The following is a 143698-nucleotide window of genomic DNA, read 5'->3' as shown; positions in this document are numbered from 1 at the left end:
AAATGCCTGTATAGCATATTATTCTTGTAGCAGGATTGTATTTGTGTGCACTTGGCGTAGACATATCGCTGTTTTTTAATTAGAGTGAATAGAGCACGCTGCAAATTATCACTAAGACATCTGACTGGAGAAATCGTTTGAGCACGTCGGCTTTATTTCATCCAAGAATTGGCATATCAATGGGAACATATAGACTCGAGCGATGCCTAGTGTGCGATTTGCAGGTGGCTTTATCACAAATATGATACTAATGCAGCTGCTGTTTCTCCTCAAGTTATTGGTGTAAATGAAAGCTTAGATTTTTTCCTCTGTACATGGCATTTTGAGTGCCCCAAGGTACTAAAAGAGCAATATTCTTTAATGTGACTGTCTCGCATCTTTTTTTATTTTTGCTTTTTCGGGGCGTCACTGTGCTACTGAAGAGTGCGGCGTCGAAGATCGACGCTAAAATTACAATTGTTAGGATGGTGATAAGGAAAATAATCGTGCGCTATTAATTCCAGTGTAATACTGAGTGCATTACATAACTTCAACGTCGTTGTTCTTCTAAAGAGCATGATAGTTGGGATCAGTCTTCACCACAACTACTCTGGAGTGTTCTTTTGTAAGCAAGGGCTGGTTTTATCGGAGGAGGCTTTAGCCTAGAAATCGCTAACTAACTGCGACTGCTGTTTCAAATTTTTGTCATAGGTTGTTCCTGAATAGCGGTTGATTTTCTGCGACATTTTCTGTCGTGGATATTACGATTGCGATTTAAAATAATAATAATAATAATAATAATAATAATAATAATAATAATAATAATAATAATAATAATAATAATAATAATAATAATAATTGTTTTTTTAGGGAAAGGAAAGGGCGCAGTATCTGTCTCACATATCGGTGGACACCTGAACCGCGCCGTAAGGGAAGGGATAACGAAGGGAGTGAAAGAAGAAAGGAAGAAAGAGGTGCCATAGTGGAGGGCTCCGGAATAATTTCGACCACCTGGGGATCTTTAACGCGCACTCACATCGCACGGCACACAGGCGCCTTAGCGTTTTGCCTCCATAAAAACGCAGCCGCCGCGGTTCCGATTTGCAAGTATTGTTTTCACGTCTTACAGAACTTTATAAGATGAGCACTTCGGTGACGGTCTGTACAAATGTAATGGTAACTTACTTCTGTCGTAATAGGAGCCAGCTATATAGCGAGCCGCCGCTGTGTTGGCTCAGTGCTTATGGCGCTCGGCTGCTGACACGAAAGACACTGGTTCGGACCAGGCCACAGCGGTCGAATTTCGACGGAGGTGAGATTCTAGAGGCCCATATACTGTGTGATGTCAGTGCACGCTAAAGGACACCAGATGGTGGAATTATGTGGTGCATTTGACTACGGCGTCCCTTATAGCCTAAGTCGATTTGGGACGTTAAACCCTCAGCTGTTTATCTTATAAGTGTAATATTTCCAGAACGCTTATACCGCCTTTGAAGAGATTAGTGCCTTGGCCGTTGTCATACGCAGAATATTTGTGCTAACCGCATCATTTTTGGCCCACATATTACAACCGAGCACTTGAGCAAGCTATCGCGAGCACGCTTAGGGTTCCGGAAAAGCGCGTTAGCAAATTTACAGCATAAGAATCCTGAATTCTACTCAATGAAATTGAAAACCGTTAAGCAGTGTTGTCGCTTTGTTGTAAATTCCAGTAAAAAGGCTGAGATCGCCCTGGCTTACTGAAATTAAATTGCTGACCAAATGGCACCTGGAAAATTTAACAGGCAGTGTTATTGCATAATGAGGTAACAGGTGGTGGAATGGACATGTTTAATTCAGGCGTTTACAGATAGTGCACTTCAAGCTTCGGCCCGCATCCACGAATCACGAGAAGTGATCGTCTCCACGTTGAGCACTGTTGTCCACCAAACTCGCAGGTTTCATGACTCGTCTTCGGAACCGAAGTAATGAGTGCTCTCGACAGCGCTTCACCCGTACGGGAACGGTTTTTTGACTACAGTGGAGATGCACTCCTGCAAAAGTGAGTCAGCTTCAGCATTAATCAGTCCGTCAATCCGTCACTAGGCTATTCACTGAAATTATTACCATATCGAGCAAACAGCCAGTCAATAAATCACTCCGTAAAAGATGAGCCAACCAATCAGCACATCCTTAAATTAAGCGCTGAACAAGCCAACTAATTTTATTCATTTATATTTTTATGTCACTCCTTGTTCCTACCTACCTTCCTGTCTGTCTGTCTGCCTACTTGCCTGCCTGCCTCTGTCTTCCCTTGCCTCTGCCTGCTCCTCCCTCTACGTGCCTGCCTCTGCATGACTGCATCTGCCTGCCTGACTCTGCCTGGCTGCTTCTGCCGGCCTAACTCTTCCTCCCTTTGCCTGCCTCTGCCTTTACCTGCTTTGCCTGCCTTTGCCTCTACCGGCCCCTGCCTGCCTGTTTGGCTGCCTTCCTCTGCCTGCCTGCCTGCCTACCTACCTACCTGTCTGTCTTTCTGTCAGACTATGTATTTATCTATTTGTGAATCTATTTATCCATATATCCAGCCGGTCTGTGTCTCTGTCTGCCTATGTGTCTAGGTTAGATATTCACGCTTTATAAATTAGAACATGGTGAAAGCTTAAAAGGTGGGCCTATTCTCCAAACAAGACATGTTGAGAATTAAGAGCTGTTGTGCCAGGTAGGTAATGAAGGGTGGCGTGAGCTAAGCTGACTTTATCATTGTGAACATGCAGAGAGAGGGAGAAAAAATACTTATTCGAAGACAACACGACGGTTAAAGGCTGTAAATATTTCTAATGCATAAGCCACACACATTCGTGAGCTGTAAAACTGCGTTACACGCGTCAGCGTTCAGTGAAAGCAGTCATTACTAGCTAGTACTTGCGTAAAGCTTTCGATTGCACTCCTCCACAGGTTTGAAACATATCTGTGCCGCGCAAAAAAAAAAGAAGTTGACAAAGAAACACCCAAGACAGGACAGGGGCTGTAATGTCTTGAGTGCTCGCTTGTCTGCGTCTTTTCTTGCAATAATCGTGTATGTTTCAGGAATAAACAAATTTTACACAACCGAAAATTTGATCAAAACTCTAAAAATTGATTGCGTTGCTGCTGGCTGTCAGTTGAGACACTTGGCAGGCACAAGCCGTTAGTTAGATGATATGAGAAAACGAAGCTAGCTGAAGAGCTGGTTTGGACATCATTAAAACATAAGGAAAACCTATTTCTACCTGATGCTGCGGATGAGGAAATCACTGCAATAAAAACAGCGTTAACTAAACGAAGAGGAAACGGGAAGAGCTCTATTAATTAGTTTGGCTGCAAATACGTTTAAAAACGGCCAATGGAGGTAATTTTGTACCCAAATAGCGCGTTGTCCGGATGATGGCAAAGTTCAAACAGAAGCGGTGGTAGGTTAATCGTGGGCAATTGCCCGAAACTTTCTTATGCTGAGATTTATCACGCGATTTGTTTCCGCGTTAAAGGCGTAGAACGGAGAAATCATGCATCACGCAGAACTTCGTACAGAAACAATAAGCAGAGGCAAAACCACTCACTGAAAGGGCGTCTGAAAATTTCATCACGGCAGTTCTGCTGACGCGAGGCTGCAAGTTAAAAGAAATCAAGCCTTACATAGAGTTCGAAACATTTTTTTTTTGTAACTCTTAGGAAAACACTGGAATGCAAGATGGGACGCAGCACTTGTATTGAATTAGCACGTTTCAAATTATACGCGGACGTTTTAGAATAGACGCACAGGACTCCAGTGTCACCTACAAGCTTCGATTCATATTAGAATGTCCTCCAGAGAATTTGTAGAAAGGTTTTATTTCACCATGACCTTCATTTTCTGGTTGAAAATTCTGAAAAGTTCTTTTCGTTCAAGAAATATTTCGGTTTGAAAGGGCGATAAAGATACCTAAATATTCGGTATTATTACTCTGCCCTCCCTGGAGGTGTGTGTGAGTGCCCCTTTTTGTAGCCGCCAATTTACTCCTTTGGAATGAAATAAATCTTTTTTTTCCTAATATTTGTTTAAATACCCATTGTGGTACGGCTACATAAGGTGTTTATAGAACAAAAAAGTGACGATACTAGATTTATGCACCTGATCGCCTGGAAATGTGCGTGTCTGCAGCGGCCACTGAGTAACTTCACTATCCCACCGGCGAACACGCGACTGCGAATGCAGTCCTGGAATTGTCGGTGGTAGTTTGTCGGAATGCGATAGCCAACAACTCAAAGCCAAATTTTTTCGTGTAACACTTGTTCCAAACTGGACTTTATACCCGGAGCATATTTAAGCTGAGAAAAATTCTAATCTCACTTCAGGTGTTCCCCTTCCACTTGTACATGAGAAAGGACATGGAAACTTCCATCTGTCTAAAAGCCCTCGCCACAAATAAATGTAACCCTGCTATACAAAAGCAAGCTTATAATTTGAGCTAAAATTCTTTCTCACCAGAGCAAATTATTTCAGGCCGGAATTAAACTCGGACACTTGTTTGACGCAAACATTTCATTTGAGTCATACTAGGTGGCAGTAGAAGGTGCGCCCGGATGGCAATATAGTGTAGGTCTTTTTTCATTTCAGTAACGCATCTAACCGGGAGCGATTTTAGCAGAGCATTTTACTCGATCGACAGGGCATATTCAAGCTCTGTCTCCAGAATACAAACATTTAGCCGGTTACCAAAAGTGTACATTCATAAACAATTTTTTGACAGTTTCCGAGTAGCAGACATGCTTTTCTCTTACAAGAATAAAAAGGAACACTAGTCTCTAGCTTGGCCTAGTAAAGTCCAAGCCAGCGCTTACCGAATTCTCGAAGAGGGTAGTTTTCGTGCAAAGAGCCATGATTGCCAGCTGCAAAAAAAAAGAAAGGGCACCGAAGAACGTAGAACAAATATTTTAAAGCTTTTTCATATTCGTCTTCGCAAGTCCGAGACCAGTGGGAACACTAGACTCTATTAAAAGGATCTCTCCTCCCTTTCGTTTTTTTTCATTATCTCCTATCCATCCCAAATGATAAGTGATCCTTCCTCTGGACCTAATATTAAAACGGTGTGCTCGCCTATCCGTCTGCTCGCCACGGAGCTGCAGAGCCTCCTCTTTGAGGGCAAGTCGAAGCACCAACCACCCGACAAGGACAGCCGGAGTAGTAGGACATTTTAGCCTTCAAACCAATTTTTTCGACAAAAAATGCGTTTTCAGCTCCGAGAAAGCCCAAGTCTAGCAGGATAGGCCACAAAACCAGTTTTTACAGATGACAATAATTGGATGTAATTGTCTTCAGTGATCGTTTAGCACGAGGGTAACAGTAACGTCCAGCGATTTTTTTTCTTAATCTTAAAGTGAAATAGCGCATGCCTTTCAGGAGTTGGGTGGGTGGTGTTTTTGGGCAGGGGGAGAAAAGATCGTGAGAACTGCCGAGCAGGATACGATACAGCTATCACAATTTCTCATCTTAACCCTAGAATAGGACGAACGGCATTAATTCATTCTTTTTACACGTTGGTTTTTTTTTGCAGAACAACGTGCGAAAAAGCCTAGAAGGAACTGGGTAGGCGTACGGTCCCAGGAATGGGCAACCTTACCGATTCGGGGCTCTCACATGCGTGGGTCATGTCCTGTGGGCTAGTGCTCTCCTTGAAGCACTGCATAATCATCACCATAAAGTGTCTGTCCTCCATCTGCGGTTTGTTCAAGAACGGAGTACATGGTTAGAGGCAACTAAACCTTCTTATCCGGAGAAGAACGGCCTGAAATGAACGACCGCCTTTTGAGCGCGGTGCTGATTTGTTGACAGTTTCATATCAGTTATGGGTGAAATCGAGCTGTACGCGAAAAAAGAAGCTTCTGACGCTCATGAAGTTTTACGTTGTATTTTACAATGCGGGTAAGGTAAACAGAGAAATGTGAAGAACACCTAAGCTACGCGTGAAGTTGGGAGGTCTTTTTTTACCTGCCATGGCCCACCTTCTCTTACATTGTTGTAAAAGATAACGAGAAGATAGCTCTAATATAAAAGAAAGCATATTATGGGCATTAAAGGGACTATGCAATAAATTAATTGTAATTAAGTAAAGCAGGCGAGAGATAGGCATTTCATCACTCGTCACCCCATCGCAAGAATTTTTGAGCTAGCATCAATAACAACGATGATATAGACGATTAAAAATTACGCTCCTCCTCTCCCCACTCATCTCGTACACGCCGGGCATAGACAAAAATAAAGAAAACAGCTCTGGGACTGGGCCTCATTCATCAATGCGTCATCAGATGACGTTCGCTTTGCGACTTCCAGTTGTCGCTCCTAGCACCCCAGCAGCAGCGTCGGCGGCGTGGCGGCATCTCTCTCGTCTCTCTTCGCCTTCCTGGATTGCGGCGCGCGTCGGGCTTCTTTGCTTGTCATCCGTTGTAGTTAGCAATAATAAAACCGGACCTCGAGGCGCGACTGCTCGCTCTCACGGCCGCGATAGGCATCGAGCCCTATGCGTGCGCACGAATAGCTGTGCGAGTGGCTCCGGAACTCCCGACAGAAGGAGACGGCAGAGGAAAATTTGAAACCATATGCGCGAAGGCAATGCCCTGGCTCGCGCTTGCCCGAGAGGGTCGCGCGGCGGCACGAGCAGACGATTTTCACGGCTACCGGAAGTGTGACCGTGACGTGATGGCCGCCGTGTCTCCAGCGAATAAGAGCGTTTGGTGGCCTGCTGACGTCAAGAATATAGTGACGTCTATTTTTGCGATTTTAGTTTCGAAATCGGTCACTACGAGCACACCAATCGGCCCACGAATTAAAAAAAACGGTTTTTAAGAATTTATAATAAACTGCCGGATCAGTGCTGAATACTCATACTTGGTGTGAATGCTCTTAGTACCATTTTTGAGCATTTAAAACATTTACAAGTGAATTTTTATTCGTTGCATAACCCATTTAAATCAAATAAATATTTTATAGGTTTGGCCGTGAAGAACATGCATCCCGTTGTTCTGACCTGTTTTACTCTGGATGTGCAATGCCTTGAGGTATTTTCAACATGAGTTTATATTAACGACATCATGCGTTCACGTAGCAGTACTGATTTTCTCTTTCATATTGACGCTACCCCCGAAGTCGGCAGCAAACAATTACATGATATAGATACGCAATAAAAAGAGTTGTTTCCTTTTTGTCACGCGTGATAATCAGCTGAAATGTCGGTAAATGTGGCGAAACTTCCGTGCTGAATCAGAGAACATGAGTACAAGTGCCTGGGCTGCGAGGCGGCGCTGCGAAGAAATTTTTCCTCTAGACGATGCGTTCCGTAAATTTTACTCTGGCAAACGCAATTTTGTAAAACCCACGGATGCAATGTTCATGCAGGCAAGAAAAGGGATCGGAGTTAAAAAGAAATATCTATTTACATCAAGCAATCCAGGTAGCATTTATTCAATAACTGACACAAATCCAATTCTCAGCTTCCGCACACCGAAATCAGAGAGAAATCGCAGTCTGCATAGAGCACTATGCATCCAGTCACGGTGCTTTTCCTTGCTATGCGTCATTATAGTACCCAACAGTATCGTATGTGTTAGAGAGCAATTTTTTATATTCAGACTATTTCATTTCCGTCCAGGGCCAAAGTACAGAAGTAGAAAAGGTTGGGTTTCTTTTTTTATACTTTTCGCAATGCGAGAAATTATATATGTCCTCTAAAGGCAATGATGAACATTCCCGAAGCGGAATTGCTATCGCCACGTCTGTATGTGAACGACTGATTGAAGCACGACATCTAATAAAAGCTTTTATGCATTTCTGTGCTCGACGTGGCCGACCTCTGATTTCTCCCCTGCAGCCGCTTTCGCTGTTCTTTTAGTAAACCTCCGTAAGATTGAGACAGTATTACAGTGTTCCAGTATTGACCCTCTCGGAAGCTGGCAGGCCAAGTGGCAGATATTTGTCTCAATATGTTTCCAATAAGAACGACAAATAAAGTGTCATCCCTGCACAAGTGTCGCGCTATACATAAGCGGAAAATTCGTATGTGTCTGAAAGTCACCTACATTTGATTCGTCTCTATTTAAGCAGTGGCTGCGAGGATACAACTCGGCTCACGAACTCTTTCTGTTTCATCCGTGTACACGTCTCAGAGCAGACGGTATGGTTGTATTGGTTTCTACAGCAACTTTGTGACCACTACCCATCTTGACGAATTGTTTGCGGTGATTTCAGATGCCCCCCCCCCTTTTCTCTCTCTCTCTCTGAGTTGACAGGAACACGAATTCCCGCGGACAAAAATTTCTACATATCACTGAAAATTTTGAGCAATGATAGAAGTGCCGCATTATATCTGCCACTAGCCTCAGCCTCAGCTTTAGGCCTGATTTGCTTTCACGGGACGTCCGGGTGAAGTGGCGAACCACACCTGACGGCAGGGGGGTAACCATTGCGCAATGTTTGTGCTTGTTGACGGCTTCACGTTGACAGAACTGCAGACAGCCCTGAGCGACCATTTATGTCGCTGTGCACCTGGTCCCGACGACGTCCTCAAGAAAATGCTTTAGAACTACTCTCTTGGCTGGAAGCAGGTGTTACTGAACTGCTTCATTCAACTTTTGGAAGCGAGCGACATTCCGCTGTCATGGAAAGTGGTTTGTGTTGTGGTCGTGTTCAAGCCTGGCCTCCTATTATCGTGTGTCACGGGTATCCTGTGGAGCTAAGCTGAAGGAAAAGCTGGTGGATGCTCGCCTACCTTTGTGTTTAGAGGAAATCAAGGCATATATCATCATGCGTCACTGGATTCTGCGCGGGTTTGTGTGCCTACGTCTTAGACCTGGTAAGAAACATTGAACATGAGACGGTTTTCGGTTCTTAGCCACTAGCCATATTTCTTGGTGCTGCTAAGAGTAAAACTGAAGCCTATCACAGCGCCTTTGAAAGTTCCATGTGGCACAGTTTAACGACATAGGTGTACAGAGCCATCTCCTAATATTCATTCCTTCGTTCATCCGTCATCGTTCGACCCGAGCGCTGTTAGGTTCCACTCAAGTGCGTAAACGGCTCCCTGAGGCAAGTGTTGTTTATTGCGCATTTTATCTTCGCAATGGCTGGTCTTCCCGAAGCCTTGCAGAACAATGTCAGGTGGCAGACAACCTCGCCCATGAAGCGCATTCTTAGAGTTCTTTAATAAAACTCGCTCAAGCTGCCAAGTTATGCTTCAAAGATAGGTCCTCAGCCGTTTCAGATTCCTGTCGTGTGCGTGAAACCAAACGGATGCGACCAAGGGACTCAACAGACCTGAAGCCACTTTACTACACCACATTTGCGCGGGCATGCACACTGCTTACATGTGGAAGCATAAGACAGACCTGGCATATTCTTCGCTGTGTTCTTACTGTACTGTATGCGGATAATGAAACGTTATCTCATGCGCAGCCCAGAATTCAGCGCGAAAAGGTGCGCCCTACTCGCTTCACTCCATAGGGCAGAATCACTACACAGTTTATTTCACAACATCGTTTACCGCCGCGGAAGCCACTGATTTAGACAGGAGGTTCCCGCGTTTATTTAAAATACCCTCCGAGACTCTGACCTGAGCTTTTGATGGTGACAATAGCCTTTGATGAAAATTGTGAAAATTGCGCGCATGACGACATAAACGTAGCATGTCACATGATCTCCGTCGTAAATAGTCGATTTTAATCGGCATCTAAATGTTGCTACGCTAGATAAATATTTGGCCCAATAATTGCGAGGCTAATTCCACCAGTAGCTGAAGACAAACTAAACCACCTCACTCAAAAATTGGTGGAGGAGCCATGTAACAGAATTGGCAGTCCCGCAGCTGCACTTTCTTGACACCTTCGATGCCTGAAGAAGCCCAATTTTTCAAGAAGTCCAACCTGGAGCCGTGCAAGCAAACCCGGCTGTATTGTGGGCAGGCTCACTTCATCAGCGAGACCCGGCATTCTTCAGCGGAACCTGTGAGCATAATGTGGGTGATTGGCTTTCCTCTTACGAGTGGGTAAACCTCTACAACCAAAAAGATGTTGAAGGAGAACTGAATAACATTATTAATGCACGAAGCATTACAGGGCCCATGACGGCATATATTGACCGTCGCGTTAAACTGCACCGGAAGCGCTGAGTAGAAAGGAAGACAGCTGAGCCAGCGTGACGACTACAAACCGGAAATGACGTTACAAACCGGTAGTGAAGGCGGTAAATGATATTACCTAACCGGAAGCGTTCCGACATGTCATCGAGGGAAGCGTGGTGCCTAGGAAGCGCTGGCGTTGCCTGTGCGAGCCGGGAGCTCGCTAAGTCTTAGTACAATAATTCTCTAACTGAAAAAGAGAGCTCAGGCATCGGCTGGGTCCTTGCCAAATTCTGTCTTTACCTCTATGTCTGCCGGTATATAGCCAGGACGAAGCACCTTACATTTTTTTTGGCTTTCCTTTCCGAAAGACTCATCCAGCGCCTCGCCAGCTGGGGTCTTCATCTGCAGGAATATGTGATACGCGTATTCTAGCGCACTGGCCGCAAGCCTCAACACGCCAGTGCCTTGTCTCTCTGGCCACCTCTGGAAGAGATCGTCAGTTTTTCCGCATGCGACGTCTCACCACCGTTTCTCCAGATCAGCCACACGCCATCAGTGCAAAGTACAGAAACTTGCATCGCATGCCTTCTAGGTTTTCTCTCCAAATCAGCGGCAGTTTCTTCATCGCGTGTTCTCCGGCGCCATGTTTCCCATGTCGCAATTGGTAATAACCTATTTTATCGCCACGACTGCAGCTTAGATGGCCACAAGTGGTCGTTAGTTTGCTTCGGCACTTCCGCTCGCAGATCTGCGAGTAGTTGGACGCTGATTCCCAATGCCGTCCGGAAGTGTTCAAGATGTGCACCCGAGTCAGGCTGCGCTACTACTGGCACGGCATGGACACCTTCCAAATCAAGTACGTGATAACGTGCCTCTGCGGACGCCGCAAGACACCTGTTCATCGTTCTGCTTCAAAATTTCAGCCGCTCCCTTGTTCAAGAAGCTCCTGACCATACCAGCATTGAATTGCAGGGCCCGTTTCCGTACAATGCTGCCCGCAACTGTTGGGATATCGTCATGGTTCAGTTTTCAGAAGCAGCAGCCCTTCCGGCTGTCACAGCGCCAAACGTGGTCTCCTTCATTTTGCAGCGATTCGTCCTTAACCACTGCAGGCACAGAGAACCGCTCAGTATCCGACGGCGCATCATCTTGTCTGACATTGCAAAATTCCTGCTCTCCCAGTGGACCATTATTTTAAGTATAACTAAAACAGTACATTACAATATTCTGAGGTGACATCGCAATTAAAATTGATGTCCAAGAATCATGAACTTCGCACCATCTTTCTCCTTCCCTTCGCGCTCTTTTTCATCACGAGCTTATCTAAACACCTTGCATTAAAGCAAAAGCACTCCATGTGTAATTTTCTCTTAATTTACATTATCGCACGGCCGTCGACCGGCAGTTCCGTCAACGCCTTATCAAGCAACAAGCGGCGAAATAGGCCGGTTATGCGCACGAGCGCAGAAACATGTCTAACTATGCTCACACTTACATTTTTGAAATTGAAAAATTGTAAGCTACTGTTATAAAAATATTAAAGGTAATGGTCTGTTATTCTGATATGCAGCACATTTTATTTCTTTTATGGCGTTTCCATCGATCACATAGAACAGTTAAGACTGCTTAGAGAAACAAGGGATCGCTTTTGACGAGAGCGAAAAGGTAATTGAAAAAAATTGCAAGACTGCCATCACGTGTTCTGCGGATATATTTATTGTTATAGTAAAATATTACATTATATAAAAAATTGCGGTCATAAACGGTTTCCACGGCAAAACTTCTTTTGTCCAGAATTGTGAGGCATTAGGCTTGCCCAGACAGAATATTCGTCTCCTAAGCTTTTACCAGATGCGTGCAAACTTCCTGCCCTGCTGGCTGTTGGTGCTGTCGGCACAGGCCAGAGATATATCAAACAGGCGTGCGCCTGTTTAGTGCCGTTCTTTTAGTCCCAAAACGCTTGTACGTTCACAAACACCGATTAAGAAAGGGAGAATTGTTGGGCCAGTTGGTTCATGATTCAAGACTGAAAACGGCGCGAAAAACGGGACAAGATAGAGAGAAGCAACACACACACAGCACCGAACTTACAACTGAATGTATTTCATGCGAAAGCGCGATAAATACAAGAAGGACGCGTAAAAAACTAAAAGAACACCATAATATAAGATTGATACTATTGCAGGTCAATATCTAAAAAGGCTATCTCTTTTCTCGACAAGCGAAGAGACGGCACGCTCAAGCACTTGTCACCTCTCGTGTGGATGACGAAAGCTTCGTACAGTTCTTGTTTTTGTTGGCTTGCGTACGTGTGCAGCACTTTGCTTTTGTTGAACTGGGGAGTGCATTTGCATGTTGTCACATTCTTGGTGAGTGTGATCCCTCTGCCTACTCTGACATCATTAGCGTGCTCTCTTTATCTGTCATTTAAGCAACGGCCAGTCCGGCCAACATAAGTGGCACCGCATGACAGAGGGATTTCGTAGATCGCCTTGCTTTGGCAGTCAACATATTGCGTCACGTGCTTAGTGATGTAGGACTCTCGCTTTTTCTCTGCCCCGTTTACTTTTCTGCACAACCTGCGCAATGTGTTGGGTGCCGAAAACACTACACGCACACCGCCTCGTCCCGCAATCTTTTTCAGCCGGTGCTGTGTTTGTTGCTTCTCTCTATATTGTCCCTTTTTTCGCGCCGTTTTCAGTCTTGAACCGACTAAGAGTTTTGCCAGCTGCGTGCCCAAGCCACTAAAGATAAATCAAATACGTATCCACAACTGGTGATCGAGCATGCGGCGGTGAGAAGAATCAGCTTCGCAGACCGCTGGGAGAATGAATGAATGAATGAATGAATGAATGAATGAATGAATGAATGAATGAATGAATGAATGAATGAATGAATGAATGAATGAATGAATGAATGAATGAATGAATGAAAACTTTATTGTCCACCGAGAAGGAGCCCCGAAATCCCGGTACCAGCGCGCAGGCCTGGGAAACGGGTAGGGGATGCTCCGCATACTAAGGACTAGTGAAGTGACGTTTTTTCTCGGCCTCAGCCGCCAGGTGGGTGGCTTGCTGCCGGATGGCGGGGTCCTCACTCCGCAGCGACACTTCCCAGGTTTCTCTACTGTTGATGTTTCTCGCCCAGCGGCGCCCGGGGGATTTGGGAATGCGCCAATTCCCCGGGCGCCGCTGGGCGAGAGCACTAGACTATCGCCGCAGCCTGTAACGCCTCGTGTTTAGCCGCAATACACTCTCGCGCTGAGCATTGCACATCGTCGTCTTCCACCTGCGGCGCTAACAGATCAGATCTGCTTAACCTCCAGCAGAGCTTAATCTTAGTCTCATATCATCACCAGACGTACTGGCAACCCACTAAGGCAAACCCATGAGTCAACCAGGCTTAACACATGCTTTCTGACGTCTACGTTGAAGCCTTACCAATTTTTTTTTTTTACCTCACGTTGGGGGGCTTTTATTTCTTTTTGCAACGAGGAGTGCTCAGAAAGAAAAAATTGAACTGCATGAATAAGAAGAAATTTAAAGGCAAAGTGGGTTGCAAGATGTTCGGTACCAAATGAGTAGTTGCTTTGCAACACTGTTCCATTAGCAATGAGAGCTTTTGGCTTAAAACAGAGAAGTAGTGATTTACTTCTTGCGATAAAAGTACCAACGAAAGTGCACAGGTGTTACCATCCCCATGTTCGAGTAAGAAGTTAATTGTACTGAACGGTTCTCTCTCCTACCTATGATCACACGCGCTTTGGCACACGTCCTCAGCTGTGCAACGAATAACGGCCCTGAACTTTGTGCACGCAAGTGTAAAGTTGATTACCGCCAACCATTTAAAGCCTCATTACTTAGCTGTATTATTTTCTTGCACAAGATTCAGTGGGTCATGCCTCAAGTACTGTAAATAAATACAAAACAAAGTGAACAAAGGCAGAGGGGGAGCTTCAGTCCGCTAGCCAACGGTTCTACAAAAAAGACTTGTCTTCGTCTGAGAATTGAGCTCATAATTCACAGGAATTAAATAAGACCTCCGCTGCGAGGAGGAAGCAGTGATGAGGGGTAGGAGGGTTTGAAGTTGGTAAGTGTACTGGGATGGGGGATATAAACTTGATAAAATCGTTTTCTCGCATGGATGCTACGACAGGTGGTATGGTAAAGAGAATTAGTCTGATTGTTCTGGAAAAAAAATGACTGGCGATTCAGCATGGTTTGGAAAAGTCGGAATTAGGTACGCTAGCACTTCAGTTGCGTTTCCACTTCAGTTGCGGTTTCGGTTCGATGCCCGGTTTTCAAAGTCAAGCAGTCTTCAGACGAAGAGCTAGCACACAAAAACTGGAGGAGACACATAGGCTTCGCCTCAAACACACGAAGCGATAGCGTTAAGGAGTTAATGGCCGTAGATGTGGAATTGGTCACACTATACTTAACGTTCCTGGATCGTATGGAGTCCTCCTACTATTTCTGGCGGAATGATGCAGCGTTTAAGTGATGCGCCACTTCTCTGGTGTTGCACGTACTGCCACCGGTGTGGATTGTGCCACCTAGGTTGCTCTATCCGTGCCACCAGCGTCGCCAGACAGACTGTGGCGAAATCGGTAAGTGTGGTCTTAGTGCTAGCGCAGTACAAATTGCTAGGAAGGAATGGGTCAGTTGAGATGAATGAAATGAGAATGAGGAGGCTAGGAAGATGGCGAACTTCACCTTGAGAAAGCTGGTCGTCTAAGCATAGGGGCGAAGACGGTGTCATAGTTAAGAAGATTAGTCCAGTTGACTTGATGCGGTTGACGTGTTTCAGATTCTCGCAGACACGTTAAACGTGGTATGTTTTAGCGTGGTATCTCAGCTGTGTCTCCAGCATTGTACGTGTGAATTCCTTGTCTTGTGCACGCGTCCCGTTCTGCTGGTTTCTTTACCTGGTACGATGCACTAACTGGCCCAACAAGCTGCGCTTCACCAATATCTCGACAGACTTCTGAAAACTTCGTATTGAGCGCGGCCAGGAATTGAGCGCGACCAGTTCCATTCTTCGACGTGCCCAGAGCGCATATGCTGCTTTCACTGCCACTAGGTTGTTCAGCCATTTCTCCCTTGCAGCATCTTGGCCTTAGTTTGAGCAGCCCGCTCTTGCTATCATTTGGCGCCACCACATTTGGGTTCAGCCACAGATCTGTTTGCACCGCTGTTCAAAATTTCCTGTTAGAATCTCACCGACTGCCTTGCTAAGTGTTCCAACCTTTTCTTTTCTATCAATTATTACATTTTGACTAAATCATTACTATTTAATCACTCTCTTTATTATTATTCTTAAAATTTTAAAATCAAAACACTCATGCCTTTTCTGTTCATGTCGAAAAATTCACCGGTGTTGCGCTCCCACGTGCTTTTCCTTTTTGTAAACTGCGTTCAGGTGAATAGCCACCCGATTCTTGGCCGATCCCCCAGTGTAGGTATGTGCCATCTTTTGATAGGCTAACAACAACAACAACAACATTTCTGGGTGCCGCTCAGCCCAATGAAGAATTCGCCTAAGCACCACTTGTCTACTCGTTCATAGTGCGCAGCGTTGCTACCACAATGTAGCAATATCAGTAAGAACAGAGTTGTTAATGGTAACGCTATAAAGCTTCTGGACGTGAAAATATGGAAGAAGGTGGCCACTTCATCGGCCTTTCTTATCTTTTATGTAAAAATTTTGGAAACGGGACTGATTCGCGGGCCAGAAAAACCTGTTCTCACCGCTTTGTACATTTCAGGTGCAGTTCCTTTCCTTTTTGTTTGGTTTGCGCACTTCTTTGCTGCACCCACCCCTGGAAAAGAGATAAATCACACCAAGTAAGGATTTATTGAGTACATGCAGGATGAGTAGATCAACTTCAGTGTCCACTCGAGGGTCCAAAAGTCAGGAGACAGGAGCAGGACCCTCGATAGATTAACACTTAACGAAATTGCAAGGAAAGAAACCGCGAACATTGACAGGCACTCATACGGTACTAACAATGATACTATATAATAAACACCACAGGCGATGCTAATGAAACTTAATAAATTATAAGGGTGAAAAAAATCGAAAATCAAAAACAACCATTCTTATATATGGCAATCTATGAGGCACAATAACTGTTTTATTTTAACTGTTAGTTGTTTGCCACAGTAAATGGGGCGTACAGCAATAGTTAACAGCATAGATATGAAATTTAATAGTATAATATCCGAATAAATAGAGAAAACCACATTGCTCTTCTTTGAGGTGGACTATAATACAAACATTTCGTTGCCATGCTGTGATGGAAATGTATTTGAAACAATAAAGTCGAGCTTTCGGCGAAAAAATAATGCTTGGCAATGATGATTGTACGATCTATGCGAGCAGATGTTTAGCTCATCACTTTCTTTTTTGTGTGTGTCCAATCAAAATGAACTGCCGTCAAACTTCTTCCCTTTCACTATTATTATTGTCGAGCACTTTTCTGTTTTACTGCCAGCTAAAGCTGCTAATGCCAGAAGACAGCACTGCCACCCATTTAACAACGACCTGATTCGTTCTTAAGTAAATGTGTAATGATTTCAGCAGTGCTAGAAAACAAGGTAGTGTAAATTGCACTGTTTTCTGATATGTGCTGTATTATCTGACGCAAAGATAAAATAGCCAGAGAAAATCTGGACGAATATTTTATCGCCAACGCGCGAGAAATTTCCCGTAGTACGCCGTCAGTAGCTTTAATACTGGTGATGTTTGTGGGCACGCAGCTGACAACAGGTCAATGAGAACGGGAACCACAAAACTGTGGCAAACGCACTTTTCTGGTAGTGCCGACCGCTTTCATTTTCTACATTGTCGAAACATTCAGTTTCGACAGTGGTAGTTCGCTGGTCTTTTGGGTGTTCAAGTGCGTGATGACAGAGATCTGCTGGGTCATTTGACCCTCGGCTTTAATTATTATGTGAGTGTTGCTGTGGTACAGTGATTTGCAGAGAATACAATGCAAAGATAATCCTGCTCATTTTAATAACAAACTCAGAGAGCACTGCAGAGACTTCATTGGAGAAATGCGAAAGCATTAGTGTTTTCCGCGACGTTTGTGGCTCCTAGTCGACTTTGGTAATTCTTCTCCCTATGGCGTCATATGGAATGTTTTCGAGCTAGTTGAAAACCTGCGTATTATCCTCCTTCTCAGATACGGATATTCATGGCTCCGTTTTGGTTTGGCCTAATTGGTTGTAGGAGTGACATCATCATGAAGACGTATGGGACGATGTCCAACCCTTCTGACGTCACATCGCCTCATGAATTAGCACCATCAATTAACCTCATTAACTGGTATCGGTAATTACATTCGTTAAGTAACCGCGTTGGTCAGCATCACTAAGTAGTACCGGGATTTCTGTAGCATTCATCTTTAGTAATGGTCATTAATTAACGATTAGTGTTAATGACCAGTGACTAATGACTCTGACACGATATTGTTTAATCATTGACTTTACTTCACCACACCACTCTTGCTTCCAGGTTTTGCCAAAACATTTTGGCGAAACTTCTTGCGGATACTTGCGGTGCCGACATACCCTAGTAATGATTTCGCAATAATAATAATATTAATTGTTACTTTAGAGTACAGTTAACCATAACGTTCATCTTTCTAGTCACCGCTGTGAATGTCACAACAATAGCCGTTCCAGCTGAAGATTAAGTGAGATAGCTGATCTTCTAACATCGCAGATTTGTTCATCATCGCAACTTCGCGAAGCGTTCATCATTGCCGGGTTTAAATAGGGTTTTCACTCCGATGAGAAAGGCCCGGTGAAGGGAAAGAGCACCAATGATGAGCGCTTTGCTCAGACGAACACATGTCTGCTTGTGGAAACGTTGGAAAGCCGCCTGAGGGTTCGCCTCCCTTGTTCAGATTGTACTCGACAGAATCCCATCTACTTGACCTCGCTCCACAATAGTCATAATTATGAAGGACTATAAATTAATGAATGCTCCAAGTTCCACAGCGCTCATGCATGTGTCTCATCCTTATTGTCGCGTCTGTCGCGCTGTTATTTATGTGTCATGAACTAACTGGCCCGGCTAATTCCACATCTGGCTCTAAGTTCCTTCCCCTTATGCAGTTTGCGGCTGTACACGAAATCCTATCCTCAGAGTAGACATACATTTGGACTTCACGAATAGCTGTCATTCTTCGGGCCTGTCTTTCAAGGAGGAAGGGGAGTAGGGGCATCATTTTGTGTCATCTCATTGCATGTTTTCGATCATTCTATTATTGATATGTATCGAACGCTTTATTCAGTGATTAAGTGTTTTGTTCTCATACTTACATGCTGAGCACAACTTTTCACCTAGAATTTCTTCTTCGGCGGGCGCCGCAGCTGCGGTGTCACCTGGTGCGCCGGCAGACTCCTCGTTTTCGCCTTTGTCGTTTGTAGCTCGACATGCTACAAAAGCCACGCCAGAAATGTACAGCGCCGCAAGCATCATCATTCTTGTCACAATATTTGCAGGCACCCTGGAAGAACGGGACGCAAAACAAGGTCGGATTTCTGAAGGTCGGTAATGTGTTAGCTGCATTTGAAGGAGAAAAATTAAAAGGAAGAAATGAAGCAAAAGTTGTTGATACCGACGACATTTACGAGACCCTTCCTACGTTATTCTACACACACAAACAGCCGGTGCTTTACAATAACCGGAGAACGCTGATCTGGCCTACACGCTCTCACATCTCAGGCGAACGGTGCATGAGAAGGAGGTATACCGAGACAGTGGTTTCGTTAACTCCCTAACAATAGCAAGGCGCTCTCGCTCCGTTATGCAATAGTTACGTTCACAGGGATATAGCAGGTGGATGACTTTGGCAATCACAATATAGTGCTTATGGTGGCGCCGGGCAAGGATGGCGCCAATACCATGGCCACTGGCGTCGGTGCGAAGTTCCGTATGCGCAGAAACGTTGAAATTGGCCATCACAGGCGGAACAGTGAGGGCCGCAGCAAGTGCTGTGAAGGTGCTAGCTTGGTCAAGGCTCCAAGAGAAAGGCACATCCTTCTTAAGGAGAGTGGTGGCGAGTGTCAGAACCTTCTTCAGAAGACTGCGAAAAGAGGAGCTCAAAACAAAAGCTTGGATGTCAGTGTCAATCTGGGCGGTAACTGTTGCACCGTCCACGGAGATATCGAGAAGGTTGTGGAGAGGAGCTAGGTAAATAACTGGTTTTTGTGTAAAGTAAATGGAGTAGCGTCTGTCTCATATATCTGCGGACACCTGAACCGCGCCGTAAGAGAATGGATAAAGAGGGAGTGAAAGAGGAAAGGAAGAAAGTAGTGCCGTAGCAGAGGGTTCCGGAATACTTTCGACCACCTGGGGATCTTTAACGTCCACTGACATCGCACAGCACACGGGCGCCTTAGGCGTTTCGCCTCCATAATGACGCAGCCGCCGCGGTCGGGTTCGAACCCGGGAACTCCGGATCAGTAGCCGAGCGCCTTAACCACTGAGCCACCACGACGGGTAGAGGAGCGAGGTTCAGGAAATTTTAGGGCCAAGCCGTCAAAGCAGCGTCGGCTCCGAGACTCTGCTTTGGGCGCTGATGTTGCGCCGAAAAAGAGCGGCGGACCTGAGGTGAAGGCGACAGGCTGAACCTGCGCGGGATCTGAGTGCTGAAGACGTGTAAGGGCTCAGCACCGTACGAAATCTCGCGTTGCGTGTAGTCTGCACGACCTGCGCAATAAGAGCTAGGTCGTGGTGGCGAAAACCAACGTCTGCGGCAGTGGCAGTAAATGAGGCCGACACGATAGCAGCTGAAGCCACTCTCAAGCAGCGCCACTCTCAAGGTGAACACTCTCAATGTTCGCTTACACCCAGTAAACATAAGTACCCACGAAAGCAGCAGATTGGACAGCCGTCGCCGTAGCTCAATTGGTAAGAGCACCGGACGCGATATTCGGACGTCGTGGGTTCGGATCCCACCGGCGGCAAGGTTGTTTTTTCTGCTGCTTTATAAGTAATTTTCTTTAAGCGATTTATTAATCTAAGTACTGTAATATCCCACTGATAAGCACAACATATAAAAAAAAACATTCCCCTATGCACCTTGGTTTCGGTGACTGTTGGCTCCCTTCATAAGTTTGTCAAACGGGCCCCTCATTTCCTTTAAATTATCTGCTAATAGCTTAACGACGGTCTCGGTTCTGGCAGTCTTGATGCCATAGGTAGCTTAAGAGGGCTCTCGCACAGTTTCCGCCCTCACCGTTAGATGACGTTCCACGTCACGCCCGCGGTATTACAGGACGTGCTACGTCCGCCGCTATGGTCGAGGGTGGCGCTGGTGAGCACTCTCAAGGTTCGCTTACACCCAATGAACATAAATACCCACGAGAGCAGCAGATTGGACAGCCGTCGCCGTAGCTCAATTGGTAAGAGCACCGGACGCGATATTCGGAGGTCGTGGGTTCGGATCCCACCGGCGGCAAGGTTGTTTTTTCTGCTGCTTTTAAGTAATTTTCTTTAAGCGATTTATTAATCTAAGTACTGTAATATCCCACCGATAAGCACAACATATAAAAAAAACATTTCCCTATGCACCTTGGTTTCGGTGACTGTTGGCTCCCCCTTCATAAGTATATATATATATATGCGTGCGTGCGTGTGTGTGCGTGTGTATGTGTGTTTGTGTGTGTGTGCAGCTTAGAATTAATAGCCTGCACAACAAGCCTGTGTGTAACCGACGTTATCGTGATTCGTCTGTAGGAGTAAGTCTTTGCTTTCCCTCCTTTCCCTTTATCAATTTAACTTAGCCTGCTGCGCAGCCAATATTCTTGCACCTGCTTACTCCGAAAGACTTGCTCTATAGCTTTGAACAATGCGTGCTTACTTTTCGCCCCAGCTCAGTAATCAACGCTATCGCAATTGGATGCCTTATGGTTTATGGGCGTTTAACGTCCCAAAGCGTCTCAGGCTATGAGGGACGCCGTTGTGAAGGGCTCCGGTAATTTCGAACACCTGGAGTTCTTTAACATGTATTGACATCGCACAGTACACGGGCATATTGAATTTCGCCTCCATCGAAATTCGACCACCGCGGCCAGGATCGAACCCGCATCTTTTGGGTCAGCAGCCGAGCGCCATAAACACTCAGCCACTGCGTCGGGGCGGTATTTCCTCAGCACCGGTTGCTGTATTCATAGCAATTATTTCCAGCGCTCTCCTCGAGTTCATGTTCTCTGAATTTACCTTTTCTTCTGGGATTTTCAGCGTTGCAGCGTCTGTTGGCTTAGAGAACACCCCTCCTTTGCTTTACATTTCTGGCGAATTACCGCATACGTGTAGTCCAAAATTTAGCTCACCGAGCGAACAAACTACAATTTCTGGGCTCGTCCAACGCGGTCACAATGGCGCTGGAAGCGCTGTATTTTTTGCAACTCAGCACCAGGTAATCAAATAGATAAGTAGTGAAATAATCAAATCATACTTCACCTTTTGACGAAGTAGAAGAGCCCGATTTGCGACCCAGTTCGGATTAGATACGTTGTTTTTTTTTTTCGCTAAAGTAGGTTGTGTCCATCGACTACATAGAGCATCCTGGATACGGCTGCACTCGTATGTATTTATTTTCTACTTTATCGGACAGCGAAAAAAATTTGAATTAGGCGAATGAGGCATCTAAGATTTTCTTCTGAAAGAAGCTGCAGCTGTTGTTGAAGCAGGCAGCCGTAATTCCCATTTTGCCTCGAACAAAAGAGGCTTTGTGTTTGCCAAACTGCTTAGCTCCATTATGGCGCTGTAAGAGTATTTTACTTTTGTCGGCATCTGCGCACTATTAATGCAGAATGTCTGTTCTCTCTGCTTTTCGCAAGATGGCATAGAAAAAGGAAACTATGCATGGAGGTTAGCAGAGCACCAGATTTTTCTTGACGCCACCACCAACTAGCGACATTTGCCGACCCCTAATAGCATACACCCCGTAATTCGGTGGGCATTTGTCATTTGTAATCTCGTGAAGACTACAGTGTGCGGTCAGCTGGTACGAGAACGCCTTCATTGTGATATCCTACACTGCTTACCCGCTGTAAAATCCCACTTATTCTTGGGGTGATTTTTTATCATTTACAGATTTATATTTTAAACCTATGAGAGATAAGTCTTCGCCGTCTGTTGAACTGGATTGTACAACAAGGCGGACATTATCAACTTCATATGGGTGCAGTATTACGCAATTGTTAACTGAAGTTAGGAAACAGACTTTCGTAATTTAATTCTAACGCGCAGCGTTTTATTGCGAAATTGACTGCCGTCTACATAGCAGTTGCACCCTGTTTCTAAATTTTCTTAATGTTCTATGATTCCAAATATCCAGCATCAAAAATGGGTATTTCAAAGCTCTTTGAGTCTGCTTTCCTGCACAACATATTTTCCAAATGGCGTCGCTGCAAGTGGTATCCTCGGCGAAATCCTTACCTTCTTCTACATCATCAAATACATGAACTGCGCTTGTATTTTATGCATCAGAAGGGCGAGAGACGCCTTTTTATAAATATTTAATGCTACAAAGCAAACTTAACCAGCTTTAAAAGGCGGTTTTCTGACATTCTATATTTCGAAATTTGTCTATCAAGAAAATTTAAAAACACAGGTCACCTTCGATGTTGAAGGCCACGAATTTCGCAATTTAAGCTTGCTCTCAGCGTTAAGAAATGCATTGTTTATTCGTTAATTTAATTTAAATAATCGTCTATTTACTGATTCATAAGACATACAAAATGTCCGCCTTGCTGTACAATCTAGCTCAACAAACCCCATCAATGTCTCTCTCGAACCTTTGAAAAGGAAAATCTTTTAAGGTTAAAAAAACAGTGTTAAATGGTCCCTGCCCTCAGATGCATTAGTTCAGAACGCGGTAAGAAATCCGTGGTATGCACTGAACATTTCAAATTCCTGCGGTAATGCAGAAAAATCGACGAAACTCAGTATATGGCAGCAGAAATTTTCTGAGCTCGTTCCAGAAGATTTCACACACACAACAAAAAAATTTCTCCCTCAGAAAGAAAAACAGAGCACCTTTCTTCTGTGCTTAGGCGAAGACAGCTGGTTCAGCCTGCCTTTATAGGCCTGTTGATTACATGCAGAAAACAAAAGTAATGTTCAACAGCCTCGCAACAGAGCAGCACTTCACAATTCGTAGCGAGGTTCTGGAAGTGATAACGGAATACATTCACTTAGTGCAGGTAGTGACCTATAATCCGGATCACGAGAGGGAAATAACTAGAAAAGTAAGAATGGGGTGGAGCGCAATTGAAGGTTCCCTCAGATAGTGAATAACAGTGTACCAATATTACAGAAGAGAAACGTGCACAACAGCTGTATATTGCCGGTATTCACCTACGGGGAGAAACATGGATGCTAACGAAAAGGGTTCAGCTTAAGTTAAGGCCAACGCATCGAGCTATGGAAAGGAAAATGGTGGACGTAGCATTTAGAGACCGGAAGCGGACAAAGTGGGAGCAAGAACAAACACAGGTTAATGACACCCTAGTCGATATCAAGAGGAAGTAATGGGCTTTGGCAGAGCATGTAATGCGAAGTCGAGATAACCGCTGACTGATCCCTAAGGCTAACGGGGTGGATTCCAAGAGAAGGCAAGCGTAGCAGGCTAAAACTCATCTCTGCACCGTAGCCGCCTTCGGTATAAGTCGCTCCTCTACAGTCGTGTCCCTCTACTGCCGAAAACAATAACAGAAGCACGGTACGCATTGCGCTAAAGGTCTGTATTAACTGACACCGGCACGCATTTCTTTTGTCATTTTGTATGCAATGTATACATTAAGGCTACATAACGACCTCCTTCTTAAACATTAGAGAAATGTAGAGCGTGTTCGCCACTCGGCCTCTGGGACCCTCGCGGTTTCACAATTTGTTATTGTAGGGGCGGACTGTGAATGCGCGGCAAGAGTATTGTAAAATTATGCTGGACAAGCAAGAAGAGTTCATTGTTATCATCTCTCCTTTTCACTCAGCTTCACCCTCTCTGTGAACCTTTCGTGCGCTTTGTTTTCGACTATGTGCTACCATACGGACCATTCTCTGCACTGCGCACCTCTGCTTATGATAATATTCCACGCCAAAAGTAACGCCCATTTGGCAGTCGTCGCAGCCATCACTCCTGCTTTAATATTTAGTCTATGTGTAATAGTACCTTAGCCGCCTTTGGTTTTTTTTGTCATGGACCATCGTACTGAATGATGGAGCACAAATGCGAAGCGGACTAGCGCCTGGTTTTCTTTTTTTGATCTTCACTAATGTGGAGATGTAAAATGCACAAACGCTCGCGGTGACGTTATTACCAGCGATTTACCGTAATACTGTGAATTTTGAGGTCTCCGAGATTCAACACAACGTCCACGTTTTGCCGACTGTAATTTGATATAAGGGAGTCAAATACTTACCAGGTGGCTAAAATTGCAGCCGTGTGCTTGGGACGCTAGAATGTCCGCGCTGTATTGAAGAAAACGGATTTACTGCTGTTGTTTATTGGATGCTAATGATGACATCGAGGGTTCAGATAGCCATAGAGCTTACAAAGAAAATTATGACGCGACGCCGGCCGTTACGAAAGAAATGCTCAGTGGCGCTTTCTGAAGGAAAAGAGAGACGAGTACGAAGTAGTATTTTATTTAGCTCCCGCCTATCACAAACCTCCAGAATGTTGAGCAGGCATGGAAGTGCCTTTTCTTTTCTAGTTGGCGTCTTCTCAGTCGTTGTCGCTACCTTGTCAGGATGTGGTCATTGCCAGTATGTCTTTGTCGACCTGAAAATCGCTCGATTGGCCCGTCCGTAGATTGCCATGGCCAGGATCAATGCTTCTTCTTCAGACACGCCTGCCAAGAGAAGTTCACTATCAGATCGCCGTCTGGACAGCGTGCACAAAATATTAGCTTGACTATATTATCGGCGTCGGCTTGCCGCAAAATATAGGAGTTATATTCAATCTACTAAATTTCACTGCGTACATTTGTCCCATAAAGAATCAAACAATCAATTAATCAACGTAGTATATTAAGCGTGAAAAGGTACGTATAGGTTTGGTCAAGTCTTCAGCGCACATGCACTGGTTAGAGTCGTACAGAGCAGGGTTTACATAGTGAGACACCTATTGAGATGTAAATCACCACCACATAAATATCTAGCCTCTCAGTGATTCAGCAAGTGCTCAATTTAGATACAGAGTCGAAATGCAAAGCGTGCTGCCTGACGACTTTTAACCGAAGCTGCACACATAGGTAATGCATGGAAGGAGGTCTCAACATTATAAACTGAAGGGCGGCAACCTAAATTGAATGAAAATAAAGGCACATTTATAATAAAACCGTTGCTATAAAATGCGCGCTCAGTTTGTCGAACACAGAAAATATTCAAAACATAGTTTATATGAGCAAGTATTAGGCCGGACAATAATGCTCACTGCGTGACTGATTACAAAAAGGAAAGTAATCTTGATCACACAACTCAAAAGCCTTCAGCACTTTTTGTTGAAGAAGTTGCTTTAATTTCAGCAGGGGTCCAACCAGGACGCGGCAGGCTTCATGTATGACAACAGCCCTGCGATAGCATCCAGATAACTGAGTGCGGCAAAGTCAATATCAGTTTGGATCATGTGCTGCAACCACACAGGCTTATTCATCAAGAAAATGAGGACAACGATGGTTTTGTTTTCGTTTTCTGTTAACCATCATTCTATGCCATATGACACTTTCATTTGAACGCGTCATATTTCCTGCCGCATGACAAATGCACCTGTTAATACATTTTACGGTCTTAATATCTCGCATTAGTCATAATTTTCTGGAATTAATCCACGGACACTGAGTTTTGTGTCCTGATTGATTTGTTTCTCTTGATGGTGAATACCATATTTTGTGATCCAGTCTGCCAAGTAAAAATCGTAAGTAGAAGCTCATACAGATTCTGACATTGACTTATGCACTGAACGCAGGCCATCAAATCATGCTGTAAACCAGCGAGTGGCACGATCACCCTGCATAACTACGATATAATGGCACTCTACGCCATTTCCGTTAACAGGCAGGCTACTAAAAATTAGCGGCTACGTCACTTACAGTGATGCCTTTCGTAAAACGCGTAATTCTGCTGCGCAGTATAAAGGTCTGAAAAAAAGCAGGAAAACATTTTCAAACAGGGCCACTGTAACAACATTCTAATGTTCTCATTTGCAAACTAAACAGGAAAAGAAAAGTACACTGAAAAATTATGTATGACCAATACTCGACTCACGGCCATCTGAATCCAGTGGAACACGTCCCAGCGCCATATATGACCATGGGACCTCCTCCGGTCTAGCATGTATCTTACTGTACCATCAGAAAAATAGATGTTTGATTTAAACTATGAATGAATATAAGCTGCGCCATCGGCAGACTAAAAAAATGCTCGAAACATTCACATTCTGCGCCATACGGTGAAGGATAGATGATCTGTTTTGTGAACATTGCGAGCAGTATTGTTTCCAGGTAAAATTTGGGCTTTCGGATGCGGGATAATGTGACTGGCAACACATCATTTAAAGGATGATTAAATAATCAGATGAAAAGGAAATGGCTTGAAGTGGGCTCATTTCTTCTGATTGTCTCTTCCGGGGCGCGCCCGACAGTGAACTTAAGCTTAAACGGCCACACTCAGCCAGCCACAGACGTCGACTCCGACCTTCCTGCAGCAGCCGCTGGTGCCGTCAAAGCTGCACGACTCCCCGTGCGAGGACACCAGGAATAGCTGCACCAGTCAGGCACATCTTCGCCTCACGATCGTCCCGAGGAAAGAAAGAGTTGAACGACTCCTCGAGTCCAGGACTTATTTCCCAAACGGGACCGTCGTCCGTCAAGTGGTAAAAATGAAGCGCCTATTTTGTCACGCTGATCAACACATGGCCGAGAAAAACAAAGGTAAATATTGATGCTTGGCGTCAGGAACCAACTCTTTGCAGGCCTCGTGCGCCAGGCGCAGAACGTAGTCGCGGAATTCACGCCAGTAGCCTCCACGATCGAGAACAGCTCCGACGGCCGGACTCTGCTATACCACCATTCGGATCAGCTGTGGGCAATTCAACACGACACGACACCACCACAAGCGACAGCTGTGATAAGTTATCCATGAAATCATCCCCAAGAAACTGAGACGACAGCTGTCAACTTCCATGCAACCTTAAGCAGCACGCCGCCTGTCCCACCAGTCTGGGCCAGGAGTCCTATACACCACCCCAACCTAAATTGTAAGCTAAGCAAAGAAAAGCAGTCCTCTGGAGGACCCCCGACCGGGGGCGGCCCGCTCTTTTAACACTGCAGCGGTTCTGGCCACATCCTGCAGCACCGCTCATGAAGAAGAATCGGTGTCCGGGGTTTCTGTTACGAAAAATCAAGACCTCAACCCGGCCAGCGTCCACGTGAGGTAGAAGAGTAATTAAGTCGCGCTGACTACGCGCAAGGATAACCCTTGAGCTCCCCTCCGCTGTCGTCTGCGTGGTTTTCATCTTTGCGTCGCAGCTGCACAGCCGCTGCGCGACCGTCTTCCAGCCCACATCTGGGAAACTGAAGAGAGCAACGTTGGAGGTGGGATTGCTTTACCGCAAAACAACGAAGATCCTCCTCCGAAGCTCATACATGGTGATGCCGCATCACCTACGACGCCCTAGACCATCAAGATAAGCGCTACAAGGATGCAACGCAAGCCTAAGATCACGGCTGCAGCCAGAAGAGTCCCGTCGACACGCTCTTCCCATGGTTCACATACACGAAGAAGCGGTGACCATACGCCGAGTAAGACGTGCAAACGCAAGAGCCAGGACATTCGATTTAGAAGTGACCATTGAAGGCGGGATATTCATCGCCCTAATCGGCACAGGAGCTGCATATTCGGTGATAAAAGAACATTAGCCACGCAGCAGAGAAAAATTATGACCACGTGATCACATCTGAACCGCGCCGTAAAGGAAGGGATAAAAAGGAGGGACTGATATCCCTACCCTTACGACGCGGTTCAGGTGTCCGCCGAGATGTGAGACAGATACTGCGCCATTTCTTTTCCCCAAAAACTAATTTTCAATCTCAATTTTATTCTCCATAGCGCAGCCTGTATTATAGTTTCCAAACGTTATCGTCTGTATTAACGCGCACAATGATTCGCAGTCGACTCGACGTCCAATCTGATGGCTATTAGTGTAACCACCTCTAAAGAAGTTGGGGCGGTATGTAAACGGCAGCCTCATAGTTTCAGTAATGTACTGCTCAATATACGCAACACTTGCATAAAAGTTATTAACGGTGCTTACTGCACTCACCGAGTGGTCTTTCAGAGATTCATCGATGCAGCCAACTAAAAGGTCTTCCTGCGTCAGACAAAGACGAAAATATTACAATTGGAGGACCCCGCTGTGCACTTTAATATGTCACGTTCGCGAAGCACTAGAAATACATGAAATTTTCCAAGCATTCAATTTCAAGGCACTTTAATTATGGACTTCAATTACATACTTACATATCTGTTTTAACCATATGAAGCTGGGCCTGGTTTTCTATGCATTTACAACTACTTAACTTTGTAGCACCACCTTGTAGCGGCCGTAGCGGCACGCGCAAAGAGGAGGAATAGCCTGAAGCGCGTGCCGAGAAGAACGCTTAGGACCTTGGCAGGCAATCATGCCATTCACGGCAGCTTGAGATATTTCTATTAAGGCTCCGCTGCCTGATCCCACCCTTAAATTTTTATTTGCACAGGTCTGGGTTGGCGCTTTATCCCGTCTCCGTATTTTGTGGTGAGTACGAAACAATAGACCATTTTTTGTTGTTTTGTCGCCGGTACACCATGTTGAGAAGACAATTTTTAGAGAAACCACTAAAACAGCTCGACCTTTGTTTGAGCAGCACAGTCATATTGTCGTTGGGAACCACCATACTTGGGTGCAGGCACAAGTCTGTTTTTACCGGCGTCCAAAATTTTACAATGGAATTAAATCGGCTACCTTGGTAATTTTTTTTCAATGTTATTTTTATTCTTGCAATTATCTTTATCATTTAACCCTTCGGCTATAAACCTCAGTCCCGATCTCCTGTGTGAGTTAAGCAGATCTCTTTTCATGTCGCTGTTCCTTTTCGTTTACTTCTTTCTTCCTTACCATTCATTTTACTTTCGTCCAGGAAATATTTATTGGAAAAACTCTCTGTGCACGCCAATTCTTGGCCGATCCCTCTATGTGGGCATGTGCCATTGTATGAGGCTAACAACAACAACCTTGGCCAGGGCCGGACGCTGCCGCCGCCGCTCCGCTGCTGTCTCCTCTTCAACAGACCTCAATAAATGCGGCCGCGGTTGCCTTCCTGGGCGACCTCCACAACTTAAACACATCTACGCCCCACCGGGCTTAAAACCACGTCTCAAGATATACCTGGTTGAATGTGGGAAATTTATCAACGATCACGCTAATGGTTGGCACAATTAAATAGCGTGCTATCAATTAAATAGAAAAGGAGGCAGGGCAAGATAATGCAGGGTTCAGTGTGATATGAAGGCAAGAAATAAGTGGATCAGGTCGCCAGCGGCTCATGTGGACTATGTTCAGTTTTACGTCACGGTCACTTTTGTAGGTTTGTAAACATTCCCGTGGAATTCCTTGGGTGCTTCAGGTAAGAATATCCTTGCGAAAATGCTTTATCATTTGGAGCAGTTGATCTTTATATTTGGCTCGTTTTCTGGCAATAAAATTCCTCAGAAGTTGTACGTTTCCGTGGGCATGTGTGTGGCTTAGTCCTGGTATTTTATGCGCATTTCTTATACCGTGCCGCGGTTAAGAAATGTGAGATTCGCACGATTCCGTAGGATTTACAGCAGAGGTGTCACATGCAGCTATACGTCCAAAACCACAAAGGGTTCTCGTATAAATTTGTAAGAACCTTTTTGCGCCTCCTTTAACTGTGCTCTCATCAGTCAGTCAAACAATCTTTTGATACAAGAGTGCGCGGTCTGAACTCCAACCACCAGAAGAGCATCGGTGCGAAGAAAGCACTCCAAATTTTTCTTAAAACTTGGCGTCATAAATACGTACCGATTCAGGTCCTTCGCATAGCCACATCATCTGTTCTTCCCGGACCTTGCGCCTGATGCAGCCCACGATTTGATCTTGAACTCCTTGCTGCGCCAGCTGCATCATTATACGCACAAAAAGGGGATCTGAAGGTTCGGTAATAATAGGCAGCAATGTCGGTCTGCAGTTCGCACTTTTGTACCGCGCTGCGCAGGTCACAGCGGGCGTCACATATTGAGGAGAGCAAAAACATTGTCATCAACATTGCCAAGCAACATTTATCCGAGTTTTTGTCCCTGCAACAAAAAGAACCAGCCGATTGACCTAGAACTGACCATGTGCAGGGGAGCCAATTATCATATCTCTAATTCGCACCCGAGTATGGGCCGCGCTCTATTAATTTTGTGTAGTTTTTGTGTACACTGCGTTTTTCAAAGAAGTTTGAACTAATCTGCTCTGGGCGTGAAACCCTGTGGCATATTGGTTTACGCTTACAGTTAAGCTGTATGTATAATGATTTATTTTTTCCAACATAGTATTGCTTTCTTGAACGGGCAACACAGTACAACTGAAACCAGATGCACGTATTGCAGAAAAATGCTGTTCCACACACAAACGGTTAGGAATCCAATGCACACACAAGCCTTTTTTTTTCAAAATATAGCTTAGGTTCTTTCCACAACGTATGTTTACTTAATTTAGCTAAATGCTACAAATAAAATAACAGTAATCCCAAATCGTTACTTAAGTCAGTGGCAGAACTCTCGCTGAAGACTCAAACTTACCTCACGCGCTCTTGTCAAGCTTCGAATGTGCCGTTCTCACATTCGTCATAAGGCCACCAAGTGCTGCACGAGGGTCTTCGGACTTTTCTGAGTTACCTAGATCGTTGTGACATTAATCTTCCAAACTTCAGCAATAAAGTGTTAAAAAACTTCTGATACAATTCTGAAATACATGTACCTATTGTATAATAGTGCCTTTCTATTCGTAACATGTATTTTATACTGCAGAATACTCGCTGTTTATATTGAAGAAGAGTTTAGAACCCCGGCAAGTATATGAGCTTCTACTTTTTTCCGAGCCTCGTAACACCTGCAGGGAAAACATACCTTATTCTTTTTCAGATCTCATGTCATGAATTCTGACTAGGATACCATTAACTTCTTTTTCTTCCAGTACCTTTATCTTCCCGGTGTTGTCTCTCCGCGGCTCATCTCTTATTATCTTTCCCACCCGTGCTGGGAATGCTGTATGATGAACTAACGTGAAACAGCTTTTAGCTTACAAATGTCATGCAACTTGTCTATTTTCTTTCATGTTTGTATGACAAATGTATAATTTTGGAACACTGAGCGCCTTTTGACTGAAATTTCTTGGATAAGTGCAGGACATTTGTACGAATAACATGTTTGATGTTATTGTTTCATAAAGTTTTTTATTGTGAATGACATGGTGAACTGTCCTTGAAGTTATATTTGGACCATTTAGTTTGCTGCAAAATATCACTTCATCGCAATAGTACAAAACAATAAAGAGGAATCTAAAACCTCTCCCTCGGGCATTCTCTCAACCCATTCATTTGTCCTAAAGTAGATACTTGGTCTAGTTGGTGCAGGTTTACAAACAATTCAAGAAAGAGGTGCCGTAGTGGAGGGCTCCGGAATAATTTCGACCACCTGGGGATCTTTACCGTGCTCACGCGTGTGCTGTGCGATGTCAGTGCACGTTAAAGATCCCCAGGTGGTCGAAATTATTCCGGAGCACTCTTGAACGAAGACCCGGATGACTTCTTGAGGGTAATCCCGACGTACTCCGTCATTATAAATGATTACAGACGGACGAGACTGAAGTATCCTCCTCCCCACAACAAATTAAACCAACAAGAAGCAGTTTACTGGAGGAAGCTGAAAACCGGAACCTTCCCCAATTTACACATGCTTAGCAAAATGTTGCTGAATCAATACAGGGACATCTGTCCATGGTGCGGTGCAACACCCACCCTGTACGATATTACTTGGGAATGGGACAGAAATAAAGCATTGCATGGCTCAGAAAATCCGAGTGCGGAGTAGTGGCAGACTGTGCTCTCCAGCGGCAACCCAATCCTCCAAAGAGGGCATGGATGACCAATCCTCCAAAGAGGATTGGTCATCCATGCCCGGCGAGCGGCCAAACTCAGCGGTGCCCTGGAATAGGGGCGCTGACCTCTGCAAGACGGAGGGAGACATCTGCTTGAAGATGAAGACCAATGTCTGACCGAAAGACCTTTTTGGAGCAGTAAAGTGTATCCTGTCCTATCCTATTCCGAAGCCCTCCAATACGGCACCTCTTTCTTCCTTTCTTCTTTCACTCCCTCCTTTATCTCTTCTCTTACGGCGCGGTTCAAGTATCCAACGACTTATGAGACAGATACTGCGCCATTTCCTTTCCCCAAAAAACCAATTATTATTATTAACACACGGGGCAACCACCTGCCACTACTGCAAAGTGGACGCATTCATTTTTTCTTTCTGGGCGCAAGCGCCAAGGCCCCAACTTGCCTACTATTTCGCCAATGTCTGTCTGGTGAAGATTCACATTGGTAGCCCCCAAAGTGGCAGCTGGGCCAACTAGGTCATGTGACCTTTTGACGTGATTGCAATCTCCTCACCTGACTTTCAACAAGCTGCCCACCGTGACAGGTAATTTTAGATCGGTCGCGAGAGGTTTCTCGGGAAGAGCAACTTCCAACCGGCGGCAGCACCTGCCATTGCAGGGCTGTTGCAAATCTTTTAAGCGCCGCACCGCTGCGCTAGGAATGGTATGCGAACTCTAAATTCAGCCTATATGGGCATGCACTCATTAGCGCTATTACGTGGTAACCTGATGCGGAGCCTAGGTGTCCTCTCCCGGTTTACTGAGCTACCGCAATGGTCCCAATTGACCGACTTTGCTGATCACTGTCTGAAGTTTGCTTGACCTTCAAAACCCAGCCTCGAACTTATACCGACGGGAAAAGTGAAGTGCTTGGGCACCTTAATTCTCACTTGATCTAACCGTGTTATATCCTTCGTCATCCATTTTGAAAAGTAGCGCATATAAATGTATAAATTATGCAATGTGCAATTCTTTCTTGAGCTAACCCTTCTTTTTTACTGTGTAATATATGGTCTAGGTTAGTTTTTTTATGAAGTGCCACAAATTTGCTTTTGCGACGAGTACTGGAATGATAATGTATTCCATATATGCTTTTTTTTTGCAAGAGCGACAGTGCGCTCCTAGAAGCATGATAGCGTCATACCCACCTCAAGCGATTTCGTTTCGCCCGCTAATTTCTTTCTCATCCTGTGTATTTGCTGTCAACCTCTGGCTAGATTCACTTTTCTATTCAGTCCCCAAGTTCCCATCTTCGCTTGTTCAAGGCGTTAACCAAATCGTTGCTAAGCCTGGTTCTTTGTGGCGGTGAGCCCACCAGGAACGTCGATTAGAAATGTTTACTTATAAAGCTAGTAGCTCAGAAATTCTGGTAGCCTCCCACAAGCTTCCCTAATGTGTCGCGTGAAATTATTTGAATCCAATGCTACTCGTAGTGAATCTAAAACTCCGGAAGGCGTTTTAATGTAATTTGCCTAGCAGGTACCGGATAAAAACTACCTACATGACTCGACATCATCTGGTTACCTTTGGCGCGATAACGTTAAGGTTCTTGGGCAGAAAATTCGGAGGCGTCGTCGGTGTTATGAGCCAAAAAAAAATAGGACGAGGTAGGGTGGCCCAGTTGGCCGCCCTGTCCACCCTGGGTGGACACATTGTGTCCAGCCTGGGGTAAAAGATTCTGCTAGGCCTCGCGCACCCCAGTGAAGCAGCAAGAGTACGAGCCTAGGTGGGCGACCGAGGTTACGTGACCTCATGATGTCATTATAACCTGCCTCTCAGATTGCGAGCTAACGGATCACCTGGCAGGTGCCAGTTAAATTACTGACTGGTCCCGAGTGGTTGCTCGGCAGGAGTAACATGGGTCACGCAATTCAAATTAGAGAAAGCACCTCCCATCAAAGGGTAGCGGTGCACCGATTAACAGCGGCACCACCACGCCAGGAGCGCTATGAGGTCTTTTAGCCATCTATGAATGCCTAGTAGAGAATGACAAATTCCGCATTAATGACCCAGAAATTAGCTGATCAGCGCTGGCTACTTGCTGCGAAAAATCTTTTAAACTGTAGCATAACGCTCTCTATTACATCTGTCCGCCCTACTGAAGTGAGAAGACAGTCTAACAAGCCCTACCATGGGGTTGAACAGCAAATTATTGCATCATAGTTCTGGCATAAAAGGGTGTGCGCATGACGTAACCTAACAGCCATGTGGAGCCTAGGCTGTGGCCTTCATGAACGCAATGAATGAATGAATGAATGGATGAATGAATGCCCGCATTGACCAAGCAGGAGCATTCCAGATTTATAAAAGTTATCAATCACCCCCAGTTCCTACCTTTTTCTTGTGGAAGCGCTGTTCGAATCCGGTCATTCCAGCCAGGCACGACTTTAGGCGGCTATCCACTGCAAGGGCAGCAAGGCGGTAAAACTTTACTCACAGCTGACCAGCATCCAGAAACCGCTCCTGAGCTATTTTATAGTCCCCTACTGACTGTCCAGATCGTGGTGTTCACTCTTCTTTTATTTAAAGACTACTTTATGTTGCTAGAGGGCGTCAAAGCAGAAGGTTACACATGCAAAATGGGGTTTCTTCATTTGGTCACTGCCGTTTGATGATATCCCCAAGCATACTACATAAATTTTTTCCTGGCATGAATAATAATAATAATAATTGGTTTTTGGGGAAAGGAAATGGCGCAGTATCTGTCTCATATATCGTTGGACACCTGAACCGCGCCTTAAGGGAAGGGATAAAGAAGGGAGTGAAAGAAGAAAGGATAATAGGTTCCGTAGTGGAGGGCTCCGGAATGAATAATTTCGACCACCTGGTGATCTTTAACCTGCACTGACATCGCACAGCACACGGGCGCCTTGGCGTTTTTCCTCCATAAAAACGCAGCCGCCGCGGTCGGGTTCGAACCCGGGAACTCCGGATCAGTAGTCGAGCGCCCTAACCACTGAGCCACCGCGGCGGGTTTTCCTGCAAGAGTGGCAGATCGGGCTAGTTGGTATTTTTCCATAATGCGATACAGCGCGAATAAAGACGGGGACGAAGCGAGACAAGACACCACAGCGCTGGAAAGGGCCCGAGGAACTAGAAATATAACTTGCAAGAGTGGCAGATCGGGCTAGTTGGTATTTTTCCATAATGCGATACAGCGCGAATAAAGACGGGGACGAAGCGAGACAAGACACCACAGCGCTGGAAAGGGCCCGAGAAACTAGAAATATAACTTGCAAGAGTGGCAGATCGGGCTAGTTGGTATTTTTCCATAATGCGATACAGCGCGAATAAAGACGGGGCCGAATAAAGTTCCTCGGGCCCTTTCCAGCGCATTGGTGTCTTGTCCCGCTTCGTCCCCGTCTTTATTCGCGCTGTATCGCATTATGGAAAAATACCAACTAGCCCGATCTGCCACTCTTGCAAGTTATATTTCTAGTTCCTAGGGTTTTCCTGGCATGGCAAAGCCTCAATTGAAAATAATGTCGCGTAGCAGCGTAAACGGATTCCTTGAACTTCACATCCAGCACATTTCGCGTTTTATTCTGCACAGTTGAGAACAAAAACTTCATCTGAAGCACATTTCCGCAAAGGAGAGTGTTTTTCAGTGAATTTTTTATTATGCTGCACTTTAAATTGCGTCAACATTGCTCTAGCATCAACCTGGCTGACCTATATTTTTTGTCAGGTTTCTTTCTTAGCAATTTTCCTTGAATGTCTCAGAATACTGAAGCGTATTCTAAGATGAGCCTAACACATTTTAAATCAGGCATTTTCTAATTATATAGTATGAAGATTTCAGATTTCATTGAATAATATTTACTGTTTCACCGGCACAAGAAACGACACTCTTTACTTGTGCTGATTATGAGCAATATTGCCCCAGGACGACGCCAAGTTAACGGCACACTTAAGGGGAAACTGATACGTGAGTTTGGCGGATTAGAACACATGCGAGTTTTAAAAGAAGGTAACCTTTTCTAACCCATAAAGTTGCGCAAAAGCGAAGTATACGTGACGCCAATAATCGCGCATTCGAACATCTGCGGCTTCGTAGAGTCAACTGCTCCTTCTTGTAGAATGCAGTCGTCAAAGAGAAATGACCGCCGAAATACGAAGTAAGCAGCGTAGAGAACGCGGAAAATATTGCAAACAATGACACCCAAAACAACAGAAAAGCCAGAAAAGCTGGTCGCAAATAGCAAACATTGAATCTTTCGCCTCTCACTGTGTGCACTCAAGGTGCTTGTAGCCGTTATACGCAGCAAGCTCACAGCGGAAATCTGTCAATGGCTTTCGCCTTCTGGTTTTCTTGATTAGTAGGTCAGTACAGCGGTTTTTCTATATACACTGCCATGCAATCGGCTACTCTAAGCTGGCTGAAGGTGTTCTAAAATTTTTAACTGACTGTTTCAATATAGTAAAGTGAGTTCTGAAATGCAATGGTTTTATTACTATTCGCTCATGAAGCGAGCGTATTAATGCACGTCATCAACATGTGCAGCGCAGTGCGAAAGGGTTTCCTTGCCTGTTTTCAGCGCAGTGGAAACCCCACATGATTTGAGAAATACAATAAAAATATACTTGTATGACATAAATCATCTCTGATTGGACTTGTTAAACAAAATGAAATACTGCATGTTCGTATACCACGTGTTACAATTCTGCGAAAGCAGCTAGATTACCTTTGGAAATAGCGCTGGTGCTTTTGCTCTCGTTAATTTTTTTACTCTGAGTGTAGGTTTCACATACGCGACAGAATGTATCCTGGTGGAGTGAAAGTGGCCGGAGGTGGGTGCAGGGATGTGGTGGGCGGGTTGGCAATCGTCTTGTACCGTGCCGCTGTGACGGCAGACTTGGCAGCGGTCTGGCTCTGGTGTGGGGACGAGTTTGTTGTCTTGAGAACTGGTGCCTCTAATTCGTCGGAAACCTCTCTGAGAAGTGCGTCGTAGAATTCCGTAACTATGTTCATTTTTCACGTTCGATTAATTGGGGAAGACCCGGTGCTTTCAGATGAAAATTTCTCAGTAAAGCAGCCGCAAGCAAAAAAAACAAACATTTGTGGTGTTCCCGAGGAATAATGCGTCCATCTTTCTTCATTTGACATTTTTCTTTAGTGCTCCTTTTATTATTATTATTAGGCATCGATCTTGTTGGAAAAATTCATGTAGCATACGAGGCTTGGCCTAAGCAGTTTCATTTCTGTTATAGAACAAACTTCAAGAAATGGTATTGAAAAGTGAGATTCAAAGAAGTTTTCGAAGTGTAATACCATGCTGGAATATCAGCCCAGCCTCTTTGCTTATGATCAATATAAGATTCAGCATTAACTTTTCTGTACAAAATGCAGTCATTTATCAGCAGAGAGACAAGAACTAGATAATTCTGGAGAAATATTATAATATGTACTGTATATTGAAGCGGCCTCCGCAGAGATGCCTACAGATCTCTTTACGTTCGAAACCGTGATCTTCCTTAACCTGCACATAAGTCTACGCAAATTCTAACGTAGGGCGAACTAAATGTGGCGCAGGGGTCAGTGCTCAACGTTTGACTTTGTTGCCTCAAGCATTACTCCATTAAACGACAAAACATTATTCTCTCAGAGTCTAACAGCACAGGCATCATGAGCATAGCTAACTTTCCTGTAGATTGTCCTATAATCGGCAGTGCCAACTATGGCAGTTAGTATCATAATTTCTAGTTTTTGCTAAGACTTTCTGAAAATGTTTCTGCAGTTTTCTTAAAAAATCGCTGGCCTAAGTTAGTTGCCCCTTAGTTAAAAGATCGGGCGCGAGCAGTGGTGTCCGTTCATAGTCTTCTCTTTCATCTTCAGTTCTTTCTTCTCTCCTCTTTTTTTCTCTCTTCTTTTTGTCGTCGTGTTCAAATTCTTTGCAATCCCCTTGCTCTTTGTGCAACTGTTCTTTTTCTCTTCCATTCCATCTCTGTCTGTTCGCTTGGCTTATGTATTCCTCTTCGCTTCTGCTTTAGTCTTCTCTTCTTCAGCAGGCAGCATAGGCGAGGGGGCTCTGGCACTCAACTGCTGATCCGAAGGTTGTAGGTTCGATTACGGCAGCAGCAGCCGTCTTTCGATGATGGCTAGAGGCAAAAAAAAGCCCATTGGTTGCGCCATGTCAGTGCTCGTTGGAGAACCGCCGCTGGAGTAATTTAATCTGAAGTAATTTAATTTAATTTAATCTGGCGGGTCGATTCCGGCCACGGCGGTCGAATTTCGATGGAGGCGAAATTCTAGAAGCCCGTGTACAGTGCGGTGTCAGTGCACGTTAAAGAACCCCAGGTGGTCGAAATTTCCGGAGCCCTTCACTACGGCGTCCCTCATAGCCTGCGCCGCATTGGGGCGTTAAACTCCCATAAATCATATATCATAAATTTAATCTGGTGTCCTCGCCTACGTCGTGCGTCATAGGTGCTGCATGCGTCTCTTCGGCACGTGAAATACAATTCACAGTTAAATTCACAATGTCTCATTTCTTTTCCTATTCTTTCCTTTCTTCTTCTCTCTCTTGATTTGGCCCTCGGCTTGGCTTGCATTGGAATGCAGGTTTCTACGGCAACTGCCACAACCACTGGCTCCAGTTACACGCCTACTCGGAATTTTCTCCGCAGAGCTGCGTGTACAACGCTGTCTGGACTCGAAACCTCAAATTATTGCTCAGAACGCCATACCTATTGAACCGCAGGTTTACTGCATGAGAGATTCACCGCTTAACATGTAAAATGACGCAAGATCGTTCGTAACCTTGCTCTGGAGCAAGACACACATGAGTTGGGATGAAGAAGAAATACGCACGTCTGTCGCACACTTCCCCCTCATTCGTGCTGTCCGTGGTGCTCTCGAATGAATGCACGTGCAGAACAATGCAAGCGAGGATGAGAACTTCAAGGCTCTTCGTGGATCCCATGTGGTTGCACTATTCCCCTAGAACAGAACTGCGAAAAAAATGAGCGTTTTTAAGAAGTTTACCGTATCAATATTTGAAGAAAAAAGACAATCGGGACTAAAGAAACAGGAAACAGATGAAAGAAGAGGCGCACGAAAGGAACACAAAGCGAAAAAATGAATATGGCGAAAAATTGCGGAAAAATCATGAATAGACGACACTTATGCATTATGTATTTGTGAACACCCGCTATCGCCTTCTCGTGTGATGACTTCGTTATAACACGGTCATGAGTTTAGGTATGTCATTCATACGCCTCGTTTCTTTAACATCTACAAATTCCTTGTTCATTCTTTTTTGTGCATTTCATTATTCTTGTTAAAATAGCGTTGTTACTAAGGGCTAATGTCGGATTTATATAGTATATAAAAGAGGATTGTTACTAAGGACTAATGTTCAGGCCAGATACAGAGAGGATACTGTTTTTGGCGGATTGAGACATGTCACGATGGTGAAGTGTGGTTGAACGAGCAGCCTTCTGTTTACTAGGTACAAACATGAATCATATGGGTTTAAAGCAGCACAACTGAAAGTTGCGACCCGGGGAAAGCTTAGCGCCGCTCATTTCAGTGGCTCTGAAACACCTTCAGACGAGAGTGCATAAAGTCGCTCAGTCACTACGTTCTCTCGTCATCAGCACGTGAGCTTAATAATATATTTCGTAACGCAGCAGAGAACCCAGAATAGCGCGCGAAAGTTGGCGAGTCATTTCCGGTGTCTTTTTCATCCTCGCGCACTCCTCCATCGCACGCTCCTGCGTAACTTATTTCAGATATTTCAATTGGCGAGACGCGTTCAGGCGTCACGAAGCTACCTTGGCCGCGGCCACTCAGCAGCGTGGCTCTGGCGAGTCAGGAAGCTCCGCCCTCCTGGAAATTCTGGGGCCGCGTCGGTGATGGCGCCCGCGAAAGACCGCCAACTTTTGAGCGCACGAAAAGCAATGTGAGGAGATGAAAAGGCGCGAGGACGCTGAAATACAAATTTTGGCTGCAGTTTACGCAGCTTCAGGAAAACGCATTAGAAAAAAAATGATGGAGCATATTCGTGAAGCAGCGTCATTTAACAACCCAGGAATCCACGAATTTATAGAGAGCCCCTTAAGAGCCCCTTTAGCCTCCAGGAGGGCTTTTGTCGTGCAGGTATCAAGAAGCAAAAAAAAAAAGAAATGTTCCCACCTGGCTTACCATTGTAATAATTTTCATGACAAGGGAGATGAAAGTAAATTTGGGGTGCGAATAGAGCCATCTTTTAACATTATCGATAGTTAGCACTGCGATAAGCTCGTGTTTTTGCAAACTACTTAATTAGAAGAGCAAGATGCATTTTGCGAAACGTAAGAGATTCTAGATTTGTACCTAGCAATATATGCCTGCATTACCAGCCTGATAATAGATAACATGTTGCTCTTACGAATGCTCAGAAAGTAGTCTCTTTACTAAGGAGCATTTCCAGTATTAACGTCATTTAAAGTAATAATAAGCCGTTAAGTGAATAGCGTATTTTGCTCCACCATAAAAAGCAACATATGGCGCAATATCGCATCGGAGAAGGCGGCGCGGGTTTGAAAGAACGCTACACTATATGCGGACTTTGTGTGCTTAAATGAAAGCAAAATGCGTACAGACATTTCTCTTCATTTTCATACGTGCCTGCCACAGCTTCCTAGCATTTTCGCAAACTTAGAACATTGCCTCAACACGTGCCTAGTCGCCGTGTAATCCCCACAATTCCCTTACCAACCCCTTCCTCTTGGACTGCCTGGTTGGTCACCCACCAGTTAGACAACCAACTCACCCCAATGGAACCAGCTCGTTCAGTTCTCTGCGACGAAAACAGAATTGCCTGAAAAGTTCTTTTTCTCTCTCAATTCATTCACGGCTTATCAGCTTGGAAGCCTTTAACCATTGCTGGCGTCAGAGAAGACCATGGCTAATTTTGTTGAATGTGACTGATATAGGCTAGTTAAGAAATATCAATATTCGTTTCTTTAAGGAATCAATTAACGGTCATTTATGCCTCGAGCGTGGCACGCATGACATAGACAACCGGATACAATTCCTGGTAAGACACACGGAACCGAATTTCCGTTCTGTATAATCATGTTGTATGGATGGAGACTCGGATCCGTTCCTCCCACTGTGAAGAACTTTCTGACGTCCCGTAAAAGTTGGCACGTGTGTTGAGACTTGTGCAACACACTGACTGAAAAAGCTAGGGTTAAGTTTAAGGCTGGCGACTCAGGTACAGCACTTCATGATTTGATGTGCTAAGGAAAACGACGACCTTCTAGTTCTTTTATCAATGCCTTAAGTACAATGCTCTAGTGCAGAATTTTGAAAGCTAATATTTATGGCCTACAATTTGAGAAGCAGGCTGGATGTAATACTGCAACCGTGTTTCAAATAATTTAAAACACAACGCCACTCCACAAATACATTATTTCCAAGTGCCACCGACCGCAAACTTGTAGCGCGAGCGCTCGAGCGCATGGCTCAAACATCAGCGTCGCAGGTCGTTAGACGCTGTGTCCGATACGCGTTGCTCTTGGTGTTTGCGGCGGCTGGCGTTAGAGGGTGCTCTGTTCGATGTGGCCGTTCTTTTGATGTGTCCATTCGCAGCGGGAAAAGAGGGTTCGAGACGGGGCTTTTCGCCGCCTTTATCCTGCGGTTGCTTCATCACAGACGCGGCTATTCGCTCGCAATTTTCTTAAATCTGTAGCCCAATATGGGCATGGGAAGGTTGTATAGCTTGCGTGGCTTTCGATATTGGTGAAGCATCTGGATGGCTGTAGGGATGGCTTGACGGACGGACGGATGGATAGATGGATGGATGGATGGATGGACGGACAGACGGACGGACGGACGGACGGATGGATGGATGAATGGATGGATGGATGGATGGATGGATGGATGGATGGATGGATGGATGGATGGATGGATGGATGGATGGACGGACGGACGGACGGACGGACGGACGGACGGACGGACGGATGGATGGATGGATGGATGGGTGGGTGGATGGATGGATGGATGGATGGATGGATGGATGGATGGATGGATGGATGGATGGATGGATGGATGGATGGATGGACGGACGGACGGACGGACGGACGGACGGACGGACAGGTGGCTTGACAGACGGACGGGCGGACGGTTGGACTTATGGATGGATGGATGGAAGCACAGACAGACGGATGGATAGATGGAAGGAAAGAAGTAAGTAAGTAAGTAAGTAAGTAAGGAAGGAAGGAAGGAAGGAAGGAAGGAAGGAAGGAAGGAAGGAAGGAAGGAAGGAAGGAAGGAAGGAAGGAAGGAAGGAAGGAGCATCCCCTTTGAAGTGGAGTAGTGGCAGTTGCCACCGTGCGCGCCTGTTTTACATGTTTTTTTTTTCATTAATTTTTCCTCAGCCTATCGTCTATCGTCAGCTGCCGGAAACAAGCCTATAAGCATGTTGTCCGATCGAGCGGCCTGCTCTCCGCGGCGCTGGCCTGTCCAAGCAACGTGTTCAAGTATTGGTGTTAAATTTGCACGCCGCGGTGCATGAAAAAGAACAGTCGTGTGCGTGCACAAAACAAACGCATGTTGTTTAATGCCAGTAGTGTCATTTCTATACTGAACTTACTGTCGGTCGATAGGTAAACTTACCAGAGAGGTGAAGAAACTGGCTTTTGTTTTCTACGACAATGATTTCAGCCACTCGTTGTGGTTAAAAACAGCCCTAGCGTCGACCTGTAAGAGAAAATACGAGGTATTACTGACATGTGCGCTCTGTACTCTGTGCTAGTCATAATAGTTTGGCGCTTACTCATTCGAAGTTCAGCATTAAAATATAATATTAAATACACAAGGAGTTTCAGCAAAACCAATCACTGATATTTAAAACTAAGGTTTTTGAGGTAAAGAGATGAGTTTTGCGGCATAGTAGTAGCAATGTTGGAAAATGTCAGAAAATAGCCGAATGAAGTTGGCAGGCTAAGTGATCAACTAAATTATATTAGCTTAGTTTTGAGCTACTTGCATTGGCATCTGGGTGCAATTTCAGATTTGTAGCCTGTCATTAGTAATAGACATATCAGTTTTTATATTTACGAAAACGCGATTACCCTCGGCGCTGTGGCACGAGAAAATTTGGCTACATCCACTAGTTGCGGGAGCTGGAGGCGTTGCTTTGCGTGGATGCTTCTCGAAAGCGCTTGTATTTTTACGATACACGATCAATTAGTTCAGCGACAGCTGCGACAATAATCACATTATCGAAATTATAGACTGATACGGCGATTACAAATGGCCGGTTACAAATAACTCGTTGCAATCAGGTGTCTAATTTTAATACTTAAGGACTTAACTATTAGAGTTCAGTTAATTCTCAGTTAACATTATTATCTTATTTTCTGACATCCGCCAACACTGATATTAATACGCCGCAAGAAGCTCTATTCACCTATCCAACACTATTATCAAAAATCAGTAATCGGTTTCTCTGAAACACCTTGCATATTATTCGGTAGACTAATCGACGTTCACTATGCAATCTCATTTCAGTTTCGCCCCGTGGACCATGTCATTTAAATTTGCAGATATTGTCTACGCCGACCACTTAGTGCACTATATTTGGTGCGCTCGTCACTGTAGACATTTGAGCACACTGGTCAGTGTTAGACAAGATAATTGAGGCATATTTTTATAATGCATCGAATGTTAGTAACTACGTCAATTGCTTCAATTCGGAAATCCGCCGCGGTGGCTCAGTGTTTAAGGCGCTCGTGTACTGATCCGGAGTACCCGGGTTCGAACCAGACCGTGGCAGCCGCGTTTCGATGGAGGCGAAACGCAAAAGGCGCCCGTATGCTGTGCGATGTCAGTGCAAGTTAAAGATCGCCAGGAGGTCGAAATTATTCCGGAGCCCTCCACTACGGTACCTCTTTCTGAAAGTCTGAAAGTCTGAAAGCTGAAAGTCTACACCAACCTCGGCGCAAGAGTTGCCGAAATGTGGCCGCCATGGTGGTGATTAAACATTCAAACCTTGAACAGCCCAATGCCGTAACCTCTTAGCCAGCACGCAAGATATCATTCTTTTAGCTTTCGAGCCATTAGTGCTCAACTAAGATTGTGCCGAGGCGCAATTTTTTTTAACCACGAGCAACACAAAACATGAACATGATCGAACTCACCGAACTTCACAGGTTTGCTGTGCTGGCACTCTCAACGCTTGACTTCTTAATTTCTTTTTTTCTCGACATGAACGTCTCGAGTTGCGCCTGTATTATGTAAAGTGAATCGGCGTTAATGCGAAACACAGCAATTTGTCTGCAGCTGCGACTTCGTCGTTAGCGCCTTCCCCTTTTATTCCTCAGCAGAGGCGAGATTCGCTGAGTCTTTTCAAATAGCTACGACCTTAGTACGAAAGCCTACGCGTCATTCACAAACTGCGTGCCTAACGCCGCGTAGATTAAGGCATTCTTCTCTGAAAGCACTCCAAGTCTCTCCTTTTCAAGCGCGAATGTAAAGCGCTCAGATTAAAGTTGTGAGCCAATACGTCTTCGATTTTAAACCTGCGAAGTAACGTTTCAAGAAATTACAAATGTGGATGATTGGCATTCGCTTTTATATGCTGGCGGCCGCTTAATAAACCATTTCACGAGGCTTCACTCAAGGCAGTTTGAATCTAACTTTGCAGATTGTAAACAGCCAACTAAAACTCAGTTATAAGACGAAAGTGGAGTAGTTCTTGCTATTGTTAAAAAAAAGTAGGGAAAAGTAAACTCTTGAAGACTATTCATCTCTGCGGGAGCCAATGTATAGCAGCAATACATGCCGCGCTTCGCTCTAGATAAGAGCGCCCATTTACAAGGCAACGTAGAGTAGATTTACCTCAGTAACGTCATCTCAAAGTAACCGCTACAAGCAAGTCAAATCGATATTTATTAAATCTAAAATTTGTCACTATGCACCGACGTAGAAATATAAAGGTTATATATAAAGATTATATAGAAATATAAAGATTATACTCGGGCCCTCGAGCAATATGTCATAACAAAAATTAATCAGCGGGCACTGCAGATTTTAACAAAAATAGGAACAGAAAAAGATGAAAAACAGTTACAGTTCAAAGCTAAGCAAGCAGGAATTATCCACAGGAGAGAAAGATATAGAAACATCAATTTCGCAACAAAAACTCTTATCAATATTCTTGAAACTATTTATCGTTTACAAGTTTGAATTGAAAAAGATTGCATCCGTTCATGGTCCTTCGCATGGTCTTTCGAAGTAACAAACTATTTTAAGCTACAAACCTAAAAGAATATGCTGATCACATAGTCTACCTACTACAGTTAATATTTTGGAGAACCTTCAATCGTGTTGTCGCTTTACAATACCGAAACCTTTAGCGAGGGAACTCGATAACGCCATATAATACCTCCCCGCCCCCCCGCCCGGCAATGTTCTTATTAGTGCACAGATATTCTCGACAGTACTTCGGCAATACCCACGCCGTTTACTTCATCGAAATACAGCAGTCTGTTTGAATACCTTCTTAAGTTTCTAGCTGTCGTAAGATTTAAATCTGGCGCACTAGAGATCATATCTGCGCTGTTTCCGAAACACTTGATCGTACCCAAACTGCACTCTTTAACAGTTATTCCTGGTGTACTCTTCGGGGAACTTAAGTACGGTGGCGCTGCCAGAACACTGTGCGGGCACCCATGGCTCCTGTGTCGTGCCATCGCGTTTTAACTTTTTCTCTCTTTTCATGCAGTCGTCAGGGTTGCTTTCATCGAGAATGATACACGTGACGGGACAGTGTGTTAGCCGAAAATTCTCGACGAATGAAAGTGCTGCCTTTCGATTCAGGGATTCAGTGTGTAGTTATGCAACTAGCGTAATTAATGAGGCCTGGGATTAATAGACGTATAAGCTGATATCATAAATCGCTTGCTGTAACCCAACTGCCAATAACATTGGTATGCAGTGGACCTGGACATATTAGGTTTGTGTGGTGAATTATGAGAGAAATGTAAATGAAATGTGCCTCCTTTTGGACAATTTTTCATTGAATTTTCTGTTGCCATAGAAATAAAATCTTTTTTTCTTTCATTATAGAACCCTGCTTACGAGAAAAGGAAAAGATATTTCACATTTACAGCTCTACACCTCGAAGGGCAGACATGTGCAACTCCGCTTAAAAATGATAACATTAGCAATGCATGGGACTAAACATGAACTGTTTTTGTACAGTTAGAACGTAGCGCAGCGGCTGTGTTGAATTTTAGGCTGGGATTATCCAAATTCAGTTCTGCGACCGAACCTCAGATTGCCCGCGCTCCGGCTAAACCAAACAATTCTGGACGAGAGCCTTTTTCAATGGGAAAGAGCTTATGAATGCAGTTTTTTCATAAATTGTAAGATTTTGCTGTAATAACTATTACATCCTCGGATATCCTCTGGCCGCCTTGCATTTTTCTGCTATTGACGTTTTTGCTGTCTAAAAGAAGTTCGTTTTGGTTTTTTAATGGGTTGTTTATGGGAGTCTTATTGTTCGATGCGAGACAAATTTTAAAAGAAAGAATATGCTACGTATAGGAACAATGGGCCATTACCTTCACTATTTACACAACAGTATGTTACTAGATCCATTATTCCAATTTTCGTCAAAGAATGTTCGACATGATTCTCGACGATGGTTTTCGCTGTAAAGCAAGGGTGAGTTCAGCGCAAAAAGTGCTGCTCAGAACGAGGTGTTGTATAAGTATTGGGCTGCCTAAGATAGTTATAGGAACCCTCCTTGAGGCCCTGTCAGGCGACCAGTGGAATTTGAGCATCGTGGGACATTGGACAACGATGAGTGCATCAATACGGATAACTATTCAAGCATCGAGAGAAAACGTCAGCGCTTTGCTAGGCGCTCACAAACTTTTTTGGTATTTTGCGTGGTATGCAAGAATCTACTGGGGACACTGTTGCTTTATTACGCCTGCAGCAAGTGAGAGTGCGCGCTGATGCCAGAGTTTGCATCCGTCCTGCTGTATAGAACTTGAAAAGAAAGGCTTGCTGCATGAAACCTAAACATTGCGGGCACTGCGGGCCAACCGACTGTAGAGTTAGCCTGTACAGTTAACAGAGACACACATGCACTGTTTACAATGCCTCCGTGTAAAGTACTGGCAATGAATGTTGTGTGGCTAGACGTAATTTTGTTTCATAAATATTGCCCTGGCCTCAATGAAAACGAGAAGTGCAAATTTAAGCAAACCCTACGTTACGCAAAGCCAAGGATGTTTTTCATAACTACGGGGGAAGGACCTGCCTCTATCAGCGTGAAAAAAAAAAGATATACGGTCAGATATGGTAAGAGGGAGCATAGATCCCAAAGCCCTTTAGTGATTTTTTGTCAACAGTTCTTTCAAAAACTACTTCCACCCAGAAAAACTCTCGAAGAAGGTACCGTATCTCCTTGTACCATATTGCTGTGGAAGGAATAGAAGGGCCCCCTCTTAAGAGTGGCCAGGAGATAGGTGCTGTGAAGGTCGCCTGAAATTTTTATCCGATGTGGTAACGGGATTGACACAGACATGCATACTGGTAGCGGGAGCATTCATGGAAGGCGGGGGGGGGTTACGATCGAAAGATACCACTTTTTCACTGCGGTATAGACTACTACTGTCCAATAGTGTTGCGGTTTATGACGGAAGAGAGCTGCGACGTTTACTTTTCCACGCAGCGACGTACCTGTGTTCCTTGCAAGCAAGCAACGGCCCACATTACCGGCTTTACTCGAAGAGTGATGGTGACTCAGCGGCCAGGACATAGTGGCGCCAAGAGAGGTGCCAATAAAGCCCCACCAAATGACGTTGTAGGCCAAATTAATTGGCCGTTTTCCTGCGTGCTTTCTTCGGCAGTGTCATATTTAAGGTTGGCGCCGCAGGACGAAGGCATAGAGGAAGCACAGCTGTTCAAAGCGGCTGAGGGCACGGAAGGCGAAGTAACGTGGTGCACCAAAGGGACACCACTGCGCAGCCGCGGGGACCGGCGCTTGTGGCCGCCAGGCTTGTTTCCAAGCTTAATCTCCACTCCTTCGATTCTGGGATGAAATAGTTCCCCGCATGTTTATTGCAGCTGCTGTAGCTTGGAGAACTTCGGGTAAAGGCTGGAGCTTGGGCGCCTCGATGAGCACCCTAACTCGTGCTAGTGAGTGGCGCCAACGGAGATATTTTTGGCAGCTGTTAGCCAGTTGGTTTTACACTTTGTCTTTTTCGATGCCGTGTTAACTTTGTAGGCCTATATTCTATCATTGGTTACCTTGGTCACTCTAGGCAATGTTTTTAATTAAGGATACGTACTGTTTCCTTGCCCGATTTTAATACGTATCAAGACCCAAGAAAAGATCCTTATAAAAGAGAAATGAAGGTTCTCGCTTTAAGATTTTCTCCTAATGCCGTGTTACTGAGTAATGAAAAAGGAATATCATTTAGGAATAACGCATAGCACCTTTCTTCTTTTGATCACGCCGGCTGGACTCCATTTCGCCAATATGGGCTCCACCAAGAAGAACGGCGCGTAGGCGCCCGAGAGCACAAAATTAGGTTTGACACGTCATAAGTATATTTTTTTAACAGGGCCGAGTGTGGAATACGCAGCAAATCTGCCAGCGGTTTCTGAAACGCAAGTATGGCAGCAGTTTTTGAAACCAAGAAAAGCAAAGGAAAATTACACTGTTACAACCTTTGTCTGTAAAGTTCCGAGACTAAGTTCATTAAAAAAATGCGTTTAATATTGAAATAAAATGTGCAGCACCCCTTCGAAATAGTCTCTCTTGCAGTCTATAGCACAGCTTACAACGCTTCTTGAGCTCTTGGAAACAGTTGGAAAACACTTCTTCTGGCAGGGCTGTCAGTTCCTTTGTCGTGGCGTCTTGAATGGCCTCCACGCTCCCTATCCAGCGACCTTTTGAGGCTCTCTTCACGTGAGGTAACAGGAAAAATCGCACAGGGAGAGGTCAGGCGACTATGACGGATGGGGAAGTAAAGTAATGCTGTACTTGGGTAGAAATTTTGTCACGCTGAGAGAAGTGTGCGGCTTTGCGTTATCGTGGAGAAGGCTCCATTGTATAGACGCCTATAAGTCCGGGCGACAGCGTCGCAGTGCATCACGCATGTGTTGCAGCACGCGGATATAAAGCTCTTAATTCACCGTCTGCCCTTCTGCGACGAACTCGTGATGTATCACACCTACTCTGGCATCGAGAAAAACTATCAGCATCGTATCTGTTTTGGTCTTTTGTCACCGCACCTTTCTCGACGCCAGAGAGCGTGAGGACCACCAATCGGCGCTCTGCCTCTTTGTTTGAGGATCGTATTGAAAACACCATGTTTCGTCTTCAGCAATGATACTGTCGACGAATGCAGCATCTTTCTCTGCCTCGGAGAGCAAATCAGCGCTCACTGATGCCCGCGTGTCCTTCTGGTCCTTTGTGAGGGAGTGCGGCACAAGTCTGGCATTCAGCTTTCGTTTCCCCAAGTTCTCACGCAAAACTTGGTGGCATGTTGTCTTACTAATGTCGAGAGCATCTGATAGCATGCGGACTGTAATGGTGGGTCTTGCTGCACGATTTCCCTGATCCGAGCCACGTTGTTTTCATTTCGTGAGGTTTACGGGCGCCCCAGCCTTGTGTCGTCTCCCACCGACGTTCTCCCCGAAACGATCCTCTTGTGCGACTCGAAAACTCGTACCCGCGATAACGACTCGTGGCCGTAAGCGTCACGAAGGAGCTCATGCGTCTAGTGGCTGTGTGGCCAAGCTTCATACAGAATTTTAATTTTACACGCTGTTCGATGTGGACGTCCATCTCTCTACATTCACTCAGTAGAATGCGCAGATGACTAGCGACAACGTATTTTTCTACATGTAGTGCCATATACCGACCGCCACAGCCACTAACATAAATAGCTCAGGTTAGCCCGAAAAAACGGCGCTACATATAGGCACCAACGTCTGTTTTCGGGAATAATTTCTACAGAAGAAAATAAATCAGTCTCGAAACTTTACGGACAAAGGTTGTAGTTTTATGCTGCGATCGGTTAGCTAAGGAAATAAATAACTATTTTAGGTACGAAATTTCTTTGCGAAATCGAGGCAGAACCTGTTATTTACATAAATCTCATGCAATTCAACACATAGCTGCCTTGTACTACGGAGCTTTTCTAACCTTTCAGTTTGAAAGGCCTACTTTTGTCATATTTGTCACAGCGTTTAGCCTTTATCTTTTATCAGCAACTTTCGTTTATCTACATAGTGTTCCCCGGAGAGTGAATGAAAAACCTCTTTCGAACACTAGTTCACGTTCGACATCCCAGGGGATGGCTTTTGCTATTTCTTCGTAGTGAATGAAGTACGCGCTGTGCCGGGAATTCAAGAAGGAGTGAAAGTGAAATGTGCAAGTTCCCGATTTCTTTTAAACTTTCAAGTGGAAAAGTGCATTCCGATATGAATATCACACATCAACACGACCTTTGCAGTTTTAAAATGACGATGTAACTTCTTTTTTGTCGAAGCTGGCAGTGTTGAAAAATTGTTTTTTTTTTTGGGAAAGGAATTGGCGCAGTATCAGTCTCACATATCGGCGGAAACCGGAATCGTGGCGTAAGGGATGGGGTAAAGGAGGTAGTGAAAGAAAAAAAGGATTCAAGAGGTGCCGTAGTGGAGGTATCCCGAATGATTTCGACCACCTGGGGATCTTTAACGTGCACTGACATCGCACAGCACACGGACGCCTTAGCGTTTCGCCTCCATCGAAACGGAGCCGCGGCGTTCGGGGTCGTACCCGGATACTCCGGATCAGTAGCCGAGCACCCTAACCACTTAGCTACCGCGGCGGGTGAAGCTGGCAGTGTTCGCTGAAAGATTCGGGTTGTCGGTTGATGACCAGAGACTACTGAGGGAAAGCCTATATTTGTATTATACCTTAGGCAAGCAGCTCTCCTTTCAGATAAATAACAGAAAGCGGCATACTAGGTGCAACTCAAAGACGGCGCGCAGACTTGCCATAAAATTCTTGGCATGAAAGTGGGGGGGGGGGGGCGCATACTTTGTGATGACGCTGGTTTAGTAGCACGTGAATATTTATTTGAGGTGATGAAATTGGAAGGAAGGTTTAGCCTGAATCGGTCAAAATAAAAAGAACACCAGTTGAACTGTGTAATGGCCATGTTACTATGCTACTTAATGAGGAGAAAAAACACAGTATGATAAAACGAACTCTAAAAAGGTAAACACAAGAAAATACCTGGACTGCGAGTTGAATTTAACCAAAACTCTAAGCATCAACATCCGCGTGAAAATAGTCCACCAGAGCCGCTGATGGTTCAGAACAATTTAGGGGTTAAATTTTAGAACTTCCCTTGGAACTGTGAAAAAGCTTAAGAGAAGCTCACCTTCCTTCGGTGAGAACGTTTTCTTTGATTTTCGTTTGGAGACGTAAAAAATAGGCGCGATGCTATTTAAACCACATATTTCTACATGTTCACTGACAGTAACATCGTTGTGACATTTGTTGTGCATACCAGAGCCAGTTCACGAACCAGCCTTTGTTGGAAAATAATCTGCAAAATCTCTTCTTCAGTCTGTATATGGTCTCGGCTCTGGCTGAGCACTTGCTCAGCTTAGTGTCGCCGTGGATGAACACTAACTAAATTCATTGCAATCATTTATTCGCGTCGGCTGGTAGTACGCATCAATGAATGTTCGCCTCAAAGAATTAGCACCTTTGATCCAGCACCTATGTTCAGTGTTATCACCACAGCTTCAACATTTTGTGATATGTCCGGGAATATCCTGAACCTTGTGGGATAGGAGCGAGGGGCAACATATTGTTATTGTTACGTGCACCGTCATCGAAAGAGCTTTACTACCAGAGGTGGCGAAATGATCACAATGCAGACCACAGGCACACACTGAAACGCAACAAGCGTAAACCTGACACGGACGGATAGCCAAGAGTTGTTTCAGCGCATGTTATCTGTGCCCAAAGCAAAATTAACTTTGTGGTGTGCATTCAGGCCAAAAGATCTCAAAATGCTACTTTTTCTTATATTTCACTCATTATTCGTAGATCAAGTGGGCATGGACCTACTCGGCCCTTTGCCGATGTCAACCACTGGAGAACGTTGCACTTCTTTTGGGTGGACTATTTGACGCGCTTTGCTGAGACAACGGTGCTTGCAAACGGAACAGTTGTTGAAGTAGCCAGGGTTTTTGTACACAACATCGCACTGCGTCATGGCGCCCCGCGGGTATCATTAATGACTCTGAAGCTGCTTTCACGGCCCGTTTGATTCCGGCAGCCCTAGATCTGACCGACGCCAGCCATAGGCGTACTGCGGCATGCCACGCACAGGCAAATGTCTTGGTGGAACGTCTTAACAGAAACCTGGCCGACATGCTCTCCATGTATGTGGATGCGTAGCATTAAACTCGGGACCAAATCCTCCCATACCTAACATTCGCATGCAGTATGACCTTGCAGGAGACAAGGCGGCTCACGCCCTTTCAGCTTGTCTTCAGTCGTCCAGTTATTAGTTCTTTGGATGCCATGTTGCCTGTCGACCCTCAATGCGACCGAGAACCTAACTTGACGTCGCCGCTTTCGTTCAGCGGGCTGAAGAAGCACGTCAACTGGCCAGGCAGCGAATACACCGTCAACTGGTCGACGCTGAGCGCTACAATCTCGCACGGCGATTTGTTACGTACGAGCCAGGCGACCATGTGTGGGTTTGAATACCAGTTCGTCGCCGTGCTTCGGTCTTTACCGTGTTCTCCGCCGCATTAGCGACGTGACGTGCGAAGTTTCACCGGCAACCCAAGCCCGCTCATCGCGCAGACCACCGCGTCCGTATGTTGTGCACATCGTTCGTATGACGCCGTACCACTAACGTCCTTCTGACTGTACTTGAGGCTGAGTGCCGCCGGTCCTGTGTTGTGATACCTATGTTGGACCTTGCGTGTTTAACCCCGCTTTCCAACTGTGAAAAGGCCGCATCGAGGCGATGCTGCAGTGGAGGGAACAATGATACAGCTCAGAAGTAGAGGAAGCTGAAGTGCAGAAGTGGAGGAAGCAGAAGTGCTTCGCAATCTTGCATGCGGCCGCTCAGCAGACTGTAGTAGTTCTGTGCCCGAATTGCGGTGCGTAATATTCGTGACAATATTACTTCTGCATGCCTTTGCTTTCATGGATGTGAAGGCATCATAATGGGGCGAAGTGTATCAAGGGTGCATTTTAAAATCGTCCACCAGCTTCAAAAACAGTACTTTTTATGAAAGTGCATGGCGTGTATAATCTAATATCATCAAAACCTTCTCCCAGGCCACGCAGCGGAATAGGGGCTCGAGAGTCTAAGCTGACGTGCGGCCTGAGGTTGTCATCTTCAGAGGAAGCTCTAGATAAACAGGCAACGGCTCGCGATCGGCGTCGCCTGCTTGTCCTGCCAGAACGGTCGTCATCCTCTCCACGTAGGCCCGCCCTTGCTTCAGCCGCTCGAACACGCAGTCCTGTAAAAGAGCGGAACAACGACCACTGCACATTTTATGGCGGCCATTTATCTTAATTTTAGAAGGACTCATTTCCAAAGAGCACTCTTGCTAACATGTGTTTGCTCTGAACCAAGCTGCGTTAATTTTCCGGTGCACTTCAGCCCCAACGTGTAACTCTTCACATCAAGAAAAAATGCAAAAAGAACATGTAATGTAAAAAATGTGAAAAGAAGAAATGAAAGAAAAAGAAAATTTTGACGAATTTAGCTTTCCTGATTTTGAAGCTGATATTATATAAAAAGTGCAGCGAAAGCACGAGAATGAATCTAAGGAATAATAATAATTAAATAAACAAAACGAGGTCGGGAACGAACCCGCGTCTTTCGGGTTTGCAGCCGAGCGCTATAACCACTGAGCCACCGCGGCTGCTCATGCTGGGGAGATTAATAGATAAAGGGCGCAAGGCAGGATAAATCATAGAGGGTGTAACTGTACAAAACACATCTCTCTTTATTCGTTACTGATAATTGCATAATTTAACTTCACCGGTGCTGATTCTTCGAATACCTATAAAGTCAAGTCTGTCATAATGTTTTTTTTACATGCTAATGAGCTAGCTAGGTGATTTTTTTCTAAACAAGGCTTACCTTTACATGGACGATAAATCTTCTGGCTTCCGCGCCGATTAGCTTTGCCTTTATAAAGTCGGAGGAGAAAACGAGCTCATGTTAATGGAATCTATAGCATGGGCCACGTCAGTAATGCACTAGACTTCGACGCTTGTTGGCTTATGTAGAAGACGACTAATTTTTGACCACTGCTATCGCGTAAGCGGTTGTGTCGGCCACGGGAAGCCTAGTGGTATACGTGCTTGAATTTTTACCATGTCTATACACACGGCCTTCGTTGCCGCGAAAACAAGTGCAGAGAAAAATCTATTTTTCTCCCTAGGTGGCTGACTTAAAGCCTCGTGTATCTTAGAGTGAACAAACCCTTTGCTCGATCATAATTCGTCATCGTTCCCGGTCTATCGATTGGGTTCAGTGCAGGAAGAAGGTCGGCCTCACTATTAGCAGTCAGCTTCCTCATACATTCCTTCCCTTTGGAGCCCACTGACATTGCAAAATGCAATACTACCACACTCTAGATTGGTTGCAAAATCTATAGCGGTGAACAAGAGCTCTGTCCACAGATAAAAAACTTTTGCTGTTCAAAGAAAGCGTATGTATCTATTTTCTACATTCATGATATTTGCGGAAACTCTTCGCCATTTCGCCCCTGTACGGCTCTTTTTAAACACGCGCCATGTGCACTACAGTACAGCGGTTGTGAGCATGCAGTCGCCGAAGCATGACACTGTCACGAGCGCACAGCGCGTGGACTTAAGAACAAACGATTATTGCCGACAAGACACAACCAAAGAGGTAATAGTGCATAATAGATCGAAAGCATGAAAATGAACGCAGCAAAAATGCATGAAATCGCCCTGTGGAATCCCAGGAGGAATTCCGATGAATTCTAGGAGGAACCTCCCATGGTGGAGTAAATTAAATAATAAGTCCTGTCTTCTTAAAGTCGCACTATTTTCCGACGGTATGAGCCAGTGGAATCGCGCATCGACCTCACGTTGAGAGGGGGGAGAGGCGGCGTCCAGCGTTGCGGGTCATCTTCCACGACCTCCTTGATTGCAGGACAGTATTCTGCAGTGGAGTCAGTCTTAAAAGCTCCCACGGTGAAGAATTTTAAGCACTTTCAGTTCTATACGATTAGAACCAACATGTCGGCAAAAAGTGTCCCGTGTCCGGAGTTCTCTGAAGCCTCCGAGAACCGCCTGCACCCACCACGGTTGGCAGGTGGCAGAGGAGGAAAACAAAAATTGTCGGGTCAAGTTCTTGGAGAGAAAAGGGGGAGACTGGAAGGTGGCAGCCACTGGAAGAACTCAGAGGATGACTACCGTGGGAGGTGGAGGGGGGGGGGAGGAAAATGAACTGAGGAGTGGAGATAGGGGGGCTCCGAGTGCGCACTGTAGGCCACACTTTCATTGAAGTGGTTCTACGCAAGCCACCTGCAGGACCGAGTGTCAAGTGGTACAGAGTATCACACATGGAATAGAAGACGAAATGTGCGAGAGAGTAAGTGCGAACAAGTGCAAAGAAGACTAATTGTGCAATATTGATGAATATAAAGAAGCGTGTGTGATATATCATATCATGAGGAGGGGAGTGAAACCCTAATGATAAGCATTTCCGTCGAATCTACCGACTCATCACTTGTTAATTTTTGAAATTATCCTTTAAACCAATGCGTTGTCCACCTACGGTGAACAACTCTTTATATATTCTACGTGCATGACATGAGTTTCTTCCTTTTAAGCTGCTCATATCTCGATTTGGCTACGCAATGAAATAGTACATTGGCCAAAGGAAATCATTTGGTTCAACTATTTAACCTAAACGAAAAAATTGATAAAAACCAAAGCGATTCTTTTCCCCTCCGGCCTCAGACATATCGAGTTCAATATTAAACATTGCCAAAATCATTGCCAACTTCATTTAAATTATTGAGCTTCTCAGAAAACATGACACGGGATGATCACCTAAACTGCAATAATGATAAACTCTCAAGCAGAAAGGGCATCATGTGCCCCTGCTATTATTCTCCCACCTCCAATGAAGAACTTTTATGAAGTTTTGCGTTTCGTACTTTATTTATCTAGGAATATCTAGTTTGACCCGCAACCATAGAGCCTTTTCGCCTGACCAGTAATGTCTCATATTCCCACAATGGAACATATTTAAAAACTACTTAGTTATTTCGATTACATCACTTATATTTGCAGCGTAGGCCGCTTTTATATGCTCGGATTAATAAAAATCGCCAGATGCACCTAACAATGCTTACGTGTGGGAATGCGAATGCATTATTCCTCCTGGGTGCAGTGACACGAGTACGCACACTAAAACACGCGTACGCACATTAGCACACGCCACCGAATTTTCTTGTAATGGTTTGGTTTGGTTTATGGGGGTTTAGCATCCCAAAGCGACTTCGGCTACGAGGGGCAGCGTAGCGAAGGGCTCCGTAAATTTCGACTAAGTGGGGTTCTTTAACGTGCTGTGACGTTCCTTGTGTGTGCTACGAGGTTCAGCGTTCGACGGCGCGGCGTAGACGGAGACCCAGATGACAGCGGCTTCATCAATTACCGAGCCATACTCGTTGAGAGTGACGACCAGAACGAAGGGGTTTAAGCCCAACCGGACCCCCTTTCCATAGTATCGGCACGAGTCGAACGCCGCCGCCGCCGCCGCCGCCGCGGGGAAACGGGCTTTATCCTCCCCAATTGCCGTGGCCGTTCCAGGGCGGCCTCGTTTCGGCGGGCCTGGCCCCGTGGCAAGACGGTGGGCCTTATCAATCAACCCTCCCGAGCACATCCCAGGACAAGGGACCACTTTCCCGGCCTTTTAGTGACCTCGCGTTCCGGCCTTGAGGGGCGAGTGTCATTTGATGGAGAACGGAGGCCGGTGACCCGCGGGAACCGACAGCGGGCCAGAGCGCGCCTTACCACAGCGGACGCTATGCGCTACCTCGAAGACAACCTTCTTTCCCTCGGACTCAACACGTGAGGGGGCGAGACCATAAGTGCGGTGGGGTGTTTGTGCGCCCAAGTGAAAGCCCTAGGCCCCCCCCCCCACTCCGGCGTGGGCGTCCTCACCCTAGGGAGTGTGGGGATAAGAGGATATAAAAATCGACAAGGAGTACCGAAGAAGACGCTCAGGACGACATCGTTCGCCAAGGGGGCCTTCAGCGCCGAAGCCCGACGGCGTGCAGCTTCTGCCAGCAACCGTCCGAGATCAACTCCGGAGCCCCTCCATCGTCCCCATGAAGTCGTCGGCACATAAGCTCGGACGCCCCAGCCTCTGATGTATAATCTTACTCATGTGTTTTATTGAATATATCTGTTTGTTTAAACTGAGCCATACGGTGTCTCTTTGCCTCTCCGTCCCGTGTGGACCTGCGCATTATGGGGGGTCATCACACTGGTGTCAGAAGTGGGGTCTCAAAAGCAAATGTCCTCTGAATGCTGCGACATTCATGACTTCAAAATTGTAATCAAAAGGAAATCACGGGACTGATTGTGGGACTTTTACCCCCATTTGAGAGGCTTGAGGCACCGGAGGGCTTGTGTGAAAAAAAAAAATGTCTGTATCTGAGGGAGCTCCCACTCCACAGCCGTCGCTCGGAGCAAGCATGCTGGCATTAGGAAGCGTCATTCCGACGTTTACAGGAGATAAGACAGGGGTTCCAATCTGCGATTTCTTTTCCATGCTAGAAGAGATTGGGAAAATGGGGGGATGGTCCGATGCTGAAATGCTGGGAATGGCGAGGTGTAAGATGGCAGGAGCTGCTCATGACTTTGCATGGCGAGACGAAAAAGTAAAATCCACAAAATCATTTGCGGAACTTAAGAAGCTCGCGTTTGAGCATTTCGACACTGAACCACGTCACGTGCGGGTACAGAGGTTCCGTGACGCCGGACAGATGGTAGGGGAGGACGTGCGAACGTTTGCGTCGCGGCTTCAGCGCCTAGCACGCGATACGTTAAGCAGGGAGGAGGAAGGGGATCAGCTAAGGAAGAAATACGCGGAGGATCTACTTAAAGAGGAAATGACCGCTTTGTTCGTGGCTGGTCTGCAACACCCCGTGCGCCGGTTCGTGCTCTCGCGCAAGCCGAGCAATTTCGACCAAGCCGTGGCGGCCGCATTGGATGAGGAACGAAATGAGGCGTTAACGACAGCCGCAGCTCATAACATTGCTATGTGCTTATGTGTTAAGTTATCGGAGTTGGTAGTTAAACCTTTCTGTCATTAAGTAACACCTTCACAGGAGAGCATGCGGAGCGCATGCAGAACCTGCCCTACTTCCTTTCGTTATCTATATTTTTGTCTGTGCCGTGATCGTGATAGAAGTGGGAGCTCCTTTGTAACTGGGGTAAATTTATTTCGTCCTGTTTCGACTAGAAAGGAGAGGCTTGGGTGCTGAGTTTCATGTTTATCTGTAAAAGAAGATCAGTGCTGCCCCTGGAGACGCCAGTTATGACAGCTGAGGCATATGGTGTTGTGCAGTAGTGTTGAGTGCAGCGAAAACTGTTTTGTCGGACGCACTGTGCGAGGCGATTCAGAAAGACAAGGGGAGCTGCATGGACTCAAATGTTCGGAGAACATTCTTCTGGAGGGTGAGCGAGTGTGACGTTCCTTGTGTGTGCTACGAGGTTCCGCGTTCGACGGCGCGGCGTAGACGGAGACCCAGATGACAGCGGCATCATCAATTACCGAGCCATACTCGTTGAGAGTGACGACCAGAACGAAGGGGTTTAAGCCCAACCGGACCCCCTTTCCATAGTGTCGGCACGAGTCGAACGCCGCCGCCGCCGCCGCCGCGGGGAAACGGGCTTTATCCTTTCCAATTGCCGTGGCCGTTCCAGGGCAGCCTCGTTTCGGCGGGCCTGGCCCCGTGGCAAGACGGCGGGCCTCATCAATCAACCCTCCCGAGCACATCCCAGGACAAGCGACCACTTTCCCGGCCTTTTAGTGACCTCGCGTTCCGGCCTTGAGGGGCGAGTGTCATTTGATGGAGAACGGAGGCCGGTGACCCGCGGGAACCGACAGCGGGCCAGAGCGCGCCTTACCACAGCGGACTCTATGCGCTACCTCGAAGACAACCTTCTTTCCCTCGGACTCAACACGTGAGGGGGGCGAGACCATAAGTGCGGTGGGGTGATAAGAGGATATTAAAACCGACAAGGAGTACCGAAGAAGACGCTCAGGACGACACCGTTCGCCAAGGGGGCCTTCAGCGCCGAAGCCCGGCTGCGTGCAGCTTCTGCCAGCAACCGTCCGAGATCAACTCCGGAGCCCCTCCATCGTCCCCATGAAGTCGTCGGCACGTAAGCTCGGACGCCCCAGCCTCTGATGTATAATCTTAATCATGTGTAATTATTGAATATATCTGTTTAAACTGAGCCATACGGTGTCTCTTTGCCTCTCCGTCCCGTGTGGACCTGCGCATTATGGGAGGTCATCACAGTGCATTGGCATCACACAGTACACGGGCCTCTAGAATTCCATCTGCATCGAAATTCGACAGCCGCTGCCGGGATCTAACCCGGGTCTTTCGGGTCAGCAGGCGAGGGCCATAACCACTGAGCCACCACGGCGGCTCTTGTAATAGGACTAAAAATGCTTTCGCTTTCCAAATAATGACAGCCTGACTAGTGTAGCAACATTACAGAAAAAATACGGCGTTTATAACATACGCTATCGGAACCCTTGCATTAAACAAGTTCAGAACAGATCACGAGACAGAGATATTAAAATATATTTACCTACAATTTTATATTAGATATATTATTAAAACAACACTTATATATCCCCAATTTCATTAAAGCAATCGAGTGTAATTTTTTACATTTTTATTTGCTGTGGTGGTCCTATCGATTTGTTTTGCTAAATCCTTCCCGCAATTGAATTTAGCTTATACACGCTTAATTAAGCATACCCCTTTCTCCGCACGCTGTTATGCTGCCCTGTAGAGTGGAGAGCGAGGAGTCCTCAAGCTCTTTTTCAGCTTTCTAGCTCGCCTTCTCAAAAATTATATTCATAGAGAAAAATGCTTCAGTTAATACAAATTTTGTTTCAGAAGACGCTATCGTTTGCTACACCCCCTCTTACTAAAGTTACCTCGCACTGCTTTCAAACGCGGCGATCTCAGAGAAAGTGTCTGAAAAGGCACCGAGTTTTCCCTCGGCGTCACTCTAATCTAGAGAGTATAGAATTCCGTTTAGCAAAAGGAAAGGGACGGGTCACTATGTGAATGGGTTGCTTGGCAAAGGGAATACGAACAGTTGACATTTCAATGGGACACATTGCATGCCAGCTGTGCTGGATGAGAAGCGCGGCGGGTTGTACTGGTTTGTCTCCAAATGTAGTGATTTGAACCGATTGACTCGCACTAGTCCATTCCAGCTACAAAACATTGTGTAGAGGATGTCAGAAGTGAACAGTTTTTAGAAGTGTGGTTGATACGATGTGCGGCTATTCGGAGATTAAGGTGCACGAATACGACAAAGAGAACACAGCGCTTAATACGCCTTTTGAACCTTATCAGAGGTGCCACATGTCAATGGCGAGGTAAACAGCGCAGCTATTTGTGCCTCACGAAACCGACGCCCCGATGCGACGGCGCCGCGAACTTGTCCAAGAAGGATCGGCAGGGCGCTGGAGCGCTTGTTCGCTGCTTTGCGAGTGCCTCGTCGGCGCATTCAGGCGCTGCTGTAGGAGTTTTCTATAAAAAAATATTGGCACCTTTTACGACATTGACGCAAGACATTACTGCCGCGCCGCGATCCCGTTTACGAACTTGCATGCTGCGTAGCCAGCGCTCTCGAATGTCGTCCCCGGAACGTCGTGGCAGAGAAAGCTCGGCAGCACTGCTGCACATCTTCATGTATATTAACGAGGTAGAAAAGCTGAAAGATGTCATTCCATCGCTTACTAACTGCTAGCAGCCCGAATAAATGGCAGCTTTTTTGCAGAAAGTGCAGATTGGCAAGTTAGTTACAGCGTTGATGGTCCTGTTTTCGTAGCATTTTCAGGGAGATGAATCCCTTCTTCTAGGTAGCTATTTGGCGCCGTTATAGCTTTATTTTGTTTTGACTGAACGATTAGAGTGATAATAGTGGCTGGTCGTTGCACCTCGTAGTAAGGAAAGCTGCAATTAAAATGGCGCCATTCTATTTTTCACTTTGCGATTTAGAATTTCGTACTAGTGTTTGTTTATTCTAAACACCCATGTTTCGTGGTCCGCAAAATATAACCTCAAAGTGAAGAGGTCTGCAATACCCGTGCTGCCGCGCCTGCGAGGGCTTGTTTGGGAGCCGGCTTGAATGGGACCACTCGAGCGTTCCTGTACAGAGTGTCACCGTCTTCTTTTGTGCAAGCGTTTCCGTTGTATTCTTTCTTTGTGATGGCTGACACTCCGCGCACGCTGACGAATTGACTGATGTGCATGAAATTACATCCTGCATGACATCATTCTATATCGACCAATCAGCTTCTGTGCCACGTGTTGCAATGGGAGCTGCATCCGCGCCAGTGCTGCATACGGCGCTAACAGCGATAAGTTGAGGAAAAAGCTAAAAACAGCTAACGCTCTATAAAGATGCACTCACCTCGTATGTTTGCAAGCCTATTCGGAGGCAGTCGTGCAATGTATCGTTCTGTCACATGAGGGAAGTAATATAACAGGACATAAGACAGACGCACTAACTAGAGGTGGAAATGAAGGAAGAATACAAGTGCCATAACTCGATTAACACAGACTTACCGCAGTTGGAGCTTTACATGTTTCAAATTGGTAAAATCCCCGATTGAATTCCCTTTGGAGGCAGTTGTTCATGTTTTCTCGAACTCGACTGAAGCGGAGCTGGTGTTAGAGGACAAAGAACAAGAATACGGCTTTAATTTATCGGAACCTAAGAGTGCTAAAGATTTTGACACAATTATTAACAGCCCCGACCTCTGCAACCTAACACGAGCTGATGCACGTCAGTTCCCATTGGTTTACACTTAAGCAGTGCCCTTAGTAACCAGTAGGTAGACCTCCCAAACAGCCACAGGACAGCAAGGGGTACGTTATACTAGCAAAGGCAAAGTTGTCCTTGGCGTCCTGCCTGTGTGAGTGGTATAGACATCCATCGTGACAGAGCCGTGTTCAGGAGGCACCCAGTAGTCTCGGACTAAATCAGGGGGACCCGCAAAGAAGTAGAAAGCGGGCATGTGAAACACACTGGATTCTCGCCTCAGCATACTTTCCAGTACTTAGGCATTTTCAGCAGTCGCAAACGAGATATATCTTCTTGTTCCCATGTTGGTAAGCTGGAGAAGATATTTGCTCTTATTTGTTGGTATCCTCAACAAACAATGTCTTGAAACCTAAGAAAATGACACCGAGCCCGATTGGACTGTTCAGAAAGGAATTGATCTATGATAACTCAAAAGGCAGTGCAAGCTACATTATGCACTCTATGTATTATGCACAAATATAACCAAGACGACGACAAATGTGCAGTGCGTGGTAAATCTGTAGAAAAAATTGAACATCTAGTACTACAATATTATGGTACCCATCTGGCTGTCGATGCACGCACAGTCACTCCCCCTGAGACCACAGGGTTTAAAAGTAACAACGGTAATGTGAATCAATCTGCTGCGTAAGTTAGCAAAAACCGACTGGATTGGTGGCTCAAAAGCACAGAGGTTACGTAAGGTTAGAAGTATAGGATAAAAATGTATTTAAAGGAAATGGCGAATTTATTGACCAATTTATGACACCTTTAAAGAAGTATAAATAAAAAACCGAGCGTTTGGCAAGTTCCGCCACCTCGTTACAAAGGGGATGCTCATATTTAAAAGAAATCGGTCCGTCTTCGAACGTTGAACTGAAATTGGTGAAGTCATATACAGCGTAATATTCAATGTAATGCTTCTGTTTAAGGCACGTAAAACTGCATGCACTGTTCTGAAACTGTGTTAGCGGTTGGTCTCTATTGCATCATGGGCGAGTGCGCTGTTAGGCACCATGAACCTTCTAATCATACGTTTGGTCAGTCGTCAGCGATGCGTCCCAGCACTGACGCGTAGGACGTGCCCGAAGAGGACCGTCGATGCGAATTACTGCTGTCGGAAGCCGAATTTCTTTGACTGTGTGCGGAAAACGTGATTTTGCTCTAAGGCATCAATTGTCATGTGGGTTTCCGTGGTTAAGTTCTGAACATGGCCTGCAACGTCGTCCACGAATCCCAATAAAGCGCCTTGACGGCTGCCGACGCCCGGAGCCGCAATAGAGCTGACATTCGCTTCCAGCGTTACGGACAATCTGGCGCCGCCGAAAGCGGCGGTTTCCAAAGGGGATGTAACTTATAATACGGGCCCTCAAGCTCTACAAGCTACAGCGGTCTGACGTCGTAGCAGAGAGAAGCTGGATTGAGAGGCAGTCAACTTTGTATGGCTTCACGCGAAGTTAAGAAAGCGGCCAAGGGAGTCAAACGCGTCGCTGAACTTGAAAAGGAAGAGCAAGTGAACTCTGTCCTGACCACGTTTATGAACACTCCGAGGCAGCACGAAAGATGTGGGCTTGCAGCATCAAGGACCTTTGGCAAGATTTGCTTCGCTGGTCCTGCAAAATATTTCATGCTGGCTGCCACTTTCGATAAGCAATATACCGCAACGCTTGTGTTGCAATTTATGCTGATGTTTGCTTATTATAAATGCGCAAATTCTCATGCATTGCTCCGTTTCTTCACAGCGTCTCTTCAGAGCGTTTCTTCACAGAAATAATGCGATTTTGCGGCATGTTTACTGCTCACGCATTTTATTTCCCTCTAGATCCCTTTCCTCCTTTACCTTTATGTCGCATGAATGCTGTCCACGGTGCAGGGTAGGAAACTGGTTTCTTCGCCCGCTCAGCCTCTCTGCCTAAGTCTCTCCTCTCGTGCTTCTAGAACCCCTGCCACTCACTTAAGGATGCTACACACTACATTTACACGCACTGTGTTTGTGGGTGTACTCCTTGTCGCTTGAGTGGTGCAGCTTCCTAGTTATGCTAAAGATTCTGGCAACCTTCGACAAGTGTCACTCACATAAATTCCACTCAGTTTCTCAAGATATCCTTCTATCCTGTCACGTATTGCCTTTGCCTGTGCGCGTCACCATACTGTGCTTATAGTGCAACGACCGTAGCGTAGTTCATGAGGCTGTTCCTCAAAAACAATATACAATAGATGCTACCTGATCCATAGAAATACGAGAATAATAATCCTGCACAGGAATTATTTATTTCATTCTTTAAAGTGCGCGTGTATTAGTAGCCACGAAAATAGCACGACACCGCTTATTAAACTGCCAGAACGTCTGGCACTCCCCTTCCGACACAACTTTCTTCGGGTGCCTGCTGAAATCTGCCGCCGCTGTGCAGCATTTTCTGTTCGTGTGTATAACCTGACTCGTGTTGAAAGCAGTCTATTCGGGGATTATTTTGTGAACAGAAAAGTGGGAGGTTTTACGTATTTCTTTAGAAGCAGAAAAGAAAAAGAAAAAAACATCTCGAGCCCACCTTCTCACTGTAGCGGTCCGCTCCAGGTAAGTCTGCGTTCACCAAGCAGGTCTGGGCCGCCGCCATCACTGCGCGCGTGCAGGTGGTAGCTTCGTTATGCAGTTTCGCTTTGAACACGAGTTCGCGAGTGCCGTGCACGGACTGGGGCCCCTGCGCGCTTAATGCGTGTCATGTGCCCGGGAGACGTGCACTACGCAATCTGAAGATATCAAATATCACTCAATATCCTGGCTTTTCAAGATTTAGGGTGACTTGCTTTTTTCTAAAAGCGATGATGCAGGATGCCGCCACCAAACTCGGGAGACGAGTGGTGCATTTTTTCCTAGATGTGGCAAGAATAATCTGTGGTAGGATTTTAAGCCTTGTTGGTTAAAGGCTGAAGTAAATGCCTTCTGATCCTATCAAACAGGCTGTCCCAAAACGCACAAACCATAGATCAAGAAAGATTGGCATAATAATACAGAGTCTGAAGATACATTCCCGGACCTCGAATTGGGCAAGTAAGCGTGGTTTTATTTGAAAGTGTAGTGTTCGTTAAGACTAACCTGGAGGTAAATGAATTCTACAAGATAAAACATTGGTAAGCTTAATGTACAGTGTACTGCTGGGAAGCGATATGTAGAAGTACTGCCGTATTCTTGTAATCTTCCCGATGGTGGCAATACAGATTGCAGAACATTTAGTTTTAGCAAAAATTGTTATATTAAAGCGGAAAACAGGGCCCGACCAGGGAGGACGGTTGCGCTTTGCCATGTTAAAACTTCACGCTCTCCAAGTAGTCGGACAATGCCATCTGGGAACGATGTATTGTCACGGCGTGGCGTAGAAGCTGGCAGGAAGAACAGGCTACAGCAGGAGGCACACACTCAGCCAGGTGATGATGATGATGATTATGATGATGATGTCCTCAGGCTTAATAGAACATTACCACGGCGGGGAATTGGCCAGGGTGCATTGCAGTTCCGCCAGTGGCAACGTCCTCGTCGGTACGGAACTATAGCTCTTCGTCTTTGTTTCTTTCAGTCGCTACACTACCTCCCTCTCAAAAGGAGCACCATCCCGATGCTACACGCGGAACAAAAAGAGCACACGGCGCAAAAGAGAACACGACTCCGGCAATTCCCGCTGGCCGAAGTAAAACGCAGTGGGAACGGAGGTAGGGCTAATGCGATCACGCCGTATCAATTAAAGTAGTCCGTCGCTATGATGATGTATTTGTTACCCGAATTTGACGTTGGGAACGCGTAGAGAAAGCTCTTTCCCACTGTTTGGAGCAGACCAGGTGGTGATACGACTGGCTGGAAAGGACCAGCCGAGTTTGTGGGCAGTGCCCTCTGCCTCTGGCACACTCTACAAGTTTTTGTTCAGTGACGTGCCTGCTTAGCAAGTTTCGGCGAGTATTATCTTTCTCGAATACGTGAAAGTGTTCGGCTGTACCGAAAGTAACCAGGTGTAGCATCGTCGTGACAAGCTTCGGTGATATCGCTGGGCAGAGCCTCCAGCACAGGAAGGGGCCAAGACCTCTGGCTGCTAGCGAAGTTGTGCATGTACAAGACACCATGCCGAATCCTGAACGTCGGCAGAATACGCAGGAAAAAGCGGGGCGCCGCAACCTCGTGGCCTTCCAGGTGCGGGAAAAGATCAGCTTTGCTGGCCACTGCCCGATAGCGCTACATTTCACCGCAGCCGATCAGGCCTCGTATTAAACTGCAGCACTCTCTCGTGCTTTGCATTACAAGTCTTCATCAACTTCCACCTGTGGTGCGCAAGTCACGAAAGGAGAGAAACGCGCTTTCAATCGCGCTTTCAGGTAAGTGGCGTTGTTGTCCACCTGAAAAAACCCGCTTTCGGACAATATTTAGTGGTTAGCATGCTAAACCACCAGCAATTTTTTATACCTTAAGTTGTCTCGAGTTCCTACTAACTGCGAGGGCGTCAAAATGAGTATACAACGACAAAAACGGCGACGGGCAAGGGGGAGACGCCGGCCAACGATTCTTAAGAGCCAGCATAGATACCTTTCAGAGAAAGGAAATCTCTGAAGGAAATTGCACAGTTGGCGGTTTCTTTCTATGTATATTGTTGAATACTCTAGTGTTTCTCATTGTTAAATATCAATCAATGCAAGTTTGTTTAAATAATTACACTTATTTGTCACACCAGTTATGGACTCTGAGTTGCAATACGAAACCGCAAAGTAACATACTTTGTTTACAGTCTTCCCCTAGGTCGAAAAAGTGCTGGAAGTTGCTGTCCTCGTCCCCCGTTACACTCTTGACAGTGAAGATGAACAAGTCCCCGAACACAGCCAGGAGGGCAGATATCTTTGCCAGCTTCGCCATATGTACAACCTCTGGCTGTGCGATGTCTGTAGAAAAGTTTAAAAAAAGAAGTAGAAAAATACAATAGCAAATGACTGATTGCTACAGTCTTAATTGCGATTTGTTACAGAGTTTGGGGCTTACATTGCTTTTTTGCATTTATTTACAGCTGAAAAAGTGCTAGCTACTCCTCGGTTCGAAAATCAGGCTCACACAATGAGAATCAGAAACAAGATAAAACTAGTAGTAAAATGTGTTAGAAGAAGACGCTTCGGAAGGAGCGGCAACATTTCTTTCTGGTGGCAGACAACATTTTGCTAAAAATGAATGGCTTTTCTTTTGACTACACATTTAACCGTACGAACCGAGGGAGCCTAAATCCTTGACCGCACCTCTGCACCCCAGCACCCCTGCACGGATTGCCACTTCGTAACAATAGCACTACTTTCAACAAAACGGGGCTTTAACGAGGTCAGAAATAGCGTAAATTGAAATACAGGCACCGGCACCACCAGCCATTTTGCCAAGCAAACTGCGGTGACGTCATACCTTTTTTACATGCGCGGATTCTTGAGGTTCGTCTGAAGCGCCATTCACTTCTAAACAGTTATCACGGACCCCTTTTTCGGTTTTCGTGTGTACGAATTTTAATCGATTGGCGAGGAGAAATGCAAAATTTGTAAATCCGACGTTCTCAATAATAAATAAGACTCTTTTGCTCCCGAACAACCATAAAAATAGGAAAAAACGCAACCGATGTTTAGTGAAAGCCGAAATTGGGTACAGTTTTTCCCATTTTCGATTTTACATGCATTGAAATCTCAGTAGAAGGATGTTTTCGCATGCTGCTACTGCCGGGGACGACCGTGTGACTTCAGCACGTGTGGCTAGCACTTATAGTGGGCATTACTTGCATTTAGCATTTGTGTGCTTTCCTGACTGTTTGTCTGAAGCCTGCTTCTTGCAGGCTGCAAACCTGTCCGCCGGGCTTTGAGCAACCTGCCAAACGTCTGTGTGTATATATTGCAGATGTTTCAGTAAGGCCATCCTCCAATTTTTCAAAATAGGGTTTTCAGGTAAGAGTATCTTTTCCTGCATATTAATACTAGTGTTGACGGACATCAAAAAAACAAACAAACAGGGGAATCATAGGAACTAGTCATGTGATTAAATAAATTCCAATTGTTAGCTTTTTTACTATTTCAGACAGGCACCTGATTGCAATTGATATTTGTAGCGGGCGTTTAGTAACAGTCTTATCACTTTTAATATTTTAAAAACAGGATTACCCTTGCTGCTGCGACTGGACTAATTTTAGGTATTTCTCGGGCTATTCGAAAACCGCGCGGTTTGTAGGAGGGCGCAGTGTGACGTCACACCCACGCTGGAGCAACGAAGTGGCGAGGAGCGGTGAGCTCTGCAGGATGGGCGGAGCTGAGACTGTAGCGTGGCACCTCTGCAATCAGCAAATAGGTGGCTTGTAACATTTATTTTTGTGTTTTTGTGGCCGCAATCGCTCTGAACAAGTCACGGTGGTCGCACTCTGCAGAACATCGAAGTACAGGAAGTCTTTCTGTACACGTCAATATCACTTCTATTTACGATATCATAAACCTGTGGGCCGCCACGGTGGCTGAGTGGTTATGGCGTTCGGCTGCTAGCCCGAAAGACGCCGGTTCGAACCTGGCCGCGGAGGTCGAAGTTTCGATGGAGGCGATATTCTAGAGGCCCGTGTACTATGCGATGTCAATGCACGTTAAAAAACCACAGGTGGTCGTAATTTCCGGAGCCCTTCACAACGGCGTCTCTCATAGCCTGAGTCGCTTTGGGACGTTAAACCCCATAAACCATACACCAAACCATAAACCTGTAAGCATAGTAACACGGTACAAAGATACTTTGCTGTAAGCTTACAGATGAGGCAAGCATGAGTATCAGTTAAATGACCACCTTGATAATAAGGTGTGTCTGCGTTGAACTGCGTCAGCAAAGTGTATTGCAGACACTGACTTCGCGGACAACAACGGACATCAAGCCATAAAGCCCCAAAGAACAGAATGACGTAATATAATGACATAAAATTACATTCACTGGCTCTCAAATGCAGTCACATTGCATAATGGGGAATTTTTTAGCCAGCGTTGCTTACCGTATGAGCTTGAAGCGACTTAACAATGCCAATAAATATTTAAATTCTCCACTTTTCGCATAAACCGTGGAACGCCCATTGAAAGTGCAAGACACATAAAGTCCCCAGCTTGCAAGCAAGAGGGCGGTATAAGCGTAAATGTTCCCTTACTGAATATCGTAAATTTCCTTCCCAGTTTCAAGGCCTCCTTGCCAGCTGTCGTAAGCTTGCGTTTTGAAGCAACATAAAAGAACGGAGACGAAAGAGTTTGCGCTGGTTTGAACAAGAAAACGAAAATGCAACAAAATGGCTTCTTTCGTCATTGCACGGTCCCTGCAGATAGCTATAAACTGAACCCGTTGTTTCGCCTGGCAACAGTAAAGGCGGTGATAAAACTGACGCGTGCTGAAAACAGGTTCTTGCGCAGAAAAAAAAATTGTTTCTATTTTGTTGTGCCTGAGAGCTTCACTGTTTTTAAGTTATCAACGATAAGTATGTTTCGAGCTGTGTTTAGCTATTGCGAGTTCTTGGGATTTCATCCTGTATTTTTTTTTATCTTTGAGTTTGTTTCGAGGAAAGCTATGATAAGGAAAAGGAACAAAATTACTGGCTAAAATGGGTCAGACCCTACTTGAAACCTTCCTCTCAAACCGTCATGTTTTATCAAAGCCAAACCCTTGTTAAGCAGTGATTTTTTTCTTACTATTGCCAATCCACTCAGCGTGACCGCGCCCTTCTATTAATCAGGTTGCATTAGACATCACTTTCACAAGAAAAGTCAGCGTCTGTCCATACGTGTCACGAAACAGCAGGTAGTGCACCCGCCACGTTGGACAAACCTGCCCACCAAGTTGTGGGCAATCTGCCCACCATGGCACGTGGCAGAGAAATAATTTTAATAAATTAAATGCAGTTTCTACCTTCTCATTGTGGCACTGCGCATCAGCTCGTTTGTGGAGAGATAGAAAGCCTCCAGAAGAGCTATCTGTGCGAAAATTAGCTTTACAGGAGCTCGGCAAAGCAACCTGCGGCCAAGAAGTCCCGAAGGCGCCTGTTCAAAACAGACACCTGCCAAGGCACTGGCGCTGTCTTCAGTGATGTGAGGAGGAAACTGAGATTCATTGTTACTTCCAAACGCAGAGTTGGAGCACTTCGGGAGCAACGTTTTCTGCTCTTTTCGGAGCAACTGTATTCCAGACGCAGATCTGAGCCACGGATCGCGTCTTCCAATCGTAGACAGGGAGCGGTTGACGAGCCGAGATTGCTCCGTGGAGCAGTCAGGCTCCAGCGAGCAATCGACCGGAAGTTTGCAAGACGTTCATTTTCAGCGGCGCTAGCGGCGCCCTCCATTTCCGGCCGGCTCCTCTCCGCGCTCCGTAGCAGACGATCAGCTTCGCCCGCCGCTATGGACTCAAAAAGTGAATAGCGCGAAAAGCGCGGGCAAGCACAAGGAATGACGGGTACTTACTTCAGCAGTTCGCGAGCGCCCCCTACATTCTCTGGGCACAGCAAGTGTACTCCGGTCGCAATTTCAGGTCGCGCGCTCTGCGCCGGATTCAGGCGCTCTGTCACAGAGTGTGCAGACCGCTCCAGGATTGCGATTGGAATTCACCATCAGTAATCAATTTCGTCCCCATTTTAGAAGCTTGCGCGCAAAAACATTGCAGTGCTTTCCATCCTATCTATGCAGCGTATCTATAATTTAATCCTTGAATATCGCGGTATTATCAAAAAGTGGTGATGCCGCTCTTCAAAAGTGTGTCCATGCCGCACTCTGTCATTGTTGTCCGAGCCAGAAAGACTTGTAGAGGAGGCAAGAAGGAGGCGGCACTGCGCGCCATTACTGCGCGCCACTGCCGCGGGTGACGTGTGTTCGGGCACTCGAGAGCGAGGCACGTCAGGGTGATTGGGCAGTGCTCACCACCAGTGTGTCTCGCGTTTACCGAAGCCCTGTTAAGGACTTTGCTCGGTTACGTGCTTTCAATGGAGCGGGCTCTCCACGATATTATTCGGATGTAAACAAGGAACTGATATAGCTTTCGTGCCGGCTGCTCGCTCCTACCTTGTGGCCCACGTGAGAGCACATTGGATGCCTTAATATTTCAGCTCTTGGCTGCATGACGCCATAGCCATTCCGTCCGAACATCGACAGCGAAAGCGAACTCCCTTATGGCATATCATCCTTCGATTACTATGCGATATCTGCCTTAGCTAAAGCCCTAAAGATGCACAGTTGCGAGTGAGGGCAACCTGTGGACGTTATCTGCCTCTAAATGTGCCATTCCAGGTGCCGTGCTGTGCGGTGAACAGGAGTTGAAACCACGGAACGTGCGGCGCGAGAGCTCAACTTGAAATGAAAGGCAATAAAGAGTTCTACCAAACCCGCCATCATTTTATTTTTACGCGGACCACCTAAGGGTAAAATAAATGGGTGTTTATTTCAAAGCAAACTTTTCTGAAAAATGTGTAATTTATTTCACTTCGACGTCAGTCTCATCAGTTGTAACGTTTTTTTATATGTAACAGACATCTAGGGAAACAAAGTGGCCATTTCTTAAGTGCCGAGACGAGGTTGATGTTTAAGTTGTGAATACCAAGACAGTTATTTAAATTTATTTCAATTGCAAGAAATATTTATACTATCCAAAAATACACCACTTGAATGCATCAAAACCCAGAATCTCTGCAAATGACTAGAAATTTGTGGAGTATTTTTTAAAACATGGATTATTTATTGATTATTCAGTGTTTCTTGGTTTCAGCCTTTCCGAAACGCTCAAACAGAGCTCACCTAAAGATAAAATTTTTTGTAAAAATATTTTATGCTCAGATTACAAATGTGACAAGTTTCCATGAATTTTTTTAAACATGTCGGAGAAGGTAGAGCGCAATATCTCGGACTTTGGCATGGAATGGCCCTGGAACATGAATTTATATTCTTAAGATCAGAATTTGCTGACCATGGGAGCGAAAAGCATATCATACTTCTCACGCTATTAACAAAGGAGCAAGTCGGAGCACTACACCTACCTATAGTATATGCCATTTCAACCTTCCCTCGTTCTATAACGATGAAGAAATAAATATTAAAAAAGGAATGACTTAAGGCGACATGCGGCAGAAGTACTTTTTCCTGCGAAATTTCTGCTAAGTGACTGAAAATTTCCCACCTAAGTGACTCCTGTGAGCTCTCTGAATCTGTTGTCCATAAATGCGTATCTTTCTTAGTTCAAATTTTGCAAGGTATTTTGTGGGAATAGATGGACATTTTAGGCACCTTAATATTGCAAGAATGCCATCCATTTGCATATGAATGCAGTAAAGATATTAGATATTGTTGATTTTAATAGCTTTTATGTAGCTGGGAAAGAAGGTGCAACCTATATTTCTCCTTAAATAAAGAAAATTCTGCTCTCTAAATGTTCGTTTTTGTTAGAACTACAGCAGTTAACAGATTTCAACCTCATTTGGAGCTATATATTACAAGACAGAATAACATGCATTCTGCATACAGTAGATGTTAGGGTGACATCAAATTTGATTGGGACGTGTCGTCACTGTTCGAAGGAATGTTTTGCACAAATACTGAGTGCTATAGCAAAAAAAGAAAAACAGACAGTAGCGATGTAGCTTCTGGGGACAAAAAAAAGCTCGAACATATGTATTTTTTTCGAGCTATATGAATGTCGGAGGAAGCGCTCGAAACATCAAGGATTTCTATATGTCATTGCAGCGCCGCATTCAACTTTGTTGCCGTCATTGACTGAAGCTCAATCGTTTTTTGAAATTGTTTTTTGAAACTGGTTTTTGAAATCTTAGTTCCCGTGTTAACATGGCAGATTCGAGCAATTTCGCGTCTATATTCGACGCTAATATTGTGGAGAATAAAGACGAAAACTTCTAAACTAACAAAAAACTAAAAAAACAACTAAATAAGTGTAAAAACCATAGGATATATTTTTGAACAAAATCTCCACTACACATCGCATGGTCATCATTGGAGATGTCAGGCGTGGGATTGTCAATAAGGAGAAAAACAGCGGAAAAATAGGGCTGTCGTCGGAGATCCTGCAGGGTGGCATTCGGAATACCGGAAAAACATCACATAAATGCGGCTATCATCGGAGGTTTCATCGGGTGGCATTAGCGATATGCGCGATCAAGGAGGACCAATGGGCCATCATCGTTGGTGCCATTTATTGGAATTGCCAATGTAGGGAAACCGGCAGACATGTAGGGCTGTCGTTGGTATTGGCATAAATTCTCACTTCCAATATAGGGAAGCAGCGGACAAGAAAGGCAATTCCTGAGTATGTCATGAAGTGGCATTGCCAAACTGGGGAGAACAGTTGACAAGTAGGGACATCGTCCAAGGATTCATTGAGTGGCATAACCATTAGAGAGAAAACAGTTGACAAGGAGTGTCATTGTCATTCTCATTGTGTCATGAAGTGGCAGTGCTTATACGGCAATAAAATGGACAAATAGGGTCATCGACTACAGAGGAATTGAATTGCGAATATGTGGAAAGCAGTGGACAAGTATGGGAATCCTCGGAGCTGTCATAAAGAGGCGTTGCCAGTATAGGAGGAGCAGCTAGCAAGTAGAGCCATCTTCAGAGGTGTCAATGAGTGGCATTGCCAATATTGGGAAGACAGCGGTCAAGTAGAGCCGTCGTTGGCATAGATTCTCACTGCCAGTATGAGAAATATATATATATATATATATATATATATATATATATATATATATATATATATATATATATATATATATATATATATATACTGTGTATACTGTTGGCTTCGTTAATATGTTTGTCAAACGAGCCCCTCATTTTCATTTACCTTGTCTGCTAATAGCTTAACGGTGGTCTCGGTTCTGGCAGTCTTGATGCCATAGGTAGCTTAATAAGAGGGCTCTCGCACAGTTTCCGCCCTCGCCGTTAGATGACGTTCTACATCACACTTGCGGTACTACAGGACGTGATACGTCCACCGCTATGGACGAGGGTGGCGCTGGTGAACACTCTCAAGGTTCGCTTACACGCAAAAACATAAATACCCACGAAAGAAGCAGATTGGACAGCCGTCGCCGTAGCTCAGTTGGTAAGAGCACCGGACGCGATATTCGGAGGTCGTGGGTTCGGATCCCACCGGCGGCATGGTTGTTTTTTCTGCTGCTTAATAAGTAATTTTCTTTAAAAACCAACTGATTGGCACTAGAAATTAAAAAAAGTAGAAATTCCCTGCACCTTGGTTTCGGTGACTATTGGCTTCGTTAATATATATATATATATATATATATATATATATATATATATATATATATATATATATATATATATATATATATATATATATTACCAGACAAGGTAAAGATAATGAGGGGCTCGTTTGACAAAGATATTAAGGAAGCCAAGTCACTGAAACCAAGGTGCACCTTGGTTTCAGTGACTGTTGGCTTCCTTAATATACATATATTACGAACGTAGGTTACGTTGGCTCCGCAGAATAGATTTAAGAGAAGTGGGCACTTCTACAAATACACTTTTAGTGTCTTTGTAGAGGTGCCCACTTCTTTTAAATCTCTATATATATATGAGGAAAATATATGGGCAATATATATATATATATATATATATATATATATATATATATTTCCTCATACTGGCAGTGAGAATGTATGCCAACGATGGCTCTACTTGACCGCTGTCTTCCCAATATTGGCAATGCCACTCATTGACACCTCTGACGATGGCTCTACTTGCTCACTGCTCCTCCTACACTGGCAATATATATATATATATATATATATATATATATATATATATATATATATATATATTAACTCTCTCAAGGTTACATCAGCAACAAAGGAGAGCGGACGCAAGGCAAAAAGCTGCGTTGTTGCAGTTTGAGAGCCATCCTGCGTCCTCTGCCGGGGTGTATAGCCCAGCAGCTAATCACAACAGTGAAAGAGCGAGCCCACAAACACAAAAAAATACCGCCACAAAGTATCTACATCTGACATTTGCATGTAGTTACGCCTCTACTCTCACTTGACGTTATTTGACAATAACTACTGCACATTTATATGTACAGGAATTCATTTGCAATCAACCTAGATACAATGCAAGTAAAATGAAAGTACACGAAGCTGTATATATGTACTAATCACGAACTACGTACATTCAAACATGGGAATAAGTGTGACTAATTTAAGCCTTGAAGTCTCTTCAAGTATGTTGTTCTTTTGCAGAATATTGAGGTAATGTGATAAACTATATGTCAGTGACTGCTTACTGTATGTGGTGCAGCAGAAAGGTACACACCATGACATTTTGTTCCGTGTATTGTAAGATGGAATCGAACGAGTCAGGTTGAGACTTGATAATATTAACGTAATCTTAGTGGAAACAGCGTTTTTATACATAGAGAATAACTTGAATGGGAATAACTCTGAGATTGCCATGATATAAAACCTTGCAAAGCAGGGACCCGTATGAGTACATCACGGTACATTCAGATGGCGGCAGTGGAGTCAGCAGCACGACCGACACAGAGGCTAACCCGACTATTTGCTTTGCTGCAGGTTGGCCATTTTGCTGTATATAGTTCTGTGGGTTGCAAGCTGCCATGCCGCTGCTGCCACTAGTAAGCTGCTGCTCTTGTGATTTAGTCGCAGCTTGCCTCACAATAATATGTCCAAAATCAGCAAGGAACTAGCGCTACCACTAGAAGAAATGAAGAATAAAATCAGGGCTCAATTTAAGGCTTTCAGGGTATTACCTGAACGCGACGTCCGCAATGAGCTCAGTATTAAAAAATAAAAACCAGTATGTCATTCATCAGTGAGAAATATGATGAGATGCAGGTTGGTCTCAAGAGCACAGTCGAGGAAAATAAGGAATTGCGTGAAAACGCAATTTTAAGAGATCGCTGTGATTCTCTTGCTGCCCAGGTCAAATTGTGTGAGGCATGGCTGGTACACTGTGAACAGTATTCGCGGAATGAAAATGTAGAAATAAAAGGAATATCCGTGAGCACAGATGAAAACTTGCTTGATATCCTGGATAAACTTGGCGAAAAAGTGGGCGAAAGTGTTGCGCCTTCCGACATTGACGTACGTCATAGGGTGGCCGTTCATGGAAGCAAAATAGAGAAGTACATAGTCGCACAATTTGTGCATCGAAAGAAGCGAGACACTTTTCTTGAAAAGGCGCGAAAAACGAGGCTTTTACGTACAGACCTTGGGTTTGAGGAAGCGAGTTCAGTCTATGTGAACGAGCACCTGTGCCCAGATCGCAAGCGCTTGCTGGGGTTGGCTGTCAGTAAGAAGTGCGAATCAACGTGGAAGTTTGTATGGGTGCGTGGAGGCCAGAAATATGCACGGAAATCTGAAAACAGCACGCTGCTAGAGATAACGAATAGCAGTGACGCGACTAAGATGACCTAAGATGTTATCCTTCATCGTGGATTGCTATCACCTGCTTGCTCCAGCACAGTTAAACAAGCGAGTCAGCACAAATGCCTTAAAACTTTTTCACTTGACCTGCTGTTCAACAAACAACAAAGCTGATTAAATAGAAGCCCCTTTCTATGTTTTTAACTTTTCTGTTCATGTAATCATGTTTACCGACACCTGGTATCAAGATGACGCAAACTATTTAGTCATAAGTAACTATACACATTTTGTTCTCAATAGAACTGGGCGTTGAGGTGACGGAGTGTCGTTACAGGTATTGAACACACTAGCTGCAGTAGAAAACAAACTATTCAAAGTTTTTACCTCAGATATTGAAATACTGACAGTAGAAGGTGGAAATAACCTTTTCACCGTTCCTTACCGTCCTCGTGGTGGAAAGTTGAGATGCTGCCTAGATGTTCTCGAAAGCCTGTTTGTTTAGCGCAAAAGCAAGCCATTACTGAACGTTTCATGAAGTGACATTGGCATTATTAAAAAAACAGTGGGCAAGTAAACCAACCGTAGGTGAATGCATCGACTGGTATTGAAAATATAGAGAAAACAGCGGACAAGGAGCGCCCTTGTTGGAGGTGTTATGAAGTGGCACTGCCAATATGGGTAAGGAAATGAACTAGTAATACCATCATCGTGCATGTTATGGAGTGGCATTAAGAATATAGGAAAACAGCGAACAAGTAGGGCGATTGTCGGTGTGATGGAGTGGCATTGTCAATATGGGGAAAACAGCTGACGAGTACGGTCATTGTTGGATGTGTCTCAGCATGCTTCAGCGGAAGCTTGTACCATGTGAGACCATACTTAGCCAACACGCCTCCACTATTGTTCTGATTGTTCTGATGTACTGTGCCGCCCTGGAGTACCTACTGTAAACAGGCGGTGAATAGCATTGGCGAAAATACCTAAACAATCTGCGGTTCGCTGATGACATTGCCTTGCTGAGTCCCCCAGGAGGTGAACTGCAAACCAAGAGCAATCAGTTAAGCAGAGCAGAAAGTTGGGTCTAAAAATTAATATGCAGAAAAACAAAGTAGTGTTCAACAGTGCAGCTAGAGAACAGCAGTTCACAATTGGCAGCGAGGTGCTGGAACTGGTAAAGTAGAAGTCTACTTAGGGCAGGTAGTGAGAGCTGATCCGGGACAGGAGAGGGACATAACTAAAAGGATAAGAAGGGGGTGGTTGCGCATATGGCAGGTTCTCTCAGATCATGAATAGCAGTTTACCATTATACGTCAAGAGAAAAGTGTCCAACAGCTGTACCTTGCCGGTACTCACCTACGGGCAGAAATGTTGAAGCTAACGTAAAGGGTTCAGCCTAAAGTAAGGACAACGCAGAGAGCCATGGAAAGAAAAATGATAGGTGTAACGTTAAGAGACCGGAAGCGGGCAGAGTGGGTGAGGGAACCGCCGTGAGTTCAAGACATCCTAGACGAAATCAAGATGAAGAAATGAGCTTGGCCAGGGCATCCAATGTGAGGACGACATAACCGCTGATCTTTGAGGGTAACGGAGTAGATTCCAAGAGAAGGCAAGCGTAGCAGGGGGCGGCAGAAGGTTAGGTGGGCGGATGATATTAAGAAGTTTGCGGGGATAGCGTGGGCGCAGCTGGCAAAGGACAGGGTTAATTGGAGAGACATTTGTGAGGCCTTTGCCCTGCAGTGGGTGCACTAAGGCTGATGATTATGCTGATGATATAGTACTGCCTGGGGAACAACATACTTCGCGTGTTCGTTTGCAAAGAATATTGTTGCTCTTTTCCATCATTTGAGATGTCTTGCTTTATTTCGCAGCATATTACAGAACAATATCAGCGTGCTCATGGAATTCAAGAATGAAGGAACCCGCCGTGGTGGCTCAGTGGTTAGAGCGCTCGGCTACTGATCCGGAGTACCCGGCTTCAAACCCGACAGCGGTGGCAGCGTTTCGATGGAGGCGAAGCGCAAAGGCGCCCGTGTGCTGTGCGATGTCAGTGCATGTTAAAGATCCCCAGGTGGTCGAAATTATTCCGGATTCTTCGACTACGCAACTGTTCCTTCCTTTATTATTTCAATCTCTTGTTTATCCTTTCCCTTACGGCGCGGTTAAAGTGTCCGCCGGGGTTGGACAGATAGTGCGCCATTTGCTTTCCCCAAAAACCAATTTCAGTTTTATGAATGAATAACCAACGCAAAGGACTCTTCTGCTGCGACGAAGACCAAGTGTGAATGAAATGAGCCCTGGATAACTGCCACATTTGTAAAGCGAGCTACGTGATGCTCGTTAGGCAGTTTTTTATGTATGTGGAGTGGTGTGTTCCACGTTTAGGCTGCCTGTAAGTATATGTGCATAAAGTGGTACCTTGAGAAATGAGTTTATATTATGCATCATTTCAAATCGCTGATTATTTACAGCACTTACAGCCCAACCACAATCGACACAATACGTAACTGCGTTCACAACATTTTGTAACTCATTGAAAGCTGCATTACCTCTCCGGCAGGACTGTACCATTACTCTAGGGACAATGGCGTGACGTAGGTTCTGCGTCACGTGCTGCGAAAGCTACTTGAAGTTTCTTGAGGACATGCGTATTAGTTTTCATGTCAGAAACGTCATTGAATATGTATGAGAGCGAAACTACTGTGTTAGTATTATTTGCTTCTGGACACTTGTGACGTTTGGATATTTGTGCAGACAGGTGCAACAGATTATACAGTGGCACAAACTTCATGACACTGAATATTATCATGGGGCACGTGGTCAAAAAGGCAACCGCTCTCAGTGTCATCTAGAGACACGTGCAAGAAAATAACCCAGCTTGAAAAAATAGCAAAATTTGGGCATCTGTAAATAATGCGTCAAATTGCAAACTTGTGCTTATTACAATGCAGGACTCATTAAAAATTTTACTGCTCACTTATTTGATTTCCTAAGGCCTGTAGTCATCTAGAGTAACGTTAAGGAGCAGTAGGTTTCATTCTTGTGCAATCGTTCATATACTACGCCGGCGCATTATCAAGAAGAGACGGTTAGGTGGCAATGTAATCAAGTTTCTTGTCTTAGATTTCGCTTTGGTACTGCTGATGGCCAATTTTTATTTATGCTATAAGTTTGCGAATGATGCACTATACTGATACAATACTTGCTCGGTTCTTCTGCGCTTTTTTTCTACATAGAGCCACGCGTCTTCAGTACTACGCAGTATTTTTCAAGATGCCCATATGCTCAAGACAGAGAATGGGTACGTAACCAGCGACATCTCTTAATATCCAGAGAACATGAGCCGGTTTTCAAATAGAACTAAGAACTGACTAATGTAGTTTTGAAATTAATATACTCAACTGCATTTATGGTAGTGGCATTAGTAAGAAAAATACACGGCCGAGCCTAAGACCCAGAAAGCCAGTTAGACGGTGACCTGACCTAGTATATTCTTAAGTTAATGAATAACTATGGCCCTATTCAAATAGAACACTACGCAGATGAATTTAGTATTACGTGAAATGCACACCAGCACGGTGCGTTGAAGGTAAGCATGACACACCAGGTTGCCCCGATGTGGACAGCCTATGGCTCGCATATTTAAGGCCAACTTCACCCATAATCTTGGCCCTTCCTATATGGCCAATCTTGGGCCAAGGTTGAGGGAGCTTCGGCAGTGGGTGGGATTTCATCATTTATTGATGAGGTAATCCCTGTGCGCCCGCTTGCCACCTCCTTTGTCACAGTTGTGGATACAAGAGGAATAATAACGACTTGAAGACAATCAGTCGGCGCTAGACTAGAGAGTCTCTTGAAGGGCATTTGCAACTTAGTTCTTGAGTTCCACCCAGATATATATAGTAAAGTAGTCTCGCTCAAAGACGGCGCTAAGAAATCAGCACGTTAAGCGCGCCAGCAGCGTTAAGGAGAGTTCCACGCCCCAAGGCAGGAAGAACACTCTAATACAGATTCGGCAAAAATTGTGGCACGAGGCTACGTCATAATGAAATCGACTGGGCCCCCGAAACGAAAGACGGAAATTCGAGATAAAAGCGAGTCATAGGCTGCGTGGGAGGGGGACGTCATCTCGTCCAAATCTTACTAATCCAGCAGTTTGATATCAATCAGGTCATGAATTGGCTGGAGTAGAAGCAATAGAGAAATATTTCAGATCCGCACTGTCGGTACGGCTAGTCAGTTGTCGCAAGAGGTAGGCGAGAAAAGCGTAGTGTATTCTAACAATGGGCGACCGGCAGCGGCCATATTGCTGCGGCCTTTGAAACTGCGAGCAAGCAAAAGTAAAATTAGGGAGATTTCTTTTGGCGGCAAAGATCTTTACTACTTTCTGCGTTTAGTGTGGCTACATCCAGCATTACAAAAGCTTTCTAGCACACGTTCTCAGAGAATAGGCTTAGTGCCCGGGCGAGGCACACACGACTGAAAGCTTTCCTGTTCTTTTGTTCTTGTGCCAGACGGGCCATCGGCGATTGTTTACCTCTGAAATCGGCCTCGGGGATTTTAACGAGCCATAATGCTGAAAAATCTGCACTTACTTCCAACCTCGCTTGGGGAATCAGCATACTTAATGATATAAAGGCGCCATTTGTACTGAGTCATATCATATTCCGCAAGGCACTTCGGGCTACGCGACAATGAAAGGTGATGTCGACACCTTGTGTGTCTCGCTTCGTGCCAGATATGGAAAATTCATGCTGCGAGTGATTCGCGGTCTCGTTTGCGTGCCACAAGACGTTTTAACTTTCGAAACATTCTAAAAAGTGGCAGAAAGTGCTGCAGTTTCAACGATAGTCCGCGGTCACCATAAACACCTGATGGTTACTATATCGTGTTCGTTACAATATTCATGTAATGAAATATGCCGACGAACACTTTCTTTGATTAAATTTTTGCTTATTTCATCGCAGTTTGAAGAATAATCATTAGACTAATCTTTCAATATACGCTCTTGACTCAGAGGATTTGACAGGAAAGAGGTGACGGAATTGTAATATTGATAACAATTGAAACCATTTCGCCATAGCCGACCGAGAGGGATAATGAAGGACTCGAACTTAACTGTGCTGGAGAGAGATGCCTAAACTTAAAACTTTTACTTTCACGCATCTGGGATCGGAGTACGAAAGCTCTCAATCAGAAAACAGTCCAAGAGCACTTTCGAAGCATTTAGTCTATTGGTCGGCCCTGATCGGCAGCAATATCGTCCAATAGAAATGAGGCTTTTAGACTATTTTCAGTTTGACAGTGCTCCGCAATCGAGCTGCTGACGTCCGGCCAACCTGTGTGCGGCATGGGGCTGAGGATGGCAATGTTTCAATGAAATGAAAACCGGCCCCTGCGAACCATGACAGTCTAGTATATTCAAGTAAGTGCTGCATATCTAAGCACCGTTAAAGGAGTGTAGAGAAGGAGGAACAGATTCAGGCTCGAAGAAAAATGCATACAGTCACTTTACAGGTGAGTGCGGCAAGGCACAAAAGATACCTAAAACAGGGCTCTACTAAGCCGCGGGCAGTCTAACCCGCATGTGGTTGCATTTACGGGGTCGTAACGCCCAATAGTAGAGCAAGAACCTTGCGAAAACAAGGACACAGAGAACTTCGTGGGGTGGGGCATAATGACCAAAATCCTCAGTGCACTTATTCTTGAAGTGTTGTCTGAGCGTCTCCCTGAGTACTTAAAAATTCCACTTCCTATCATTGACAGCAAAATATGCCAAGTTCCCACAAGGTATGGTTAAATAGCGTTCCTCTTTAAAAAAAGTATCAATATAAGTGCCTTAACATTACTCTTGATGTATATTAATGTTAGCGCGGCAGACTACGTATATTTTAATCCAGTTCATCAGCTTATTGTTACCTATATTTTACTCGAGTAGTTGCAGCTTAAATATTTTGGCCAGTATATTGGCTCACAGAAGACCTCTTGTTGAATACGCTTGAGAAGATTTGGACCTCCAATGTGCTTTTATCAGATATGCTTGGTGGCGTCCGAAACAGCACTGCCAGATTTTTTCGGTGGATTGTAGTTTTCGAACCAGTGTCAGGTCTCTTAATGGCGGTGTAGGCTGAAATATATCTGAGCCGAGAAAAAAAAATGCTGGTGAGAAGTAATGTATCGACTGCGCTTTGAAAGCGTCTGCATATGAAAATACCCTGATTTGTTACAACCTCATTCTTTACCTTGAATACTTATCCGCCAATTGAAAAATGCGTAAGGAGACGATCAGTGAACTGAAGAGATTGACTGCTGCCATCTGTCGTTGAACGAGACTCTGAATATCTGTTCCTCGAAATAATATCACGTGTGACCTGGTGCGAATATGTGTCACGTGGCATGATTACTTTGTTTCATTGCATTTTTAATTTTCACCACCATATGAAACACTCGGTCTTTCCCACCCGCTATAATGTATTTGGGGACTGCAGGATTGTTTAAAAAATAAAATCTGACAGAAACTTCGAAGTAACCAGTCGGCGTACACTTAGCCACAGCTTAAGGAAGGCTAAGGCAACCCATTCGCGCTTGTGGCGTCTAGTGTGCCCTAGCGGTTTAATGAGGTCTGCCTGGGAGCTACGTCGCTTGCAGTCAGCGTCCTACGGATTCGCTATTAGATCACATTGTCGAGCTTGGCGCTTTGCATCTACGTCACGTTCATGTACCGAAGATTTCTGACGACGCCGTGGCTTCTGTCACCAGCCGCGGAACGCTTATTTCCAACTGTCTGATGCCGCGAAGTACTTGGCTCGCGTTCTGGTTGACAGGGGTTCTAAGAAAAAGTATTCCCAGAAAAACCGTCCCACTTACAAAGTAGCAAAAGTGCGTAGAAATGGGAACCACACGAGGCGGCATCACCAGTGAGGCTGTGTAGAAATCTGTTTTATAATGATTACAAGCTTTCCCCTTATTTTGTGCCGGGGCCATAGCCATGTGCCATGGCCAGAAGACACAAGCTGGACGTGAAATACTATACGGTTTTATAAATTATGTGTTGAGGCTATCTACAAGCGGCTAAAAAGAGCTAACCACACCTTAACATTCTTAATGGAGGACACAGGAACGACAATCATGCAGCATTGTATGCTAAATCAGTTCCATGCATCTACATGGAACTGATTTCTTGGCATTACCTCCACTGCATGACAATGGTTTGATCCGGTACCGCACAATTCTTCACGTTTCATGCTTACATCTATTCCCAAATTAAAGAAAGAGTCCAGTAAAAGAAGCAAGTTTTTGTGAATTGTCAATACAAGGAATTCATTCGGAGGGAAATTTTTCACTTCGAAGCATTATTCTAGAGGCCGCTTCATAAGGGAAGTTTTTTCCAGGGGACGTATCTTCAGAGAACTTCTGGTGACAATTTTTCCTAAACTTAGTTGGTTCTTGTTTGATAATACGCACGGAAGTACCTAAAATCGGAGTAAAGTTTGCGTATACGCTCGCTTCACGTGTTGATTGGCTCCGAGTGGCTCCGAGTGGCCCTGAGTAGTTCCGAGTGCCTTTTAGCGGCTTCGAGTATGCTCCCCCGATCTGTAAGTGATGGCAATTTGTGACGCCACTGCTGGTTATTTACATGGTGTTCAAATCAGCAATTTGAGATTTTTGCCTATTTTTAATTCACGCTAATTGCTTCTGATTCCACCTGCAGCGAAATATTTAGCAATCCGCATCATGAAGACACATCATTTTACAACATTCGGTTGCAATATCGTCATATTTCAGCCAACTCTGTGGTAAACTGACCCCTAACGAGTGTAGGGCTTCCAGTTTTTGGTGTCTGTGGAGGTCCTTATGGTTCGCATCGTAAGAGTGACGTTAGTGCCAGTATACGTGCGGATGGTGGTCGAATAGGGCACCGAAGCTTGAAAATGAAATTCAAAATTTATAGAGGGAGCGTTGATGACATTATAAATGTAATGAAATATTTCAAAAAGTTATGATATTTCATTATTGAAAGTTATAATACAGAACTGCCAAATAATGTGTCTAGAACACGCTGGAGGCATCGCCTTCTAGTTCATAACCTTTTGTATCGTTGAACAGGAGGCAGTGCTTATTGCCGGAAAAGTTTTTTTTTTTGAACAGGACTAGACAGCAGGACAAAAAACAAGAGACTAATACGATGCTGAAGTTACAACTGGATTTCATTTTGAAGCAAGCAAATCAATTTATGCATGTATAAAGCGATCGCACATTCGCATAGCAACACTGATTCATTGGTCAAGAAAAACAAAATTTAATCCCGCTCCAACGCATGTGGTGTGCTAAATTAGCGTGCTACCCTTTCTGTAGACAGGCCATTTCTTTTTAAGACAAAATTCAAGATGGTTTCACGACGCATTCATTAATTTCCTGCTTATATTGAAGGTTTTCGCCACCTCAGTGTTGGCCTGGTCAAAGGAAAAGATAAACGCTGTTGCAAAGTTTTCCAGGTTTGTGGCGTTCTTTTCCACATAATTCGCAGAAGCATTAACACAGAAGTCACGGGTATTTATACCCCTGTTCTCAGCAATATCTATTGTAGCCAAGTTGATAGGAAACTATAGAGGAATATAGGTGGAAACTTTATTCGCGTATTCCTATACATGGATGATTTCCAAGATTTTGTTATGTCCCTGGATACTGACAGGCGGTATTAGTTGCTTGATTACTCTTTTTGAAAAAATGGTTCGGGAGTGAGCCTCAAACGTGAACTTCTTCAGCAAAGCATCTTGCTGTTCCTAGATTTAAATTCGCCTTTGAAGCCGAATCATGTGTTTTCGCTGTACTCTCCAAGGAGTGAAAAGCTTCTTAAACTACAGGTCTTTTCATACCAAGCTTGTGACATCCGGGATGGCTACAGGAAGTATTGGCCTAGCTGCCAAAAATATTTTCCTCATAATGTGTTCAGTAGTCTCTTAGCCCAGACCCATAGATGCAGGGTGGCTGGTTTCTCAGACTCGGTACTTGTGGCAAGTGCTGATAAGGTTCTGCGAGCGTTGAAATGCTGGGGACAGCACAGTAGAAATGAAGAAAGAAAGAAGGTTTCTCTCAGGCCTTATGTGCATTTATTGTCGCATTGTTTAAGAGTGAGGGCCAAATGGGGAGTAAATCTACTTTTCTCAGCTTCCTATTAAACTTGCCAAGGTGTGGGCAGCTGTTCAGAAAAAGAGAGATTTCAGATGAAAGAGTGCCTGCTATATAAACTATGAGAATAGGATATTGCTGTGCAAGATGGGCGTGGTGTACCAAATTTTTTAGTCTTGCGGCCTCATGTACATCGGCCAAACAGTCCATTCCATTACTACCAGGACCATTTAACACCTGAATTTTCGAAAAGAACGCCACAAACCTCGCAAAACATTGAAACGCGTGTCAGTGCGTAGCATTATTTGATGGTTCTAATTTTTTCATAATGAACAGACCACTATATAAATTGGCGAGGCCTTCCATATTAAAAGAAAATCTAACGGATGTGTTAGCAAACTATATTTTGTTTCATCTTCACGAGAAATGGTTTGCTTTACAAAAGGGAAGCATCTCAGGATAGCGGAACAAGTGCGCTTAAGGAAATTTACATTTTTATTTTCTTAATTAGTGTATGTATGTGACACCACTCATGTGCGGGCAATTTATTCGTCCACAAATTGACGCCCTTACTTAAAAAAACCAGTTGCAAGTTCATAGAAATGTTTTTCTCTTCTCGCTCTTTGTCCTGCCGTCTAGCACAGTTGAACAAAGTTCGTAATATACCACCGTTAGTCTACAGCCTAATCCTTCTCCGGGAAGCTAAATATCGCCAGCTTACTTCATGCCAGAGAGACTGCCAGGTACACCACCACGACGGGTCACACCGAGCGAAACACGGTCCAGAGGAAGGGTTCATGGGAGGTACCTAGGGGCCCATTTAAGAATTTCAACATTTCCTCTGGCATGATGCGCTTATGAACACCATGTCGTGCGGTCTTGACGAGCTCCAGAAGGCTGACACGTCCACAAAAATTGACTGGCTATCACTGTGATTGATGCGGAATGAAATTGGTTATCATATGCGCTCGGTTTCAGTAAACGCATTGACTCAAGACGCCATCTTTGATGAGTAATATAAACCAGCGCGTTCGCCATGCCTTTTTGGCGCCTACTATGCACAGCTGTTCAAATCAGTGGTTTAGGTCTTAGCACAAAGCATACACAGACCGGAGAATGGCTGCGGCGATGGCCGCGCATTGAACTAAAAAGAAAGCTGCAGCCTTGCTAGAGGTTACTTGAGAGAAGTTGTGGACTCTGTTCGGTTTCTTAAGGTTCGGTTTTCACTAGAGTACCTTAGCGCTGTAAAGAAAAAAAAGATGTACAGGAATCTGATAGACATCATAATGCCTGTGCCTCTGTACCGTACAATAAATTCTGGAGGCCCAGGGCAAGATGTTCTGAAAAGAAAAAGATGCCAGTCAAAGCAAACACAAAAACTTTCTTTTTCAAATTACACACGAGTACTTTGCCAGTTAAGACGTGGCTTGCAGACAAAGGTATATTTGTACCATGGACAACAAACTGCTTGTTTTGCAAAAAGCCTGAAACTATAGAACACGTGTCCATTGAATGCTGGGACCCGATTTTGTATTGGGATGTCTTACAACGGACCCTAAAAAAGGTATTACCCACAACACCAATTGGCGTTCGCTACATACCGGTAGACATAGATGACACAGGCATCCCTTACGACATGATTATGCTTCTGGGCCTCCATAGTTTATGGAAAACTCGAATGGCTGTCCGTAATGCTGATGTTGATATTCGATCTGTAAGAGAGAACTTTGTGGAGAGTGTGTGTTCAATACGAGATGTGTACCGGGCACAGGCAGACCCACCTGTATGGTTGAGTGTGCCCGATGAATTGGTGCTACTCAAAAAATTTTAACTTGTGACCGGCCGAAGCAGGCCGCGTTGTTTTAGCAATGTATCGTGCTTGTATCAATAAAAAGGCATTAAAAAAAAGAAACCTGCAGCCTTGGCCGTGCGGTCTGAAGCGACTGCAAGCAACGTTGAACTGCTCGGGCCGACGAGGGTTCCAGCACCGCTAGAGGCAATAAGCGCGTTTTTTTATTTTTGCACAAGCCTTCTCGGAGTCTTCTGCGGCCGAAAGAGAGACAGAAATCACTGCAATGGCTGTTCTAATGCTTACGCATTGAAATAAAAAACATTTTTTGGGCAAGACACATGAATTCATATACGTCTCTTGATCTTTTTTCACATCCACTGCAGGTTTGGCCGGTGCACGGATCTTGACGCTCCTCTCATATATAGCTCTGCTTATTGCAGCAGAGATTTCGCCCATGGACGCAAATGGACGAATCTTTCACAGGAAGAACGCGATCCCGCCAAGGCGCACCGGATCTACAAAGCCCATTCTCCCGGTATACGAGTGTTCCTGGTGTAAGTGCTTATATACATTGAAAGACTTAGAGACACACAACACGCAACCTATAAAGGCGTCCTTGAACTTGAAAACGACGTATTTTGTTTGCAGCAGGTCTTGATAGGAATGTATTCTTTTCTCGCGGTAGACCGCGTGCTTGAAAGTGTAAGTGCATGAATTATTAACGTTTTTAACAACGTATTTTATTATTTACCTGGTTACTGAGGCAACGAGCGCCCGTTGCGGGCCAATAGGCCGAGGAAATCTTCCTTTCGACTCAACATAGCTTGTGTTTTTCAATGCATTCCACATCAGTCGAAAATGGGTCATCAACCTGTTTACCGGTCCCACTCCGGTGCCTTTCACGCTCGCTAGCATTTCTCCCTATGACGGCTCAGGCTGGTCATGGGTGTGTCCTGCTGGAATGCGCCACCTGGCTGGAGCTACAGGAAGCGCCGCGGGGCGGCGCAGTCTTAGTGTAATGGGAGTGATGTAGCTCGAGTCTCCCGCTTGAGGTCTTAACATCCCGGAATTAAAGGCCAACGATGAATGCACCTCCCATTGGTAAGCAGTGTATAGGCAGGCACAGAAAAAAGGAAAGTGTTGGCCCACATTTGACAGTGTGGTTATGGCTAACACGATGCGGGGAGAGCAAAGTTATTTTTGTCCGCTTTTTAGGATGCCGATAATGCCTGATCTGCTCTCCTTTGCACTCCGCGGAACAGGCTGGGACAAGTTTTTTTTATTTTCTGTATATGTCCCAACGTATGTTTATCGTCTACTGGCGGAATTTGATCTTTTAACACCCCTGTTCAACTCACACACACGAGAACTCACTCCCCAACTTCCCTTCCTTAGTCATTGATCTCTAAGGTACAGTCGCGAGTAAAAAAAGATTAGCACTAGTGACGTGCCAAAAGATCGGCGGACAGCAACGCTCGACGCTCTGGTTACGAACACGCCGATAAATAAAGCGCAAGGTGTGTTCGGAAAGCACGGCGCCCCGCAAGCCGCACGATGCGATTTTCGCCGCTCCGGTGACGTCATTGTGATAATCCTTTTTATTCGCGACTGTACACAGATTTTAAGATTCTTACTTCTCGAAAGTTTTCCTAGAGGTTCGGACGAAAACGCATTAACATCATGCTGTTTCGAAGCAACGTTACATAGGCACAAAGCGTCGGGTTGGGAGGGCTGAATGTTTAAAATTTTATCACAAAAGCGTTTACGTTTCCCTGAAAACTACAAAAAAAGGTTGGTCAGATTTTTATTACCGTTCTAACGTGTGAGCGTCCCGACGGCTACCGAGGAATGTCTCTCACTGCGCGGACTCCAAAGCAATTCATTTTTAGCACCAGGATGGAGAACTATGTGGGTATGGTTGAACATGTGGTTACAGAAAATCTCGCTCTGCGATAACTGTACAGTCATAGACAAAATTATGCGAGATGCGCATCCGTGGAAGAAAAATATATTGCGACGCAGTCGGGCATAACAATTCCAGTGAAATACTTACACGCATGAGGAGAAAACCGTGCTTCATCAGCTGGAGGAATACTATCTGGCTGGATAGCGAAGGCCCGCAGAAATCACTTTTTTTCAGAAAATTCGCATCCCGCTAACTTTTGTCTGCGACAGTCCAACAGCCGGAGATATCATGCACACGATCTCTATTTCATAAATACTGTGTTCGCTATTACAGTGGCTGGACAAGTTTTGAGTTTTTTTAGATATCGTCAGGCTGGTTCATGAAGTTAAAGCCCCGGTAGGTTTGTTTAAAAAGTAGCAATCTCCCCCCTCCCCCCCTCCCTTGGATTCTCATAGAGTGTCTGCTGAAGAACGTTCCGGCGAGATGTTCAGGGGAGCTCGACACAAAGTGCATTAAACTTCTCGCTAATCTCTCTGATCGCATATTCCAATCGTCGAATCAAAGCACATTTTCACACTTCGAGAATCCGAAAATCTCATTAGAGAGGGGGATTTCGATTCACATCAAAGGATCCACCTGTGAATAATGAACGAATCACACCGAGCTGGACAGCCTCTCCTTCATTCCCATGCAGCGCACGTAATCAGCCCAATATTGGAAATGGATGGTTTTGCTCTGATCCTTTACACGGCTAACCTCTGCCGATACATTTCCAATATTCGGCCAATTACCTGTGTTGTGCTGCTTGGGATGCAGTTTACCTCACGCAGCAAAGAGCCCGTCTTCAGTTCCCACGATTGGTCTGGATCTGCAGGTACCGCTGAAAACTTCCTCCTTCGACATTTCAGGCCAATGTTCCACTCACTCGTTTCCTTAATAAAATGCGAGGTTTAAAAAGACCGATGGTCGGCCATCGTAAGTAGGGAACGCACCTCCAATGAAGCTGTGCCGGTTGATATGCGCATGCTGCTGTTAAAGAGCAGTATTTCCTTGCTACTTCTTTCGGTAGCAGTTTGCGGTATTTGGCCCTCAACGCTTGCCACAGGCGCAGGCTGTGTAGTGAGGACCTTTATATTAGGTCGTAGGGCAAACCGAAGATATACAAAGAAAAAAAATGTTTGATATTTCATGGGACATCTCGGTATGCTAGAGAATCAGGGTAAGTGGAGGCGGCAGAGCCCAATTTCTGGAGCTACTTTTTGATGGCAGCTGGAGTGCTTAGTTGAAGCAAGACTGCCTGGATGTGATCGCCGTAATCTATCAATAGAACTAACGTTTGGTCAGAGAAAAACGCCACTATGGCTTAAGAAGACGACTCCAAGGATATGTGGTGAGGAAGGAAAGGTTGTCTTAAATGCCCGCGCAAAGCCGCACTGTTGTGAAGCTCGGGTAGAAACAACGTCGAGGACACACACACACACACACACACACACACACACACACACACACACACACACACACACACACACACACACACACACACACACACACACACACACACACACACACACACACACACACACACACACACACACACACACACACACACACACACACACACACACACACACACACACACACACACACACACACACACACACACACACACACACACACACACACACACACACACACACACACACACACACACACACACACACACACACACACACACACAAACACACACACACACACACACGCACACACACACACACACACACACACACGCGCGCGCGCACACACGCACGCACGCACGCACGCACGCACAGATATTTATATACATATAATATAAAATCACCAAAAATTGAAGAAACATAACAAGATTTAATTCACGACGTTCCGGCTGGAGGACCAGCCTTTTTCGAGGCTGGTCCTCCAGCCGAAACGTCGTGAATAAATCCTGTTATGTTTCTTCAATTTTTGGTGATTTTATATTATATTGACCAAATCAGCTGCCAGAAATCACTTTTGGTATAATATATATATATATATATATATATATATATATATATATATATATATATATATATATATATATATAAACAGACCGATTCTTGAGTCAATAATATAAAACTCAATACTAAAAAAACGCATTGGCTCGGGTCGAACAGTGCATGGAATGCAGCTACAAGATACTTCACTGAGTCGACATATTTTATTTCTCTTTTCGCTCTGATTACAAAAATCCATTCGGGTTCTACAAGCGCATTTTCGGCTGCTTCTCTACTACGGTTCGTTTTGTGATATGTAGTAGTTTGGAATACGTGATGCACTGGTTCAAAGCAACGCACCATTCGGTAGTTGGACGAGCCACTTTCATATGCAATGATGGCGAAAAATTGGCTTCTTTGAGAGCAAATACCCAACAGTTCGTAATTTCTCCATAATCATTGTAAAGCCATGTAGTTGGCCAACTATTGTGGGCCACTTAGCGCTTTTGGAATATTTCCTGCTTCTATTTTATTGCGCATGTCTCCACATCGCTTCCCAGTTTCATTGGCCCTGAAGAACTGCTCCACGGACATCTTGAGAATGCCTCGATACCGAATCTATTATTCAAAAGTAAGTACATCTTAAACATTCGCAACTATTATATATCGTCGCACAATAGGCTTTCAAGCTGTTGCATGCAGTCTTCAGTGGCTGGAGCAGAGCGGATGAGTTAGAAGACATGAATAAGACCATCCGAACGTGAGCTAAAGATGCGAACTGCCACGTGTGTGCGTGACAGCGAAAGACAAAGAATTGCTGCGCAACAAAAAGCGAACTGTAGGCAGAGAAAAGTTTACAAGTTGACACACGTGCTCTGAGCACTGGCGGGAATTCGAGGAGCCCTGCATAAGATAAGATAAGACAGACACGACATGCGCGCCAGTGGAGGACGGCATTAACAATAAGACACTCAGAAACCTAGACGACGCTTCCATCACAGCGCTCATGGGCTTTGCGAACGAGTGTTGGAGGGAGGGAAAACTCCCAGCGTCTTGGAAACATGCCATGGTTAAATTCATCCAAAACCGGCAAAAAGCACGCGCTCGGAAACCTCACCCCTATTTCGCTTAGTTCTTGCGTAGGAAAACTGATAGAGCACGTCATAGTAGACAGACTGCAGTCTCACATGCACAAAGAGAATTTATATCGAAGCACTAGGGTCGGCTTTAGACCACATTTATCAACACAAGATACGACGCTCAGAGTGGAAAACGAAGTCCTATCTCAGAAGCAAGAAAAAGGCACAAGGGCGATCCTAGGTCTAGATTTTAACCAAAGCATTTTATAACGCAAACACAAAGTAATCCTAGATGCCCTTTCACCCTCGAACGTAGGTGACAGAGCCTCTCAAACGGCTAAATACTAATTGGCGCGATGAAGTCCGACAAATTTAGTTCAAGAGATAAAGAAACGCCGCAAGGATCGGTCCTCTCCTCCTCATTCAATACTGCCCTCATCAAAATGGCGCACGAACTCGCAAAAATCACACACCTAGAACACTCTTTATACGCGGTCGATATGACCCTTTGGACAACCAAGTGAAGTATTGGCACGATACAAGATACTCTGCAACAAGGAGGCACGCGCCGTGGGACTAGCGTGCTCCTCCAAAAATCCGAGGTCCTCATGCTAAACACATAGCGTGAAAGAATAAATAAAGCCCCTGATATCACAATCTACGCGGATGAATCAGCCATCCCAAAAGTGGAAACACTGAGATTCCTAGCAATGCTGGTACTGTCAAATAAAAAAAAAAACGACGCACTCACTGAGAAACTACGGAATACCGTAAACCAAATCTCCCTCCTCATCAGAAGCATCGCGAACAGGCGAGGAGTAGTTAAAGAAGCCGAGACAAGAAAACTAATACAGGCCTTCACTCTTAGCAGAGTCATGTACTCTACACCACACGTCACCCTCACAGTAAGAGAAACAGACGAACTTGGTTTTCTAGTTAGTCAGTCCTACAAAATTGCGCTCAACTTTTCCTGGCATGCGCCAAATAAAAAACTACTACAGTCAGGAATTCATAATACCGTATCGGAAATGATGGAAGCACACCTCACCGCGCAATACCAGACTATCAGGCATTGAAACGGCATGTTTCTGGATTAAAGAGGCAGGAATACAATATGAAAGGAGTCCTTGCACACACCTTGCTAATTCCAAAAGACGTGCATGGACACTTAATAGTCCGTCCTCTGCCGAAAAACATGAATCCAGACTAAGATAAGGACACATGAAAGGCTAGGGCACGCAGACTTGACCACAGGTTTTCAGTTCGCAAAGGCACGGCGCACGTGTACGTGCCAAAACGTGGGGACAGAGGCGCCTTTACCCTGGCAGTCGTCGACCACCGGGGTTCTCCCCTGGCATTGGTGACGATCGACGAAATAAATTTTTCGGAGCATGCCGAAGAAGCTGGAATAGCTTTAGTCATTACCTCCACCAGTTCCAAACACATCATCAGCGACTCTAAAGGCGCAATTCAAAACTTTGCCTAACGAATGGCCCACTCAGCAGCCACAAAAACCTTACACAAACATCCAATAGCAGTCAGATCACATTGGTCTGGATCGCCGCCCATTCGGACGTTCCTGGAAGCGAGACGGCACACCAATCTGCCCGAGGGGTCGGAGTTAACCGGCAAGTGCGCTACCCCGAGGTCAGGTCAGCCAAGGAGAGAGTGACACCCTACAAAGAAATTACAGCCAAATTTAAGAAAGACAAATATCCTCAGAACCACATAGATCACTAAGTAAAGCACAAGTCAGCTGGCGGCAGTTCCAAACGGACACTTTCTTTAATCCCGACATGTAGTCCACATGGTTCCCACAGCAGTTCAGTCTGCGGACACCAGAAGGCAGGCACACCACACATCCTACACTGATGTAATCAAGACAAGCCATCGAAGCGTCGGCAGCTGTCGACCCAATCACAGTGGGAGGCCGCGCTGCTCAGATCGGACCCGGAGGTTCAACTCTGAGTCACGGAGCGGGCAGAAGAGGCCGCCGAACGACATCATCGGTCGGCCACCTGGCGTCCGGCCTAGAAGAGGAGCCCCTCGCCGGGAGGGGACACCACCCCAACTCGTACCTAAAACGTCTTCTTTAAAGCGCCGCCGGGGTGGCTCAGTGGTTATGAGGCTCGGCTGCTGACCCGAAAGACGCGGGTTCGATCCCGGCAGCGGAGGTCGAATTTCTATTCAGGTGAAATTCCAGATGCCCGTGTACTATGCAATGTGAGTACACGTTAAAGAACCCCAGGTGGTCGAAATTTCAGCAGCCCTTCACTACGGCGTCCCTCATTGCCCGAGTCGCTTTGGGGCGTTAAACCCCCAGAAACCCAAACTCTTCGATAATGAAGTTTACCTCCTCCTTTTCCTCGTGGGAATTAACTCTTTGTCATCACATTTTTTGCGCGACGCGAGCTCAGTGTGATTTTTGCTCACATAAGGGCGCAGAAAACAAAACGTACAAATGGCGCGAGTATGAGCGACTGAGGTTTGCTGCGTGTGTGCGATCAAGCATCCAGGAGAAACGGCATGAAATCAGAATGGTCGCCGGGTAGAAGTGGACCGCCGAGGATAGGGTGCGCGTTGGAATCAGCTCTGGGGCTCTGTGGCGTTTCTACATCACGTGACAGCGCTTAGAAAGCGGTGCAGGCGAGGGCGAGTCCACTGCATCTTGGGAAAGATATATGCTCTACATAATAACTAGCAGAAAACACGCGTAGTGGTCTTGCCAAGGCGGTAGTCTAGGCGACGTGACATTGCGGAGCGCGAGCGGCAATTTTGAAAGGAATCCGTTACTGTAGTGCGACGTCATCTCGAGCGGTTCCCGCTACTGCCAGGAAGACGTTTGCCATTTTGAGGCGCAATGGCAGGCGGGGCTTCAACTGCATTTTCAAGTTGTAACCGACGTCAGTGACGTGCTGGAGCGTGGAAGTGCCTTTTACGCTACACGAAACACATAAACAGGATTTCACTCGAAAGAACAAGAAAAACTTGCTTCCGTAAAAGGTTTATATATAAGATTAAAAAACAAAGGGATAAGATTTGCACCTGCACAACTAACAGAGGCGAAACTTCACCGGCTGATTTTTATCGAAAGACATTCGGAATAGATTGGTATTCGAAGCAAAGTAGACAGTTTGCAACTTCTGATGTCTCTGCTTCTCCGTACTGATAGCGGCATTCGAAGAGAAACGGTCTATCCTTCATTCCCTAACCTCTGGTTTGCCTGGTTTCATGTCAGGTTACCAAACAAAGTTTTGAAGACGACTTCAATGAATGCCTGAAAAACCTGGCCTATTCTGTGCCAGATCGAATGTACTGCACAGACCCAATATCGGTGAGTGATTTCTCTTTTACGTTCGCGGAGAATACTACTTCCTTCTTTTTAGTCCATAATTTAGTCTCTTGATAAGCTTTACTTGCTGTGGGCAGATAATATTGATGGGGTGCTCATACTAAGTCCTTTGACAATATTTAAAAGGTCCAATTCCTGCTATACCTGCTTTACCCCACTGTATGAATGAATGATCTTTATTTCCGCTTAAAAGAGGAGGGACCACAGTCGAAAACCTACAGCCTATCTCAAGATTGTCTCTCAAGATCTCAAGATTGTCCGGACCACGTGCAAAATAACACACGTAGTAAAGTGGCATACAGGACAATTCGCCGACAGGACCAACAAATATACAAGGCAACAAATATTTAAACAAAATAATAACATGAGTACCGTCGAACACAAGAGAACACCAGCACTAGAAGCTACTCAGTTCTAACAAAGTGTAACTTTAACGCCCTGAGAGATAAGATAAAGACGTCATTTTTCTTTGCGGTATATTTATTTAGCAATTGAGATAATGAGAACTGTAGTGCCTGTTTATCATAATTTGTTCTTGCACATGACAGAACCCATTTGTCACTGCACCTGGTAAAGGCATATTTCTCTTTTGGTTTTAATTTAGCGAGGGACATAAGAAAAGCCGCTGTTGTGGAAGAAGAGAACCTGAGAGAATATACTAGCCGGTATTCGAGAAGGACATTAATACGAATAATCTTGTACTGAAGGAAAAACTCAGCTGCATGAGCTATGTAACTGGCACCGACAATTAATCTAATCGCTTTCTATTGAAGTGGCACTAATTTTTTAATGAAAGTGTTTGAGTGGTGGCCAGACCAAATGACAGTAGTTGATACAACATTGAAATATGGCGTTAGAGATTATCTGCTTCAGATCTGGAGGAAATTTTGAGCGACATCTGCAAAGGACGCAAGCAGACCGTGACACTCTCGTTGCAATATGTGTTATGTGTTCTTTCCATTTAACATGTGCATCAAAGATGACGCCCAATGATTTAAAATTGTTAATTATTACTATTGCGTTATTATTAAGCAAGAGAGACGCTAATGAAGTTAATTTAAAGTTGCAAGGTCGAAAGAAAACTGCTTTAGATTTCTTGAAATTGACAAGTCCGTTTGATCTCGACCATCTGTTTAAAGACTCCAGAACAATGTTTCCTTTTTTAATAGAGGTTCTGTCGATGAATCGGTAAGAAAAATACTTGTATCATCGGTATTCAGAACATACCTAACGTCGGAAGCAATCCGAATATATAATTAATATAAGCATTAAAAAAAACGGACCCAGTTGGCTACAATGGGAAACTCCTCATTCTATAAGTTTTAAATTAGAATGTTTACCATCAATAGAGACATATTGTTGAAAGCTCCCTGTGGCGTGTTTTGCTGTCTTGCAGCCACGGTCAGTAATAAACAGACCTTTCTACGCTCGTTTCGATAAGCTGGTTGTAAGCACTGATGTTGCAACAATGGTTGCCGTATCGTGTACAACATGTGTGCTTAGAATACAAGCCTAATTTTCACGTCTTGGGGCGACATTTCCCTTTTGTTTTTCATATTGTCACGTGACGGCAAGCTGATGAGTGGTACGAGGTGATAGATGGTTACAGGATGCTTTAATGGCGAACAGCCTGACGCGAGCACTCCTGCCCAGTTCATCGTTTTCTAGTCCATTATAATATTAATATACTAATTTCTATCACGCGTTCCAGGTGAGCGGTCAGTCAAATATAAGAACTGAGGACATCACCTTTAGCACACGCACCGGTATTCAATGTACATGGGGAGAACACGGAATGCACAAAAAATAATCACACAGGAATATGACGGAAGCCAACAGTCGCTGGAACTCATAACGAGCACCGCTGTCCATTCCCTTGTCCGCTGAATATCGCACACGAAGGCAGCAAACACTCCACTAAAACTACAAGCGGGCACTACAAGCACAAGCAAGCACGAACAAGCTGACGCGCAGCAAGGCCACAAGCGCATGCTCGAACTCTGCAGAGCAAGCATAAAGAAGGAATAATCTGCGCGCTCGATTGGAATGAGAAAGCAAGTCTTCAAATCTGAAATATCCTCATCTCGGGAAGTAATCATTGTGCGTGAATAGTGTACACAAAGCCGGAACGTAGACCTTTTTTCTGTGCATATCCTGCCTTAGTTTTTGCTGTACAAAGCAATCCTTCATTCAATTAAAATGCAGATAATCAGTTTTCCGGTATACCTGCGCTTAAGTGTAAAAGAAATTAGTTTAAATGCATTTCGCTAATGGCGCTTGGTCGCCCTGTCCAGCTGGCGCCGCCGACCGCCGGTGCACTGCGGTGCGTCAAACGGGCAGAGGAGGTAGGCGTAAATGCTGTAGGCGAATGACCTGTCCTGTTAAATGTCCTTGCCACAGATAGGCCGTCGATTCTGTGCCACAAATGTGAAAGAGAGCTGAAAGACAAGCGCGAAGCCGCCAATATTTCTTCCCAGCAGTGTGGCCTGCCTCAGCCTTGGGTGAGTGCAGCGTCCAACGCACAGGTAGGAACGTAGGCGCCATCGTGCTGTTCGACCTCTTCTACCCGACGGCACATCAATGCGCTGGGTTTTGCAGCCTGTGATTTGTGCCCTCCTCAGATAGACTTGGCGACCTCAAATCATGCATTGCGCTACCAACCTTGGGAATGTATATCGGAGGACGACTCGACAGTTTAATAATAATAATTGGTTTTTGTGGAAAGGAAATGGCGCACTATCTGTCTCATATATCATTGGACACCTGAACCGCGCCGTAAAAGAAGGGATAAAGGAGGGAGTGAAAGAAGAAAGGAAGAAAGAGGTGCTGTAGTGGAGGGCTCCGGAATAATTTCTACCACCTGGGGATCTTTAACGTGCACTGACGTCGCACAGCACACGGGCGCCTTAGCGTTTTTCCTCCATAAAAATGCAGCCGCCGCGGTCGGGTTCGAACCCCGACAGTTTGCACGCCCAACTTCCGTGACACTTGGGTGGTGTATGGAAGTGACAAACAGATACGTAGAGGAATAGTTACGACACGCTATATCGCCAAGGCTAATGACACATGCGTGGCAATGCCGTCGGTCAACGTTTACCGGAAGAATTTTTTTTTTTAGATAGTGTACTTGCACAACGGTGACTGCCATTTGATACCTTCCCTTTCAATGCTTTGAGTCATGTGCGCGCCCATCTTTGTGCGATCTTCCTTTTCCCTAATTCCTTTATTAAAATTTCAGTTGTTAGTTGAGCATTGTCTTGTGTTCTGTTCTCCTGTGTTGCGTCGTTTGGCTGGTTTTAAGATAGTCCAATACTAACAAGCCCAGTCGTCAGCCTTGTCGAAATTCAGTTCTATTGTCTTCGGTTTTTTCTGTGTGTAACCATCAACATTCCTAACCTGGCAGTGTTAGTGGCTCTGATAGCGCTCTGCATTTGTACATTTAGGACGGCGTCTCGGTCCGCCAGGTAAAGAAGTTGACCTCCAGCTGTACATTCCTTGTGTGGTTGGTTGCAGCGTTCCCGAGGCCATTCGGGTAGGATCTGTCTCATCTTGGCTTCAAAGTGGTGGAGGAAAGCTTTTCTTCACAGAGAACACTTGCGCGCCCACTATGTCAGCTAGGCGACAATCGACAGAGCTGACTGATAGCAAAATGGACGAAGACGTCTGACGGACTGACGGAGTTCACTTAGAAGACTGCGCTCCTCACGCTGCCTCATCCGAAGGGGTCCTCAAAGGGACCCCTTAGGCTTTTAATCCTGGCAGACATGGATGCGAATGCGGAGCAATAGAGCACCTTGGAGCGTGGCCCGAAGTTCTGCCTGCAACCTGAAGTAAGACCGGTTGACCTTTTGGCGTTGTCTCGGTGCATTGCCCGCTATGTTCCGGAACTGAAAAGACGATTCTTGATTTCTTGATGGAAGCTACGGACGTAGTGCCGGCAGCGAAATGTGAGCGAAAGCCAAGGAACAGACTAAAACCTGTGTGTGACTACTTGGTTGACAACCAACTGCGGCTCTTAGTGTTCGAGAAGCAGGGCTCCTTTGTTGGTGCAGACAATGACATTTTCTCTGAGAAGGCTTCGGCGGTGATTGCAAGCAATTTCAGAAAAGTAAAGGTAAACCATCTTATTACAGAAAGCAGGATATTGAGTGGCTTCATAACTTGAAGGTATTAAGTCCAAGGTTAATGGTTACCCAATAGAAGCACTTGTATATATTCTTCACAACGAAAACGCACAAACAAGGCATTCCTTCGGGACGATTGTGCCCGTAAGTCGCACGTGCAGTACGACATTTCCGCGTTTCTGTAGAAACACCTGAAGATGCGGAGATTCAAGACCAGTCTTATTTCCCAAGTTCTACCACGGTTACCCAGTTCCTCATAGACAGCAACCGGAGAAGATGTTCTGCTGTGAGCATTGACGTGTAAGACCTGTTTTGCTCACTGCCGCAGAATAGACTACTGAGGCGCGTGTAAGACGGTATCAGGATGGACAATGATGAACTGGCTTTTATAGATGCGTGCGGCAATTCTGTTGGTAGTTTCGGAGAACAGTTGTCTTTCTACCTTAGTTATAGCTTCGTCAGTTGTCAGGCGGGTCTTTACATCCAGAAATCAGGCGTATGCATACGGTCTCAGGTCGCACCTTTTGCTTAGGGACATTTTTCTGTCCAAAGTAGATAAAATCTTACTTGAAAAACCTCGGCATTGTAACATTTCGTTACGTTGATGATTCTCTCAAGAAGCAGTGGAGGTAGGTACCTAAAAATGAAGAAGTTGCTGTGCACTTTGATTCCTTAAAACCATTTCTTTTCCAGTGGTCGAGGAGGAGAAAAATATTTTATTGGTCGCTTTACAAAGAAGCTACGGGTAGGATAAGGGATAAGGTTTAGACAGGTGCGTCGGTAGTCTCGACTACGCTAGGCGGCATCAGGTCCATGTTTCTTGGCGACCTCCAGGACCCAGCCTGCTATCTTGAGTTGTGCCTTTCGGTCGGCGCTAGGAAGTACAGCCTTCCACTGACTTTTCTTTGAGATTTTCAGGCTCAAAGGTGTTGGTCCTTTGGGCACTCTAATAGAATGTGATTGAAGTTTGCTGCAGAATGATTGCAGAGATTGCAACGGGAATGGTATTCAACCAGATACATGATGGAGAAGATATAATGTTTTGGGAATGTACCCGTTTGAAGTTGCTGCCTGGCAAGCTGCTCTGCTTTGGTGAGGGATTTGTTGTGTGGAGGTAGGCATTTGAGTTGATTATTTCGATAGTGAAGGGTCATTTAATGGAGCCTATCATGCGTTCTCTCTCGAACCAGAGTGCGGCTCGCTCTGTTCTCGGTTGACGAATCTTCGGGCACATTCGCGAGCTGCAGTGTTCTCCGGGTGGGAGGTAGGAGGTGGTACCCATTTCTATGGACAATTTGGCTCTTGCCAGAATGGAGAGCTGTGGCATGGAGCCTTCTCCTAACGAACTTCCTTGTAGCTGCCTTTGAATAACTGAGGATGTATTCTGCTCTGCTTCTGGCTATGACGCGTTTTATGGAGGCCTCCTGAGCCACTATCGATCATGCGGCGTTGAAGGTTGTGGCCGTCAGAGGGTGCCGTCCGCGGCTGACTACGACAGCTAGTGCAAATGCTTCCTTGTGAGCGTATTTTACAGCTTCCACGTGGAATGTTCCCGTAAACGTGGAGTACAATTTATACAGGGGTTTTCTTCTGTCCGCTCGTCGTCCTTGGTCATGCAGTGGGTGCATGTTTTTGGGCAGTGGAGGGTTGAATATACGGTTGGCAATTTCATTGGCGAGCGAAAGCTGGGAGGTATCCGTAGTGGTGTACCCAGTTTTGAGTTTTCTAACAATAGATCTTCCTGTAGTGTGTGAGAGGCGTTCGTACAGTGCTGGAAGATGTGCCTAGGTTAGGTTATCGAATATGTTGTGTACCGCAAGCAGGCACAGTTTTTCGGTGTGAGTATTTTTGGGAATGTGGGGGGCTGCTTGTATGCTGCACGAATGATTCTAAGGATCTTTCTCCCCTCAGAGGAGATGAACCTAAGGAACAACACATGTTATAAGGGTGAGAACGAAGGCCTACCCGAAATCCGTGGCGGTTGGAAAAGTTTTCTCAATAGTGACATAATTTCCTCAAGCAGTGCTTGTGTAATATCGCCTGCGTAGCGCAAATGTTTCAGATGGGGAAATTTGCTGAGGTTATGTGCCAGAGGAATGAGGACCACCTTAAAATGGAAGTCCGACAGGACCGCGCCTTATGGGGCATCTGTTTCGCCTAGATGAAAGGGGTTTGGTTGAAGTGAGTTGTATTTCTGCTGACCTGTCTGCCAGGACAGTTTTCACGTAGTTGCATGTCATCTTGCTGGCATTCAGGTTACTGAGGGCCATGAGTATTGCCAAGTGCTTATCAAAAGATTTAGATAGGTATAGTGCGAGCATCGCTCTCCACCGGTAGGAGAAGTCGGGGTTAAGGGTTTCGTTTCTGAGTTGGAGCATGACGTCCTGCGTGGACAAGTGTTGCCGCAAACCGAGCATGGTGTTCGGATTCAGTTGGTCGTAGTCAATGTACCGGCTCAGCCTTTCAGGACGACAGCCTCCATCAGTGTAGTGGCGCAGCCGGCGAGGCATATAGGCTGGAGATTTTCCAGACAGGAAGTTTTGACGGGTGTCGGTATGAAAGTAATTTTGGCTTGCTTGCACTGTCGTGCACTACGACCCTCTCCGGCATCTGTTCATGTAATTCATGAGGGGCGGCAATAGATTTCCCATCGAGATTACAGAGTGCTTTATTGCTTATGCCATCTGTCCCTGGGTCGAGGTTACAGAGTGTTTCATTGCTTATACCATCTGTCCCTGGGGAGGTCGTGCGCAGCGGCTGCAGGGCTGCCCAGATGTCCGCCTCAGAGATTTTCTCGTCTAGTAAGCGGTTTGTTCTCCGCTATTCAAGAGCGGGGGAAGTGTTAGTGTTATATTTCTAGGAAATAAATGAGCTAATCGTATGTACCTTCGAATTGGTGTTTTAACCAGACGACCGCGTTCCAGGTGCCAGCTTTGGAGCAGTCCATATTAAGCGTGTGTCGAAGAAAGTTTAATGTATTTTTCGTCCTTAGAGTACCGTTCAAAGAATTATAAATTTGCGTCCACTGCTGCGAATCTAGGACTTAGGTATGTTCAATTTGTTTTGCGCCATTTGGGTCATACTTTGTTTGAGCATGTGATTATGTTGTTGTTTGCGCCAACGGTTGTCGCTAAGCTTGGTGGGCATGCCGATGGTGAATAATTATACATGTTTGCTGTTTGGCCTCCTCTGCACCTCTTTTTTTAGTGGCCGCTAGTACGTCTTGGTTTAGAAGGAGTGCCCATTGGTGCAAGTTCGAGATTTTAACGTTAGGTGTTTCTCCTCGGACTTTGCGAAATTTATACCAGTCCGTTTAACTTTTTATCCGCTTTTCGAGTGTCCTAGCGTTCACTGGAGGCTAAGTGTTTAATGGTCGCCGTGGCTGAGGAGCTTCCTGCCTATAGTTAATTCTGGACACATGCCTCCTTTGACACCGTTGTCGATCCTAGTCGGAAGATTGCCTGTATATAAGGTGAGCCGGTTTTGATGGGTAACTTCTGATAGGCGCGTGCCTTTGTGTTTATTGTAAAACCTTGTCCGTAAAGCTTCAAAACTGAGTAAATTAAAAAAATGCATTTAACATTAAAATCATTTGTGCAGAACCCCTTCGAAATTGTCTCCCTTGCAGTCTATACACAGTTTCCATCGCTTCTTGAGGTGTTTGAAACAGTTGGAAAATAGTTTTCTTGGCAGGGATGTCAGATCCTGTGTCCTGGAGTCTTGAATGGCCTCCACGCTCCCCATCCAGCTGCCTTTTAGAGCTCTCGATCTTCACACAAGGAAACAGGAAAAAATCGCATGGGGAGAGATCAGGTGAGTATGGCGGATCGGTGGGGAAGTACATTAATTGTATGCTTGGCGAAAAATTTTGTCACTCTGGCAGCAGTGTGCGGCCTTGCATTATTGTGCAGAAGGCTTTATTGTCCAGATGCCCATAATTCAGGGCGACGGCGTCGCAGTGCATCACGCATGTGTTGGAGCACGCGAATATAAAACACCTGATTCACCGTCTGCCCTTGTAGGACGAACTCCTGATGTATATGATTCCTCTGGCATCGAAAAAAAACTATATCGATCGTCTTTGTTTTGTTCTTCTGTCGCCGCACCTTTCCCGACGTCGGAGAGCTTGTGGACTGCCATTCGGTGCTCTGACCCTTTGTTTGAGGATCGTATTGAAAACAGCATGTTTCGTCTTCAGCAATGATGCTGTCAACGAATGCAGCATCCTTCTCTGCCTCGGAGAGCAAATCAGCGCTAACTGATGCCCGCGTGTCCTTCTGGTAATGTGTGAGGCAATGCGGCACAAGTCTGGCATTCAGCTTTTGTTTCCCCAAGTTCTCAGGAAACATTTCGTGGCATATTTTCTTACTAATGTCGAGAGCATCTGATAGCATGCGGACTGTAATGATGTGGTCTTGCTGTACGATTTCCCCTGATCGGAGCCACGTTGTTTTCATTCCGTGAGCTTGAAGGGCGCCAATGTCTTGTGTCGTCTTCCACCGACGTTCTCCCCGAAACGAACCTCTTGTGCCACTCGAGAACTCGCGCCCGCGATAATGTCTCGTTGCCGTAAGCGTCACGAAAGATCTCATATGTCTGTATGGCTTTCTTGCCAAGCATCAAACAGAATTTCATGTTTACACGCTGTTGGAGGTGGACGTTGATCTCTCCACATTCACACGCAGTAGAATGCACAGAGGACTAGTGACAACGTATTTTTCTACATGTAGTGCCTTCTAGCGGCTGCCACAGCAATTAACATAAATCGCTCAGGTTAGCCCGAAGAGACGTCGCTACACATACGCACCAACAGTTGTTTTGGGGAATCATTTCTAGAGATGAAAATAAATCAGTCTCGAAACTTTCGGACAAAGGATGTACTTATACCCCATTCTGTATGAGAACCGTTAAAGTCACCTACTATGACGAAGGGATAGGGCTGAGGTGCTTTACTTGCTCTAGCGAGGGCATCAATCAGAGTGGGTTCCGTAGCATTGGGGCGGCTGTAAAGATTAAGGATGGATAGAGGGGGCAGCCTTCGTTTTCTAGAAAGGATTTTTATGAGAAGACGCTCCATGTCAATGTCACAGTAAGGTTGCTGTGGATCAAAGTGGCTGCATTCCGTTCATCTATACCGTGCGAATAGATGGTTTGGTGGCCTGGGAAGTCGCATGGGAAGTCGCATGTCATATCGGGTGATGGGGTGGAAATTTGAACAAGGCGGCGATAGGCGGGTCGGTTTGGCTCGGAACCCTCCAGTCAGCTGCCTTATCGTAAAGTTACGATTGACTACTATGTTGTTGTGGAGGTTGCGGTTTCATAATGGCGGGTCTTTGTGCCGGCAGAGCTTAGTGCATAAACTGCGTTAATCGTTTATCTTGTTTGTGGCAAAGTCACATAAAGGTTTTTCTAGTTGCGTTCGTATAGGTTTCAGTTGGCTTTTAACCTTATTTTCGACAGCGGTGATACCCCGCTTCATTTTAGTGTACTGCGCTCTCATTATGGCTCAAAATTAAGCGACGCACATTTACATCCTGGCTTCAAATTCATTAAAGCTCTGTTCCAGCGCCTGGAGGTCTGTTGTGAGATTGCTGTCTGACGCCAACCTTTTCTTCCTAGACAAGGGTAGTGGAGGGAACGAACCAGTTATATCAACCTGGTTGCTTGTTAGTGGTACTGCTGTTTTCTGGATCCCACAGTGATCCAATGCCGCGGAATTCGTCCTTACTCCTCTAAAATGCGTACACTTAAAATTACTGATGAGTTCTTCCTCGTGCACTTTAGGTCTAGGATGAATGTGTGTTGACTGCACGTTCTGCAATAGAACCTTCTCAATAGCCTGGAGCTCTTTCTTCTCCCCCGAACGTATAGAACGTTCATAGCGTGAAAGACGTATTCAGAGTGGACTCTCAGGATGCATTCACAACCCGCAGCCATGGCATCTCCAGGAAGTGGCTAACAACAGGAGCACCAAAAGAAGTCAAGCTCTGACACGTCTCACGGCATTCTGTTCGCATAGGAAGGCTCAATGACGATGGGTTCTCAAGTGAGAAAAAAAAACAAAGATACAGTGAAGGAATTCGGCAGTAAGAAATTTGTCCCCATGTGCCCCATTAGAAAAACGATTTTCTGTAAATAGGTGCCGGTATTAGAAGGACGGTACAGTGCTTGCCTTTCCAAGAGATGACGGGGCAGTGTTTATGAGAGTAAAGTGCTAAGTGAATGGTAACGTATGCAAATGTTATCGGGCTCAATGGAAAGCCAAGTCTCCGTCCTGGAGAGCTGCACGATCACTTGATTTTACTGCAAGCCCCCAACGACTAATACATTGAGGTTATGATCGACGCTTTTAGCATAATGGAGACGTAATAGTCTAGACGCATAATGATTTATGGACATCGGCAGCGCAAGCGAATTGGCCGCCCCTGGCTCCACCCAAACGACTTCGCGTGCGCAGGAGACGCTATTGCGGAATAACTTTAATGGTCCTGTTAAGCGCAGAGACCACCCTTGTTGGCGTTTGCACACAGTCGGGACTGGGGGAGCCGGTTGTTACGCGAAAACGACATGACATCACGTGGCTAATTCAGACACCCCCGATGATCACGCAGTAAACCACTGATGACGTCACTACAAATATCGTCATTGGTCTCAAAGGTCATGGCGCCATTCCATCAAGTGCCTCTGAAGGACGAAATTAATAGTGCTGAAAAGAAAATGGCAGAACTGGGACTCGAATCGCGAGCTGGGCACGCTTCACCTCGATTAATGAGGAAAGTTCTTTTGACTATTGTAAAAGGAAGGCATTGTGTAATGCTGCCAAAACAAGAATAAAGTTATATACCTTAAAATTAAAAAATGAAAATTACCAACACAAGCTAATATAGAGAACAATGTCCGTGCACTCGAGGTGATATGCAAAGAGGGCCCCAGGTCAATAAAGGACCAATTAAGCTATCGCCTAATATCCTTAAGGCGGAGCTTGTGTGTCTCCTGTTTTTATTTTCATGTGAGGAACTTAAGCGATGGCATTTGAAGCACCGATCTTGAACTTAATGCCTTATCTCTTAATTTGCGCATTTTACTCTCACATTCTTTCTTACGCCTTTCAATATCTGTTCCCCGCTCCGAAAAAGTCACCGGAGAAGTGCATCCAAGGTCATTGTTCTGTTCGCCAGAGTCATCTCTTTAGTAGCGATAGCTACATTACGGTAGCATTTCGAGCCTTCAGCGTGGTGGCGCCGCCACCCTGTGGCTGCGCCGCCACGCTGTCATGTGGCTGGTCACGTGGTGTGAAGCAGTTGCCGATGGCGCGGCGCCGTGGCTGATTACGTGGTTGGTCACGTGACCAGCTACGTGGTGCGGAACAGCTGCTGCTGCCGGTGGTGCGGGGCGCCGGCGAAACCGAGCTGCCACAGCTGTGCGCATGCGCCCGGTTAAGTGGGACGAAGATGAAGAAGGAACGCCCAGCGAAACGGAGCTGCGAAAGACTGACTGCAATTCAACTGAACAAGTTCCACTCGGCAAGCTATAGCTATAGCGTCACTCGACGTTTAATCACAGCTAAAACACCGCCAATTTTTTACGTCACTGACGGTGCTACGAGCACGTTGTAGTACTTTGAATGCGGTATTTTTTTTAAAGCGAGCGCTTGACTATCGTCGAGCCAAGGTCACCGGCGCGGTACATTTCACCTTCAAGTGTACGAGTGGAGGTTTGTCAGCCACGGGACGTACCACGTGGCTCGCCGCCGCCGCTGCGCCGGCCACCACCTCTCCAGCTGTGTCCACGTGGCTAACCACGTGACTTGCCGTTGGCTTGAAAGGGAGACGGCGCCGCTCTGGCGTGCATACACACTGCCGCCTCGCAGCTTCTCGCTCTGGATGAAGCGAGTCGGCCGGTACAGTCTACGCCGTCGGGGCGGTCTCGTAGACGACGGGCTGACTCTGATCCTCCGGCGAACGTTGCCAGTCATGCTAAGTATTTATCTGGAGGCTGGGAAGTTAAACGTGTCAAGCTAGCGGAGTGCAGGGACCGACGGAGAACGGGAGCGTCGACTGGCTCAACGGCGGTTGAAGGATGCTGGAAGTCGGCAGCATAGAGGTTTGGAGGCACCGCTGCTGCTTCTGCCTCCGCTGCTGCTTCGGTTAATGGGCGAATAGGTTGAGTCCCACCTGGCTTAGTAACACAGCATAACTACGCATAACAGAAGATTGCGCTTGCATAACCAGGCTTAGCAGGGCTGAGCCGCAGGCATTTTTCCCATTTCCTTGTAATAATGGCGTGAAGCGCCACTTGATTCTGCTGGCGTAAAAGAAGCCAGTAGCTTCTTATGGTATCTATCCCTTTAAGTCGTTTTTTTTTGTTTCAGAGCAGGTAGAAATAAACATTAAATAACTATACGATGAAGAGAACAAGGTTTAACCGGAAGCTTCTGCACTCGTATTAAATATGACTTTTGCACCGACCTGCGTTCTGTCTCACAACAGGTATCTGACCTCTCCATTTCTTATTCCTATTTCACAGATGTACATCGTGAAGGGCTGTTTCACCATTTGTCTTGGCGTAAGTCAGTTCATAAATTCCCGCCTTGAACTACTCTCAGTGTAGGGACGGCATGCTCACTGATGATTCTAGATTCGATCATGCATGGGACTATTAGAAATATTTAAAAACCTTTTCACAGTCGTTCCCTGAAGACTAGGGTCAAATGATCATTTTCGCAAAAATGTCTGAGCTTAACTGCTCATTAAAATAATATGTGATGTTACATCGTTTTTTGCGCTAATACAACCGTAATTGCAGTTGTATCTTAATCGCCTCTCCCCGTAGGACGAACACTTTGCCTCTTCTACAAGAGCTCAGCCAGGTGCTTATATGAACCTAAATAAGCAACATGTTCCTATAATATTGAGGTCAGAAGTGCAGCACTGAAAGTCCTCCGCTCCGGATTTTTATGTGTTACCGAGAAGGAGCAGCAGAAATTTTAACCTTAAAGGATTGTAGACACCTAACTTTTCGGTGCGTGCTTTCTTCTTTGAAATGATGCGTTAGTCATTATTATACATGGATTACCACCTGATATTCTCCTACGACCACTAAATAATTTATAATCGCATTTCTTTATCGCGCTGTTTCGCTTTCGGTTTTAACAGCCTAATGATGAATGTGACATCAACATGTGCTTCCAGGTCACGTGAGACATGAGAAATTGCAATATTATCTCTGCTTTCACATTAGTTGTAATTTCGGCTCTCGAGGAAGGCTCGATTCATTACTGCAGTGAATTCAAACGATTAAGCAGTGATTATATAGGCGTTTTTCCATGCCTCACATGACACAAAAGCGCTCCTTGCGTTACAGCCATCGCTCGGCTGTTGAAACCGAAGCAGCCTGACAGAACAAATTCTATTATAAATTATTTATTGTTCGTAGGCGAATATCTCATGGTGACTCCTGCATAGTAGTATCTTCCGCATTATTGCAGAGAGAAAAACATGCCTCCAAAATTAGGTGTCTACTCTCCCAGAAATTTTTTAGAGACTCAAAAGACTGTCCATAAACGTTTTTATATTAAGTCTATAAAATCTCTAGATACAAACACTAGAGAGCAGTCTGTAAGCGATACAAAGCCTATAGACAGTCTATAGAGAATTTATAGATTGATGGCCGTACACTTTTATTATACTTTTGTCTATAAATGGTATATAGATAATGAATACACAAGAAGAAATATCTATAGGAAGGCAATAGAGTGTATAAGAAGTCCATACACTATAGACCCTTTTTATAAGCCTTTCTTTAAGTCTCAGTTTACGAAAACATGGACTCGCCGCACTGATTTTCGTCTTCCTACTTTTATTTCCAGGAAGAGAGTGAAATCGGCAGTGAAATTATGGTGAGAACTCTTGGGCCGCTTTCATTACGGAGCAGTACGAATGAGAATTTGAAGCCGGCCCTTACGTGGCCGTGAAAGTGAAAATTATTCAGTGCCTTTCATATGCTCTAGAGACCACGGCACCTAGGTGATGACAGAGTTCGGACACTGAATGCAAACGCGGGGGTCAAACCCGACCTCGGCTTCTGGTGGCGAAATTCAATCGAAACACGGAACAGTGCCATCTCCGCTCATGGCAGGGGATCCTAAGTGAAAGAAAAAAAAACGAAGCACCGTTACTTCGGTGCCTCTCTCTCTTCTTTCTTTCACTTTCTGCCTTAGCCATCCCCTAACGCCTCACTCAAGGGCGACATTTATTATACCGGAAAGCTTCACAACTGTAGGTAAAGCACGCGTCGCGTAGGCCGGATAATGCCCTTGAACGACCTTCAACCCAACCACGTTAGCCGTGCATTACCATATATGGTACAATATATGGTCTAGTTGGTTGGGCGCCCGTCTCGGCTGCGGGAGGTGGTTGGTTCGAGACCCACCGCCGGACACCCACCAGTAAAAATGGGTACAAGCGGCCCCCGGCCTGGTGCCCGGCTTTCTTTGGGGGTGTCTGCTTGGGAGAGGCTCCGTAAACCCCGCTGCGCCCCTCGTGGGCTGAGCCCGTTTCGAACGACCTCGCAGCCTGCTAAAGGCTAACCTGGTGCGAACGACGAGCACGCCAAGCCTTTATCTGTTGACACAACACCAGTCACACACAGTTGACCTTTGACCTCTGACCTTGAGTTGACCTTTGACTTTGGGTGACTTTTGGGTTGACGTTTGACCCTAAGAATATCCGATCGGGCGATGTGAAGACACGTGATGGCATCCCATATGAATGTCACCGGAGCATGTGATGCCACGTCATAGTCACGTAGTCGTGTGGGTACATGTAGAAAGGCTGTCGCAAGCGTGTAGCTGAGCTGCAATGGACGAGCCTCAGACGCTTAGCAAGCGTCCTTGCTTTTCGCTAGATTCCATGGTTAGGCAAGTTAAGCCACTGCCAATTTTTTTGATGTGTTTTGTTCCCTATAGAGGACATGATGGAGAACAAAATGCATCGTTAAAGGAGTATAGACACCTGATTTTGATGCCATGTTTTCTTCTCCATAATGATGCGGAAGACACTACTATGCATGAGCATGAGTCACCGTGTGTTATTCGCCTACGACCGCTAAACAGTTCATAATCGATTTTTTCTGTCACGCTGTTCTGGTTTTGGTTTCAACAGCCGAACGATGGCTTTGATGTCAGAGTGTGCTTTTGTTTCACGTCAGGCACAAAAAAACGTCCATAAAATCGCTGGTTCGTTGTGTTAATTTACTCCAGTGCTGAAGCCAGTCTTCCTCAAGAGCCGGAATGGCAACGAACGTGGAAGCAGCGATTATATTGAATTATTTCACGCCTCACGCGACGTGTAAGCGCAGGTTGATGTCATAGTCCTCATTCGGCTTTTGCAACCGAAACTGAAGCAGCACAAGAAAGAAATGCGACTATAAATTATTTAGTGGTCGCAGGAGATTTGCAGGTGGTAATGCATGTATAATAATGGCTTACGCATGACTAAAAACAAAAAAACGCACCCAAAAGTTAGGTGTCTATACTCCTTTAATACTTGTGCCAGGTGAATAAGAATTTGACATTTGAGAGTCCTTTTTCAGTTCCTTCTAAAAATGGCAATGGGAGTGGTTTGAATCGCAAAGCACTTGTGCCCAGCCAGTATGTATGGAGCTGTAGCATGCCATATAGAGAACAAAGCATGTTTACAAAGTTCGAAACACAGTAGCGAAATACGTTATTGTTGAGAATTTTACAGTTTAAAAATAAAAACATAATAATATTGACACTACACATGTGGGTCAGTTTAGGTGTTCGACTCTGTGCTTGCGATAAAGACGGATTCAATTCGGCATTTGAAAAATTCGCACACTTCTACATGTTCAGGCGATGTTGTGTTCTTTGCGTATCTATTTGTTGCCCCTATATCCGCATAATAGCTCTGGAACAAGTTGCACCTTCCTGAGTATGATCTCTTTTATAAAATTAGAGCAAATTTGCCGCGTATGCAGTTTATCAATTTTTAAAAAAACTTGTACTGCTAAGAATGTCTCCTCATGATTGGAAAACAATGCATGGAACACATTTTAATCCCAATCTCCAACAAAAATTGGAATGAATCTAGTATTGCTGCATTCGGCATGCAGTACAAGATGTTTGTACCAAATTTATTTGTCGTCTGACGAGGGTATCCCTCCGATAAAAGTTTCTTCAGAAATTTTATAGAGTGTCCATAGACTTCTTTCTATAACATCTATACACTGCCTATAGACAAATGCTAGATAATAGTCAATAGGCAATAGAAATTTTATAGACAATCTATAGATTTATTGCCATAAACTTTTAGTAGACGTTTTTCTAGAGATTCTGTAGACTATGATAGAGAAAAAGAAATGTCTATAGAAAGGCAATAGAGTCGATATCAAGGCTATAGACTATCTATAGACCATTTTTATAAGGGAAACATCAATAATGTCAAGCTGAAGCCCAGAGGTTGCGTGAAAAAAAACGAAGAAAATGGCGCCCAAAATGATTTAAAGAGAGGAGATGCATCTTCAGGGGCAAGAAAAAATGCATTTTCAATTTTTTGCTAGCTAAGACACTGCGGAAGCATGCCTGTGAAACAAGAACGTTTCCGTTGCCAGCGTGCAGCACCGGAATTGCGGGAAACGCCGCTCATTGAATTTCTCAATTAAGCTGAATTGTGATTGTTTTGCGGTCACTTGGCGTGTTTACGTTCGCAGGATCTAGTAGTTTCTCGTCGTCTATTCAGTGCTCTTATTGCTGGACATGAAAGAGAAAGGCTCGCTAATTATAAAACCAGCAAGATCCAGCAAAGCGATTTTGCAACAAAAATCACTATTTCGGCACTAGTGTTCTCTTAAGCAGATTTACACGACTGCGTTAAACTCCCGTTCAGCGCAGAAGCTGCCGTTGTTGTTGGCTTGGCGTGTCGGGAAGGGTCGACATGTTCGTGACGTCAAACATAGGGGCTTGTGTAATGAAAAAAAAATTTGTTAAATAAAGATTTCGAGGTCGTTTCATGACCGAAATGTCATTGGGACACGTATAGATGTAAAGAAAATAAATGGCAGTTAAAATAAAAATTTTGCCTAATCAGGTCAAAATTCAAGCTATAACCCTCGATTTCAGAATTAGACACGCTACTCCTCGGCCACTAAGGGTGTTTTTTTATTTTATGTTCGCTCAGACATGCTATTCCTAGGCCACTACAGTTGTTTTTTCTTTATTTTATGTTCGCGCGGGAAAAACACACTCGCGAACTACTGGTTAAAGAATTTGTCTCTTAAGGTTTATCATGTGGTCTAGTGTGCCTACTGATGTATGCAAATGAGTGGATGAAATCAAAAAGACATACTAATAAAGAAAAAAATGCCAAATATCCATACACGCTGTCGCGTTGTAGTTTTGAAATGAAGCTCATGTGTCCACGTATTGCTTTATCAAGTATGACAAGCCTTTTTACGCACGATCATTACACCGAGGAATACATTTTTCCTTGGCGCCTCACATTGACTGATTCTCACCCTTCACATTGTTTTAATGCCAAATCAAGCAATTCGCCCTTTAAACTCAGTTTCTCAGAAAAGCGGGCATCATTGAATGAAGAGTTGTGACATAGAAATCAGGCGCAATTTTTTTTAGTTGTGCGCCATGTTTTTGAAATCTTCAATCTTTCTGGCATGTTTGGAAAGCGATGTAAGAAACTTAGAGCAACACCTTTTGCGCAACTCCTGCACGGGAAGGAGGTGGCATGGGATGGACATCAAATCCAACAGGCGGCAGGTACTAAGAAACTTAATAGTAAGAACGCTCTCTTACACCGAAGCATGTGTTCTTAACATAGCGGAGAAGCTCCGAGAAATTTTGGAGCTTCGCAAATGAGCCAGAGATTCAGGCGGGAAAGTGCTTGAAATCCTTCATGATAAAGACGTGCAGTATTGTATGTCCGCACAACACATAGCTTGAGCTCTCGTTAAAAAGTTGACATAGTAGCAGCTTGAGTACGAGATCAGGATCAGCAAAGTAAACAATGCTGGCGTTGCGTCTGGAAAAATAAACAGCCCCGCAAACGGCAACCCAGGAATCGGATAAAAAAGCTTAGAGCCCAGAAAGGGCCGCCATTCCATTATCACAGCTTCTTTTTCTTTTTATTGCCTCAGGTGACCCCGGGGAAAATACAATATGCCTGCAAAAGACAAACAACGTGTCTGCGGTGGTTGACCCAATAACACAAAATTTAAGAGTTCTGCCATGGCATCGGACAGATTAAACAATAATCTCCCTGACATGTAGGCCTGCCATCGAGCCCTTCATAGGCTGCCTTATTGAAAGAAGTTGCATGATGCAATAACCTCATGCAGATTTCGTCAAACAAATTTCGTGCAAATAATATGAGTTTGAATGATATTTTTATGACAAATGTATCATTTTGCAAAACGAATGACAATTCTAAGATATTTATAAGATAACTGTGTAACATTTATATGACAAACCATATCATGTCCAACATTCTCGGACAAAAAACTTTTAATTTTGAAAGCTGTAAGATACTGCTATGGAAATAATAGAGCTAATGGTTCATTCTTCTCATATGTAGCGAAATCTTTATTTTTATGAGTTTCCATCGATGGAATCGAACAGTCAAGACTGCCATAGAAAACAAAAAGGGAACGCTTTTGACGATGGTAGATACGTGAATAGGAAAAATGAAAGTCTGCCGCCGGGTAATCTGCGAATATATTGATTGTTATTGTGAAATCTAACATTATATGAAACAATGACGTTCGTCAAATGTTCACAGCTCAAAAATGTGTTCGTCCAGAATTGTTGCGTATGTGGGTTATTTCATCATACAGCGTTTTTTTTAGGGTTTGGAAGCTGAGGACCATAATCTTTAATAGCAAAACCATGTAATCATGTTCGACTAGACGTTAACAATTGCGATGGGGTGTAGTTGATACATGTTTTCTAAAATGCTTTCAAGGAAGTTCTAGTCGAAAAGTGCGGCACAGCGTTATATAAATGCATTTCCTGTAGCTTCAGGTTATTTGCACAAGATGCGACTGCTTGACTATTAAACGGACGTGCCTTTTAGTGGAGAAGTATTTTGGAGGAGCGTAAAGAGGAATAATTTTAACAAGGGTTATGCAGCAATTTTAGCCAGTCGTTTCAGAACCGCTTGTTATAAGCCCATACTGTATGCCAACACCTACAGTGAAGCCAGAGCACAGAAAACTGATGAGTTTCGCTATTTCTTTTTGCAATTCATAAATATTCTCATAAAAGGGCAATCACCACGCGGGAAGAGGTTACCGCATTCTGCAAATATCCAGAGCCTGACAGTTTCGTTGCCAACAGTGCGCTTAGCTTGCATATTTCTGGTGAATCTTCCACTTCAAACTGGAAGGCATTGAAATCGCTGGCTGGTCTTGAGATGGTTCTTAATCACGATGCCAAGACAGTTTGGACAGCAAACCGGATGTTCCCTAGTTCGTCTCATGTTCTTGAAATCTAGGTAGTCTGCAGGGTATCCATAAAATGTTCCACATCAAGAGTGATGTAGACGCTCCACACGAGCTGTTCTATGTGCTCTGAAGTTCAGCAATGCCTGCAATACACATGTACTTAAGCTACAAGTGCCGCGTCTACTAGTGAAGCCCGTTCTCAACTGGGTAAGTGTGAAGCACTGAGGTTTAAAATTAGCTGCTTCACAACCATGCACGCGCACACTGACGACCGTTCGGTATTTCGACCGCGGGGTTGTTGCAAACAACACTTCTGCAGTGCAGTAGGCCTCCATGAGCCCCGCTGAACGCCATCGCTTTTGGACCGCAGTCGATTTCGACGGCGAAATTGAGGCGAAATTGATCCGAAAATAGAAGCACCTGGCAGACTTTGGCTAAGCGCCCACGCCTCTCTTTCGTGTAGCACAGCTTAATATGTCACCTTTGCCCGAGAGCAGCTCAGACATGACAGTCGTAAAGAGACCCAGAGGCTGCAGCGTCCGGTACTGTCTACTGGATACTGTCGGACACAACAAATACCTGTCAACTCGCCGAGACCACGCCTAAAATCTAATACATACACCTTGGTCCCACTCACTGCGAACAGTTTAGCGCATCAGCAACATGGACAACTATGTAACTGATAAAAAACGTGGTCGACTGTGTTGCTCTACCTGAAATGCGAATGCTAGCCCTCGCACTACAGCCGAACTCTCCAACCTCATGACAAGAACGAAGTCATAGCAATCAGTAAAGTGTATCAACTGCAGAGCAATGGTCCTTACAGTGCCATTGACTTATGAAACTTAATCTGTCACACATGCAGCCATATGATGCCCACAAACTTGCTAATCTCATTGAGCACCCTGACTAAGAACCATACCTTCTATTAAAGAAAAAGGAATGCGGTCACTGGCCATGTCATGAAATTCAAAGACGTTTCGAAACCTCGTACGGGTTCCTTGATCATTGAGCGGGACAAGAAATGGTCTCGACTTATATACGTAACACGTGGCGCAAGGAGCGTGCGTAGATGGGTGGCATGGTTCCTTGCACCCGGTTCATGGTAGCTGGTGTCAATTGGATGATTGGAGATTCCATCAGCCGCCGAGATGACACGTTCCTTTCCTTAGCGATGACAATGGCGTGGTCCACGTCAGTCGTATGAGCATTCTCTTGCACTTGCTCGGCAATGACGTTCGTCGTGTGATTATTATTTCTTACGTCACGTTTGTGGTCGTTAAGCCTTCTGAGGAACTTTCCTGTTCCTGGGGGCAACCAGCACATGGGATCTGGTGGATGACACTTGAAAATGCTTCAATCGGCAGTTTGTCTTTCTCCCAGCCATTGAAACCGAAATTGTGCCTTTGCACGCAGTCCACTGGGCTTTCCCAAGCTACTCATCACCTCCTGCATGAATACGCCAGTTAATGTACGAAGTATACAAACTGAAATTTTTCAACAACCCGTGGGGAGGTGAACATTGGTGGCTTTTATACAGCACTATGTTTCTCGCCTTCATCAGTGCAGTCTCTACCAGGTCGACCAAGAGCACACTACATGGTGGCACAATCTTAAAAGCGCCAACTCAGTTACTCGCAATGCCGCTAAACATCAGGTCAACCTGTGCAACTTTGACGTTGGCAGCACATAAACAAGCAAGTTTTCGGGTTATGACATGCTACTCCCGCAACGGCAACAGTGACGTCGATGCACATTACCCTATGAAAAGAAAAAAAGAGGGTAAAAGAAATCTGGGGATGTCAGCCAGAGGAGCCTAGTTTCCTACCTTGAATTGGTGAAACGAGGAGGAGGCTATATAAAGTAAAATAGAAAATAGGGCTAACTAAAAATGAAGAATAGCAGGAGAGGCAGAAGCCTTTTAATTTACCGTAATGCTCATAGCCCATCGCGGCGACATAAAATGTTCACGAGACACAACAGCGCATTAGGCTCACTTTTTTGCATTGTGAACAATAAAGAATAAAAAAATGAAATGAACACCTAATTTCATTACGTCTTGCAAATGCGGAAGCATGAGCAGATTTTTGAACGTTTACCGGAAAGAATAAAACTACAGTACGCGCTACAGAGCTGACAACAAGGGCAAGATACGCACAAGCTATGTTGCACAAAAGTATAATTTATTAGAGCAGATTTTTTATATCACCATTCTATTATCACTTCTACTTCAAATTAATTATCGGAAATAGCAATGTTAAAAAAATGTGAACGTATTTGGTGCCACTTTAAGAAATACTTTATTTCTTTATCATGTCCTGCTTTCAGAGCATGAGTGAAACACAACCCTTTTATCCTCCGTTTCTGTGTATTTATAAATCTCGTTTTTTTTTCTGACACGGCATGCTATGTGTTCTGTGCTTTGGCATAGGAGGATGACATCTCTCAGGCAACCATTTCGTTTTATAAGCCTGTTAGGGAGACCTTTCTTGTACCTTGTCTGTATGAATGTTTTCATTCATCCGTACAAGTGATGATATGGTGAGATCATTTCCAGAACAATGGTGTCACTTCCTCCAGAATGCCGGAATTTTGCGGCATGGTGACATCAATCCCCTTCAGCTAATATGTTAATTTTATTGCCGCCAACGCATTTTGCCCCATTGTGGATTGTAGTGCTGTTCAATGAAGAAGCGCATTTACTTCTAGAGAACTGGATCTGAATTTTAGTAAAATGTTTGTCACGTGCTATCCAGCCATGTGCGGTTTAATCAGGAGAACTTGCGATTGTGCATGTCGATTTTTGTTATTTTAAATTATCTTTTCTTTTTCAGGACTGCATGCGTGACCCCTGACAAGTGACGTGAAATAAAAACACTATCACCCCTTCCGCGAGATGAGTCTTTAATACTATAGACAACACCATTTATGACTGTCAAGGTGAACAGCAAGATCTAACAAAAATAAACTAAACTCTGAAACCCCACACCACTGCATGCCTCAGGATGATTGGCACGGTCTTCAGTAATGGCCGCGTATAGTTTTGCTAGTCACTTTTATAAAGGAAAGGACAAGGTGTTCTTTTGAATATGGAGAAGCCTGTGTATAGCAGACAACAATAACGAGTTTGGAAGCGATAAAAGCTCGAATGTGTGTTGTCGTGTGGAAATAGCGCTGTACTTAGACCAACAAGACACACTACAAGGACGACAGAAGAAGCGCCAACTTTCAACTCTTCCAATGTGGTAACAACCATAGTAAAAATTAGCAAAAGATACGAATGCAAGCTACTGTGGAGCTATCAGTTGTAATTAGTCCCCGTTGTCGCACCTCAGTGGTCATACTGCTGTGCTGCTGAACACGCGCTTGAGCTCGCGCGTTTTAATGAATACCAAATGAGAGAGGCGACCATGTGCTGTGAGACATCAGTGCACGTTGAATAAGTTCAGGTGCTTAGTCTCATCCCTTCAAAACGGTGCTCCTTTCTATGAATCTTCTTTCAAGCGTCTTATAATCGCTTGCATAAGGGTACAGCTGGGATTTCCATCGTGAGAGCGTCCTCGTCCTCGATTTCCTCGTCGAACGTTTTCACTGCGTTCACATCTTGCGTCGAGTTGCAGCGACCTAATCAACGGAACTCTGCACATTTGTTGTTTATTTTAAAGCAACATTTTTTGTACTTTGTTTTTTTTTATCCGTATGCTGTACAAGAATTTAAGCCGTCTTCCTTTTACCTGAGCTTTCTTATTTAGGTTGATAACCTGTACTGTGGCATAAAACTTGTACGGTGTTTAAGGAGAGGTCAATGGAAAACAGTGCAACAGGCTGTTCATGCGCACTACGTACTAGAATGGGGAACGAATAAGACATCTTAAGGCCAAACCGCAAGGCAGCGTTTTTTCTACGCATCGTCAGCCTATCGTCCACTGACACTGTCGCCCGGAGCCCGCAAGAGAGGGTGACCATACACATGTGGCCACACGAACGACGTCTTCAGACGGGGCTGTTGTAGATTGTGGACAAAGCCACGCAATATCGCCGCGGCGGCGGCAACTTAATGCTGGGGCAAGAAGGACAATAGCATTGGGACAAAGGGGCGCTGCTGCCATCGCAGCGGCGTTGATTGATTCGGAAGTTGCTGTCAGTGCGCGGCCTGCAATTGTTCGCCACCAATCCGCAACTACGAAGTATTTATAGCGCCGATGAAGAGATTTGGCTTCGCCAGATATCTGCGTCTCCCTGCGTCGCCTCGCTACAAGCGCCAGAACTTTGTCTCTGACAACGCCAGTAGCCGAGACGTTGAGGCGACGCCGAAGAAACGCTGCCTTGCGGTTCGGCTTTTTAGGGAAGAAAAGTCGTGGTAACGGCTTAACTTCGAGTGGACACTTCAATTTTTTCGCGATGCGGTAATAAAAAACAAGAGCTGACGGGACTCAAGGACGATCGAAGATTCAGCGGTAGCAGAGACGCCTCGAGGTCCCAATCTCTGCCGTAGTGATGAGTGAGCGTGGAATGTCACGCGCACGGCCTTTTGCGTGATCGACTGGCAGCACAAGACAGAACTGGTGGTGAAGAGTGAGTGCTGTCTTCTCGCTAGATAAGGAAATCCCGTGAGCAGCGGGAGAGGCTCAAGTGCTGATCTAGTGAGGTGTTGCACCTGCGCTTGTCTAGTGGATAGGTGCAGCTGTATACGTGCGCGGATGTCGAACGCCGTGAAACCTGCCGGCCACTCTTGAGCGGTTGGCGTTGTGAGTAGTCTTTGTGATGTGTATAATAGTTATAACGCTTCAGTATGCAGCCACAGCCGCGAAAATTCAGAATTTATTCGAACTTTACGGCGAAAGCTTCCTACGTCGTTAATAATTACTGCTTGTCACTTTTCAATCACAATAAATTTAGCTTTGTGAACCTTATTCGAATTTCATTTAGAAATGGAAGTTAGCTTTTCAGCACGGGTTAGGTAGACAAATATCTCTTCGTTATAATCTCAATACTATCAAAGAAGAAACTGTGCTGTGTTTTAGAGCACTTGTTGGAGCTTCAGCACAGAGAATTAAAGAGCTATAGACTCCTATTTTTAGGGCGGGTTTCCTTCTTTCAATTGATGCGTTAGACAATAGAATACACGGTTCAGCCCGTGGTACTCGACAATGACCACTAAATAACTGTAACTGAGTTTCTTCTTTCACGCTGTTTGGGTTTCATCAGCCGAACGATTTTGTGACACGTCGTTGAACTTTAAGCGACGGGAGACGCGGAAAAACTACTATATAAACGCTGATAAGTTGTTTTAAGTCACAACAGCGTTTAAGCGATCGTAATCATCATCAGCCTGACTTCGTGCACTGCAGGAAAAATACCTTTCCCAAATCTTTTCAATTAATTCTCTCCTGTGGCAACTGTACTCACCCCACGTCCGCAAACTTATTAATCTCATCCGCCCACTTGACTTTCTGCCACCACTTGCTACGCTTCCCTTCTCTAGGAATCCACTCCGTTACCCTTAAGGACCATCGGTTGTCTTGCCTTCACACTGCATGCCCTGCCTAACCCCATTTCTGCCTCTTGATTTCGACTAGGGTGTCTGCAACCCGTGTTTGGTCCCTTACCTACTCTGGCCTGTTCCAGTCCCTTAAAGCTACACCTATAATCTTTATCTTTTTTCTATCGAGCGCTGCACTATCCTTAACTTAAGTTGAAACATTATATTTAGCCTCCACGTTTCCGCCACATAGATCAAAGATACAAAAATGGACGTATAAGCAGTTTTATTTGTGTTTTTAGTGCCTCACGTGACGTAAAGTTGAATTACTCATTAAGTAATTGTTCGGTTGATGAATCCGAAATCGGAACAGAGTCAAGAATAAATTCAATTATAAGTTATTTCGCGGTCATATGAGAATAGCGCTTGATGCTCTATGTATACCAACATGTAGCGCATTGTTTGAAAGAAAAAAACATGTAAGGAAAAATTTGGTGTCTATAGTTATTTTAGAATATATATCCTAGAAGAGACCTCTCGGTATCTAATCGGTTAAGGACACTGGTAATATAAGGAATATATGCCGCTAATTATTTAGTGGGTCCACTGCTTTGCTGTTCATGCACCAGTGTTCCACAGTCTCATGCATTAACAAATATGAGCCTCTAGGCTGAACTATTTGTTCATTATAACGAAAATAAACCATATATATAACATGACTCCCTGATTAAGACTTGTCAAGTCATTAACTTTTTACATATCTCTTTTCATACCATCGTCCAGGCGTACATATCATCCCTTGCTTGTATCTGCCCTAAATTCTATTGCATAAAGAAGGTACTGAAATACAAGTACTTCGGCCGAACTTTCACGCTGCAAGATACGTCTTGGTCTAAAGCATGGATTTCAGTTATAACAAAGCTTACAAAGGCTAGGATATTTATGCTGCACTTTGTGTTTCTGCACTTGATAGTGAGCAGTTAACATATAAAAGACAGATCTGCTTGATCATAGAAGACGGCTCTGCCGTTGGCAATTGCCATACTCTAAGGCATGTAAACAAATTGGAATGGGTTCAGAAACTGATTGTTGGTTTTAGGTTTCACAGATATAACGCCGGTTTCTCTCCTCTTTGTCTTCTGGCTAATCGATGGTATCTTCACCTTCCAGACGTCGTGGAAATGAATTTTTAAAGCATCCATGAGCATCCCTGAGGATAGCAGTACGCCATGACAATGCGCTCTTAAGCAAACCCACAGTGTTTTAGCTTCTTTGGGTTCCTCTTTTCTTGCCTCGAGGTATGTACTGAGTGAAGATACCATTGCAAGCAACGATTTGCAAACAGACCAGCCACTGTCTATTGCATGCGAACGTATTAATTTTGATTGTAACGAATCATGACCGTTATTGTGGATGACTGTAATTATATACAGTTTTATGAGGACAAAATTTGTCATGCATTATATCCTCATTAATGCGGAAACCTTATGTCGCGACCACGGACAAGGTGAAAACTAGCTCACAGATTGTGTAGGAGGCCATGTTTTTGTCATGGCAATATAGCCAAATATGCAGAGAAAACCTCTTTCCTAACCAATAAATTTTCTTTCCAATGCTCTGAAATTTAGCGGAAAGTATAATTACAACAGAGCTACCTTCATTTTGTTGTTTTATGCTTTACATCATTACGGTGATGTCGGATATGTTTTATCCAGGTTGTGCCATGCTGAAAGGTGCCTTTACAAGCAGTCAGTCGACTGCGTAAAAATACGCAATGCCGGTTTGCGGTAAGTTTGCTGTCGTACCAGGAGGTACATAAGCCACGCCATGAGATGCCTTTATACTTCTTATCAGTGACACCTTGTTTCAAATTGCACCACAATTTTATGTATAATGGGCGCCTGGATAACGCACTTGAAGATTCCGAAATTTCGAATAAATACGACTTCATTTACTACTGCTCGGCACCAATGCGAATCAAAGCATTTTCTTGAATATATTCCGTGGTCTGCTTCGCAATTCTTTATTGCGGGCAAGATTCTCTTCAGACAGGTTTGCACGGGAACCTGTTGCGCATATTAACAGATCACAACTGCCCGCCAGAAACGAATAACAAAACCTGCTGAAGAAACTTTATCACGTTTGTATCACAAGGCTTGAGTGCTGCATCATACAACTTTCGTTTACGAGTTTCTCTATGATAAAGTTGCAGTTTATATCATGACTAAATATTTTCATACATTTCAATGACGTGAAACAGCTGCATGATGTATTACGCGTTGTGTAAATGTCGTGATCTCATACACAGCGATGATTACACATCTTGCATGTCTGACAACATAAACTGGTCCAAGTTATCTAACGGTGGTGCAGCTTCGCGGTGCACAACTACAGCTGTTGCTCATTTACTTGAAGATGCCCATTGTTGCACAAACCATCCCGCTGCACATTATCGCGACTTGTATAAGTACACAATAAAAAGGCGGCACGTGTGCAGGTGTTTATACACGGGGCATTTCTCCAAGAATGTGTCTTGCCAAGCATTTTATTTCCTTGTCACTAGGCGCTCATCAGGAGTCATCCAAATACATCTTGAAGAACTTCATCCGATCACCCTCCGGCGCGTTCAAGTTCGGGTCCAGTCGAATATTCCCGCAGAAACCAGCTGCAAACATTAGAAACAATTCAGAGAATGGAAATTAAAACACTTTCGCAGCTAATTCTTTGCCAGCCTAATAAAGATAGCTGCGGAGTTTTTTAGTTGAATGTTAGTAACACGTGTCTGACGAAAATCCAACGCAGCTGCAGAAAGCCTTTAGTGCTGTAAAATTATCCATTTGTTTTTCTGCAGAGCGAGAAAGCAGCCAGCATTATGCACACTAAAATTAAGAGGCCAGCTGGAACTCTTCGACAGGCCGTTTGATTTGGATGCCAAATTTTATCCCTTATCAATGTGACACATTGGTTGCTATAGCTAAATTAGAGACCTAAGGACTTACTTAAGAGTGTAAACAGTGAAGATAAATTTTTGTTTTCCGTCTTGCCATGTGACTACTGGCAGGTTAGAGATGAGAAATATGCAGAAGTTGGCTACTCTGCACTGCACCCATATTTACAAGTGTCATGGCGCCATTACCTTAAGCGCCATTTTAAATCACGTATTTCAGGATTTCAAGCGCAGATTCCTGAAATTCTGCCCGACACGTTCATTTTGTTATGACAGCCGCCATTTTACAGGAAGACCCAGAAAGAGGCGACATCACATGAACAGAAATATCCTCGGTGGCCCTTTTCAGCTTGACTGTATTGCAGCACGGTGCACCAGGACTAAGAAATAACTCTATATTTCGCAGGCCAACAAAACTGAGATGATTTAGCAAGGGACTGCAGATTGATGCACACAGTACAAATCATAACATTCACCATAGAAATGAGCACATAAGAAAAGGAAGTAAAATTAAATGCTTTAAAGGAGATCCACAGACTGTAATTTCTTGAGCGCAAGTCTACTACACCGCAGACTACTCAAGAAGATGGTCGCAAGATTTAAGTGTAAAGCATGCCTTGCAACCCTGAGCTACTAGAGTTGGCAATTCAGTTTTTTCTTTGGTATTGATGCGAATATGTTTACAGTGAAGTTTAGACGAGTTTATACTTATAGCCATACTCAGCACAAATCATTTCAAATAGCACTGACCGTGGCACCATTGTATAGAGTTTTTTGCTTCCACTCCTGTGAAATTTTTTAGCTGCATTCAGATTAAATACCATTCGTATCCATGAGGAACTGTGGAGGCATTCGAAACATTCAACCCTATTGAAAAATATGTACAGGTTTGAATAGGAGACAAATAGAATTATGGCACATTTTGTTTAACATTATAGGATGAAGCTTCTAAAGCGATTCAGCCTTTGAGTGACTCCTTAGTGGAGGGCTCCGTATAACTACCATTACCCGTGGTTATTTACCGTGCACTTACATCACACAGTGCATGCAAGTCGTGGGTTCGAACCCGCCCACTGCGGTAGCATTTCGATGGAGGAAAAATGTGAAAGTTCCGTGTACTGTGCATTGTTAGTGCCCGTTAAGAACCGCAGGTGGTCGAAATTATCGCAGCCCTCCACTACGGCGTCCCTCATAGACTGAGCCCCTTTGGGACGTCCATCCTATAAAGCCAAACCAAATGTGACCTTGAATCAAAGCTTCAAGCTCGAGAGGGTGATCAAACAACAAATGCACAGGACCCTGAGCGTATGCGACGAAGCGCCAGGTAGACCCTGGGCTGGGACCGCGCACATTTTCTGCATAGTAACGCTAGTTAACGAGTACCAGGTGGGAACTTGGCCACATTGTGTAGTCATTGATAGAAACTGGCATTTTGAACTATTAAGGAAGCTTTTAAGTATTTTAATTCAAGGTCGAGAGACAATTCAAGAAGTATTCAAGGAAAGGGGCAGCAAGGATGGCTGCCTTTATGACCTGAATCACGCAATCTCCAAGGTCGTTGTAGTGGCAGGGTTATCAGCTCTACTCTCGAGCGTTGTGACCAAGTGAATGCATGCACATATGCGCTAGATGCCTGTTCCTTATTAGTGCCCTGCTTTGAAGTATCTCTCATGCGTTGCCCCAGTCACTGGTAAGTGACATTTGCGCATTTTTTATGCAAACATCAACCTCTTTCTCCTTCTCTACACTTCTGTCTCGATGCCCGGTTATGCAACAGCCACTAGATTATGCTAGAGTGCCATTGTGTGCAGGCGCCTACTTGCATTCCATAGAGACATCACACTCTTCACCTACGTCCTGTGCACAGCCTGGACCAACTTCAGGGCCTGGATTCTGTAACGCTCTTAATCTGAAAATAGTCTCAAAAGCCAAATGTCAGCCGGTCAGGGTCGACCAATAGGCGAAAGGCTTTGAGACTGTTCCGAAACTGTTTTAAGATTTACTGTGTTGCGTAATCAGGGGCCAGGTGTGTTAACAGTAGAAGCTTGTGGAAGTAAAGGAATCTGTTTTCAGCCCCGTTCAGCATTGCTTCCATCAGTGTATCTCGTGGGATGGCTATAGGGATAGTCTTTTTAATGTTTAGTGATTTTACAATTCCGTCACCCCTGCCCTGTTAATTAATTTTTCTCAGTTAAGAACGGCTTTCAAATTGTTAGGTTCAGCGTTATTCTACACACTATTAATAAATATACAAAAAGGAAAGGAAAGTAAACGTGCTTCGGTACATGCGTCGGTGGATATTACAACGAACACGTAATAGTAATGTTTAAGTCTTTATGGTGACCACTAGAGTCACTAAATAAAGACTTAGAGTACCGTCACTGCAGCACGGCGGTAAGCAGGGGCGGACATTTTGTTGTTTATCATTGTTGCCAGATTGCCGCTTCGGCGACCTCGCCGCTAACTTTGGCCCGGCCATTTTGTAAACAACGCTGTTAGCCACCCTGCGCTGTGGCGGGGATCGTAGCCGTACGGCATGGAGCCGCTCAGATGCAAACGGCACAGCTGTTGCCTTCAGTTTATGCTTTCGTTGTGCGGAGCTGAAATGCTGCGAGGCGCGGAATCCCTGGTCACTGAGTCGGTCGCCGGCAGCACCCGCAGCGTCGCAGCACTAGGACTACCACAGTTGCCCGACTGAAAACGCATAAGCCACAAAATGGCAGCCCCCATGAACCGTCGCAGTGTAAACAAACATCACGTGATGCAAACTGACCAATGATCGTGGCGGCGGCACAGAACAACAGGAGAAAAGAGTGCCGGTACCTTAAGTCTTTATTTAGTGACTCTAGTGACCACGTATGGGCTACGATTTAAAGATGCGGAATTTCCCGCCTCGTTTCGTAGCATCCGGAAAGCATAGTCGTCTTGCGGCACGCAAATGAGACCCGGGATTATTGACAGCATAAACTGACATTTCTGTCACGAAGAGTGACACGCTATGTATGGACATCACCTTTCATTGTCCCGTAGGGCTCAGTGCCTTGCGGAATTTGATATGACTCAGTACAGATGGCGCTTTTAAATCGTAATGTCTGCTATTCCAAAAGTGAGTATGGAAGAAAATGTATGTTTTTTCAGCAAGATTGCTCGTTGAAATCCTCCAGGCAAGTTTTCAGATGTATAGATGTGCTTAGAAACAAGTGGGCTGGAGTGAATTCAACGAGCTCGGTGCGGTCCATGGATACAAAATGCAGTCCTTTCTATGATAGCCCGTCTGCCCCCAAAACAAAAGGAGAGCAAAGATTTCAGGCGGCTGTAAATCACTCGAACACTAAGCCTATTCTCTGAAAACGTATTTTGAAAGCCGTTGACAAATGAACGCTGTAGCCGCACTAAACACAAAAAGGAATAAAGACCGCTGCCTCCAAAACAAATCTGGCTCATTTGTTGTTTCTTTTTGTATTTAGCATCTAGGAACACCGCAGAAACGTGTCTATATTGTTGGCGCCCCGTTGTTGGAATCCATTAGTCTCTTCTCGTCAAGCTCTTGTGATAACTGGCTTGCCGCGTCAATATTCTGAATCCGAAATATGTTGCTGTTGCTCCTAGTCCAGCTGATCCATAACCTCATTGATTGCAGATGGCTGGATTATGGACAATAATAAGAGAAACGTCCCTCTCCCAGCCCGTCTATGAACTGCTGTTTATGGACGTCTCGAGTTTTCCATCTTCGAAACACCATTCATGCCAACGAATGCGAGAGGCTTCGGTTTCAGCTATCATGACGTAACCTCGTGACACAATTTCGTCGCGCCCTTCCTACACGTACGCGTGCGAGGTCTCAGGTAACCCTACGAATTTAGGAATTAGCGAGAGTTCTTTACTTGTTGTGGTCGAAAGGAACCCAAGAAGGAAGAGACAAATACCCTTCGAGAGGCTGTTTAACTAATGTCCGAAATCGACTGATTCTCATGGCTTTGTGGTTATATCCTTATGTCTACAAGCCTGAGAGAGGATTTGGCTAGTAGGTGCCCAATTGTTACGAAATCAATAAAGGAGGCTTGGATGAAGGTAGCCCTCCCGCTGCAAAGCTCCCGCTAATTTAATCCAAGGGTGCCGAAAAAGGTGGGGCCCAGTTTGGGGATAGGCCTATACGTTTGGCTTACGTATGCAGGGCATCGGCTGTGAACGACGGTGCGAAGCTTGCCATCAATGTACTTGACGAAATAGTAAATTAATGTGCAGAACGTTTCCATTTGAATAGCGCCATAGTCACTAAACACCGTGAAAATCTACCACTCACCTTTTGACTGGCTTGCTCGATGTAACGCTCGGGTGTGTTTTTTCCTCTAGCTATTAACTCACCAAAACCGCAGTTGGAGCGTATTAAGTGCGTAAATATGTTGGTCAGTTCCAATTTGTTTTAATTGCAAACCGGAACACATTGTTTACATATGACGAGATGCCGCTGTTTGCGTAGACGTTCTCAGTCTCGGCCTTATAGGCACCTTGATAAACACTCGCTTCACTTTTGTGAAGTCCCAAAAGTTACCTGCAGGAGCTCAGCCTCGACTTGAAGGCTGCTCTAGTGGCTATTTCGTTCATGGGCATATCACTGGTGACGCATTGCTTGATGTCGGCTCTCACATGGTAGACCGATGCTCGCTTATGTATAAAACCTTAAAAGCACCTGAAAATTCTGAAACTAGAAAACAAAGCACATGAGAACAAAGTAAGTATTACATTAGCATAAAGCTCCTTTGGAAAACATTTGTAATCAATGAAAAGTAATGCGGGAACCATGTTTGAATTGACGACTAACTGTTTCTTTAGAATGCACCGTAATAGTTGATGAACGATTGCACAAGGAAGAATATATGTTGTTCGTTGATGTTACTAGAGATGACTCCTTGCTTCTTATATGCCACATGCGATGAGTAGTTTAATGTAATCTAATAATTATAAGCTCGAAGTTGGCCCTTATTTATTGGTGAGGACAATGTTGAGATTCTGCTACATTTGCAAAGATATATTATTTCTTTGAACATCTTTTCAGACGTCCATGAGTGCAACCGCTTTTGCCCGATGTCCCGCTAGAGAATGGGCACGCTTTTATAAAGTATGAGCCTCCTCATAGGTTATTGTGCCTGGTTTGCACAAATATCCAAATAAGGGAAGGTTACAAAGGAAAACAGACTGTCAAAAACCTCTCGCACTCTTGCATGCCAAAGAGCAATGTGGCAGGGTAACTGTAAGACACATGTAACCAATCAATTTTAATGGGGCTTTTGGAGCACCTGACGCCGAAGCTACGTCACGTCAGTGTCTACACAATATTCCATTCCCACTTATTCGTTATCCTCAAATAGACAAAACGAAAATAGCACTACATGGCGCAATTCTATCAACTCGGGATTGCTGAACAAGTCTGAAATACATCAGGTGTTGATAATCAATCCGGGATTCCAGTTCTAAGGAGAGAACTTAGCGGACGTATTTTTTGCAGCAAAATCTGTGTCGGCCTCTGCGATCTTTTCCAGCTTTTTTCTTGACAATGCAGGGAGCGGCGGCGGGTCAGCGGATGGAGCCTTCTCGAGTTTTTGTTTTCTATGTAAAAAAAAAAGGTGGTGTATTCTTTCATACTGCCTTTCTGTTTTTCCTGAAATCGCGCGTTTTCCGACAGCTACGCAGGGGGACATAAAACGATCAATAGGCCTACAAAATTACATTAATCAGCGCTTACGTTTAACGCCGCTATCATGGTTGGCAGCTGGGCAGATAACGTAGATGGCACTTCCAAAAGGAGCCCGCCAAATGGTTACGAGATGGAATGAGGCGTTGGGAGTTGTCTCTCTTATAAAAGGGGAAGTTTTGCTGCCACTCAAATTGAAGTTTTCACTCTGCGACTTCCAAGATTGCCAAGCATTGTTTCTAAGCATACTCGTAGCTATTCTTATCCCCCTTGTGCGTCTAATGCTGTATGCCTTAATGTTATTGTGCCGACTTTCAAAGGACGCCAATTCCAGATATGGCAGCGTTATAGGAAGTCACTTTGAGACATGCATTCATATTCTTTGCTCTGCGCCGTTCTGCTAAGTGCGCTCACCACGGAATGTTTAGAAAGACAGCACACTTAATAAATGGGTCATGGAGCCAATTAATAACTCTTGAAATCTATTCATTTTATTGGTATAAAGGAAAGCTATTGAGCCTTGCGCATCTCTCAATGACGTTCGAAGCCGCGGCCAAAGGCACTGGTTATGGTCACTGACTGGTAATATTAAAGTTTCTCATTCAATTTCGCCTATGGGGAAACGCCAAGTAGCCCTTTTGTTTAAATGTTAATGCCCTGTAAGAGAACTCTGGGAAATAGTGTATGCAATTTCCTTTTCAGTAACTAAACTTGTGTGTCTCATTCTATTATGTTTAAGCGTGCTCGTCCCATGACAAGAATTTTGTGGTGAGAAAATTGCATTTAAATTGTCGGTTTTTTCCTGCATTACATTCAAACTTCTGATATCAAGGACACAAAGGACTCCGTATTTATCAGCAAAAAATACACGGACAGGGCAGCCTAGCGTCGCGTATTCACTGCAAATAGGCTTTATGATGTCGTCGAAATTTGCTATTTACGTTTTCTTTAAGGTTATAAAAGATTTGGCGTTGAGTAAAAGCACCTTATTCGACGTTTAAACTTGATTATATACCAATACAGGCCGACGTAAATTAGCCATTTTCATTTCACTGTGAGGTGCACCAAAACCTGCAGTGATTGTTTGGCACGCAAAACCAATATATGTTCGAGTGCATTTTATGCCCATTTAACATTAAAGCGCCCTTGTCAAGAAGCCTCATGGTTTACAGTATTTGTATCGCAAAATGTGCACTCAGGAAAAATATATCGTCTTTTTTTTGTAATGATTGTTTACGACAATAAGGGGACGTTGATGTAGTGAAGGCATATCTCAGGGCGACAAAAATTTGCTAACACATATCTCTACCCTTATTATTTTTAAATTCCTCTCAGTGTATGCAAGAGAGCTAAATCTAGCAATAAAAGCCATTTTCTGCAGGTTTAAAGAATACTAAACGAATTTAAGATCCTAATGAGAAAGTACAGGTACTGACGTTATACTTACATCAATTGCGGCTTCGAGCTTTTTTTTTAACACATGCCTACAATCCGGTAAAGCCGCCCTTTGCAAACTGGCGCAGCTAGCCAAATTTCTTCAATTGTGGGTATGCTCTTTGTTCTCTTCTGGAGCACTTCTGACGTGCTACGCCTGCTTCCCAGGAAAGCGGCTGGCAGCGTGTTCTCGATCAAGAACAGCGGAAACAATGTGGTTATCTTATATGACGGCCACCAGGCAAAACTTGTATTCCTGAATTTACAATTGAAATTATAATTCAGCGTATTCATTGAATATCGAGAAAGGTCGAAAATAAAGATTCATAAGGTAGTTCCAGCAGTTCACATTCATGGAGAGTCTTTTGAAACGGCGTATATGCTATTTTTACACATTAATACACCTCCTCAAGTGTTTTAGAGTGCATGTGACGTCACTATGGAGACCAGCTTAGCGTTTGTGTCTTAGAAATATTCGGCGTGGCGCGTTGCCACATTGCGTTGCAGTGAGGTCATGTGTGACGTTATTGCATGTCGATTAATGAAGGCGGCGCGGTTTTACGCCCACGCCTGACAACAAGAAAATAGGGCCTTAACAGCGCTCGATTTGAAACGATGTACACTATATGCATGTTAAGAAAAGGCAGATGCCGTATTTTTCAGTGCGAAATGAATATTACTGTGGATGAACTCCGAGCAAGATCTGGTGATGTTTGCGAGTGTGAGAAGTGTAATAAACAAAATATGTGAAATAAATATCCGCGACAGGGATTCGAACCCACGGCAGCGCGAACAGATAAGCCGCGCTGGCCACTGCGTGAGACCGCTAGGCTATCGCGTTTTTCTTTTAAACATGGCATTTATTACAATTAAAATTAGAGCCCTATGTACATGAACTAAGTACAAATTGTGAAGAAAACAATCTCAAATAAAGGCAATGCATAATACCGCACACCTAAGCAATCAAGCACAAGAAAAGACGCAACACAGGGAATAACACCGCTACATCATATTACGACACACCTAATCAGCGATGCACTAGAAAAACAGCAGTAAGGCGCACCATACTAGGAGTGGTTGCAACTCCTGTTCAGAACCGACCTGGGCACACAAGTCTATTAGATGACCAAACATTATGCTGAAGTGGTCATTTGCCGCAGCGGTGGCTGAGTGGTTACGGCGCTCGGCTGCTGGCCCGAAAGACGCGAGTTCGATCCCGGCCACCGCGGTCGAATTGCGATGGAGGCGAAATTCTAGAGGCCCGTGTACTGTGCGATGTCAGTGCACGTTAATGAACTCCAGGTGGTAGAAATTTCCGGAGCCCTTCAATAAGGCATCTCTCATAGCCTGAGTCGGTTTGGGACGCTAAACCCCCATAAACCAAACCAAACCAAGTGATCTTTTGCAGAAGCAACAGATTATAATATCCATCGATCATGCGCCTTTTACAGAGGCTGTGTAGCCCGCTCGTAAAGAACATGTCTCGCTTTTTTCTCACTATGTAGCTTAGACAAAAAATGTCTTGCTAGACCGCTAGAGGGGCATGTTACGTACTCTTTCGAGTATGTGATGTCAGCAGCGGCAGCAACCAGCGCACACGTCTCCTGAATTACTGCTCCACGTATTTGCAGGCTAACCGACGCCTGTCATCTGTACGCGACAAGGGGCCGAGCCCGTCCACTGAGCACGGTGCCCGACATCTGCACTGGGAAAGCTGCCGAGCCAGAGGTGCACGACGAATAACATCGATCTCGGACAGCGTTCGAGAATCCTGCATAACGCCGAGCCTCAGGTGAAAAGCACGAACAATCGTCAGCGGTATCACCTACACCGTCCGGCGAATTTTCAGCAAGGGGCGTTCCCTTGGCATTGGCAGCAGCGGCAGCAACCAGCGCACACGTCTCCTGAATTACTGCTCCACGTATTTGCAGGCTAACCGACGCCTGTCATCTATACGCGAGACAAGGTGCCGAGCCCGTCCACTGAGCACGGTGCCCGACATCTGTACGGGGCAAGCTGCCGAGCCAGAGGTGCACGACGAATAACATCGATCTCGGACAGCGTTCGAGAATCCTGCATAACGCCGAGCCTCAGGTGAAAAGCACGAACAATCGTCAGCGGTATCACCTACACCGTCCGGCGAATTTTCAGCAAGGGGCGTTCCCTTGGCATTGGCAGCAGCGGCAGCAACCAGCGCACACGTCTCCTGAATTACTGCTCCACGTATTTGCAGGCTAACCGACGCCTGTCATCTGTACGCGAGACAAGGTGCCGAGCCCGTCCACTGAGCACGGTGCCCGACATCTGTACGGGGCAAGCTGCCGAGCCAGAGGTGCACGACGAATAACATCGATCTCGGACAGCGTTCGAGAATCCTGCATAACGCCGAGCCTCACGGTGCAAAGCACGAACAATCGTCAGCGGTATCACCGACACCGTCCGGCGAATTTTCAGCAAGGGGCGTTTCCTTGGCATTGGCAGCAGCGGCAGCAACAAGCGCACACGTCTCCTGAATTACTGCTCCACGTATTTGCAGGTTGGTCGTTTTTTCGATAGTTCTTCTTGTTCCTGCCGCTGCTGCCAAGGCTACCGTTGAGCGTCACGCAATTATCATGTTACGCTGTTGCGCATGTCGACAACCTGTTGATGACAGCTGTCAATCACTGTGCTGCTCAGAGTGTGAATTTACGTACCATGTCGGATCATGTTCAGGCGTTTCGGAAGAAACGTTCATTTCGAAACGAGCAAAGGCTTGGAAGGCCTGGAGGTGCGAAACATGTAAGGGCAGCCGTAAAGCTGAGGATACACTGCACGGGCAGCAGTCCGATAGAGAACTAATCACTAGGCTGTTTTCAATGGAAAGTAAAATTGACTCCCTTCTGGCCATGTCCAGCAAGCTTGAGTCGCTTGAGTCATCCGTCAGCCTGCTCTCAGATAAATTTGATGAGTTTCAAACACGTCTTCTAGCCCAAGAAAAGTCGACAAAGGATGTCACGAAGCGTGTAGAGCGGCTTGAGAAACCTGAATGGGCCTGTGAAATTGCACAGCTCAATAAGAACGTTGACAGTCTAGAATGGCGCAGTCGTCGACTGAACATCGAAATCCATGGTCTACCAGAGACGGAAAACGAGGACTTACTAAAGAAAGTGAATGAAATAGGCACAAAACTGGAACTTGATGAGGTGTGCTCGAGTGACATAACAGCCCTGCACAGGCTTCCCGCGAAGCCGGGAAAAACACGGGGCGTAATTGTTCGCTTCGCAAAGCAGGACGTTCGTGATGCCTGGCTAGCAAACAGGCAGGCGCTACGTGATGACAACACCGGAAAGTACATGTGTGAAAATATGACTCGGTACACTCGCACTCTTCTGACAGTTGCCAAAGAATGGGCTAAGGAATCCGGCTACGCGTTCGTTTGGCACGTGAATGGAAAGGTGCTTGTACGGAAACAAGCCGGTGCACGAGCAGTTGTCATCCGCGATAAGGATGACCTCGCCAATCTGAGGTGATAGCACAGGCAATTGTATTTTCAAGCAAACGCGATGCCATTCATGTCCAATTTTGCTCACCATAGTGAGCAACTCAAGGATAAGCAGAAGTTTTCTTTATTTCATTTAAACGCCCAAAGTTTGCGAAATAAATTTGATGAGGTTACTTTGTTTTTATCAGATTTAAACCACGAGTTTGACTTTATTTGCTTTAGTGAGACGTGGTTCACATCTGACGACTCTTTTCTCTTGCCGGGATTTGATTGTGTGTCAGCGTGCCGTTCATCAAAGCGCGGAGGAGGTGTTGCTCTGTATGTGCGTTGCCAACTACCGTATCAAATTCTAGCAAACTATAACATTGTGAATGAAAATTTTGAGTGCGTCATTATTCACTATTTTAATATACTACTTTCTCTTGTGTACCGACCGCCATCTGGGTGTTTAAAGCAATTTATGCAGTTTGCAGAAGAAATATTTGAACGTAGCCTCGAGCTCAACCTCGAATGTGTCTTTGTTGGGGATTTCAATATAAATGCTTCTCCAAATAATATTACTTTTTTGCATTTCCAAGAGCTCTTTGAGTCGTATGGTTTTTCAAATGTGATTAATGATCCTACTCGCGTCACGTCAAATTCTGAAACAATACTTGACCTGTGCATTACAAGCTTCTGCCCCGATGAAGTTAAATCAGGTACAATTATATGCGATCTTACTGATCATTTACCCATTTACTGTCTGATACCTTCGAAGCAAAAACGCTCTTTTCTGGAGAAAGAAATATTGATTAGAGATTACTCGGAAAGAAACATGCTCAAAGTTTAAAGAACTCATTATGCAACAGGACTGGGATAGCGTTACAAAGGAAAAGGATTCTAATAACGCTTATAAGGCATTCGTGATGTTTTTTTATTTCTGCGTACAATGAATCCTTCGGTTTTAAAACTCTTAAGAGACACAAGAGAGCAAGAAAGCCCTGGATCTCGCACGACCTGTATAACAGAATAAAAAACCGCAACATCCTTTTTCAAAAGTTTTTAGACACACGAAGTGAAGGCGATCTACGCGCATTTAAGAAAGCGAGAAATAAATTGAATGCTGATATTAAGAAAGCAAAGAGATCATACTATGTGAACAAGTTTTCCAATATTGCAGGAAATCCTCGTCTGGTATGGCAAGCGGTCAGAGACATCACGTGTAAATCGAACTCCCCAAAGCGGGTTTCTTATCACAGCGAATCTATGAGTGAAGAAGAGGTTGCAAACCTGTTCAACGAACATTTTATTAACGTGGGTGCTTCCGCAAATGACTGCGCTGCGATACCATGCGAGGAATTCGTCAAAGCACATTGTGAAAATACTGTATTTTTGTCCCCAACTGATAAATATGAAATACTGGACGTCATTTTGGGTTTAAAGAACCATTGCGCCTCTGGAGCTGACGATATTAAACCCGGTCCACTAAAAGCCGTGGCAGAAATTGTTAATAGTCCACTCACACTTATTCTGAACCTTATTCTTTCCACCGCAGTGTTCCCAGACGCAATGAAGTTAGCTCGTGTGGCAGTTATACACAAGGGCGGTTCCACTAACGATATGAACAATTACAGACCAATCTCGGTGCTCCCTATCTTTGCGAAGGTAGCGGAAAATATTATACATAAAAGACTAGTAAGCTTTCTGAGTGTAAATAACATAATAGCAAGTGAACAATTCGGGTTTAGAAAAAATAAGTCCTCCGAAATGGCCCTTCTTGAAGTGAAAGAACATATACTCGAAAACATTGAAAGGAAAATATTTACCCTCGGAATATTTCTGGATTTTAGAAAGGCCTTCGACTGTGTCCAACACGACGTGCTTTTAAGGAAGTTGCCATTGTATGGATTTCGCGGCAACGCATGGTCTTTAATAAAAAGCTACTTAACATCTAGAGCCCAGTTCACATGTATAAATGGCGCAAAATCCGACAGCAGACTTGTAAAACAGGGCGTACCTCAAGGATCATTACTTGGTCCGACACTATTTTTACTATATATAAACGACATTGTAAACATAATAAATAACACTAAGTTAATTTTATATGCAGATGACACGAATGTGTTTTTCTCGGGCGCTGACGTTGTGGACGTGTTTCATCAGGCCAACGAATGGTTAACTGGACTGAACTTATGGCTTCTTTCGAACAGACTCCAATTAAACACAAGTAAAACTAAATACATACTGTTTAGACCGAGGGGAACCCATCCACCCACGAACTTGCACTTAAAATATCATAACGTTACTATCGAACAATCGACTACAGTTAGATTTTTGGGGGTAATATTCCAGGAGAACCTTTCATGGACGCCTCACGTTGACGTACTGCGTAGGGACCTTGGGCGAGCCGTGGGAATTTTAAACAATTTTAAAAAGCAAATCTACTATGCGCTTTTACATTCACGCTTCTGTTACTGTTTCCTAGAATGGGCTACAACGACTAAGACAAATTTGGATTGTCTTTTCTCTTTGCAAAAGCGAGCAGTGAGAGCAATAGGCAATTTAGATCTTTCGGAGGACACTGCACCTCATTTTAAAAGTAATAAAATAATGCCCATTCACAAACTCCATAAACACAAACTGGCCCTGGAAATTTCGCTTCTTCACCAAACAGATATAACATTTCAAACTAAATATCATGCCCAACCTGGTCCTTATTATCTACGACATAACTTAATACCAAGGCCCCGTTCGCGTACAACATACGGTGATCAAAAACCATGTTATTTGATTCCAGATTTCCTCAATGCGCATCCTGAATTAGCTGAGATACTGTTTACTGCCACCAAGGTGCAACGACTGAGAAGAACACTTAGAGACATTTTCTTAAATGAAAACTAAATACCATGCTGTGCTGATAATTTCGTTCGCCTTCACTCCGGATCTTTACCTTCACTGTGATGACTGTTTTTCATAACACCACGCTACTGATCCAACTTATTGTTTCTTATGTACCTGTATTTTTGTGTTTTTTATGCCCTTTCATATCATGCAGTATTGATGTTTTTTTTGCTTTGTAATTATTGTGCTTATGTTATGTTGTTTCCGCCGCAGCCAAGGGGGGCGCGGCCCCGTCAGGCATGTTCTATTGCCTTTTGTCGCGTCCCCCAAGGCATTTTTGTAACGGAATGTCTTCAATAAAGAAAGAAAGAAAGAAAGAGTAAGCCAAAATGCACAGAGTGGTACCTAGGCAGAGGGAAGAGCACACAAATTAAATCCTTGTAAAGCCATTTCCTCGACACTGACTTGGGAAGGGAAACGAACAAGCAGGAAACGAACAGCCAAATACTCCTCATGCATGAAGCCCCCCGAAAACAGGCAATCAGAAGCTTTAGGAGACACATTGAGGTTCTGCAAAACATGAACAAAATTAACTTGCAAGAAGGCACCCACAATTGGGCATGTAGTTTCTCGGAAAAACCTGGAACCTTACATAATCGTCGGACATACAGGTGGACTCAAGAAAGGCCATCACGCCTCGTAGGCTTAAAAGACGAATCCCGCGTAAATGTGGCAAAAACTGTAAAAAGTTTAATATAGAGTGTTGTGGAATGGATAACTTGGAGTAGATAATAAATTTCAGTTGCAAGACGCAGATTACATGTGGTCTGTCTGCTATAAGAAATGAGAGACGAAGGGGCACGAAAGTCTGAGCATAGGGCTGAAGCGTTGGCGCATGGCATTCCCTATAATGTGCACTATGCTTCTAAGCGCTCAGAGAGAGGATAAGGTATTCGGGTCATTGCATACTAGAATATTCCGCAGCTGTCAATCCCCACATTCCAAACCAGAAGCCACAACTCTTCGAACAATTAATCTAAGCTTCTGACACCGAACCAAAGTCCTCTGTTAAACGAATAACCTCATGGATGGTTTGCTTATCGGCGCAGAAAAATTCGAGGTAATAAGCATAAGCTAATACCTTAAGTTGGTGACCCATAATACGGAAACCACTGACGGCTCTACTCTTTATAACTCTAATGCAAAGTGTCTCCAAGTAAAGAGCGAACCCGAGAAGAAAAAGGGGAAGCGTTTCACAGAGGACTGAATTCAGACTGGTTGTGAGAGAGAGCCTCTTACAATGAAGCGTGTGGAACACTTTTTAACAAAGGCTTATTCAAGAAGAAAGAATTCAACCAACAATAAAGTGTTTAAAAGAGAAAAAAACAAATGAATGGCACACTCGATTAGACGCCTTTGCCAGGTCAATTTGCAGCAGCGGTAATTGTTCTTGAGTGTCGCTGCAGTAGCGCAAAACCGAACGCGCAACATGTTGATTAGATTGTATTGACTGTTCCTTCAAGCCGGATTGAGAGTACCTTAACCAGAATCTTGTAACGAACATTAGAAAGGTCTGCAGGCCCCCACCCGTCAACCAATCACGGTTTTTTTGTTAACGTCAGTTTTCGATATTAGGACAATATGAGTTGTAGTAAACAACGGTGGCAGAAATGCTACATCAGTGCTGGTCCCAAAAATATCGAGGACTACTGCGGATAAAACCGATTTAAATATCATTTCAATTTCTCGTAGAGGCGACCAGGTGCCGGGGTTTTCGAAAGTGACAGTCGGTCAGTTGTATCTTCTATTTCACCGGAGGAAGAGTGCGCGGTTAAAAGTGATCAATGGACCACTTATAGCTGCGCACTCATCCTCAGAAAGTGGAGAAATCATATACAGCCAGCGCGCTACATGAACGTCACCAGCCGTGCTTGCAGAGAGAAAGAGGGGCGTGGTGATTTGTTAACTGAGTAGCTATTGCATCTGTACTTGTGGCCAGGGCGCCACTAACGTAACGCTCGGAGACTCGGTTGCCAGCTAAGTGGCGCCGCTCATCAAGCAAGGCCTGTCTTGTTCACTCCTCAGAGTGCTAACCTCGCTTGCTGCGCTGTCGTAGAAGGGCCGCCCGAAAGCGTTCCGCATCGAACTTTGGAATGTGGCACTTAGTTGCGATTTCCAGTGTATGCAAGCCCGGAGCCTCAAGTTCAAGCTCGTGCAAATTACAAAGACTCCTAAGCAACCGTTTCGCCTCACCGTGCTTAAACTAAGACCTCGTGGAGCCGATCTCATGTTGATGAAAATTATTCTAACCTGAATAAAATTCGACTCTCATGGTCCCGACTGTCCCGACTTGCGGCTCGTAGTCCTCCTTGTTTAGCAACGACAAATTAAGATTTCAAAGTTCGCACTTCGGCTGAAACTTTGGGCGGGCACATTTTTGAATCGGCGCCAAAGACCATGGAATGATCGTAGAAAGAAAAAGGCATGACCTGGCGTGAAATACGGCTTTTAAGGAGATCTACGTGAACACAGATCCGATCCAGACGTGAATGTGGCGCTCCTGTAATAAATGTGAAGGCGAATGACAAGCCAGCATCAGGTAAGCATGCGCTTTCAGTTATAGCCCACAACATATCAGGACTGGTATCGGCATTTCCGCCAGGACCAGTACTGTGGCGTGAGTCGCACGTGCAGTTAAATTCGCCCATGAATACCACATACTGGCCACAGTTAAAAAAGTATTAATGTCCTGAAAGAACACTGCACGTTGCACCCAATTATTGGAAGCATATACGTTGATGAAAATTCGCGGTTCGCCGTGCAACCGAATGTAACATTTAAAGCTCTCTTAGGTGTCAACTTCGTACATAAAGTCACACTTGGCTACCGCCGAAGCCGAACACGTCTGATGCCAAACTGCAACACACTCTCGCGCTGTACATTCCACAATCAACATTGTAGTTTCATCATCTAATACTACTATCAAACTAATATTCGTGCTTTGAGCTATCCGGCAGTAGTGACAGAGATGTGCGCTGCATGCCTTGGCGAAGACATCAAATAGAGCACAGGCCACCGGCAAAAAATGCGTAAATTGGCACTGATGATAAAAAAGTTGAACAAGCCCATAACTACCTTCCTACGTAATTGAAGACCTGAAGCTGCGCTTCCAGTTACGTGACGATGGTGTCTACGAGCAAAAAACTCTGCTTTCGCATGATATTTCGAGCTTAGCAATGCTAAACTGCGAGCCATTTTTTTCTAACCATACCTTTCACCCGAAAGGAATAGCTACTAGCTGTTCCCGTGCAGACATAATTTAGATACGCGTTTTTGTGTGTAGACATGAATTTTGCAGCATTGTAATGGCAGTGTAGGCGGACATCTTGAAGCACATGTGCCATGTTTACTTCTAAGCTGGTTAACCAATTTCTGCGAGCTAGCCTTTCTGCGAGCTAACTCTTACAGCTAGTCGCCTAGCTAGTTCCAACGCAGATCTGTAATTGGCCTACTGAAAAGCTGGTGCGAAATGTACGACAACTGTACGAGGTATACATGCCCTATATGATAACTGAGAGCAGTGAGGATCGTGCCAGAATACTACATGGTCTCATGGAGATTCTAGGATGCACCATGGAGCTGTGGATGACTGTACGTTGCCTTGTGGAGACGTCCGAGGGCTAAACGAGACTGTAAGAAAGGTTGTAAAAAAACTCGTATTAGAACGGACTCTTAGAACCCCGCCAGCCTTGTAGAGCTCATGCACACAGCTGTTGGAAGCGTCATGCACTTCCATAAAATCACTAGATGCCATGTGTGGTCTTCTACAGAGAGTCGTGAAGGCTTATACACTGAGTCCGCACGAGGTCAAAATTTACTCACCGAAGGTCTTGTACTTTAAAAAACGGCTAATAATCGCACTGAACGTGCCCAGATAGCATGACCTTGCATGTTTCAGTCTTGTGCAGAAGTTGGTGTTTCAACTTCGTAATAATAAAGAAATATTCTCTCCTTTACCTGCAATTTTCAAGCGGTTCTTTTTCACATATCGCATTGCATTTAAACTGGCTTTTGCGGTCACCACGTGGAAAGCTGCGAGCACAAACATTTGCATGGCACAAAAATTTAGCAGAATTAACTCAGAGTGACGTTTACGACTCAGAAGAAGAAAAAACGGCGAACTTCGAACAGCGCATTACTTTTAAGACAGCGTGCACTCTCGGAACAAACTTTTCTGTGCGTTCTTAAATTTCTGAGAAAAATGAGACCGAAACATAGTGTTCAAACCAGCGCCACAACACAAATAGAGCTGTTGGTCAGGTTGTACTGGAAGTTTTCTGGGGTGATGAATGGATATGACTTTATGCATGAATTACAGGAACGAGGAGGAGCTTCGTTCTGCAACGTGACCTGGTACTTAGCGCGGTGGATTTCAAGGGAGCTGGGAAGTAAGTCAGTGAAGCGCGGACGCCAGGCTTCATGGGCTTCAATTTAGGTCTAATTGCGATTTATAATTATTCTCTCTCTCGCGCTTAACGCTCAGATTTTCGCGCCCGCACCTCGCAGACTTCCTAGCAGCGTTTAAATCCAGCGCACAGGCTGCCAGGTCAAGTTGCAAGGCGAAGTTCTGTACCCCGTATTATTGGTGCGTGGAGTCAAAGCCATCCGGGGGACATGCCGTTCGTACTGCCATGCTCGGACATGGTGTTCGGACGTGATTTCTATGTTGTTGATTTAAAAGTAGCTGCTATAGACAAGGGTTTGGGTTTACTGGAGAGCGTAGCTTTTGGCGTCGCTAGTACATCTTGCAGCCCACGAAAGATATTTGAGAACCTGAAAAAGTGCCGTGACATGCACTGCGCTTTATATATAACAAATACCCAAATACTGACTTTCCATGTGCTCTAATAATAGCCAGTTAAATACAGCCCCTTCAAATAAGAAAGAAAATTCGCTATTGACCTTTCTGCATTCACTTCTCCACAGGAAATCGAGAATCTCCCTAGACACTTACGTCCCAATGTCAAAAACTCGAAAAAGCCGCAATAAGCATAATCACACCTTGGCTTCCTGCTTTACTGGAACAAACAAATATAAATACCGTACTTCCCGCTAACTATCACAGAGTGGAACTTATTGCCGGAAACAGTTTCAGAAAATGAAAATTTTTCAGATTCCCTTGCTAACGTTGTGTAATTCTCTCTCTATGTTCTGCCAATCTTCTGCTTCTGACCATTCGCTGTAACTTTGAATTGCACTGTTGTTATTGATGCTATGCATGTAATTTGTTGTTGATCATCTTTGCCCATCCTGCTTGGACCTTATGAGGTCTGCAGTGTCGTGTAAATAAAATGAAACGTACTTCGTGAAAAAGTTACCATAATGAAAAGCATGCAGGCTTTTCGTCATGATAATATATTCAACTAGAACGATGGACGTCGATGCATCTTTTGTGTTATTAAAAACGCAATGCAAAAGAAGAAAGCGGTTACTGCTGGGCGTCGAGTATTCGTTTGCAGGTAAGACCCACTTTGTTGCGCATACATGCGAGCAACTTGCGACCGCGTAAATAAATGGGTTGCATGCGGAAATATAAGCAAATGAAGCACTGTTTTCGGGTATTTTAATATATTTCTTAGTGTAGAATTACATGCTGAGCCAAACGTGACATGTATCGCTCAAATACCACGTCGGGGTGTTGGTAACGCGTGCTTTTCGCTTTGTGTATAGGCCATTGCAGGCAGATGTATTTTCTGACGAAATACTCATACTATACGGCACGCTTGTGGCATTTAGTGAAATACCAAAATAATGGCTTGCCGCAACCAAACTCCACACGACTCCACATGAAGCACGTCGGGTACGGGGCATAACAACAGGCTTCGCAGAAATGAAAGTACAGCGCTAAGCAGAAAAGGGGAAGGGAGGCAATACAAAGAAAGCCAGAAACAAAGCGGTGAGTAAAACTTGGGTTTCTGCAAATGATATCCGGTTAAGCTGAGGGTATTATTGTTCTTTTATGCGAACTCACCAGGCAGTTTTCCATCTGTAAAGCTGACGCGTCTCTAAAGTTTGCTTTCTTTAGGCTGCGAGCGGCATATGCCTTTAGCGAAGCTTCAGACTCCGAAGAGCGCAAACTGCCTCAGGCCAGTGCACGGTAAGTGCTTTGTGAAGAGTTT

The 143698-nt window shown here is 44.9% G+C and overlaps 5 protein-coding genes, 1 long non-coding RNA gene and 1 pseudogene across 7 annotated transcripts in view; 4 read left to right on the top strand and 3 right to left on the bottom strand.

Moving 5' to 3' along the window:
- Nucleotides 1-1780: 1780 nt before the first annotated feature.
- On the bottom strand, nt 1781-21719 carry LOC144100415 (uncharacterized). Its single transcript, XM_077633373.1, has 7 exons — nt 21561-21719; nt 18413-18600; nt 15830-15900; nt 5595-5690; nt 4816-4863; nt 3555-3602; nt 1781-2012 (listed from the first exon to the last, which is right to left on the bottom strand). Exons 2-7 carry the CDS (start codon nt 18573-18575, stop codon nt 1968-1970), a joined length of 471 nt encoding a protein of 156 aa, XP_077489499.1. The 5' UTR covers nt 18576-18600; nt 21561-21719; the 3' UTR covers nt 1781-1967.
- Nucleotides 21720-24736: 3017 nt separating this feature from the next.
- LOC144100414 (uncharacterized) lies at nt 24737-44684 on the bottom strand. Its single transcript, XM_077633372.1, has 8 exons — nt 44440-44684; nt 42914-42997; nt 39119-39258; nt 34642-34709; nt 30190-30285; nt 28429-28476; nt 26198-26245; nt 24737-24958 (listed from the first exon to the last, which is right to left on the bottom strand). Exons 3-8 carry the CDS (start codon nt 39228-39230, stop codon nt 24935-24937), a joined length of 396 nt encoding a protein of 131 aa, XP_077489498.1. The 5' UTR covers nt 39231-39258; nt 42914-42997; nt 44440-44684; the 3' UTR covers nt 24737-24934.
- Nucleotides 44685-53592: 8908 nt separating this feature from the next.
- On the bottom strand, nt 53593-69524 carry LOC144100413 (uncharacterized). The gene is made up of 7 exons (XM_077633371.1): nt 69431-69524; nt 67167-67328; nt 64961-65028; nt 62174-62272; nt 62019-62066; nt 54439-54486; nt 53593-53809 (listed from the first exon to the last, which is right to left on the bottom strand). The coding sequence occupies exons 2-7, from the start codon at nt 67300-67302 to the stop codon at nt 53654-53656; spliced, it is 555 nt and encodes a 184-aa protein (XP_077489497.1). The 5' UTR covers nt 67303-67328; nt 69431-69524; the 3' UTR covers nt 53593-53653.
- An 11880-nt stretch (nt 69525-81404) lies between these two features.
- LOC144100420 (uncharacterized) lies at nt 81405-118553 on the top strand. 2 transcript variants are annotated; one of them, XM_077633380.1, is made up of 7 exons: nt 81405-81514; nt 88118-88288; nt 92192-92262; nt 95949-96044; nt 108713-108751; nt 110055-110084; nt 118498-118553. In XM_077633380.1, the coding sequence occupies exons 1-7, from the start codon at nt 81508-81510 to the stop codon at nt 118516-118518; spliced, it is 435 nt and encodes a 144-aa protein (XP_077489506.1). In that variant the 5' UTR covers nt 81405-81507; the 3' UTR covers nt 118519-118553. The 2 variants fall into 2 exon arrangements, with proteins under 2 accessions (XP_077489506.1, XP_077489507.1); XM_077633381.1 differs by lacking the exons at nt 108713-108751; nt 110055-110084 and having other exon boundaries at nt 81406-81514.
- LOC144101530 (uncharacterized) lies at nt 86809-87773 on the top strand (annotated as a pseudogene).
- A 15550-nt stretch (nt 118554-134103) lies between the features above and the next one.
- LOC144102474 (uncharacterized) lies at nt 134104-134727 on the top strand. Its single transcript, XM_077635738.1, has one exon. It carries the CDS (start codon nt 134104-134106, stop codon nt 134725-134727), a length of 624 nt encoding a protein of 207 aa, XP_077491864.1.
- An 8788-nt stretch (nt 134728-143515) lies between these two features.
- The window catches only part of LOC144100412 (uncharacterized), a 2929-nt gene continuing 2746 nt past the window's right edge, over nt 143516-143698 (top strand). The window contains exon 1 of the long non-coding RNA XR_013307647.1: nt 143516-143676. This is a non-coding gene — a long non-coding RNA (uncharacterized LOC144100412). The remainder of the gene's footprint in view (nt 143677-143698) is intronic.

The sequence above is a fragment of the Amblyomma americanum genome, chromosome 8, assembly GCF_052857255.1.
Source record: "Amblyomma americanum isolate KBUSLIRL-KWMA chromosome 8, ASM5285725v1, whole genome shotgun sequence".
Lineage (NCBI taxonomy): Eukaryota > Metazoa > Arthropoda > Arachnida > Ixodida > Ixodidae > Amblyomma > Amblyomma americanum.
Note: the sequence above shows the minus strand (reverse complement) of the source record. Positions and strands in the feature narration are given on the sequence as shown.

Bases quoted from the DNA above. Each gene is read 5' to 3' on its own strand.
- LOC144100414 (XM_077633372.1), bottom strand. From the start codon at position 39,230: ATGGGATCCACGAAGAGCCTTGAAGTTCTCATCCTCGCTTGCATTGTT. The intron at 34,710-39,118 runs GTGCGTATTTCT...CTGCCCTTGCAG, and splicing joins GGGGGAAGTGTGCGACAGAC to TGGATAGCCGCCTAAAGTCG. The intron at 28,477-30,189 runs GTACGTATTTAT...TGTCTGACGCAG, and splicing joins TATGCGAAGGACCTGAATCG to GAAGACCTTTTAGTTGGCTG.
- LOC144100420 (XM_077633380.1), top strand. The intron at 88,289-92,191 runs GTAAGTGCTTAT...ATCGCTTCCCAG, and splicing joins GGTATACGAGTGTTCCTGGT to TTTCATTGGCCCTGAAGAAC. The intron at 96,045-108,712 runs GTGAGTGATTTC...CCTATTTCACAG, and splicing joins ACTGCACAGACCCAATATCG to ATGTACATCGTGAAGGGCTG.
- LOC144100415 (XM_077633373.1), bottom strand. From the start codon at position 18,575: ATGATGATGCTTGCGGCGCTGTACATTTCTGGCGTGGCTTTTGTAGCA. The intron at 5,691-15,829 runs GTGAGAACAGGT...AACAAACCGCAG, and splicing joins CACCTGAAATGTACAAAGCG to ATGGAGGACAGACACTTTAT. The intron at 4,864-5,594 runs GTAAGGTTGCCC...TTTTTTTTGCAG, and splicing joins CATGTGAGAGCCCCGAATCG to CTGGCAATCATGGCTCTTTG.
- LOC144102474 (XM_077635738.1), top strand. From the start codon at position 134,104: ATGTCCAGCAAGCTTGAGTCGCTTGAGTCATCCGTCAGCCTGCTCTCA.
- LOC144100413 (XM_077633371.1), bottom strand. From the start codon at position 67,302: ATGGCGAAGCTGGCAAAGATATCTGCCCTCCTGGCTGTGTTCGGGGAC. The intron at 62,067-62,173 runs GTAAGTCTGTGT...CTCATGTGACAG, and splicing joins CATGTAAAGCTCCAACTGCG to AACGATACATTGCACGACTG. The intron at 53,810-54,438 runs GTAAGCCTTGTT...GCTCTTTTACAG, and splicing joins GATTTATCGTCCATGTAAAG to GACTGCGTGTTCGAGCGGCT.